General features: G+C 35.6%; 1 protein-coding gene and 1 long non-coding RNA gene across 7 annotated transcripts; both read left to right on the top strand.

Moving 5' to 3' along the window:
* The first annotated feature begins 15,690 nt into the window (after positions 1-15,690).
* On the top strand, positions 15,691-35,106 carry LOC121410278. Of its 4 annotated transcripts, none has more exons than XR_005969309.1 (8): positions 15,691-16,124; positions 23,021-23,126; positions 23,557-23,640; positions 27,103-27,219; positions 29,052-29,298; positions 30,872-31,158; positions 32,172-32,293; positions 34,427-35,106. It is a non-coding gene; the product is annotated as an uncharacterized LOC121410278 (long non-coding RNA). The 4 variants fall into 4 exon arrangements; XR_005969307.1 differs by having other exon boundaries at positions 15,693-16,124; positions 30,872-31,145; positions 34,427-35,104; XR_005969310.1 differs by lacking the exon at positions 15,691-16,124 and adding an exon at positions 16,495-16,546 and having other exon boundaries at positions 30,872-31,145; positions 34,427-35,105.
* Positions 35,107-46,712: 11,606 nt separating this feature from the next.
* On the top strand, positions 46,713-110,615 carry LOC121410276 (tudor domain-containing protein 1-like). 3 transcript variants are annotated; one of them, XM_041602257.1, is made up of 21 exons: positions 46,713-47,043; positions 72,261-72,431; positions 73,064-73,205; positions 74,079-74,242; positions 74,640-74,834; positions 75,731-75,894; positions 76,285-76,391; positions 77,205-77,371; positions 79,520-79,630; positions 82,895-83,083; positions 83,340-83,475; positions 89,220-90,554; positions 91,719-91,824; positions 92,656-92,780; positions 92,937-93,137; positions 100,574-100,666; positions 104,242-104,485; positions 105,048-105,192; positions 105,528-105,682; positions 106,228-106,284; positions 107,510-110,615. In XM_041602257.1, the coding sequence occupies exons 2-21, from the start codon at positions 72,309-72,311 to the stop codon at positions 107,637-107,639; spliced, it is 4,089 nt and encodes a 1,362-aa protein (XP_041458191.1). In that variant the 5' UTR covers positions 46,713-47,043; positions 72,261-72,308; the 3' UTR covers positions 107,640-110,615. The 3 variants fall into 3 exon arrangements, with proteins under 3 accessions (XP_041458191.1, XP_041458193.1, XP_041458192.1); XM_041602258.1 differs by lacking the exon at positions 46,713-47,043 and adding an exon at positions 70,919-71,017; XM_041602259.1 differs by lacking the exon at positions 79,520-79,630 and having other exon boundaries at positions 46,714-47,043.
* Positions 110,616-118,423: the final 7,808 nt, after the last annotated feature.

Below are 118,423 nucleotides of genomic sequence, written 5' to 3'. Positions count from 1 at the left end.
TAATTTCGTTTTATCGTCCCCTCAAATTCGACCCTAAACACGTAATTTTCTAAGCGAAATAGATACCCTTTTTTCATTATTTTTGTGTTTTTGACACCCTTATCACGTTACGTACGTAACGTGCCCTATCGTGAAAAAGACATCCTTTTTACGTGTTTTTTTGGTCGCGCATGGTATCCACTCGCCAATGTAAGTGGCCCCCCCGGGGTTGTAACAAGGCCTACCATCACTACAGAAGCAGGGGCTTGCCTTGATTTGAATTGATTTTTATTTTTTTTTGACACAGACAAAAGAATCACGTTCTGTATTGACCCATCATGACTATTTTTGCTCGTTTTGCAGCTTTTCAATTCAGACATCATCCAACACTTTTAATCCTGCTCCTTTTGTGATGCATGATCATAACAAGCGCGGTATCATTTTAAAGAGAATTAAATGATCTTTTGAATGATGTAAGACATGCATTATGTAAAATTGAGAGTTGGGAGAAATTAATGGCCAAACACAGATTTACAAACTTTTTTGAGGGGTTTATTTCAGCCCGGACCATCCCTTAAAAGACATGCACCATTTCTGTCCAGAAATTGCAAGGGCAATTACCGCGGTATATATTTACGAAAACTTATTTTTCAAGGGACGAGATCGAGAACACGGGTTATTCTCCTGCAAACTGCGAATGCTATTTCGCTAAAAAAATAATAAATGTGTAGAATTGCTTATTTTCCGTCGTGGCGTAATGAGCCAAAACTCTTTGAGGGGACCCAGTATATGGCATACCGTATGGCATATCAGGCAAAATGTATTTTTAAAACAGTTGCGAGTGAACAAAAATTTCAACATATATATATTGACATGGACCTGGGAAGCGGGGGTGCTGGGGCGCGCCAGGTGCTGGAGCACCCCCAGAAATTTTCCTAGGGGTGCTGCATGTATTATTTTCCATAGGCTGCACCCCCAGGAAATTAGGTTCCCCCTTGTATTTATTTTTTGAAGTATATGTTAATCTTCATCATTATCAGGGGCGGAAATCCCAAGGGGACAGGGGAGAAACGTCCCCCTATACCAAAAATAGTCAGGAGGACACAATATCATTTGTCCCATAGGCGGATCCAGGGGGTCCCGGCACCTCCCTCCCCCCATTGGCGGAGCAAAACACAGGAAAGAAAGAGAAAAAAGGGCAGAGAGGAGAAAAAAGAAGAGGAGGAAGACGAGCGAATAAAAAAATATGGGGGGAAGATTTGAAAAATAAAAATAATCTTTCTTGTCACTATATAAAATTTTTGCTCGCGCTTCGTGCTCGCATTGCCTGTAAGGTGAGTTTGATATCATGGAGTCAATGCACAAACATAATTGTAACGAACTATGTTTCCGTTTTAATGCATAGAGAGCTTATAGGGATATCATCAATGGATCCCCTTGGCTCGCAGAATAGCAATGAAAAGTGGAAAAGGAAAATCCGAAGGTGGTCATCGCTACATCTGACTTCAATTTGAAAGATTTCAATTGTCAATTTTTGTGTATATTCATTGTTTTATTACCTATCACGTGTTTATTTCTTAAAAGTTTATGTACGTTGGGAAGACAGAACTAGTTTCGATAAAGACACTAATGTTACCCAAAGTTAAAGGGGGTCTTGGTTTGGATGATTTTATTCTGAAGAGAAAGTCTTCGTTTGTTCTTTTTTTATCCCTCACTTATCAGGTGAAGATACGGAGTCTTGTTTTTTTTGGTGCGCTTAAGTCTCCGGCCCGAGAATCTTGACCAATCAGCTAGGCACTCCCGACGAATCTCACTGATCAAACAAGATGCATAAGTATATGCATCCAGAAATATGAACGATTGAGTGCAAGGATGGAAATCTCTCCCCAAAGGTAGGGGACCAGTGGATGGAAAATTTGGCAAGCAAAAAAAAAGAAAGAAAACAAGGTTATCATCCAAAATGTAAGGTCATTTGGACAAAAAGAAATTTGACAAGCACAAAAATAAAATAAAAGGGTTAGCATCCACCCCAAAAAGTAAGGTAATTTCGTTCAAAGTTTTATTTCGATTTTGAATTAAACTCACTCGACACTCCGTTTTGTTGACGATTACCCATGCATTAAGTCTTTTGTTAATCTGCAAGCGATAGCTTAATTCGGCTGTGGGAAACCGGTGAAAACACGTTTATTTATTTAATGAAATTATGGAAATACAAGCATTGTTTCGAGGGAACAAAACTTTTTTACTTCTTCACCATTTTTTTGTGAGGTATCAAGTAAAAAAGCAGATATTTAACTTTTTATGCAAGTGATTTTCTTTTTTAATTTCTGATATCGCCCGCCAAACGAGTTTTTGGTATCCTTTCTTCAAATTGTTTTCGCTCACTCATGCGTGAATGAGGAATGATCTTAAGTAGATTATCAGATGAAAGAGGAGATTCTAAGCTAACATAATCACAAATACAATGACCTATCATTGTAAAGCAGAATTCTCTTTCATCTGAAATTACTTAGATTATTTCTCGTTCGCGCATGAGTGAGCAAAAAAAAAAACAATTTGAAGAGGGGATACCAAAAGTCATTTGGCGGCCGTATCTGGGTTTCAAATAGAAAACCCAATTTCTGAAAAGTTCAATATCTGCTCTCTAATTTGATACCTCATTTACAGAAAATGGTCAAGAAATAAGAAAGTTCTGGTTATTTGAAATAAGGCTTGAATTGCAATAATTTCATAAAATGAAGTGATTTTTACAGGCTAGCGTTTAGACTCACTCGACATTGACGATCGGCCATGCATTTAGTCTTTTGTGAACCATGTGATAGCTTCTGTGGGAAACCGGTGAAAGCACGTTTATTTAATCAAATTATGAAAATACAAGCATTGTTTAAAAGGGAACATAACTTCTTTACTTCTTTACCATTTTTTGTGATTAAGATATCAAATTAAAGAGCAGATGTTGAACTTTGTAGGCATTGTGATTTTCATTTTATAATTCAGATACCCCCGCCAAATGAGTTTTTGGTATCCTTTCTTTAAAATGTTTTTGCTCACTCATGCGTGAGCGAGAAATAATTTATTTATTTATTAGAACATATTTAATCAGGTACAAAAGATCAGTATAAAACTGTTTTTCATCAATGACCTGATGAAAACATAAAGAACAACACAAATCATCAAATCATACATGAAAATAAAGTCAAAATCTAAATCAAAGATAACAATGCTTAGTAACATAAATAAACAAATATTGTTACTTAAATGATAATATGAATCGAACTAAAATATTTGAAATTATTAAAAGGGAACAGTAACTAATTCTAAAACTACTAATTGTATAATTTATTCGCTGATAAAAACAATGAACAATTAAATAATTCTGGCACAATAGAAAATCGAGTGAAAAAATGGCAATCAGTTATAAATGTATGTTTAACTATAATCTAAGTAATTTCAGATGAAATAGGAGATTCTAAGCTTTACAATGGTAGGTCATTTATCTATTGTATTTGTGATTAAGTATTGATAAATCATTGATAAATCTCGGCTTCGCTTTTTGTGTATGTATATATATATATACACAACAAAAAAAGTAAGTCCCCCCTTGAACAAACATCAATAATTTCCAAACCAATGCTAGTTTTTGATATATTTTTACATGAGCGTGTAGGTAATTTTATAAGGTACCATCTGAGTAAATGTTATGGACGTATTTTACGTCATGCTTTGAGTGAGCACCATCAGAAGGCAAAAATGTCACTTTTCAAAAGTCACAAGCCAAATATCATGACTTTGATTCCATTTTATTGGAACTGATTCCACATTCTCATCATGAAAAATAGTCAGAAGGCTTGTAAAAGGTACTTTCTAAAAGACGACACAACTTTTTTGGCTAAATTTCACGGGTGAATAAAAACAAGTCCTTGCTATAATTTGATTTTTTTACACATTTTAAACAGTAAATCTTTTCAAAATGAATGAATCTTTGTTCATTTTTCTTCAAATATTCATCATGTTCACTCCACAATATTTATTTCACATTTTTGCACGTAACAACCACTTTTATGACTTGTTCTCTCATCTACACATTCTCTCCAATCACTCTATTTAATGACTATTGGCAATTCAATGTATGTTTGCAAGTCTATAACAATAAAAGAAACAAACGGAAACAGCATTTCAATTAATACAACCATTTAATAGGAAAAACAGATCAAATAAATATATCATACAAATCTATTTCAATTGTACGGATTAGTTCATCCTGCTGATACAAGGATTAATTTATCTTCATTTTAAAACTACATTAGGATAAATTTATCTTAATTTCAAGGCCACATGAGGATAAATTTATCTTAATTTCAAGGCTACATGAGGATAAATTTATCCTAATTTCAAGGCTACATGAGGATAAATTTATCTTAATTTCAAACCTACATGAGGATAAATTTATCCTAATTTCAAACCTACATGAGGATAAATTTATCCTCATGTAGCCTTGATAAAATTAGGATAAATTTATCCTAATTTCAAACCTACATGAGGATAAATTTATCTTAATATCAAGGCTACATGAGGATTAATTTATCCTAATTTAAAACCTACATGAGGATAAATTTATCCTAATTTCAAACCTACATGAGGATAAATTTATCTTAATTTCAAGGCTACACGAGGATAAATTTATCCTAACTTCAAGGCTACACAAGGATAAATTTATCTTAATTTCAAGACTACATAAGGATAAATTTATCTTAATTTCAAACCTACATGAGGATAAATTTATCCTAATTTCAAACCTACATGAGGATAAATTTATCCTAATATCAAGGCTACATGAGGATAAATTTATCCTAATTTCAAACCTACATGAGGATAAATTTATCTTAATATCAAGGCTACATGAGGATTAATTTATCCTAATTTAAAACCTACATGAGGATAAATTTATCCTAATTTAAAACCTACATGAGGATAAATTTATCTTAATTTCAAGGCTACACGAGGATAAATTTATCCTAACTTCAATGCTACACGAGGATAAATTTATCTTAATATCAAGGCTGCATGAGGATAAATTTATCCTAATTACAAGGATACACGAGGATAAATTTATCCTAATTACAAGGATACACGAGGATAAATTTATCCTAATTACAAGGATACACGAGGATAAATTTATCCTAATTTCAAGGCTACATGAGGATAAATTTATCCTAATTTAAAACCTACATGAGGATAAATTTATCTTAATATCAAGGCTACATGAGGATTAATTTATCCTAATTTAAAACCTACATGAGGATAAATTTATCCTAATTTCAAACCTACATGAGGATAAATTTATCTTAATTTCAAGGCTACACGAGGATAAATTTATCCTAACTTCAAGGCTACACAAGGATAAATTTATCTTAATTTCAAGACTACATGAGGATAAATTTATCTTAATTTCAAACCTACATGAGGATAAATTTATCCTAATTTCAAACCTACATAAGGATAAATTTATCCTAATTTCAAACCTACATAAGGATAAATTTATCTTAATATCAAGGCTACATGAGGATTAATTTATCCTAATTTAAAACCTACATGAGGATAAATTTATCCTAATTTAAAACCTACATGAGGATAAATTTATCCTAACTTCAAGGCTACACGAGGATAAATTTATCTTAATATCAAGGCTGCATGAGGATAAATTTATCCTAATTACAAGGATACACGAGGATAAATTTATCCTAATTACAAGGATACACGAGGATAAATTTATCCTAATTACAAGGATACACGAGGATAAATTTATCCTAATTTCAAGGCTACATGAGGATAAATTTATCCTAATTTAAAACCTACATGAGGATAAATTTATCCTTATTTCAAGGCCACATGAGGATAAATTTATCCTAATTTCAAGGCTACATGAGGATAAATTTATCTTAATTTCAAGGCTTCATGAGGATAAATTTATCCTAATTTCAAGGCTACATGAGGATAAATTTATCTTAATTTCAAACCTACACGAGGATAAATTTATCTTAATTTCAAGGCTACACGAGGATAAATTTATCCTAACTTCAAGGCTACACGAGGATAAATTTATCTTAATTTCAAGACTACATGAGGATAAATTTATCCTTATTTCAAGAATACATGAGGAAAAATTCATCTTAAAACCTACATGAGGATAAATTTATCTTAATCTAAAACCTACATGAGGATAAATTTATCTTAATTTCAAGGCTACATGAGGATAAATTTATCCTAATTACAAGGATACACGAGGATAAATTTATCCTAATTACAAGGATACACGAGGATAAATTTATCCTAATTTCAAGGCTACACGAGTATAAATTTATCCTAATTACAAGGATACACGAGGATTAATTTATCCTAATTACAAGGCTACAGGAGGATAATTTTATCCTTTTTTCAAGGCTACAAAGGATAAATTTATCCTAATTTCAAGGCTAAAGAGGATAAATTTATCTTAATTTCAAGGCTATATGAGGATAAATTTATCTTAATTCCAAGGGTACACAAGGATAAATTTATCCTAATTTCAAGGCTACACGAGGATTATTTTATCTTGATTTCAAAACTGCAAGAGGATAAATTTATCCTAATTTCAAAGCTATAGGAGGATATATTAGCTACACGATAATTTTATCTAAATTTCAAAGCTACACAAGGATAAATTGATCTTAATTTCAAAGCGGCAAGAAGATAAATTAATCTCATTAAAAGTCCAAGGCTACACAAGGATAAATTATCTTAATTTCAAAGCCACAGCAATTACACAATTCACCTTAAAATATTTGACAATTGGTTATGTTATTGGGAGGCAACTGACATTTATGATTAAATTTGCATTGGATTTGTAGACAAGAGTAAGTTTTTTATTAAAGGTCTAATTTTCTAATTAAAAGTCTAACCCAGGAAAATACTGACTTAAATCAATAGAGAAAAATCAAACTAGCATAGTGCTGAAAATTTCATAAAAATCGGAAGGAAAATAAGAAATCTATGACATTTTAAAGTTTTGCTTATTTTTTACAAAACAGTGATATGCATGACTAGGTGAGTCAGTCGATGATGTCCATCCATTATACAATATTTTTTTTTTTTAGATTTGACAATAAGGACCAACTTGACTGAACCATAAACAGTGCTAATTCCACATGTTCAGGGAGGAATTAATCGTTGTATCACTTGACAATGAGAAAATTAGAATATTTCATATAATAAAATACAAAAGAAATAGTGAGTGGATGACATCATGGTCTCCTCATTTGCATACCCGCCAGGATGTGCATATAACTGTTTTTGTGAAATTAAGCTAAACTTTCAAATGTCGTAACTTTTTTTATTTTACATCCAAGTTTGATGAAATTTTCAATGTTTTGCTTGTTGGATTTTTCTCGTTTTATACAAACAACTTGATTCCTCTCTGTAGGGATGGACTTGTCGTTTAACTTGTGGCCTGTGGTGCATGTTCAAAATTATGTAAACAACATGAATGCAGCTAGTTCAGTACCTGGGATAACAAATTTGTAAAATAATATGTGACAGCTCTCCTGTCCTGGGCGTTGTGGCTTGCGCCTGTAATCCAAGCTGTGGGGAAGTTACAAATTGATGCAGAGTTTCGAGCCCTGGTCACGTCTTTCAGATTGTGATGTAAAAGGTCGGTCCCAGACGTAAATAATCTGATTGATACACATCTGACAAAACTCAAATGCACACACATCTCCTGTCCTCCAGAGACTTCTCACTGTCCTTCCCAATTCAGTTGTTGTACTTCTGGGTTCTGTAATGACATTTAAGAAAAAAAAATATTTTAACTCTATACAGCAATTATTTTTTATGTCAAATTTTGAAATGCAAAGGTTTTTCATGATCTGTACTGATGGTAATCAATTTTATTTACATCACATTCACTGTTATTAGTGTTAACCTTAAGATGGGCTCTTGTGGCTACTCCATGGCCAGATGTTTGTATACCCCACCCCCCAAAAAAAATGCAGTTGAACGAGCACAAAATTTCAACAACGGTAGTGTGAGATGTATTCTGCAAAGCGATTTTCTAAACTAAGACAAGGCATAGTATTGATATAGGCGATTTTGTGTCTCACATTATCATCACACATTATCATTAAAATGTACAATAACTCACCTCCATGATCTCTTTGTTTCGCCGGACGGAAACGACAGGCCTGTTGTACACTTCCCCAGTCCTCTTCGATTGAGCAAGTTGCCCGTTGACTTGTAGAAACAAAGTGTAGACTCCGAGTTCATTGTCCCTTTATGGTGTACTCGTCGCTTTCACTCGAACTGCTTGGCTGGCTCTGCAGCTGGGACGGCCGCGCCCGGGTCCCGGGCGGGAGCGAGTAACCACGGACAGTGAACGAGTACGGCACTACGTACCACTACCAACTGAAGCTTAGAAGATGAAACTCCTAGTTTTAACTCGTAATTAAAAATGTCAATAATAACGCGTAAGAGAACTTCTGAAGAGAGAAACACTCAAACAGTAGCCAAAACGTGATCCAAAACAAAAACAATGTCGAGAAGAGCTATTTTGGCTTAAACAAAGACCTGGTTATCGAGAGCGGTTTGTAATGTCACGATGTGAAAAGGCAAATACCGGTGTACGTGTAGCTAGCTAGCTAGGCGTTCTTGCGTGACACATCCCCTATTGTTAGAGCGAGAAGGGCTATTATTCTGCTGGTCTCAATAAACTTTTAATCTCCATTCCCTGACTGTGGCTTTTGTTTTGCAATTGCAATGCTACTGCTAGGGTTGCAGCTATTCTACGAACCGAGACCCTTAAGTAATTACAGTATGTCAAATTATTTCTGATATTGCAAAAAATATATACGGTATATACATGTATAGCGATATTCCTTTGCTAATGACTTGAGTATATCCCGAAATCATAATGTGAAAAATGAATTAATATAATATCAACTAAACTACAAGTTTGGGTAACAGTTATAGGCTATCGGCCTATAGCATGGTGCGCCAGAAGAAATTAATATAAGAAATTTACCTTTGGAAAATCATGATATAATATATCATTATTTTCCAATTTCCAAAGGGAAATCTAGTACGAGACATGTTTTGCATATGGCATAATTCGCGGGCGCGTTCAAAATTTTGGGGAAAATTTTTGCTTTTAACGCCTAGGCTCGATCGAGAACCCATAGTCGTATTAGGCCTATATCATGATCTGCATCATAAAGATGACATGCGTATATATACGTAGATAGGCCTATGAGCTGTATACATTCTTTGTATTTGAATGTCCGGCTAACTGGCCTACTTTTCACAGTATTTGTTTTACCTAAATACATGCATGAGGCACTAGCGTACCTACGGGGGGGGGGGGTCGAGCCGGGGGCACTCTGCCACCCTGACGAGTCACAGCCTATGCAAAGGACGTATCCCTCCCCTGCCCCCCCCCCCCCATCCTCTGACGGCTTGATCGAAAACCTTTTTGGCCCCCTGACGAGCTTAAAACCTTTTTTTTTTTGCTTATCAATTTTTTTTCTGGTACGAAATCCTTTTTTTGTGATTGAAGACATTTTTATTTGCTTGTCAACTTTTGTGGCGGACGGTTTTGTCCCCCCGGCTGTGGAAAATCCTAGGTACGCCACATGTTTTGTGGATGATCTGGAATAAATAATTTAACGGCAATTCGCTTGTGCTCGAGTATAAATGCGTCTGTGTATACATACTAGTATTGTCAATGTGCCCCGAACTTGTGTTCATGATAGATAGCATATATGACCGTGAGTATGGAAAATGAAATACTGGGCATTAATATTGACCGTCCTTGAAAAAAAATGGCACTGGTAAAAAAAAGGGTTTGTTCAAAAGAGTAAATCCGTGGTCTTGTGATGTTTAAGGGTGATATCTATCATCTCTGACATTAACGTTTTATCATTTTTTATTGTTATTAAAACAAACCTGTGCCACTATTACTTTAGTCATGCAAATTACATGACATTGTCAATCTTCCATATTTTGCCTTTATTCCTTACAATCGAATGGATAAAACCACGGAGTTGGAGTAGATGAACTGCTATATATAGCTAGCCTATACTTTAAAATCTAAATTGTTGACTCGTCCTTCTACATTCAGATCTTTGCATGGGTGTCGATCCCGGAGGTGTGGGTATCATAGGCGGCGGAAGCGGGGGGGGGGGGGACAGGGGGGACGTGTCCCCCCCTAAATTTGAGGAGGGGGGGACGGTCCCCCCCCTATATTTGTTGTTGATGACCTTTTTTTTTTTTTTTTTTTTTTTTTTTTGCTTGTCAATTTATTTTCCTACGTCCCCCTTAAAATTTTTGGGTTGAAAACCTTTTTTTTTTTTTTTTTTTTGCTTGTCAAAATTTTTTGGGTTGTCCCCTCCTAAAATTTGTGGCTTCCGCCGCCAATGGTGGGTATTAACCCCCCCCCGTCGTATATCATATACAACGGGGGGGGGGGGGCTATATATCTTGTAGTCTTATAAGGATTGCAACCTCTACAGGCGTGCATGATGTTGGGCTATATATTAGGGACCATGGAAGAAAAGGGGTGAATTTGATCAATATAGGCCCTATATTTATGTCAAAATTTGTTACAAAATTAAATTCTTGCAGTAAAAAGGTGATGTTTGCTCGCTCGCTTCGCCTTCTCATTGTTTTCTAAAATAGATTTTGCCTCATAATGTTATGTCTGGACCGCGCAAAATTTACGCATCCCCCCCCCCCCCGGCTCTATCAAACTAACAAAAAATCCCTCACAGAGAACAAAAGTTTGGTCTGTCATTCCATTGCCCTCGAAGCAGTGGAGGGGGGGGGGTACTTCCTCGATCCCTACAAAAATGAATAGGGCCTACCGAAAATGTTCTACTTAGGAAATTGGAAATTGAAACAAAATCAATCATGATAATGTGAACAAATAAATACCTTCGATTTCTTTTAGACAATGCCAGAGCGCCCCATGGCATGGACCTAGTCTGCTGGGCAAACCCTTCACTCGAGATAAGGGTCTGAATGTGCAGCCTACTCATGCCTTGTGTACTGAAGGCTGTCTCGCCCTGTATTGGAACAGCAAGTTTTGTATGTGCCAGTCTTTGCGTGCATGGGGACACACTTGTTGATCAAAGTTCGAATCAGGGTCTGTGCCTGCAGACTAGCATGGACCTATCCACGGAGGATTATCTATTGTTTCTGGGGGTGATGTGACAATGCTCAGCACCCCAGTAACAATAGAATACTCCTCCATGGATAGGTCCATGCCCCGTGGCAAGCTCATTCACTCCCTCTCGTTCGAGTTTGTTAAAAAAAAAATGTGTACGTTTTTATACCCCTCCCCCGGGAAAAAATATTTACGATCACGGTCATACCACGAACCTTGAACAAAAATCGACACCCAAGACATGGCCCGATTGACAAAACAGCAAAAATTCAAAAGTTTAATGATATCCCGACATTTAAAGATCATCATAAAAAACAAAGAAACATAAGAAAAAAATAATACAACATAAACATTACATAGTAACAACGAAAATGAAATATACAAAGAAAAAAACTGCATGCAGTCCTATATGATCCGCAAGTCCGTATGGCCAGGAGGTCCGGGTTCCATCGACCCCCCCCCCCCCCTACAAAAATAGGATGAAAATGTGAAGACAATCGAAGGGAAGGGATTACACTCCCCCTAATGACCCTGCATGGGCCGATCCACAGGTAAGGGAAATTGCCGATCAGCAATTAATAGAAGAGCTATAAAGGTGTTTTTTTTATTAAATTAGCTTCGTTTATGCTGTTCTGGCAAGTTTGTTTATAGGGAAAGCAGCAATTGAGGGTTGAGCCAGAGTTATCCTGAAACGTTTATCTGATATTCTTTATATTATAACCTTGACGCATTAAATTTTGTAGCGCATTTTATTAATTTTGTATCGCGGATGCTATTATTTCATAGGGGGACCTCGGGCTCTTGGTCAGGGGCCGCGGAACGGTTTTCAAAGTGCAGGGGGAGGGGGGCTGAGCCAAAAGTGGGAGGGCTGACCATGCAAAAAATCACAATCTTATGGTCATTTTTACATTTGTGTACACAGTTTTGGGAAAAAGTGCCCCCCCCCCCGCTTCCGCGGCCCCTGTTGGTATAGCTTTTACATAGCAGGCCTACTTTACGTTATTCAGATGAGACGTGGATGAATTATATTGCTTGCAAATCATATTAAATCATATTTGATCATTAAATCATATTAAAAAAAATATTAGCCATCGAAAAAATTGTGAAAGGCCTCAACTCTCATCACCAAAATACGGGAAGAGATATACGCTGTGTGCATGGTAGGTCACGAATATGTGACTATTCAAATTAAGAATTGCTATTATAGCTTACATGTCATGTTCAGTCAAAATTTACGCCACATATGGGCCGAGTATTCTTTCACGCCCCTTCGCAAAGCATTTTTGTTCGTCCTTTCGATCAGTTCCACAAACTTAACTGAGCGCACATCTTGTCATCAGACTGTCTTCACCTAAGAAATGAGTATTTCCCCCTAAGTAAGGCATTCAATTTTTTGACGCCTGTTTTGACACTAAAATGAGTTAATTATCTTTTGGTTGAAAATGATAGGCCTTGAGGAAGTTCCTTCAAAATGGCTGTGATATCATGAAGAACTTAAATCAGAGCAGAAAAGATATATTAATACTTTGGTTTAGGGGGCAAAAATTGTGTTTCTCGTGTAAAGGGAGACCTTAAAATGCAAAATTTCCATTTGCAGTACTCTAGAAACTTCAGCGCACGTTATTTTTATTGTGCATTTCAGAAAGAGTGGTCATAATGCAAGTCAGTAATCCATTTAGCAAATCAAATACTTTTTTGAGAACTTAATGCCGAAAAAATACTTTTCAATGTTTCTGATGTAAATAGAAAATAGTAAATATTTTCAAAGTGTACTTTGAAGTGGACACTTAATGTTTAAATAGAAACCACAAATAATACATAAATTAAGTAGAAATTTTAGCAATAACATAAAATAAGATTTAATTGAAGCAATGCATGTCACAACGTTATATTTGGGGGGTCACCAAAATCATCTACGAAATACAATAATGGCCATACTTTTCATTATTTTTTATGTTATTGCTAATCATTCTTTCTAAGCATAATACTATGTAATGGCTACCAGAAAAAATTCTTTAGAAAGATAATATGGATTCTACACCCAAAAGTCGGTGTTTCCCATGTAAGCCATTTGGGGGACACCAAACCTTACATGGTATATAGTAACAATATCTTTTGTTTGTCATTTTCTCTGAAAAACGGGTTATTCTGTACCTTTTTCGTATCAATAGGCAAATCATTTTTTAGATTGCTCGTTGGGCCTGATAGCGCCATCATAAAATGATAAAAAGTGTCCCATGACTGACACATACACACCCGATCACGAAAAGAAAACAAATATAAGTTAGAAATAAAAAATGAAAGTCATGTATTTTATATCAACTGCGTAGACAAGATTTAATTTTGGAGGGGCTGTAAGTGCACGCGAAGCGCACTCTCGAAGGAACTTGAGGGTGTAGGGAGGGGAAAGTTCTTGATATCTGAAAGAAGACGTCTCTTGCATCTCTAGTTTCCTTATCAACTCGCCCCACTTGCTGTGATTAAAACAAATGTATTTAAAAGATACGAGCGTCCCCTAAATGGGAAAAGATTTTTAAAACCGTTGAATGAAATAATACCGCACGAAGCGCTGAACGGCTAAAACGTTTTTAAGAACAGATATAGCATAAAATGCCCACCTTGGTCGCATCATGTTTGATGATAAAAACTTTAGCCACCTTAGATGACTTTAAATCACAGTAGTATAGAAGACGGATATGCAAGGCCAGTAAATATTCCTTCCGGGCGCGAATGGTTTTGAAGTTCTGAATTGAAACTTTAACCTGCTCTTATTTTGATATTTCTTAGATAATAAATGGATTACGAAGAAAAAGGGAGCTCAAAATGTGAAAGGGCCTGATGCAAGCCAGAAGAGGGACTTTTCATTTCCCTTCCACGCGAAACATGGTAACATCTGTGATTTATTTCGGGAGAAAAAAAGGTGTAATAAAGTCACTCATTATTAAGCGCTTTATTTTGTATGATTTAGAAAGTTCAGTGATATTCAAAATTTCAAATAAATCGTACCAAACAAGATCAAAGAAGGGTGTAAAAGCAATACAGAATAAAGTTTCATCGTATATAGCACGGCACGAATTTATAATGCCTCGAGCCCCTTTTGAGCAGATACTTTGCCACAAATTACTCACTGAAAAGTGGAAGATATCTGGGAACTCTGGGAGTGGCAGGAGTGTTGACCCGCTCCGAACAGAAGAGCCGAAATTTTGCGTCAATTATGCAATTTAAAAAAAGAATCATATTTTTTTCTTAAATTCATGTATACTCTACGATTTATGGCACGAATACACAAATCCCATAAATGGGAAGGGGAAAAACCGTATCATAGTTTGGATAGAGCGCGAAAGCAAAATTTTGTATGAATTATAAAAGAACGTCTCATTTAGGTTGTTATTCTTTTGACAAAAAAAATAAAATAGAAAACATTAGGGCTGTACCCATCTTCCCTCTCTTCGCTTTTCCTTTTTCTTTCTTCCTCCCTTTCCCCTCTTTCATTTTGGTGCGGTTTTTTTTTGTTGCCGACGCGCCTGTTTTATTATGGTGCTCCTCGTTTGAGGTGAATCTTAAAGCCTGTGTATAGCTTTGGTAAAGGGTCAATAATGTGATTGATAATCGAATATCATCTAATATGACAGTCTTACTGAAGCGTAGAGACCGTTAGATATTTTTCCAACTGCACTTCTCTGAGAAAATTTCAAATATTCAAATCTTGGATATATAGCGCCCTCTCTCGGCGATGCTTGTTTTAAATTTAAAAAATGGGCATTCAAGCACTTATCTTATAAATTTAGTGATTAGATATCCAAAAGTTACAGACAAAGAACATATCTTGAAAGTTTCAGCCCATTCCATGATTTGGAATAGGATTTAATTGAAAGACAAAAACACACAGATATTTTAATTTGATCGGGTGACCCGATCAAGTTAAATTTCCATGTAAAATCGCAAAATTTATCCTGTAAAACACATTTTCATTTCATATCCTCCACATCATAACTGTTATAGGGCATATCCATTCATATTAGCTAGCAATGAATTGGAATAGTGATAGGTGCATTTTGGTGGATTTACCAAAACTATACACAAGCTTTAAACGGAATTCCTCAAACCTTCACCAATTTTTAGTACTACTTTTTACAACAAACTTTTCTTCAGGGTGAACTTTCCCTTCTTTTAAAAAGGTATACACTTTAACACACATCCACCCCGCTCCCATATACGGACATGCCCATACAATACATGAACGGAACCGTACATCGTATAGCTCCATGATGGGCCCGTTGCAGAAAGAGTTGGAATCAAACGGAACTCTAAAAATTACGCGCAACTTGATTTTCAACCAATCAACATCGCGCATTTTTGACTTGCAAATGATTTTTTGACTCTTTCTGCAACGGACCCCAGACCAGTAACATAACAAAGAAAAAAATACGAGACACGATACACAAACGCACCCTTACACACACCATGGACCTCTATGTCCAGCACACAAAACACACACAGGACCTGTCCAGCATTTACACCCTATGCCGCCCTATGGCTATGCCTAGCCTACGGCCAGTGCAAGAAATTTGATTTCGCAATCAATCGCACATGTGTGTTGTTTGTACACAAAGCTGACGCTGAGCACGTGTGTAATTCTACCACACATCTCGAACAGTCGAACTACACATTTGCAATGTGAACTTAATTTAAACGAAGAAGAATTTCCGATGGCGACGAAGCGCGACAGCTTTTCAAAGCTCTCTATTTTACAGAAGAGGAAAATGCTGCAACAAATGAAGAGGCCACCAGTCTACTACGAGCCGGAGTACGGCTCCAGGCCAGCGCCAGGCCCAGTCCCACTCTCAGTCTGATTATTGAGTCGAGTTTTGGCGATTTGACATCAGCTACGGGTTCGAAGATTGCAGCAAGCAACGACGTTGTGTTCGAGCAGATCCCGTTGGTGCAGAGAGAGGTAAGGCGCGCCTAAGCCTGGCTAAGCCTAGGCTTTATTTTTAGTTTATACTAAAAACTTTGGTCTCTGTTAAATTGGTTGTTCCACCACCAATTACTGTTTAGTGTTGGGCCTGTGGCTGTGACAGTGTGAGTGTTGGCTCGATCCACTTACAGAGAAATTAAAAAATATATTTTTACACTTAGTTTCCATTAGGGGTCATTCTGGCAACAACTTGTTTAGGGCCCAAAATGTGTAAATGATGCCTGTGTAAAACTTGTTTAGGGGGTGTCTGGAAATACATGTAATTTGGTCACGCAGATGTATAGCAATACATTTGACTGCCCCCCCCCCCCGGCCCCCCTGGTGATATTGTTCATAGACATCAGCGGCATGAGTTTTTGACTACATTTGGAACGAGTTGAATTAGAGTCCCAAGCAAGGTAAGCAACACTAGCTTTATATTGGGAGGAGAGAGCTACAGGTCACAGTGATTCAGTTCGGTTACAGCCCGATAGACCGCGGGTCCGATAGACCGCGGGCCCGATAGACCGCAGGTCCGATAGTCCGCGGTGTGTGTAAAATTATGATCAGGACAACATAGTGAAATCCATGTCATCAATAGGTCAAAAGGTCATTGATACGAGTCCATGGGGTTCTATAACGATGACCCACAGGACAAATCGCCCCTGACGTCTACTTCAAGGAAAATATCATCTCCATATTTTTATCGTCGGGGACTACACCCCCCCCCCCCCGGAAAAATGCCCTCTTGACGCCATACGGAGCCTCTAAAATGCCATCGACTTGACGACATGGCGAGATACTTTATCTTGCCATGTCGACTAAATAAGCTTATTATGTCCACATGGCGAGATACGTTATCCTGCCAAGTCAGTCCACTTATAAAAAGTTATATGTCAACATGGCGAGATATTGTATCTTGCCAAGTCGACTTAATTATGTTACATGTCAACATGGCGATATATCGGGATTCTAGCTTGCCGGAAATTGTACACTTCATATCTCGCCATGTGGACATATCGACTTGACAAGATAGAATATATCGCTATGTCGAAATAATAAGCTTATTAATTACTTTAATAGGCGGCGGAAGCGGGGGGGGGGAGGGCTTTCCCCCCTAAATTTGAGGTAGGAGGTCCGTCCCCCCTAAATTTTTAGTTGAGAACCTTTTTTTGGTCGTCAATTTCTTTTCTACGCCCCCCCCCTAAATTGAGGTAGACCACCCTAGAATATTTTTGCCCCCCCCCCCCTAATTTTGGTTGATAACCTTTTTTTTTCCTTGTCAAAATATTTTGGTGGTCCCTCCTAAAATTTTGGTTGATTTGCTTGTCAATTTTTTACCTGTGTCCATTCCAAAATTTCAGGTGGATCCCCTAAATGTTTTGCCTTCGGCCGCCAATGATTAATTAAAACATGGTAAGTACCACGCCATGTCGTCACGTTGAGGCATTTTCACAATTATTATTTTCATAATTATCTGGGGTTAAAAAAAATTTATTGTCTGGAGAGTAAATCTCTTGGGGGGGTAACAGTCCCCGGCGTTAAAAAAATATGGGGATAATATTTTCCTTGAAGTAGTTGTCAGTGGGTGATTGCCCTAATTGGGTTATTGTTATAGAACCCATGCAGGCGCGGATCCAGGATTTCAAGGGGAGGGAGGGGGAGCAAATTTGACCTGATGTATGGCGCCCATGTGTACTTTTCGAAAAATGGCGCCCACTCCCTCCCGGCCAGGCTAACTTAAATTATCTTATAATCACATAAAAAAAATAAAGACCACTTTTTAATGTGTTCTTGAAAAAAAAATCTATGAATACAAAAATACCAAAAGGTAGGGGGGACACGGGCGGTTCCAGCCTTCGCCAATAGGGGGGCAGGGGGTGGGGCGGAAATTTGTTTCAGCCATAGTTTCCCCGATAGGCAGCTCGAAGATAATTTTTGTTTGTTTCTTTGAAGGGGTAGTCCTCATTAGTCACTTCTTGGCTTTATTCTTATAGATTAATACATAATATCATAATCCTCATTTATATGATGCGAGCGCGAAGCGCGAGCTAATTTTTGGGGATATTTTATGTATTTTTTTCTTAAAATTCGAACTGATTCTGGGCAATGTTTGTTATCATGAAAAAGACATGTATGCAACTTAATAATAACTACGAACGCAAAGCGCGAGGGGAAATGAACTGATGAAAAAGATACCTGTTAAAGTAGCATTTAACAATCAAACAATGCAAGCGCAAAGCGCGAGCTGAATCTTTTTGAAATTTTCACCCAAAGAAAGGAAATTCTAAGCACTTTTTTAAACTCAAGCAGAATAGGTATATGAGTAAGCGCGAGCGGAAAATTTCTAGATTTAGTCCTATAATATTTACTGAACGAGACACTCTATTCATGTTTTGTAAATCTTAAAAAATATGAGCATTAATAATGCGAGCGCAAAGCGCGAGCAAAAAAAAAATTATACGTTTTAAACTGGTACCTGTTAAGGACTGCTTGCACTTGCCATGAAGGCGTCACATAATTATTTCAACAATCAAAAAATGCGAGCGCGAAGCGCGAGCTGAACATTTTTGAACTTTTTAAAAGAAAGAATGGAAATTTTCAATCAGTTTTTGTAATCGTGAACAGGATAGCTATGTAATTTAACGAATGATGCGAGCGTGAAGCGCGAGAAGAAAAAAATCGAGATTTTGACCTAAAAGTGGGCCACTCTGTTCATGTTTTGTAAATCATCAAAAGGATGAGTAATATGGCGTATTCCTAGAATCCTACATTAATAATGCGAGCACAAAGTGCGAGCAGAAAATTTTTGATATTGTGATCTGACACTAGATAATGATTTAAATTACAGAACAAGTTGGGTATCTGAATAAACATGCGCGAGCGTGTTTCATATTTAGACCTAGAATCTAGACATTCTAAATACTTTAATCATGAAAATCATGAAACTTTGATAATCCGATCTGAAAAAAAGAGTCAATTTCAGCTTTATATTTCTAGCACTTTGTAGAAAAATTGTAAGGTGGATATGGATCGCACTTAAAAAAGAGCTGATATTATTATTACTTTGAGTTTTGACATAGGACCGGGACATCCTTACGACATGCCATCATATGAAAATGATGACTATCTTCCTATTCATCTTGATAAGCACGAGATGAAATGAAGGGAGAATTTAATTATTATATTGATATCATATTTATTAATGCCTAATAAGGCGCGAAATCTGATGATATCATGGCATAAAACTGGACATTTCACTTTTGTTATTATGAATAGGATGCATCAGTTTATATATTTTTAACCATTAATGCGAGCGCAAGTCGCGAGCTATAATTTTTGATAAACTGTCATGAAAAGGGGATTTTTAGTAGTTTGTTGTATAAACAATATTGAAACATTTATATAACTCGCCAATCAAATTGCAAGCGTGCAGCGCTCTAGCTGATGCGCCTTACAATCAGACCAGAAAAGGGATATTTTGACAACTTTATGGATTACACAAAAATATAGGTACCTGATAAATCAAAATTTGCGAGCGCGTATCACAAGCAGCAAATGTAACATTCAAACCATAAAATTTACATTTTTACAGAGCACTTTTTAAAAACCAATTGTAAATTACACAAAATAATGAAAGTTCGATTTCCGAGGTGAAATATGTGTTGTATATTGACTTCCAAACTTGATATTCAAACTCCATATTGAACAAGATATGTAAATCACCTAATAGGCAATGTGAGCGCGAAGCGCGAGCGAAAGTTTTATATAGTTGCACGAAAGATTCTTTTTATTTTCCAAGTCTTCCCCTCATCTTATTTTAAGCTTTCGTCGTCCTTCTCTTCCTTTTCTCTTCTCTTTCTCCTCCTTTTTTCCTTTCTTTCCTTTTTTTTCTTTTTTTGCTCCGCCAAGAAGGGGGGGGGGAGCTCGGCCCCCTGGATCCGTCTATGGGGACAAGGGGCGGAAAAAAAGGTTATCAACGCCAAAGTAAGGTCATCTTGTCCCAAAATACATGTTTTATTTTGATTTAGAATGATGTATTTCTATGATTATCAAAGACCAAAGTAGTAGGGACATTTGATATTGTGTCCCCCCTACTATTTTGAGTAGGTGCATGGGACACGTCCCCCCTGGGATTTCCGCCCATGATGTAAAATCAATGGGAGCGCGAAGCACGAGTGATTGGGGGGGGGTGCAATTTGGTTTAACTTCTCACCAGAGTAGGCCCTACTAGAATATTGTGAACGGGAGCTGTAGTTTCTGTACTATTGTTTTAGTATACCCTTCAATATTATCAATGATAACCTCTAGGAAATATGCAATCTCGACTAATTATCCTCATCAGTGGCGTATTTATTCAGCATTGGTGCAGGGGGGGGGCCGAGGGCACCAAGATAAAAAAATAAATGAAATGGGGTGGGGGTAGACGTTAAAGAAAATCTGAGATTTTATTCTTAAAAAACACATTGAGGTATCTCACAAGGCCTAAATAAATAATGAGAACGCGAAGCGTGATCGGATTTTTTTTTTTTCCTGTATTTTATCCTGAAAGCCTAATTCAGGGGCGGACCCAGCTTCCGCCAATAGGGGAGGGGCCATTTTTTTCTCCCATATTTTCCCCGATCGGCCGCTCAAAGTTGATTTGCCCAAGTGTCGTAATGAGCCAACAATTTCGAGGGGGCTTGATATGGCGTATCGCATAAAATTGATAAGAAGTTGGCAGTGAACGAAGCAAGCAAGCAAATATGTTGACACTTTTATTACAAAAATACAAGGTTGTGATAGATTTTGACATAATATTCGGAAAATAATAGTATATTTCATCCTAATCCCTTTCCTTTTCTCTCTATTTTTTCTTAGCCTTGATTCTCTCTTTTTTTTGTTGGGGGGGGGGCAAACGCCCATGTCCTAACAGTCATTTCCTAGATTTACTTTATAAGCAACGTAAATGTGTTATAATCTCATAAGCCATATGCAAGCTAAAAATTAAATTTCATGTATATCGTCCTGAAAATTTAAAATTCTGGGCAATGTTTGATAACCTGAACAGGATGCGTATGTAACTAGATAATTACCATGTTAAATACTGGTCGAAAAGTTAGTCATCAAGACGATACATATTTCAACGATTAAACTGAAAATTTTTGATATTCCAACCTAAAAAGATGAGATTTCAAATCCCCCAATGGGACATTCGACATTCATTTCCATCTCTCCCTTTCTTATCTTTCTTCCCATCTTTCTCTCTTTTTAATATTATTCTCTTCCTATTTTTTCTTCTTCTTTTCCTTTCTTTTCTTTTCTTTCTTTTCCCTCTTCCTCTTTTTTCTCTTTCCCATTACTTATCCCTCTTTCTTTTTCTTTCCTTTCCCCTTTTTTCTCTTTTATTTTTTTTCTTCTCTCCCTCCCCTTCCACTCTCTCTCTGTTTATTCTCTTCTTTTCCCCTCTTCCTCTATCTCTCTTTTTTCTTATCTTTCTTCCCATCTTCCTCTCTATTTAAATATTCTTGTCTTCCTTCCTCTTTTCTTTTCTTCTTCTTTTTCCTCCTTTTCCTTTCTCCTAGCTTTCTTTTCTTCTCTTCCTTTTCCTCCTCTCTTTTTTCTCTTCTTTCTCCCTGTTCTCCCTTTTTCTTTGTCTTTCCTTTCCCCTCGTACTCTCTTTTCTATTATCTTTTCCCATCTTCCTCTCTCTTTTTATTCTCTCCTTTTACCCTCTCCCCCTCTTTTTCTTGAGCGGGGGGGGATGGGTGAGGCAGTTCCCCCTCGCCCCCCCCTTGGATCCGCACCTGATAGAACCCCATGGTCTCGTATCATTTGACCTTTGGACCGCTCGATGACATTTGATATATCTGATCATAATTTGACACGCACTGCGGATTATCGGACCCGCGGTCTATCGGACCCGCGGTCTAACGAACCCGCGGTCTATCGGACCCGTGGACTATCGGACCAGCGGTCTATCGGACCCGCGGACTATCGGACCCGCGGTCTATCGGGATGTCCCCTTCAGTTCACTGTTAGACTACCAGCAGTACCAGGCATGGCACAGCTAGGTGATGCCAAGCAAATGATAATAACATTAAAAAATCAATAGATAAATTTGAAGTGAATGAACGAGAAGTCTAAATACTTGTTATTTTTGGTGTAGGGTGCATAGGGAACTCTTTCCATTTTTTATTTCAAAAGTGATATTTCAAGGAATGAAAAAAAAAACTGTAATGCGAGTGATCTACACAGGATTTTTATAACCTTGGAGTTTTATACCGGTGAAACAGTTTTAGGCCTAGAGGGATCTATTCTCTGTGTTCTAATTCTATGACTATGTGTGTCTTAATGAATGAAATAGATTTGTGCAATGGAAAAGTCAAGCAATCAATGTAAAATCTGATAATGTAAAATTAGATAATGTAAAATTAGCATATTTATCAAATAACATTCAAACAATTTTTTTAAGATTATATCTGACCTTAACACCACAACTATTTTGGGGGGAAGATAATCTTGTAATGATATGAAATGGTGTCTAGAGGCATTCCCTTTGGGGAGATGAACCAAGCTGAAGATAAGCTTTACATGCTTTTCCTTTGTTTATCATATTTAGAAAGTTACACATTACGTACAGGTTTTAATTACCTACCACATGCATGCAAAAGTGAATTCATGGTTAGAATTACTTTAACTATATCCCAGGTAAATCAAGTTATCGCCTTATATTAACTGGAATGAACCTATAGCCTGAATATTTGCATACTTTTATACATAGGTAAGCATAGTATTAAAAGAAAGAAGAAGGTTAGCCTTGGTCTTACCTAGGCTACATGTACCGGTACATTGTATGATGTAATTATTCTAATTTTCCTTTCTGAAGTCTGGATTTTTTTATCTTTTGTCAGGTGGAACTTGAAGTGTTCAGTGAAAGCAGTGTTGTTCAAAGAGAGAAAGTACATCCATGTACACTACAACATGAACCCCATGCAAGTGAAGTTGAGATTCAAGCAGGTATATTATACGTTTTGAGTAGTTTACAAATCCATATAAAATTGCCTCCTGAAATGTGGCATCAAGGGCAAGCAAACTCAAACAAAAATCGATTTTAAAAAGACGGAGGTTGATATTAGGTAATTTTAACATGTTGTAAACATTGTATTTATGGAAGCAATTTAGTTGTTTTTATATGGTCTTAAGTGAAGTTGAAGGATTTAGATGATTTCTTTTCCCCTTTAAACTTTTATTAAACAAAAGGTACTGATGCAATTATTTGCATATTATAGAGCCCTCTCTGATTTATATTCTTTATGATGTTCCACCTCTTTAAAATTCTGCTAACATTTATTGGAGGACTATCTCTAAATGAATGATGGGTGAAAGGTTTGATCTAAAAATGATTGAATTTGTTGTTTAATTTTTGGTTCTTTAAACATGCTTACAGGTGGCTACTCAACAGAAGTAGATTTCCCTTTCAAAAAGTCGGATTGTTACATTTCTGAAGTCGATATTAACTTTAATTCACCAGGTATGTCTTTGAAAACTTTTTCATGAAGATCGATACAATTACAAAGTACATTTGCATATACATGCAGTGATTGCAGTCTCCCGGGGGGGGCACTCGACCAAAAAAGTGGTGGGGTGTGCCGCGGGCGAGACAAAAAACGGGGGCCTTGGAGCGGGCTTATTGTAAAAAGGAGGGTCCTTGGAACGGGCTTCGGAACGACAAATGTTTGTGAAAACGGGGGTCCTTGGAACGGATCGCCAGCGTGTGAGCGCGTATGCATCCCTACGGAACGGTCATGCGTGCATGATGCAGCTAGCGTGGCCTCCGCCGGGGAGCTCTGCGGCCGCTTTTCACCAAAATTGCAGCTCATTCAACGCGATCGGAGCGGCGTAACGAAAAATATGCGAAGCTTTGGAGCGGATTTCTCTCTTCTTTTTTCTCGATAAGAAGAAAATGCTATGCCTTGGAGCGGCTTTCTTTGTTCTTTTTCTCAACAAGGCAAAAATGCTATGCCTTGGAACGGAAATTTGAGTGTAAAAATGGGGGTCCCCTCCGCGGCACATACCCACTATGCGTTATATACTGAGTGCCCCCCCCCCCCCCCCGGGTCGCAGTCTATAGTTTGCATGATATATGTGTATGAATTTGTATCTCATTTTTGGAGCCTGCCAATTTCCTGAAGACTCTTGTAAACATGAGTTTCTCCCATTGGTACCCACCACTAGCTTCAGGGAAAAAATTAGTTCATATTTTATCTTCGCCGGATATTTTTTGAAGAAATTGAAAATTAAAGGAAAGGTTAGAATAATAAAGTTTCCATGTGCACTGTGACCTATATAGCTGCCATCTAGGATTTTTCAAAATGGTCGCCCAAAACAGAGTTTTTTACTCAGCTTCTGAGTAACCTAGAATCATGATTTTGACACCAAATCCATCTATTATGAGGTCAAGAAATCTATTCATATAAAAATAATCAACTTAATTCAAGAAAGAAAATCATTTTCATGATATTTTCTGCCTTTTCTATGTAGCTGCATGAGGTTCACAAACTTCAACAAAGAATTTTGACTAGAAAATTACTTAAAATTGGTAATTTATTCAAATTAGTTGGTCAACTTTTTATTTTTTTCCTACATCTGGTGGAGCTACATGAGAGTCACCAAACTTCCACACAGAATTTTAAAATGTTGACTAGAAAATAATGCTAGTTTATGTGATATTTATGCAAAATTTAATAATAAATCACAAAAAACACTTATTTCTCCTTCATTTGTCAATTTCAATTTTGTTTGCTTTATATGATAGCTCTAGGTGGGGGATGCAAAATTAGAAACTCATTAAATATGCTACATGTTTTTCATGCATGTTTTTCAAAACTCAAGAAACCGAATTTGAATTTTTTTGTTCCATCTGATAGCTACATGGGGTTCACCAAGGTTTTACACAGAATTCAAAAATTTTGACTAAAAATTATTTATGCTTTATTTACAATTTTTTTTCACAAATCACAAAAAATGTTTTTTTCATTTATTCATCAATTTCAATTCTGTTTCCTCAATTTATGTCGCCAATACAGTGACGTACCTAGGATTTTCCACAGGGGGGGGGGGGTAAAACCGTCCGCCAAAAAAATTGACAAGCAAAAAAAAAAGGTCTTCAATTACAAATAAAGGATTTCGTACCAGAAAAAAATTGACAGGCAAAAAAAAAGAGATCTTCAAGCTCATCAGGGGGGCAAGGATACGTCCTTTGCATGGGTTGTGGCTTGTAGGTACATGTATGCTAGTGCACCAATATAATTCACTACATTGTCAACTGGGCTGAAGTTAAAAATTGCGTTAAATTTCTTTGCGAGTTGGCGGATGAGCTCCACATCATTGATGTGCTAGTATTGTATTTATTTACCTTTTTAAAGTCAATGATTAAGCCCACCAGTTGCTGAAGTAACCTTATTTTATGATTTGGCCTGATAACATGTAATACAACTACTACTACTACTAGCATCATTAGTGTATGAAAAGTAGGAATGGAAATATTTCCAAAAAAAAATAAGGGAATAGTCTTGTGTATCATTTGACAGAAACCCAGATTCATTAAGTTGTGTATGTGGTATTAATGACCATGTGCCATCCATTGACCACCCATTAACAAAATAGATGTATCAAATAAACCCATATTGATGTTCTGAAAGTATTATTTAGACAGATATTTGTCTCTAAATTATTTTGGAATTTGTTCTTCCTGAAATGCAAAACGAGTATTTTCCTAATTTTGTATTCAAGGAAATTTAAAACTTGATAAAACCTTTCATTGATACTTCTCTGCAATCAAGACAGGAAGTGCCTAATCACTGTGTCAAAGTTGCTCTAAGCTGATTTGAATGAGTTCTAATCCTCTTTTTGTCACCTTGTACAATAGTGTGAGGGTAAGTGTGCCTCAATAGACTCCCAAATTTAATCCCTCTTTTGTCAAAAGTAAACATCTGTGGGAGTCAAAGTTCTTCTCTTGGTAATGATGTTGAAAACATCCAATACTCATATCTTCAGATTCAGATTCATTTATTATTGATCCATGATAATTGGCTCCACTTTATATGTTTGTCATTTTGCCTCCGAAGAAGATTCTGCTAGGATCAAAAGTTTAAGCCCCTTTTGACTCTCCATGATAAAATACATAGAAATTTGGCCTCCACTGGCTGTACATACAAATGATATAAATTGTACAAACACAAATGATAAAGTGGGCGAATATATTGGAAAAAAAATACACATAAACAATGCAAACATATATTGCAATACGACATAGAAGGGAGATGTCAAATATATATATATATATATATATATCATTATGAAGCTAAGTTTCCCCTATTTCTGTTGGCATATTCAACTGAAAATTTATTTCTGGTGATTTTTGTGGGGTTTGTACTTTGTAGCAATGTCAAAATTGATATTTCCCCAAATATTACCATTTCACTAAGCTACATAAATTTAAAGTGAGTTTAAGGATATTACTTAATTTCATACACTTATTTGTATGATTAATTCTTAGAAAATATTTGGTTATATTTCTCCATTTTATAGCACCTTCCAGAATTCCAGGGGTGCTGCCTGTGGAGAATAATAAATGAATCACTCCAAGGAAAATCTAGCACCTCTGCTTCCCAGGGCCATGGCATCATAATGCTTTTTTTGTTCAGTAGAAAAATGCTCTTTGAGAGGTTTGAAGGCAAGGGGGTTAAGATCAGTGCAAATACAAATGGAAATCTATCCTTAAATTGTTTAAGGAAGGTTTTTAGAATGCTTAGTTAATAGGTTACCAAAACCTAGTTGATATCATAGGGATCTCTGAATGAATGATTAAGCCCACTAAACCATACAGTAGATCTGAAGCTTTAGGCAATAATTTTGTTAGACTTCTTTCAACAGTTCTGAGATCTACTGAAGTATTAATAAGTGATTTTAATTTGTATTTTATCTATTCAAGGTCAACCCTGAGGAAGAAAACGTCAGATGGTATGTTTTGCTGACATAGAGACAGAGTCTGACTCCTCTCATTGCTCTGAAGCTGTATCATGTACGTGTAGAAGGAACTTCAGCAAAAGTAAGCTATTTTTAAATTAAAATTTCACATAATGATCATTTTATGTTACATTTTTACCATTTTTTTTACCTGTACAAACCACAATGTAACTTGTAAGGTAATGACGATAACAGCAGGGCCCGCAGGGAGATCAGGTTTTGGAACTGCATGAGAGGCTACCCTACATGTAGTTATTAAATGAGCTACTATGGGCTAAGGAACGAATGAGAGCATTTGTCGTTTGATAAATCAATTGGAATCTTAATTTGTAACTGTCAATCTAGATTTAATCGTATGTTAGACTGACAAGAGTAATCTTGATTTGGTAGTCATTGCATTTTCATATTTATGTTGTCACAACACTTGGGAAATTAATTTTAAACTATGTCCATGTCACAATATCACAATTTAAGGTCATTTCAGGTTAACTCGCATTTAACGGGAGGGGGGGGGGACTTGGAGGGTGTCCCCAACAATTTTTTTTTCACTATGCAGAGCTTTGCGCAATTTTTTTACTGCGCTGCTCCCTGACTTTTTCTTTTAAATATTGCACATCTTTTGTGATGCCTGGGTATGCGGTTGAGAAATAACACAACATTTTGAAAGCACATACATGTAAGACCTTCAATTGCTAACATAAATGTATGCACATTTTTCTTTTGTTAATGTTTTCTGCTATTATTGATTGTGAAAGGGTCAGGGTTGGCTAATTTAAATCACTTTGATTTAAATCATGATTTAAATCACTTCCATTGAAACCTGTACAAATGATTGACAATTTTTTTATTTGTGGCTATTTTCTTTTTACCGGTAATCAAAATTGAAAGATTTTATCAACTTCATATCATCAAGACATGAATAAATCCTTCATATCTACTCTCCAAACAATGGAAATCATGTCATTAAAATCAGGATAATATTGCATTATAGCCTATAAAGTGATGAACACTCGCCCCCTACTCCACTTGCACTATGATTTTTAAAAAATCATTGATTTTAAATAACTTACATTGAAACATGTACAGATGATTGACATGTGGCAGTAATATTTTTTTACTCAAATTAGAAAGATTTTATCAACGTTATATCATCAAAACAAAATCCTTCATATCTACTCAAAACAATTGAAATCATATGTTTAAGACTGGTTGATCATGCAATATAGCCTATATTGGTTAAAGGACAAGTCCACCCCAACAAAAACTTGATTTGAATAAAAAGAAAAAATTGAACAAGCATAACACTGAAAATTTCATCAAAATTGGATGTAAAATAAGAAGTTATGGCATTTTAAAGTTTCGCTTCATTTCACAAAAACCTGCACATCTCGGTCGGTATGCAAATGAGGAACTGATGACGTTACTCACTATTTCTTTTGTATTTTATTATATGAATATGAAATATTTTAATTTTCTTGTCATTGTCATGTGAAATGAAGTTTCATTCCTCCCTGAACACGTGGAATTCCGTTATTTTAACATTTTGTGCTTCAGGCAAGGAGGTCCTTACCGTTAAATTCGTACAAATCGAAATATTGTATAATTCAAACAATAAAAAACAAAAGAAATAGTGAGTGAGTGACATCATCGACTCTCTCATTTTGATGTAACTGGCTCGTTCATATAACTATTTTGTTAAAAATAAGCGAAACTTTGAAATGTCATAACTTTCTTATTTTACATCCGATTTTGATGAAATTTTCAGCATAGTGCTTGTCTGATATTTCTCTATTGATTCAAATCAACATTTTCTGAGGTGGACTTGACCTTTAACACTTTATACGCAGCTGTACACCCGCAGCAATAATGGTACTCCAGAACAAAAAAAATATATTTTTTTATAAGATTTTACAGAGCGAAATGCAGCCTGTCTGGAATTAGCGGCAATACTGAGAATGAAATGCTGCAGAAGTTATTGTCTTCATAAGATATAAAGAATAGATGCAAGGCCCGCAGAGGATTTCAGAACAAGACTCTAGCAGATCAGAGGCTATGGATTTTGCAGTACCTTATTGAACATCACAACTTTGTAAACATGGATGGAGACTCATCCTTGGGATTACTATGACCCGCTTATGGAAGATGGAGTCAGGGTTAGCAGGTAAATGTTTCAAGAGGTATCCTTAAAAGGTCAAGTCCATCTCAGAAAAATGTTGATTTGAATCAATAGAGAAAAATCAGACAAACACAATGCTGAAAATTTCATCGAAATCGGATGTAAAAGAAGAAAGTTATGACATTTTAAAGTTTCGCTTTTTTTCAACAAAATAGTTATATGAACGAGCCAGTTACATCCAAATGAGAGAGTCAATGATGTCACTCACTCACTATTTCTTTTGTTTTTTATTGTTTGAATTATACAATATTTCAATTTTTACGAATTTGTGACAATTAGGACCTCCTTGCCTGAAGCACAAAATGTTGAAATAATGGAATTCCATGTGTTCAGGGAGGAGTGAAACTTCATTTCACATGACAATGATGAGAAAATCAAAATATTTCATTTTTCATATAATAAAATACAAAAGAAATAGTGAGTGAGTGATGTGATCAGTTCCCTCATTTGCATACTGACCAAGATGTGCATATAACTGTTTTGTGAAATGAAGCGAAACTTTAAAGTGTCATTGCTTTCTTATTTTACATCCGATTTTGATGAAATTTTCAGTGTTTGCTTGTGGATTTTCTCTTTTTATTCTAATCAAGTTTTAATTGGGGTGGACTTGTCCTTTAACATGACTAGTACCATTCTTGTAAAATTAAATCATCATACGTACTTTAAACTTTCTTTTTTTTCACTTAATTTATTTATAAGGGATTATAGTTTTACATGTTGTCTCTTAGGATCTGGTTCTGCTATTATCATTGGTGCAGGAGCTAAACCCAGCAAGCTTATAGAGGACAATTTTTTGGTTCACTTGATAGTCACAGATGTCTTTTCACAAACATTACAATTATTCAAGCACAAATTCAATGTGAAAAATGGGTCTCTGTGCTCATTTAGGAGATGGGGAAGGGGAGTCTGCTTGTTTTAATCTCAAACAAGTCCTTAACTTATTGTTATATGTGCATGCTGGAAAGAAAGATACATGTACATGTAATGAAGAGGAGTGTTGATATGATAAGACAACTGCAGGAGGCTTGATTGTGGGGATACAGAAAGTCAAAATCCTCCTTACAATGAAAGGTGCATTAATATCAAATTTTTCGACAAATACTGGTCTAAAAAATGGACTTTAAAGCATTGAAATTGGACATATATAAGACCTTGGATATCAAAATTTAGTACACCCAACATTTCACCACCAGAAATGTGGTCACTTATTTCTTAACTCGGTCTTTCCATTGCTTGGCTTGGAATTTAGAACGTAGATAATTCACCCAAATAGAATTTCAAAGGGTAAAAATGACCAAGTACATGTACAAGTGTTACCAAGTTCAAATACGTGGAGGCAGGATATGATTGAAGGATCAAAGGTAATCAGAATTAATTGATTACATTTTAAAGTGATCACAATTTTAAAGCGATAGTGATTGTTGTACATGTGACCAGTGTAAATTTAGCTCAGGAAATAATATGATTTTGTTTCTATTGATAATGATATTGTAGAAGATACATATTTATAGTTTCCTTTGCTTTAAATGTACCACCTCGGTATTCATTTAACCTTCAGAAGGATTGGTGACATCTCGTCCATCAAATCACCATCGTAAAGGACTTTGTTCTTTGTCTGTGATGATGTCAATGGTGTGGCTTAGTGAATTTGTCGATAAGTTTGGAGAGAAACTGCCAACCAACAACAAAATCCATCTTCTTCATGCCTTATACATGGAAATGTGTATCGGATTATGAAGGAGGATGTAGAAGAGCAAGGAGGTTCTGTTTGTAGTCAGCAATACTTCTTCCGCAAATGGAGAATGGAAATGTCTCATGTTACCATTCCAAAGGTAGGTGATTCTCGTGAGTATTTGCACTGTATATTTACTAATATTAACTATTATACCTTTAACCATAAATAACTGGGCTATTTCGATACCTAAGAAGACTGGGGTGGGGCTGATTCAGCCACTCCTCCCATATGATCTTGGCCATTGATCGCAATGAAAATCTGCACTCACATTACACATGGCATAATCTAAAAAATGGTAAAATCTAATTTTCAAAAATATTACGTTGCTAATAAATACTGCCAATTTATTATGCTAATTTATGCATAAAATAAAAACCTTTCTTCTAACTATCTAAATAAGGCCCTTAAATTTTGCTAAAAATTATTGAATATCGCAATTATTATTTTTGTATATATCATTTCCAGAATTCTGATTGATTTCTTTGTTTTTGATTGATTTTTATGATGGAAATCTTTACTACACTGATCATGGACAACATGATATTTATTATGTTTAATCAGTGAAAGGAAAGTTGGTAATACATTTTTATAAATTTGGGCTAAAAACACTATTTGCATTGGATTTGAACAAAAATTCATGTTATGGGGTTTGTATGCACTTACAAAATATTGGGTAATTTTGGAACCATGTATTCAGGGGTTGCAAGTTTATTCTCAAAAGTTGTGTGAGACTTAAAAATAAAAATTTAGTCAATGGCGCAGTCAGAAAATTTCGCATGGCAGATATATCACAAAAAAATGTTGAGGGGAAATCTGAATCATAGGGTTAATCATAAAACCAGAGATTTTGCATTTTATTGAAAAATTTGAAATAACTTCCTATTTCTATCACATTTCATGAAGCTATTTTGAGACCAAGTAGATTTATTATACTTGACTATGTATTCCCCAACATAAACACAGGTCTTCAGGTGATCTACAATAATAGAGCATACTTTGCTGGCTTTAGCAGTGCAGCTGCTACAATGGTATAGCACCCAACTATGATGATGTTAACTACTGTTCCTCGAAAAACTAAGAAAATATACATTGTGTAATTTTTCTCTTTATTTGTTCATTCCAGGTGAACCGGTTTTTGAAATGCGACATATGCACCAAACTGAAATCTTGCCTAGAGAAGACAACTGGCAGAGAAGAGAGACAAACTTTACTGCAAGAAAGAGAGTCACACCTTTTCCAGCAAAAGTAAGTTTCAATGAAATATTTAATAGTGTATATGTACATGTATTTAGATTTAATCATCACAGTCTTCCAGGATAAGTATTATTTAAATGTCATGGATGTCAGCCCGGAAGACTAGCCTCCACAATTATCAATCTTTATTCACTTGCCATCTTTCTTCCCTCTTCTTTTGTGTAAATTTGGTATTTTCAAAGTATATGCAGAGATACGATGTTGAGGCAATTTAAATTCACATTTCAGTGGTACGCAAAAGTTGCAGGGATGAGAACATTCAACACCATATGTAATCCTGGATGTCCATCATGTAATCTAACAGAATGTATTCTAGAATTTGCAATTCCTATTTCTATCAAAATTTCATGAAGCTTTTTTGTTTTAATAAGTAGAGAATGATTATCTTTTCTAATTTTGAAAACAAATACAGTTTGGAAGCAACATTGCATAGAGAACCAGGTGATCTATGTATCAGTATTGTGCAGGTTAAACGGAAAAAAGTCATACAGTCACAGCGAAAGCAACTTTCCTTTCTTTTCAGTCATTGTTGTAGCTAGAAAATTGGTACTGTAAACAGCAAATGATATATTAACAGGCAAAGAGTAATGAGCTAAAAATTGATATTAAATTTTTTTCTGATGTCTTTTTTTAATTTATTATGTAAAATCTTTGTTTTTTTTCAACTTTTTGTTTTGCATCTTCGATGGACATCATCTGCAATTTATTCAGAATATAAAGAAAATATTATCACTTACTTTAACTGGTAATCAGAAAATGTAGAAATGGTGATATATTTATTGATTTGGCATTACATCACAATTTGCATTGGATCTGTAGAGGAAATCTTGTTTTGGAGCAGTTTTGGGCCTGATGCACACTTTACAAATGTTGTGCGCTGACTAAGGGGTTGCAAATTTGGTTTCAAAAGTTTAGCGAGACTTGAAAAAAACTTTCTTAGAATGAGTCAGCACCAGCTTTTCATGTTACAGATATAATGTAAAATTGTCTGGGAAAGCCCCCCCCCCCCTTTAGGAATAAGTTTTTGCATTTTCAATACAAAAAAAAGTGTACATTCTTATTCCATGAATTATAGAAAAACAAATAGTTATCAAGTATCACTGAAAATATGACATATGAATTCAGGACAATATTTTTCTCAATATTGGGCCGCTATTCTTTGACAATAATCCATTTAATTATGTTTATTATCTTAACCCTATTTCGCCTGGGCTAATTTAGAATGGCATAGCCCGGGGAGACAGACCTGTTTTTGCTTTCCCCCTTCAAACCTCGGATGTTCATTCCGCTTGATCGCGACAAAAATTTGCATGCACACACGCAAGAAGTAATCTCCACAATTTGATTGTCATTTGTACTAAACTTAATTCAAATTTATGTTTAATCAATTAAATATGTTACCGTAATTAATACATTTAATCATAAGTTGGCTGTGAATCTTTAAAAATACCCACGAAACTGCTAAATTTTGATCTGGGCAGTCTAGACAGGATTATTATGAAATGGTTTAAAAATGGAAATTTTTAAAACTACTGTTTTTCATTGTTTTTCATTGGAAATCATCTGCAATTTTTTTCAGTCATAACTAACATGAATTCTATTGCTTTTAATCAGTAAAAATAAAAATCGTGATACATTTATTAATGTTAGCTGCATGCAGAATTTGCATTTGATTTGTACTTGAAATCACATTTTTAAGCAAATTTTGTTCTTACATACACTTAATGTTTACGTAACATCGTAATTTTGTCTTAAAAGTTGCATGAGGCTTATTAAAGGAAATAAGTCATGAAACATCGCAGCACAATATTTTCTAGTAACAGATTTATCATGAAAGATGTTGAGAGGGCAAAAACAAATTATGAACAACAACCTATTTAAGCGGTAAGTAAATGTGTAAAAGTAGCCAAATTAATCCTGCCAGTACCCACTTTCCTTAATTTGGGTTGATTGCAGCATAATGTGGTTCAATTTCTTGCTGAAGAAAGTTAACCCATAGCTGGGATTCCAAACACTCAGAATTAATCACTTGTATCCCATAATATGTTCATGTGCACTATACCACTGTTAACTTGTATTGCCTTTGTAATAAATATTTAGACTTTTCTCATTGTAATATTTCAGGTCCATCTAGGTACTAAGCAGAAAAGGCCTCAACATCCATTATTAAAACTGGGAGATACGGTTGCAGTCTACTTAGAAGAGTTCAGTAATGAGTGGCCGCGAGTGAGCAAAGTGTTAGAAATGACTGGAGACAGTGTGAAGCTGCATTAGTACTCAGGATCAGAAACGTCCACGTGGATATCGCCTACCACATCAGTTCGAGGACAGAAGGGTCAGCCGTACACGGGAGAAGTCTCTCTTCAAGAAGTCATTTCTTTCCCCTACAGTCTCACTAAAACAAACAAATTACCATAGGATATCCAGCGTCACGTGAAGAATACTTTGCATGTTAGGTCTGTATGAACATACACTGTATTCATACCAATTTGGAATGAGTTTGTTTGTCCAGGACTCAAAAGCTGTATGTCTATATGGAAGCCACTTGAATTATGTGTTTTTGTGATATTACAATGTACCTATATTTTTCCACATTGGATATGGGGATAATTTCCAGGGTTTATCTTCACATGAGTTTGATCACCTACATGTATCTACATTTAGAAGAGATAAATGCACAATGATTGATAGAGAGTTGGTACCTGAAGTAGGTAATGATTTAACTCTAAGTAGACTGGGCTATTTCTACGCCTAAGAAGACTGGGGGGGGGGGGCTGATTCAGCCCCCCTTATGATCTCGGCGGTCGATCGCGCAATCGCGACGAAAATTGGCACACGCATTACCCATGGCATTATCTACAAGACTATAACATCAAATTCTGCCAAAAAACTCATGTCTCATTAATTATGCTAATTTATGCGTAAAATCATAAGTTTGCTCTAATTAATAAAATAATGCCCCTGAAATCCAAATTTTTGTTTCACATACTCGAGATAGGCATCTGATCAAATTTATTTTTAAAAAATTTCAACATCACATTTATTTTCTTATGTATTCTATTGTTTTCTAAATTTCTTATGTATTTCTTTGTTTTTCGACTTTTTGTTTTTTATTGTTTTTTCTATGGAAATTTTCGGGGACATTATTTTGACCATAAAAAAGATGAAATCGATTTATTTTAACCCTAAAAAGACTGGGGGGGGCTGATTCAGCCCCCCCCTCAACATTTTTCGCGATAAATCCGCCGCGCGAAATTTTTTGACCGCGTCGCTCGCTGACTTTTTACTTTCAAGTCTCGCGCAACTTTTGAGACCAAAATTGTGACCCCCGGGTACGCGGTTCCGAAATTACGCAACATTTTGTAAGTGCATGCAGACCCCAAATTACTCAAAAACGTGAATTTGTGTACAAATCCAATGCAAATAGTGTTCTTAGCCAATATTCACAAATGCATCATTATTTTTCCTTTTACAGCTTAAAATCAATTAATTTTATCTTTTTTATGGTCAAAATAAAGTCCCCAACAATTTCCATTGAAAAAACAATAAAAAACAAAAAGTCGAAAAACAAAGAAATACATAAGAAATTTAGAAAACAATAGAATACATAAGAAAATAAATGTGATTTTGAAATTTTTTTTAAATCAATTTGATCAGATGACTATCTAAAGTATGTGAAACAAAAATTAGCATTTCAGGGGCATTATTTTATCAATTAGAGCAAACTTATGATTTTACGCATAAATTAGCATAATTAATGAGACATGAGATTTTTTGCAGAATTTGATGTTATAGTTTTGTAGATAATGCCATGGGTAACGCGTGTGCCAATTTTCGTCGCGATCGCGCTATCGACGGCCGAGATCATAAGGGGGGGCTGAATCAGCCCCCCCCCCCCAGTCTTCTTAGGCGTCGAAATAGCCCAGTCTATAAAAGGAAAAATAATGATATATTTATGAATTTGGCTTAAAACACTATTTGCATTGGATTTGTACACAAATTCACGTTTTTTGGGTAATTTTGGGTCTGCATGCACTTACGAAATGTTGCGTAATTTCGGAACCGTATACGCGGGGGTCACAATTTTGGTCTCAAAAGTTGCGCGAAACTTGAAAGTAAAAAGTCAGTGAGCCATGCGGTCAAAAAAATTTGTGCGGCGGATTTATCGTGAAAAATGTCGAGGGAGGGGGGCGGAATCAGCCCCCCCCCCCGTCTTTTTAGGGTTAAGTTCCACTGCCAATGGAAAGTTTACCCTCCCAGTGCTCAAGAGGTAAGCTCCTTACCATGGAACTCATTATGCAGCATTTGCGTATACTGAACAGGCACAAATAACAATTTTCTGTTATGGCACATGTCAGTTATCTCTCAAACAAAATTTTAAAGTCAGACTATGTGAGAAAGAAATTATACATCAACTGGAACCATCTGAAATAGCAGAGCAAGACTATAGGCACCGCTTTTCCGACAGCGGCGGCGTCAACATTGAAATCTTAACCAAAGTTAAGTTTTTGAAATGTCATCATAACTTAGAAAGTATATGGGCCTAGTTTATGAAACTAGGACATAAGGGTAATCAAATATGACTGAACATCCTGCTTGAGTTTCAGGTCACATGACCAAAGTCAAAGGTCATTAAAGGTCAAGTCCACCTCAGAAAAATGTTGACTTGAATCAATAGAGAAAAATCAGACAAGCACAATGCTGAAAATTTCATCAAAATCGGATGTAAAATAAGAAAGTTATGACATTTCAAAATTTCCCTTACTTTTAACAAAATAGTTATATGAACGAGCCAGTTCTCTCCAAATGAGAGAGTCGATTATGTCACTCACTATTTCTTTTGTTTTTATTGTTTGAATTATACAATATTTCAATTTTTACAAATTTGACGATTAGGACCTCCTTGCCTGAAGCACAAAATGTTGAAATAATGGAATTCCACGTGTTCAGGGATTAATGAAACCTTATTTCACATGACGATGACGAGAAAATAAAAATATTTCATATACCCGGTAATAAAATACAAAAGAAATAGTGAGTGATGTCATCAGTTCCTCATTTGCATACCGACCGAGATGTGCATATAACTGTTTTGTGAAATGAAGCGAAACCTTAAAATGCCATAATTTTCTTATTTTACATCCGATTTTGATGAAGTTTTCAGTGTTTTGCTTGTTGAATTTTTCTCTTTTTATTCAAATCAAGTTTTTGTTGGGTGGACTTGTCCTTTAACCCTATATAGGCCGGGGGGGGGCCTCGGAGGCCCCCCCTCGACGAGTCGCGCGATATTTTCACCGCACAAAAGTTTTTGACAGTGCTGCTCGCTGACTTATTACTTTTAAGTCTTGCGCAACTTTTGAGACCAATTTTGCGTCATCCGGGTTCACGGTTCTGAAATTACGCAACGTTATGTAAGTGCATGTCAGACCAAAAATTGCTCAAAAACAGGATTTCGTGTACAAAGTTAATGTATATTGTGTTTTCAACCAAAAATCATAAATGTAGGATTAATTTGAGTTTTGCTGGCCTAAATGTATGTATTTTATGCTGCTTATGATCTTAGAAGAGTCCCCAATGAATTTCATTGAAAAAAACAATGAAAAACAAAGGGTCCAAAAAACAAAGAAATACATAAGAAATTGCAAAAAACATAATACATAAGAAATTGATCTGATATCAAATTCTTTTCATGTACATTTGCTAAGAACATCACAAAGAGTTTCTATGCCAAAAATTAGAACATTTGGAGCTTTATTTATGGAGTTCGAGGAAAAAGTATGATTTCGCATACTAATTATGCATAAATTAGCATGATTACGTAATAACAATTCACATGAAATAAATTGCTATACACTTTTGTAGATTATATCCTAGACAACCTGCCTGCGGTCGACGGCCGAGATCTCAAGGGGGGGCCTGGGAAACCCCCCCCCCCTCCAGGCCATATGAACTCCCAAAATACCCCAGCCTAGATAGGGTTAAAGAGAAATTCCAGTTGTTGCAGTAAACACTGATTTCATGAGAAAGTCTGTAAAACAAGGCTTAATTGTCAGTATATCATCGAGGATCTAGATCTGGTACAGTTACATTAACTGAACTTTGTGAAATCTTGAAATCTATGCTGAAAAATGTTCACACCGAAGATCCCCAACACAGATAAGCCCACGTGGGACAATGTATAATTATTGCTTAGGGCGTCCTACCCGATTCCTGTGCTTATTTGCTGATTTCTCAGCAATTACATAATTTCTTCCAGAATTCTTTGGCACATGCGTTTTATTCATACAAACAGACACTTTAGTGGTCATTTCATTGGATTCTGTACGAACTCATTTTGATATCGTTACCAAAACTAGCATTTACCTTTAAGGGTCAATGAAATTAGACCATGTTGGGGGAATCAATATCGAAATTTTAACCAAGGTCCAGTTTTTGAAATGTTGTCATAACTTGACCTAGGTCATAAAACTTAGACATAAGGGTAATAGTGTATCACTGAAGATCTTCCTTGAGTTTCAGGTCACATGATTGAGGTCAAAGGTCACTTAGGGTCAAACTATGGCCATGTTGGGGTTATTTGAGGAATTATCATAACTTTAAAACTTTATAGATCTAGTTAATGAAACTTGGACATAAGAGCAACCGTGTATCCCTGAATATTATGTGTGAGTTTCAGGTCACATGACCAAGGTCAAAGGTCACTTAGGGTCAACAAACTTTGGCCATATTGGGGGTATAGGAGGAATTGCCATCATCCTAAGAAGACGGGGGGGGGGGCTGATTCACCCCCTCGATATTTTTCGCGATAAATCCCTCACTCGAAATTTTTTGACCACGTTGTTCGCTGACTTTTTACTTTCAAGTCTCATGCAACTTTTGAGACCAAAATTGTGACCCTGGGAACGCGGTTCCGAAATTACGCAAGATTTCGTAAGTGCATGCAGGCCCAAAATTACTTAAAACGTGAATTTGTGTACAAATCCAATGCAAATAATGTTTTTAGCCCAAAATAAAATGTATCATTATTTTTCCTTTTACTGCTTAACCCTATCTAGGCCGGGGGGGGGGCCTCGGAGGCCCCCCCCCTCAACGAATCGCGCGATATTTTCGCCGTGCGAAATTTTTTGACCGCCCCGCTCGCTGACATTTTACTTTCAAGTCTTGCGCAACTTTTGAGACCAATTTTGCGTCACCCGGGTACGTGGTTCCGAAATTACGCAACATTATGTAAGTGCATGTCAGACCGGAAATTGCTCAAAAACGTGATTTCGTGTACAAAGTCAATGCAAATTGTGTTTTCAACCAAAATTCATAAATGAATGATTATTTTTTTAGTTTTTCTAGTCTAAATGTATTCATTTTATGCTTTTTATGATCAGAGAAGAGTCCCCAACAAATTTCATTGAAAAAACAGTGAAAAACAAAAGGTAAAAAAACAATGAAATACATAAGAAATAGCAAAAAACAATATAATACATAAGAAAATGATTTGATATCACAATTTTTTTCATGTACACTTGCTAAGGACACCACAAAGAGTTTCTATACCAAAAATTAGTACATTTAGAGCTTTATTTAGGGAGTTAGAGGGAAAAGTATGATTTCGCATACTAATTACGCATAAATTAGCATAATCACTTAATAGCGATTCGCATGAAATAAATTACTATACAATCTTGTAGATTATGACCCAGGCAACCCGCGTGCCAATTTTCGGCGCGATCGCGCGGTCGACGGCCGAGATCTTAGGGGGGGGGCCTGGGAGGCCCCCCCCCCGGCCATAGGAACTCCCAAAATACCCCGGCCTAGATAGGGTTAAAATCAATTAAATTTATCTTGTTTATGGTCAAAATAAAGTCCCCGATAATTTCCATTGACAAAACAATAAAAAATAAAAAGTCGAAAAACAAAAAATACATAAGAAATTTAGAAAACAATAGAATATATATATATATATATATGTATATGTGTATATATATAAGACATATATAAAACAAATACATAAGAAAATAAATGTGATGTTGAAATTTTTGAAAAATAAATTTGATCAGATGCCTATCTAGAGTCTATGAAACAAAAATTAGAAGTTTAGGGGAATTATTTCATTAATTAGAGCAACTTATGATTTTGAATTAGCATAATCAATGAGCAGTGAGACTTTTGACAGAATTTGATATTATAGTTTTGTAGATAATGCCATGGGTAATGCGCGTGCTAATTTGCATTCCGATCGCGCGTTCGGCGGCTGAGATCATAAGGGGGGCTGGATGAGCCTCCCCCGTCTTTTTAGGCGTCGAAATAGCCCAGTCTATTTAGGGTTAAAAGTCTATGGATCTAATTCATGAAACTTTGTGTGTGTTCCAGGAACATGGCCAAGATCAAAGGTCATTCAAAGGTTAATGAACTCTGGCCGTGTTGGGAGTATGTTTTGAATTGGCATCATAACTTAGGAAATTTATGTATCTAGCTCATGAAACATCGACAGAAGGGTAATCAAGTATGAATGATTGTTTTGCACATTTCTTATGTCACATGATCATGGTCAAATGTCATTTTGGGTCAATGGACATAGTGTTTTTATATAATTTTGGTGTTTTCTTCTGTGAATAACTATTCATTAGCTGTTTTCAAAGGAAGAACTGCTGCTATATCGAATTGCGATGCAGGCGAGACTGCCAGAGGCGTTCCACTCGTTGAAATGTCATCATAACTTACAAAGTGTGTAGACCCAGTTCATGAAACTTGGATATAAGGGCAATCAAGTATTACTGAGCATCCTGACTGAGTTTCAGGTCACATGACCAGGGTCAAAGGTCATTTAGTGTCAATGAACTTAGACCATATTGGGGGAATCAATATCGAAATCTTAACCTCAAGTATTTAAATATTTATTTCTTCTGTTTTTCATTGTTATTGATGTAGATGATGTGATGGTGTAGCTTTGAAATTAAGATAAATTTATCCTCGAGTAGCTTTGAAATTAAGATAAATTTATCCTCGTGTAGCTTTGAAATGAAGATAAATGTATCCTTGTGTAGTTTTCAAGTCAAGATTAATTTATCATGTAGCCTTGAAATTAAGATAAATTTATCCTCGTGTAGCCTTGAAATTAAGATAAATTAATCCTCGTGTATCCTTGTAATTAGGATAAATTTATCCTCGTGTAGCCTTGAAATTAGGATAAATTTATCCTTGTGTAGCCTTGAAATTAGGATAAATTTATCCTCGTGTATCCTTGTATTTAGGATAAATTTATCCTCATACAGCCTTGAAATTAAGATAAATTTATCCTCATGTAGCCTTGAAATTAAGATAAATTTATCCTCATGTAACCTTGAAATTAGGATAAATTTATCCTCATCCAGCCTTGAAATTAAGATAAATTTATCCTCATGTAGCCTTGAAATTAAGATGAATTTATCCTCATGTAACCTTGAAATTAGGATAAATTTATCCTCATGCAGCCTTGAAATTAAGATAAATTAATCCTCGTGTATCCTTGTAATTAGGATAAATTTATCCTCGTGTAGCCTTGAAATTAGGATAAATTTATCCTTGCGTAGCCTTGAAATTAGGATAAATTTATCCTCGTGTATCCTTGTAATTAGGATAAATTTATCCTCATGCAGCCTTGAAATTAAGATAAATTAATCCTCGTGTATCCTTGTAATTAGGATAAATTTATCCTAGTGTAGCCTTGAAATTAGGATAAATTTATCCTCGTGTATCCTTGTAATTAGGATAAATTTATCCTCGTGTATCATTGTAATTAGGATAAATTTATCCTCATGCAGCCTTGATATTAAGATAAATTTATCCTCGTGTAGCCTTGAAGTTAGGATAAATTTATCCTCGTGTAGCCTTGAAATTAAGATAAATTTATCCTCATGTAGGTTTTAAATTAGGATAAATTTATCCTCATGTAGGTTTTAAATTAGGATAAATTAATCCTCATGTAGCCTTGATATTAAGATAAATTTATCCTCATGTAGTCTTGAAATTAAGATAAATTTATCCTCGTGTAGCCTTGAAGTTAGGATAAATTTATCCTCGTGTAGCCTTGAAATTAAGATAAATTTATCCTCGTGTAGGTTTGAAATTAAGATAAATTTATCCTCATGTAGCCTTGAAATTAGGATAAATTTATCCTCATGAAGCCTTGAAATTAAGATAAATTTATCCTCATGTAGCCTTGAAATTAGGATAAATTTATCCTCATGTGGCCTTGAAATAAGGATAAATTTATCCTCATGTAGGTTTTAAATTAGGATAAATTTATCCTCATGTAGCCTTGAAATTAGGATAAATTTATCCTTGTGTATCCTTGTAATTAGGATAAATTTATCCTCGTGTATCCTTGTAATTAGGATAAATTTATCCTCGTGTATCCTTGTAATTAGGATAAATTTATCCTCATGCAGCCTTGATATTAAGATAAATTTATCCTCGTGTTGCCTTGAAGTTAGGATAAATTTATCCTCGTGTAGCCTTGAAATTAAGATAAATTTATCCTCATGTAGGTTCTAAATTAGGATAAATTTATCCTTGTGTAGGTTTTAAATTAGGATAAATTAATCCTCATGTAGCCTTGATATTAAGATAAATTTATCCTCATGTAGGTTTGAAATTAAGATAAATTTATCCTCATGTAGTCTTGAAATTAAGATAAATTTATCCTCATGTAGCCTTGAAATTAGGATAAATTTATCCTCGTGTATCCTTGTAATTAGGATAAATTTATCCTAGTGTATCCTTGTAATTAGGATAAATTTATCCTCGTGTATCCTTGTAATTAGGATAAATTTATCCTCGTGTAGCCTTGAAGTTAAGATAAATTTATCCTCATGTAGGTTTTAAATTAGGATAAATTTATCCTCATGCAGGTTTTAAATTAGGATAAATTAATCCTCATGTAGCCTTGATATTAAGATAAATTTATCCTCATGTAGGTTTGAAATTAGGATAAATTTATCCTCATGTAGCCTTGATATTAAGATAAATTTATCCTCATGTAGGTTTGAAATTAGGATAAATTTATCCTCATGTAGGTTTGAAATTAAGATAAATTTATCCTCATTTAGTCTTGAAATTAAGATAAATTTATCCTCATGTAGGTTTTAAATTAGGATGAATTAATCCTCATGTATCCTTGTAATTAGGATAAATTTATCCTCGTGTATCCTTGTAATTAGGATAAATTTATCCTCGTGTATCCTTGTAATTAGGATAAATTTATCCTCATGCAGCCTTGATATTAAGATAAATTTATCCTCGTGTAGCCTTGAAGTTAGGATAAATTTATCCTCGTGTAGCCTTGAAATTAAGATAAATTTATCCTCATGTAGGTTTGAAATTAGGATAAATTTATCCTCATGTAGGTTTTAAATTAGGATAAATTTATCCTCATGTAGCCTTGAAATTAGGATAAATTTATCCTCATGTAGCCTTGAAATTAAGATAAATTTATCCTCATGTGGCCTTGAAATTAAGATAAATTTATCCTAATGTAGTTTTAAAATGAAGATAAATTAATCCTTGTATCAGCAGGATGAACTGATCCGTACAATTGATTTGTATGATATATTTATTTGATCTGTTTTTCCTATTAAATGGTTGTATTAATTGAAATGCTGTTTCCGTTTGTTTCTTTTATTGTTATAGACTTGCAAACATACATTGAATTGCCAATAGTCATTAAATAGAGTGATTGGAGAGAATGTGTAGATGAGAGAACAAGTCATAAAAGTGGTTGTTACGTGCAAAAATGTGAAATAAATATTGTGGAGTGAACATGAAGAATATTTGAAGAAAAGTGAACAAAGATTCATTCATTTTGAAAAGATTTACTGTTTTTATCAATAAAAATTATAGAATATGATGACAGTTATTGTTAGGACGAGTATCTCCACCAATATTCATCGTTTCACGGTTCAATGAACATTTATTGAAAACAAAAATGCGATTTTCAAATATCACAGGCAAGTATTGTTTTATTTTGGTAACTGAAACTGCTCTTTTATCAACTTTTTTTTATTATGTTCATGACCAATTACCATGCATGCTTAAATGATTCAAAGGCGTTTAATTAAATATGCACGCTTGAATGAACATGTGGAATGTGATTAGCTCTTTTTTACGTTATTGGAAAAAATGCAATTTGTAACTACAGATATCTGCCACAAACCTCCTTACATGGTTCATTTGATTTGATTTTTATGAAAATCCCGAAGTTTAATGTTTAATGCATCAGTGAGCACACAATATTCGAAAATAATATGCAAATGAGAAGAAAGTTCAAGGCCTTGGCCCCACTCTGTGCCGTATCGAATTGTTATTTTGGTGTAAAGCCATGTGCGAAGTTTTATGAAATAACTGTTGGCAGAAGTAACAAAAACCGTTCATGAAACAAACCCTTATTTCATATTTGTTAAAATTTTGACTTCCTCTCTCATAGACTTGTGTATATTATGGGTGCATATATGTTTAAGAATAAGTAACCCCTTATTCAATATCGTGGAACTTTTTTTCAAGGCTGTCTTTAGCAATGTCATTTGGCAGTATTGTTTATCAACCTATGGGTAGAATTCTGCGCAAAAATGAAATCGATTTGTTTGTTTGTTTATGGATGAGTGAGCACGCATCAAAGTATGGGAAAATTGGTATTTTCAATGCCACATACTCATTTTAAAGGGTAATAAGGTGAATATTTGGGGCAAATTCGGTTTCAAATGTGACATGCTGTTGTTTTTATCATCCATCATTTCTATCACCACACACTTTCTGAACTTTTTACATTTTCATGGTTGAGCGAGCACATTCGAAAACTTAGGAATGCATACTCTTTATACTGCTTCAATTCTTTTCCAAACATTTTCTCATAATCAGTTTATTTTATGGACAAATCAGGGATGGGTCCAGAATTTAAAAATGGGGGAGGGGCCTATAATCGGGGGAGCCACCAACATATTCAAATTTTAATATGACCTAACAAGTTGTAGAGGATACTACCATAAATTTCTATGATGATACATATGTACGTCACAATACAGGGGCAGCGGAATCGTTTTCAAAGTGTGGGGGAGTGGCTTAGCCAAAATTGAGATGGGGCTGACTATGCAAAAAATCACAATCATATGGTCATTTTTACATTTTTAGAAAAAAGTGTGGGCCCCCAGGCCCCCCCCCCCGCTTCTGTGGCCCCTGCAATATTGTGCTCACTCAACCATGAACATACGATGTCAAAATTGTGTGTGGAGTGGCTAATGATGGATAGTAAAACAGCATTAACACCATAAAATTCACCTAAAAACAACTTTTGCCCAACTTTGTATTTGCACAATCTAAAAAACGACTCTTGTGACTTTCAAAAATGATCATTTTTAATTCAATCTTTAATTTCTCATGCATGACCCCACCGATCAATCTCATTTTTCCCCAGGAGTTGCTTAATGAATGTAGAAAACCACCTATGAAATATCATATCTCAAAATAATTCCGTTCAAAAGTTACAGCAATTTGATTTGGGGACTTACTTTTTTTGTTGTATATATATATATACATGTATATATAAAATAATAACAATAATAAAGGGTATTTATATTTCGCACATATCCACCTTGTTAGGTGTTCAAGGCGCTCCTATATATATATATATATATATATATATATATAAGAGATAATGCATAGTTCCAACATAGTTTATTTCGAAGTCAAATTTTTTTTTACTTAATTCGCATGTCCTCTTCAGAGACACAATAAAGCTCACAGTGACAAGATATAGAAATAATAGATGCATTCATGGATATGGTAGCCATGGAAATGCGCAGGTTAAAAACGCATCACCATTTCATTATGATGGTGATGCTTTTTTAACCTTTGCAATTCCATGACTGCCATAATCATGAATGCATTTATTATTTCTATATCTTGTTGAGAACTTTTTTTTGCTTGTCAAATTTTTTTACCTGGGACCCCCCCCTAACTTTTTGAGTCAAGTCGCGAATGGTTGTTCCATGTAATATTGCCGAACATTTTGTACTAATTGTTGATGAAACTATTATAGCCTGTTGATTTTTCCGAATAATGGTTATTTGAAATTTATTGTCCAGACGTAGAGGGGCATCCAGGATTTTCAAAGGGGGGGGGGCACTTTTTTTAGGAAACTGCATGAGAAGCAAAAAAGGGTTGATGAAGGGGGGCACACTTATGTAAGAACGGCATATTTACAATACAAATTTTGATTATGTCTCTTATGACACACGGACACAGCAAATGGGTATACTACATTTTATATAAAATATTTTCCAACAGACAGAAAATTTGTGATTTCTATTTTCATTTTGTATTTTTCTCTTTAGAGATATAGGCCTAGATCTATACTATATTTCTCTATGATTTTTCTCCAACTTCACTATTGGTCGCCATGTGCCAGCCAGGCAAGGGCATCTCGATATATATGTGCTCATAATAATAGAGGACTCACATGCAGCCTGGCCTGGATCCAGCTCATGCATGCAATTGCGAAGATTCAAGTTACGTTACGGTGGAACAAGACAAGTGCTTAGGAAGTGGACGTCCCCTGGCGGGCCAGACCCAGCGGTGGGGATCATTCGGACCGTCGGCCGCCAAGTAAGGACTTGCCTCGGCTAGAGAGAGGCCCGGCGTACCTCGTAGCAGTTGGCCGTAGCCGTAGGATTGCAGATCCAGCATGCCCTTCACTCTTTGAAACTTCATCACAGAAAGTACGATTTTCAAACATTCCGAAATTATTCTCTCTGCATTTTCACAAGATCTAAACTTATTTGTCTAAAGCACAAAAACTAGCATTGTAACGACTAACGTTAGGATCTGAGGATCATGAGGATGGGGTTCGTTGTTCGGACACTGTCTTTATTTTGAAATCTTTTTTATCTTATTCTTAGACTTAGACTAGAGTTAGCCTATCAGTTAGACTTAGACTTTGCCTTTTTGCAAACAAGAAACAGTATGATGATGGTTAACAACAAAGATGAAGAAGAAGCAGGTCCCCAAGTCTGCACACCTAACGATTTGAGTAGAGATTTGACATGAATTTCTTTTTTATTTCACAAAATCTTTCAGTAAAATTTAAGATTTGACATGAATCAGTAAAGAGTATAAAGATTTGACATGAATTTCTTTTTTATTTCACAAAATCTTTCAGTTTATAATGTTCCTTATATTATAGTGAGACTACAACATATCGACCACCTCTTTTGAAACTGACCACCTTGCGCAGAGCTACCAAGTCTCACGCATTATTTTACTTGTTACTTGTCGCAATAATCCCAAAACGCAGCTCCTTGGAAGCTATACTGGGATGTCAATAATGTCATGTGCCAATGGAGGTGACAAGGTGCAGGATTTGGGTTGGCTCACATACGGTATATGGTAGTGGATCGTATTACCGAACACTTTTCATGAATTTGATCATATCAAACACATTATTCCAATAAAATTCACCATAAGTACACAAATACCTACAAAATATAAACATGCAGAAATTTTGCCGAAATTGTTTTTCATTTTTACGACATCAGCTTCCAATCGGACCCCTCTTTGCAAGTGAAATATTTTGGTCACTTGAAAAGGTATCGTATTACCGAACGTGTGTTTTCTATGGGAAAAGTTGGGAAAACAACAAAGTCACTGATGAGCTATTTTGACCATATTTTATTGTTTTGAGGATATAAAGACTTTGAAATTGTGTTTTTGATACTTTTTCATCATTTTTCTACTTAAGTTCCCTTTGGAAGGAAGTTGCAAAGGTTTGAGCGTATTTGATTATTTTCTGACGCATACAGTATTGCTCGGAATAAAGTTGACACCCTCCCGAGGGGTCACGCACCTACCGCGAGACAGGCGTGAACCAAAAAATTACCGCCAGCCAATTTCACGTGTGAAATTCCCGCGGTAATTCCCGCAGGCCGCTGGCTGAAGAGAGGCCCAATTATCACGTCAAACACGAGATTTTAGTCAGATCTGATCACCATTTGTCCATGTACTTTTCGCCTCAACACTAGACACTTTTTGGTAAAAACAAGACGCAATCTCAAGCGATCCCGATGCGATCCCGTCAGTTTACTGACGGATGTTCTATTGTCACTTGGTCTATTTATCAGATGGGCTAACAACATTATGGCTAAACCCACTTTGTTCAATTCTCTTTTAATCTACCATCCAGTCATTTGCACTTCAAAATATCAACCCGATAGACAGTAGGTTGAAAAACTGCCTCGAGCGCGCGCATCAGAAAAATTCCCGCTAAAAATCCATGTGCCCAGTTCCTGACCGAGTGACCCAGTTATTGTGACATCTTTGGCTTAAAGGACGAGTAGATTCCCTTTCCACTGTTTATTTATGAAGCTAGCTAAAGGTTTATTTTTCAGTGTATATGTTATCAATGACGTCTTCCGTTTAAAAGGAGTAGATAATAATTTATGTCTTTTATTTTTATCTCCTGTTCTTCAATTCTGTAATTTTAATCAGGTACGTATTTCATTCAAAGAACGAATATTTTCATCATTTTTCTATTCATCATTCAAAGAAGAAGATTCGCTTCCCATCATAGGCGGCGGAAGCCAACAAAAATAGGAGGGGTCCACCTGAAATCTTGTGATGGACACAGTTAAAAAATTTGACAAGAAAAAAAAGGTTATCAACTAAAATTTTAGAGGGGAACCATCCTCCCACCTCAAATTTAGGGGGATCTGTCCCCCCCCCCCCCGCCGCCTATGCTCATCGTTTTCTGTTCATTGTTTTTTTTTTATTTTTAATCAGTAATACGTCGTTTATTTAAAGGACGAGTAGATTTGCTAACCATCATATTCTGTTTATCAATTCTGTGTTTTTTGTTTTTAATTTCATCACTTACGTTTTTATTCAAAGTAGATTCGCTTTCCATCATTTTTCTGTTCATGAATTCTGTATTTGTATTTTTCTGTTACGTCGTTCATTTAAAGGACGATTAGATTACCATTATTTTTCTGTTCATTGATTGACTTTTTTTTCATGTAATCGTATACAAAGTCAATTCAAAGGACGAGTTTAATTCAGATTTGAGTTTTATTATGAAGTTATGAAATAGAGATTTAGAATTAAGTCAAAATAATCATACATTTAAATAAACAAAACAACCTATGAGATACGAGATCTACTCAGAATGGAACACAGATTTGCTAACTATCATTTTCTGTTCATCAATATTTTTGTGTTTTTCCATTACTGACGACTTTTATTCAAAGAACATTCGATTTCAATCATTTTCTGTTCATTTATTCTGTGTTTTTTTTTCATTCAATCACTTGCGTCTTTTATTCAAAGAACATTCGCTTTCAATCATTTTTCTGTTCAATTCTGTATAGTTTAATTGCATCGTTCACTGCAAGAACGAGTTGATTACCTTCATATCATTTTTTAGTTCCATCAATTCTTTTCATTGTTTCATCAGTTACGTCTTTTATTTAAAGAAAAAAAAAACGCTTTCCCTCATTTTTCTATTCAACGATTCTGTATTTTTATTTTATCTGTTACATCGTTCATTCCAAGAACAAGTAGATTCACTTTCCATCATTCCGACGTTCAGAGGACGAGTATATTTGCTTTCCATTTTCCTGTTCATCAGTTCTGTGTTTTAATTAGTTGTTTATTCGAAGAACTAGTAAATTTGATTTCCATCATTTTCTGTAAAATTCTGTACGTTTATCGGTTACGTCTTTTATTCAAAGATTATTCACTTCCCACCATATTTCATTTTACATGATTTTATACCCCAAAAAGATTACTTTTCAATATCATCATTCGTATATTATTTATTCTCATTCAATTCTTATGTCTTTCACTTTGTTTTCTTCCTGTTCTTCTTCTTTCTTTACCTTTATCACCTTCATTCGTTCATTCAACATATCATCCGTTGCTTCTCTTGTATCCTTATCTTCTTTATCCTTATCTTCTTTATCCTTCATTCCTTCTCCTCGCCGTCGTCTTCTTCCTCCTACTTCTCCCTCTTTTCTCTTCGATCGGCCATCTTGAACCCCCCTTCCCGGAAAAAGAAAACCCGCAAGTGGCCCTGCTTTAAATGCCTAGCATCAGCAGTTTCTGAAAAATCTTATTCAGTCCCCCCCCCCCTTGCATCTTCCTTAAATATTTTATATGCCTGTTAGTGTTACTCTGTTCCCTTTCTCCCCGTTCATCATTCCAGCAACAGCCTGCCCCTGTAGGCTATATCGTCTTTTTACGCCCGCCCGTATGAAGGACACACTCGGTGTCCGTCTGTCCGTCCATTCGTTAACTTTTCCTTCTCAACATGATAACTCCAGTTCAACTTACCCGAGGCTTATATCATTGGTGTGTATATGATCCGGGAATTCTATTCCTTTTGAGGTCAATTAAGTCACTACCTTCCAGTTTTCTTGCTTTACCAATATACTCCATTTTCCGTGGCACAAAACATTGACAAAATATCATAAAAATGTTTATGGGAAATGTTAAAATCATATAAAAATGGTTTTCTCATTACTATAAAACATTTCACTTACGTTATAGCTGTAACGTAAAAAAAACATTTAAAACATAATTCCCTATAAATGTATTTCAGTAATATTAATAAAATGTTGCAATGGTATCTTTTTATGAATTGACTCGTTTTAATCCATGTGCATATCAATTATCTCTTGCTAATATGTTTATGTATATTCATTTTAATGTTGCCCTGTGTATTGTTCGTCTATATAGAACAGACAACCAGGAATTATTGCAATTGTTTCTCTTTTTATCGACAACAGGTGATTTTTATCCAAAATATATGATAGATTTTCAATATCATCCTCATGACCATCATCGTCACCCTCATCAACACTCCGGGCCCCAAAATGCCAACTATATTGGACAATTTGGGGGTGGGTATTCATGGACTGTCTTAATACATGTTCTTTTCAAACAGTTACACAAAAGATCAGATGTGTAACTTACAGCCTTCTCATTGTTTGCTGTTCTATAATCTTCACACCTCTATTCATTGTCCACAAAAAGCGCGAGACGGTGTAATTAATTGACCCCAGTTAAGTTCACATACAGCTAGGGTTGTTCAATTCAACCACGTTTCAAGAGTAATTAATATACATGTACGAGGACATCATTCCTGATCTTATCTATCTGTCTATATAAATAATGTACACGTTCGATAGGGAAGATTGATACTGAAGAAATAAAACAATGTAAGAGTCTTGTACCGTCATATTATAAACCCCTCAAAAAAGTTCCGCAGCTCAAGTTTGAGTGCTAATAAATTTCTTAGTGTGCCATCATCATATGTAAAAGTGGTATCATTGGAAAGTATGATTATTCCTCTTTACGATCATGTGTCATTTGTAATGCCAGAGTTATCATGAAATACACAGACATGATATTAATATGCAGCAATGTAAAAAATGAAATGTTGCAAAATTCGTTGCCATGTCATGTTTGAGTTCTGCAACTCATACTGCAAATTTTAGTGCTAATAAATTTCTTAATGTGCCATCATCATGTGTAAAAGTGATATCTTTAGAAAGCATGATTATTCTTCTTTACAATCATGTGTCATTTGTCATGCTAGTGTTATCATGAAATACACAGACATGATAATACGCAGCAATGTTAGACATGAAATGTTGCAAAATGCGTCGTTTGCAATAGCGAATTTCCAATTGTTTCGAGGATGGACCGAGTGCATTCACTGTCACCTGCATGGTGGAAATTCTATAGAAATGGAGACTCTTGTTGGAAATCAATGCATTTTGCAACATTTCACTTCTGACTTTTCTCGATGTTCAGGGTGACTGCATATTCCATGATTACATAATCACAGCAAATGGCATGTCATTGTAAAGAAGAATAATTCAGCTTTCCAAATATACCAGTTTCATCTTTTATACTTCATTAACCAAAAAGATATCACCCCCAAAACGAGTTGCAAAACTTTTTTTGAGGGGTTTATATGTGTGTCTGATGGAAACGATTGAAGTTAAACAGAAGAAAAGGCGAGATCAGAAAGGAAAGAATGATCTGAATAAATAAAATACTTTAATTTAAAGGTACAAGCCTATAGGCTTGAAAGAGATTGAACAAGAACGGTAGACGAATACAAAGACAATAACAATTGATAGTGAAGACAAAAATAAAGAATAGAACATACATGTTTGGAGGTGTCGCACCTCGTCCTCAGCCTGAAAATTATTAACAGTCATTGGTATTTATACAGTTAGGATGTCAAGTATAAATTTCAAGAATGTACATGTAGTTACACACAGTCACTGTCTACCATGTCTGGAGACACTTGCAATCGTCACCCCAATGCTAGTTAGAATGCAATACCCATTGTTTCAAAATTCTCGATACTGCTCAAACAGATTTTCAACTAAAAATAAAAGAAGGACTTTTCATCAAATGGAAACAACCTCAACTAAACCAACAGGTGTGCAATTTCCAAATAATGTTATCCATTTAATTTAACCCACCCCTATCTGATGAATCCATAGAATTTGTATTTTTTTTACTGCATTCCATTTAACAATTGAATTCACACCTTGTAATCCTGTGTAACTACATACTTGACATCCTAACTGTATAAATAGCAATGACTATGTTCCGTTTATTAAAATGTTATGTTCTATTCTTTATTTTTGTCTTCAATTTGGTATTGTGCCGTTCTTTTGGAAGTATCATAATTGATAGTGAATAAAATAGGGGATAGACATAGACAAGATATTCAACAAAAATTAAGAGCGATAGAAGAGGACAGGACCTATTGATATAGAGGAATAAAATAACGGGATTGACTTAATTGGCTTAATACATGTTCTATTCAAACAGTTACACAAAAGATCATTGTGTAACTTACAGCCTTCTCATTGTTAGCTGTTCTATAATCTTCACACCTCTATTCATTGTCCACAAAATGCGCGAGACGGTGTAATTAATTGACCCCAGTTAAGTTCACATACAGCTAGGGTTGTTCAATTTAACCACGTTTCAAGAGGAATTAATATACATGTACGAGGACATCATTCCTGATCTTATTGATGCTGAAGAAACAAAACAATGTAAGAGTCTTGTACCGTCATATTATATATGTGTGACTGATGGAAACGATTGAAGTTAAAGAGAAGAAAAGGCGAGATCAGAGAGGAAAGAATGATCTGAATAAATAAAATACTTAAGGGTATAGGCCTATATGCTTGAAAGAGATAGAACAAGAACGGTAGACGAATACAAGACAATAACAATTGATAGTGAAGACACAAATAAAGAATAGGACATACATGTTTCGAGGTGTCGCACCTCATCCTCAGCCTGAAAATTATTAACAGAGTCATAGGTATTTATACAGTTAGGATGTCAAGTATAAATTTCAAGAATGTACATGTAGTTACACACAGTCACTGTCTACCATGTCTGGAGACACTTGCAATCGTCACCCCAATGCTAGTTAGAATGAAATACCCATTGTTTCAAAATTCTCGATACTGCTCAAACAGATTTTCAACTAAAAAGAAAAGAAGGGCTTTTCATCAAATGGAAACAACCTCAACTAAACCAACAGGTGTGCAATTTCCAAATAATGTTATCCATTTAATTTAACCCACCCCTATCTGATGAATCCATAGACTTTTTTTTTACTGCATTCCATTGAACAATTGAATTCACACCTTATAATCCTGTGTAACTACATTCTTGAAATTTATAATTGACATCCTAACAGTATAAATAGCAATGACTCTGTTAATAATTTTCAGGATGAGGTGCGACACCTCGGAACATGTTCGTTTATTAAAATGTTATGTTCTATTCTTTATTTTTGTCTTCAATTTGGTATCGTGCCGTTCTTTTGGAAGTATCATAATTGATAGTGAATAAAATAGGGGATAGACAAGATATTCAACAAAAATTAAGAGCGATAGAAGAGGACAGGAACTATTGATATTGAGGAATAAAATAAAGGGATCGTCTTAATAGAGATTAAGAGAAATTAAGATATAGATAGCAGGCGTATGTGTACGTGTGGTTACAAGAGAGGTTGATACTGACTGATGAAATCAAATGATGGATAAATTAGAAGAACTGATGATTGAAGAAATAGAAATAACCCACCCCTCACCTAGTCTGCTGGGCAAACCCTTCACTCGAAATAAGGGTCTGAATGTGCAGCCTACTCATGCCTTGTGTACTGAAGGCTCTCTCGCTCAGGATTGGAACAGCAAGTTTTGTATGTGCTAGTCTTTGCGTGGAGGCACACTTGTTCCAATGAGGGTCTGTGCCTGCAAACTACCCCTCACCCATGATGATGCCAGGTCGTCCTCGACTATACCCGATGTTCAAACCATAACTATGTTGTGCATTAGATTAATAAGGTAAGTTTATCTTTCCACATTTCTAGCTGATTGATTTATTTTTTTCATTCTTACACATTCATGAAAAACGTACTGCGAAATTTAATGTCACTTCATTGGATATATTTCTTTATTTAATTTATGTATACTGCCACTTCCTGACTCGTTTCCATTGTTTTATTGCTTGGTTTTCCCTCATTCGCTCCGTCAATCATTTTAATCACAGCATCACTATTGAAGTTTAGGGGTGGATCCAACTTTTTCAACGGGGGGGGGGGGGTATGCTTATTCAGTAAAATCTTACAAGTTGAAAAAAAAATGTGTTTCACTCCCAAATGAAGGTAATATATGCCACGAAAAGTCTGAACATTCTTAACAGAACGGAAACACGCAATGACAAGCTCGGTCGCTTTTCTCACTTCAATTTTTTTTTTATTTTATGCATCTCCCCCCCCCCGAAAAAAAATTCTGCATATAACCAAGGGTCAGGTCACTTACGTATGTCCGTTATTTTACCACAATAAATGTTTTAATGGTTCTCGATGGAGAGGGGGAGGGTGCTACCCCCCCCCCCCCGTTCCTCTACAGCTCAAATTCACTTTTTTTTTTATCTCGAAGTTTGTTTCGATTTCAAATGGGATTTTCAATTTCAGAAACATTTTCCTTAGTAATTGTTCCCATCCTTTATATTAAAAGCTCTCGCTATGCCTCTTAGAACTTTTTTTGTCGTATTTCTCAGTGATATTAGGCATAATCTATTCAGTCTACTCCTAAATCATACCATAATTAAGAGAAAAACCCATCTCGTGCGAGTACTCGTTAGCGCTTTTGCAGATACCGTACCATACCAGCGAGCTCGAAAGAAAATCAGATTGCTCGAACTAAGTTACAACAAAATCACCAAATAGAAAGTATTTCGTGCTTTTGTGCTATCCCAGTGATTGTTACTGAACCTAAACTCATTTTCTTCAGTTAAATGATACAGGTATTGTATTTTTTAATGATGGACGTCCATTTTAGAGACAAAATCGGAATATTATGCACTGTCACTGTCTTCTCGGCCTCTGCTCACAATGTACGGTAACCGGTACCGTATACTAGTAGTACAGTAGCTAGCTAAACTCGTACTAGTGGTTTGACGTAGTGACACTGACAGTGATTGTAGCTAGCTACATGTAGTTACTTAGTACTAGCCTTGTACACTTCTTCAAAAGACTTTACTAAATTAGGCCTAACGTTGATCGTATACCCATATATGCTTACTCTCGGGCTTACTCTGTCGTTGTCGCAATGCAGATATCGCCGAGTGAGGGATAAGCACAAACAAGCCTTCACAAAGCACAAGCAAATGTTTATTCCGGCACTAAAACTTAACTGAAGACATTCATACTTACAGTTAATTGTCATGATGTTAATCAGGACAATTTAATTCATTGTCTGACTTCAGTGGTTCATCTTTGTGCCTTCAGGATAATATGATCCACCGTTGGGTCTTAGTTAAGACCAAATATTTACTTATTGACAAATATACACCTTTATTTGTTTATTAGAACATTCAGGTACAAAAGATCAGCATAAAATTGTTTTTCATCAATGACCAAAGGAAAACATAAAAACTATAAATCATCATATAATACATGAAAATATAGTCAAAATCTAAGTCAAAAAAAGACAAAGATAACAATACTTGGTAACAGACGGTAGATAAATATTGTGATTATACGAATCAAACTAATATCTATATATCAAATTAAATACATGTATCTAAGGAACGATAAGGCAAGGGAAAAGTGAGTCGAGCAAACATTAGTCTAAAAATGTAGACCCACATCAGCAGTGTGTGTACCTCAGCTGATTCAACGAGTCTGCATAGCAGACTATGTCTACGGAGGCTGCAGAAGCTTCGCTCGACCTTTCAGGCTGGTTTGCTGTGCAAACCAGCACCTCACGAGCCATTATGCCATGGTAACATTTGTTCCACGGCGGCCGTACGGCGAGTCGAAAACAGCCGTTTTAACATTTTTTTGTCCAACTACATATTGGTGGTTTGAATCAAAATGGATAAAACGGCTGTTTTCGACTCGCCGTACGGCCGCCGTGGAACAAATGTGACCATGGTATAAGCAAGCATTGGCGTACCTACGGCGGGGGGGGGTCAGATGGGAGAGAGTGCCCCCCCCCTGACGAGCGACACACAGATGGCCTGCTACTTTGGTCTTGAATTTTATTTTTTTTTGCTTGTAAATTTTTTTTCTGATACGAAATCCTTTATTTGTGGTTGAAGACTTTTTGGCTGGCCAAAATTTTTCCTGATACGAAATCCTTCATTTGTTCTTGTAGACTTTTTTTTTGGTTGCTTGTCAATTTTTTTGGGCGGACGAATTTGCCCTCCCCCTTGCTGGAAAATCTGAGGTACGCCACTGCGAGCAAGAGAGATGACAGCAGACAATGACAGAGGTGACGTGAATCAGTGAGAGGAGAGAATATAAAAACAATTCTGAAAACTATCATTCAAACAATGAAAGATTAATTAAACTTTAAGAAGATATATGCATATTATGACGATCCGGTGACAATAAATTGACACTTAAAAATATTTTATCTTTGTTCATCCATTAACACCAGCTTGAACGTCGGATAATATTGAATATAGAGCTTTGCAATATTACACCAAAAAAGTCAAAAGGATTAAAGAATGGAGGAAAAAAAGATAGGGATCGAGGGAGAAGTGACCTGAGATATTGATTCAGTAAAAATTTAATGAGTGAGACATGGGTCAAATGGAAATATATCAACATAAAAAACGATAAAAATAGAATATGAGGAAACAAGGGAAAAACAACACTGATTATAATTAAGCATGAGTAATCAATTCGTGGTGCAATCATTTAATATGCCTTGTACGTGCTGTGTTTTTGTGACTTGATCGAGTGGTGGGAGAAACAAAGTAGTTTATCATTCCTTATATCATAATAACGGCAGGAGGATTGTTGGGCAATAATGCACTGAAAATATTAAAATTAAATAATTATAGTTGCGAACAAGTGAGAGAATGACGATAAAGGAATGTAAGAAATTAAAGGAAATAGACGATAGGTCTGTTTTTTCCAGCCTCGGTGTCTCTTGCTCAATCTAACCACCCCGCCCCCACGCCCTCTCTATCCATTATCTAATGCTCTCTCTCCCTCTCTCTTGATCATTCCCCGTCTCTCGTATCTGTCGCTCTCTCCTCTTGCTCGACTCTGTCCCTCCGTTATTGGGTGCTCCCTTTTTCTTGTAACTATTTACAACTTATCCCAGAAAGTACATGATCTCATCTCGACCCGACTTTCGTTCAAAGAAGTTCAGAAAGATGACAATTTGAGGGCGATGACACGAGCGTGCATTAAAATTGTGCACTGGCGCAAAGCTAAACATCAAGCCATGACATTTTTGTTTGGGTTTCGAGGAGATCGAGACGGCATCTTACGGCAATAAGTTGCTGTATTGTAATTTCGAGAGAGACATCGCGGCAAGTCAGGAGGGCTAATTTGAACCATGTGAGTTGTCTAAATTGTGACATTTTATTATCAACATAAGATCGTCCCTCCTTCTGCGGTATTACCGCGGTAATACACGAGATTTTTATTAAAAAAATCTCGTGGTAATTACCGCCGTAATTTCTCTTGGCAGGAGACTCCCGCCGATGGGAATTTGCTGGTGGTAATCGCGCGGTACCCGATCTCCCGTCGACTTACGCGGTACAGCGCGGTAATGTGTCAACTTTATTCCGAGCAATACTGTATGATGCGCGCGTTCGGTAATACAAGGCCGGTCGGTAATACAATCACTCACTATATACAATAAAAATGAGCATGCAGGGGTGCGAGTAAAAACATGCATTGGTCCATTTATAGCATGTGGGACCCAACAGGAGGCTGCATCATGCTGATGATAGGTAGTGCAGCCTCTCTGAACGTAGTTGGGTTTCCATGGAGAATGACATGTCCTGGTAATCTGTTCCATATCCGTACTGTCCTAGGGAACATTGCATATTTGTATGTGTCTATTGTAGCTTTGGGTATGGCATATTTAGCTATATGGTCGTGCCTACCAAAGTAGGTTGCTGGAGAAATGACCTGTGGCAAAGGCACGCCAACCAGTTGATGGTGCATCCGGTGGAAAAGGGAGCATTGTGCTAAGAGCCGACGAGTGTGGAGGCTGTTCCATCCAAGGGTGGAGACCAAGGCTGAGGAGGATGTTGTTCTCCTGAAGTCACAGTGAACGAATCGGGCCGCAGATCTTTGTACTTGTTCCAGTGATTCAACAGCTGTAACAGTGTGCGGATTCCATGCCTCAGAAGTGTACTCCAGTTGAGGACGGACTAACGCAGTATATGCCTTGGCCTTAACCTTTTTGGAACACGGTGATAGAGTTCTGCGGATGAGGCCCAGTGTACGACTGGCCTTTCTCCTGATGTCCTGGCAGTGAAGATTCCAACGCAGATCTGTAGTCACTGTCACCCCCAGGTATTTGTAGTTGTTGGCTCTAGGTATCGCATCAGAGTCAAGAAAATAATCATGCAATTATGCATGAGACTCAAGCATTTTGGACTCTTGTTCATCCCCTCAAATCTCTGTCTCACGCAACTATCACAGCCTATCCCCATTGTACACAATGTCTGTGATCTCACTCAGATTCACAGAAAATCTCACGCATCTCTGCTTGCGCGCATTAAAATTATTGCGTATTAGGCTACAAACGATACGCGCGGGAGAGTAGGCGCAGTGTCCATAGAAACAGTAAGAATTGATTTTACGAGAAAAAAACAAGCAACGAAAAGTAAACATTTAGTAGAATTAATCAAAATTATATTGACCAGACCCAAACCCCACTGAAAAACCAAGAAATCCGATAGGAAACGGCTTTAGAACAATATCCGTCGTCAATTGTCGAATCATGTGCCGGAGCTCACAGTGGAAGTAGTGAAACGATCATTTAGCATGTTGACATCATAGAACTGATTTGGAAGAGTAAAAATATTTCGCCACCGCGACAAGAATCGGCCCTATTGCGGGTGGTCGGTTTCAAAAGACGGGTGCAAATGAGCAATTGTAAAATAGTCATATTCGTTGTTCGTCGATATATACGCGGATAGACTCGGAGTCGCCGAGGGAAACATGGGAATCTGATCTGCTCATTTTTCTGCACGAATGAGACGAAAACTGGGTAAAATTTATGAATATTTTTGCAGATACGATGCTTAGAAGATTAGGTGGTCGATATAGTTCCAACCATACATGAATTACATTGTGATGAGTTAGTGTGCCAAATATCTCATAACAATTTGAAAGAAATATGGCAGTCCCCTTTGTCTGCGCACATGCGTATCTGCACGATTCTAGTAAAAGGAGATACGCAACGAGCACAAACTTTAAACATGCAATACATAGACAGGTATTCATAAGAAAATCTGACTCAGAATGGTGGAAAGATAATGAATTTAGGGCATTTCATGTGATGGCCTCAAAATGCAGCCTTTCTCATCAAAATCCCAGAATCGTGTGCAAAGTAAATGAGTGCACAGACATGGGGTACCATTTTTTTCAATCTGAAAATGACTGCTCGAGGTTCTTTCAAGAAAATCCTATATTTTTCTTTCATTTTTAATGAGAAATTTGGTAGACACTTATAATAATATAAGGAACATTAGTAAATGAAAATTTTGTGAAATAAGAAATTCATGTTAGATGTTAACTCAAATTGTTAAGTGCGCAGACTTGGGGGCCCACCATCAGTATAGTATAGGCCTATATATGATTTTCTTGGATGAAACCTCGGGCAGTCATTTTCAGATTGAACAAAAAAAAATGGTGCTCCATGTCTGCCCACCCATTCACTTTGCTTGCAATTCTGGGATTTTGATGAGAAAGGCGCATTTAGAGGCCGTCACAAGAAATGCACAAATTTCATTATTTTTCCACCATCGACATTGTACGTGAGTTTGTAATCAATATCTGTCTATGCAATAGATGTGTAAAGTTTGTGTTCATTGCATGCATATCTTTTACTAGAATTGCATACCGGTAGATCTATGCGTAGACAGGGCACTGCACAGACTTAGGGGAGCTTGCCATGTAACCCAGGGAGCCCAGGACTCATCTGTGTAATATAAGTGTGTGTGTGTATTTTAATTTTTCAGATGTTTATTAATCAGATTATTATTTACGTCTGGGACCGACCTTTAACGTCACCATCTTAAAGACGTGACCAGGACTCGAACCTCTACATCAATCAATTTGTAACTTCCCCAAATTGGACTAGGCAGTGGCTAGGCCTACTCTCCAAAATAGGGTGGTGGGGTCGCATTAGCACCCCAAATAAAAAAGAAAAAAATAAATTATGCACTTACCTCGATTATGTGGATGAAGGTCTATCGTGGCACTCAACTCAAGCCTACAGCATCGTGGACTTAAAGAAAGTAAGTAGGTGACACAAAATCCTGACATCAAGGCACAAACTAGACCCTAAAAAACGGAAAAGTTGTCTCGTCCTTTCAAAATTGAAAAAAAAATGGCTGATTGATACTGAGAATGAATGCGACATGGAGGTCTAACTTTTCCTTTTTTTTGAGGGTCCAGTTTGTGCCTCAATGTCAGAATTCTGTGTCACGATAGACCTTCATCCACATAATCGAGGTAAGTGCATAAATCACCTTTTATTTGGAGTGCTATTGTGACCCCATTCTACCCCATTTTGGAGAGTACCCATGTCTGCCTAGTAGTGTTGTTATCTAGAAAAAAAATCCCGGTCCGAAACCATCCCGGCAACTTCAAAATTTCCTTATCGGGATCCCGGCTCGTCCCGAATCCCGAAACATATCTCCACGCACAAATGCAATCCAAAAGTGTATACCTACATTTCCAGCCTTAAACACTGCGCACTGGCGGTGCACCAGACAGTCAAAGCATAGAACTATTAACTGTTAGCTCCATGGTCAAAGTGTGCATGCCACCACCGCAAATTGTAAACATTCACTCAAAACGTGGGGAAAATAATGATGAGACAGTCAAAGCGTGCCACCACCGCAAACTGTAAACATTAATGACCACTGACATGACCCGAATTATGTTTGAGTCGACCCAGCTGCTGATCTGACAGTCCAATAACACACGTGTCGGTGCCACTGATCTGTGGTCGGTGCGCACGTGGTTGACAGTTATAAGCAAATTGTGTAATGTCTTGTCAGTGCGCCTGTGGCCCTAGCTAGCCCGGAATTTTAACTTTCAGTTTCACTCTCTCCCTCTCTCGTAACTCTGAACAGTATGATATCACCAAGGAGATATCTCCTTGATATCACTACTACTGAGAAAAGTGAATACTATCTTATCAGAGAAGCTTATTTGGAAATTTACACAAGATTAGTCCCGGCGGCTGGCACTTCGCATCAAAACAACAAACTCATTTTTTCTTTAATCATGAATTACTTTCGATCGAGAAAACATTATTTGAATAGATACTCAGACTATTCACAGTAAAAAAAATTATTTTGAACAACTATTTAAATATTAAGAAACATTGTTTAAGCCAGTCAATATACAACTGTTTTTAAACTATTAAACCAATAGAATTTTTTTTAAACTTTAAACAGTTTGTTTTTAAATATTTTTTGCAATTTCCAACGATATCATTTAAAACTGTTAATATCATTGATAATTTGTTTGATGCATTTAACAACATATTTTTACAACATATAGGGTATGATATGACTTTCAAAACAATGTTTCAAAGTTTAAACAACGCCACTTTAAACATCGCCAATTCTAACAGCGTTTTGGTACAATTTTATAATTTAAGTCGAAATATATCTAGGAGAAATGATTTGACCATAGATCTATTAACAGCTCCATGATTTGACCGACTGGTTTGCAATTGTAAACATCAAGTCAACAGATGACAGATGGTCCCCAGTCGTGAACGACCAAGCACTTCCCGTAACTCCCCCCTTCTCTCTCTCTCTCTCTCTCCCGGCTCTAACCAGCTGAAACATGATGCGCATTCGTCTAGTTGTTATTTGCAAACCCTTTCGCAAAAAAATACCCCAACAAATACAATCATCACAAAATTAATGGCGACTTTTTTTAAATGACTAAATTTGCAAATACTCATAGATCATCATCGTCAATTGTAAGTAAATTATTTCATGATAAATTCACTAGTCCATACATATCGTAGCAGATTCAACTCGAAAGTATGGGGTAAATGAATGACTCGGTAAAACGAACTGAGGTGAAAGAGGTCTGCACATGAGACTATACAGTAGACGATTGTTGTCTGCGTAGATCTCTCGGAGCCGTGTGCAAAGCTAGATTGCGTGCATGCTCATGCGATCGACGAGTACAGATTGCGTAATATTTCGAGGTGCATGTGCACACAGCCAGTTGAAACTAAATTGTTCTCTCGTATTTCGTAAGTACAATTACTAATTAGGGAAATATTACAACATGAATTTGGCCATTATTGATTTTATTTTCCTGCCGGGATACGGTCTAAGTTGATTGATCCCGGAACCGTCTCGGAACCGTCTCGGAGCCTCAGACCGCCGGGAATTCATCCCGATCCCGGACCGACTGACAACACTACTGCCTAGTATTAAACTGACGAGTCCTGGGGGCCGGAGCTCCCTGGGTTATGATAGTAACAACAGTAAACATGGTAAAGACAAAAACTAACAAACAACAAACGTTAATATACAAATAATGCATGCAGTCGAGTGCGTCAGTGGAAATGCAGAGCACGCAAGGTTTCTTTAGATAAATGCCGCAATGTGCATGAGCCGCTGGTGGCAAGTGCCCAGTGTGCATCATCTGAAGAAACCAAGCTTTCTCTGCATTTACTTTTATGCACGACAGAGCAAGTGCATTATTTGTTTTATAAAATAGCAACACAAACAAATTCTTGAAAAGTTACAGTACAGTTTTGTTGGACTTCTCCCGGGAATTCTACCGCACTGGTTTGCTTGAGCATGCATTGTCAATTTTCGTTGTGCACGGTAGTGCACCAAAAAAGTTGGATATCATGTGATGCGTATTGGCCAATCGCGATGCTTGAAATTATACACCTATTTTATAACATTATTTAAGTTAAGGTCTAAAAGTGAGGTCCTAGACTAAGTTACTCTAAAGCTAAGTCTAGATCTAAGTTGACATCGTTAGATTGATCTTACTGTAACTTAGACCTAACGTTAGACCTAACGTTAGACCTAATCTCAGTCTAAAGCCAGGCTGACACTTGCAGGACTTTTGGCCACGATTTTGTCGTGGCAAGTCATGTCATTTTTGGGCACGAACTGGGAGGCTCCCGCACTGTTTACGATAATGTAAGTTAGAGCAATTACGGGATCAGAGTTCGGTTTGGAAGTTTTGCTCCTAAAATCTAAATCAGTTTGGATATCGGATCGGAAGATACTCAAAAACAAAAAATACATTAAAATTTGTATGTGACAGCATGTGGACAAATGCTGCAAGCTACACTGATGGCAGAATTTGTTTTGATCTCCGACATAATCGAAGGAAGGAAAAGGAGATGTATAAACTATAGTGTTATACATGTAGAAATGAGCTCTTAGGTTTAGAATTAGATGCCTCATAAATTGAAGATATGTTTTGTCTCAGAAACTGAGGACATGTTTTGTCAAATGTGCTAATTCAGGGGGCGGATCATGGCATTTACACTGTAGATATTCTGGACCCCGTTGCATAAAAATTTACCATTATGTTAACTTAATGGTAACTTACATGGAATCCTTGGTTCTGATTGGCTGTTATCAACATTACCATGATTATATAGTTACCTGACCCCATAAACATAGGCCAGTTAGACATCACAACCAGGTAAAAAAGCCTCCAAATGAAGAAGATATGGCTACATGTAGATATGTGATGTACGTATATGATATGTGATATTTTATGTGCAATTTACGTTGCTGGTTTCATCATGTACATCAGCTGACATGCAATCAAATTCACAATTCACAATCTAATGTTAAACCTAAAGAGCTTATTTCTATGACACTATAGTTTATATACAGGCCTTGTCATATGTCATGGTGGTCAATGCATGGAAATATGCAGTGTAGTATGTACAGTAATAGTAGTATACTGTACATTGTATTGCCCCTATGGATAATTAACATTTTTTTTTATTTAATAAGATATATTTCACAAATATCCGTAAAACCCACAGTAGAGGAATAAAAGCAATATAGCTCTATGAAGCTGCTTGCTATTGTTGACCTCGTACCATCTAATATCCAATAACTCCAGGACGGTAAAACCTACATTTGGCTGGAAAAAGGCTATAAAAATTGGAAAATTTAGGTATAATTACCTTTTAACTCTACAAATAATGGTTTAAAAGTGTAAATTATAGAAAAAACAAAATGCCTGCCCCCTAAAACATATGAACAGACACCAAAACCAGAGAAAAAGACCACCAAATAAAGAAGTTGTGGCCAAAACTGTGATTTTGGGGGGTTTTGGCGGCCATTTTGGATTTTGGCCCTGCACACTTTTTTCTCGGACCCGAGACAAAAAATATTGTCATTTCATGTTGAGATAAGGTAAAAGGAACAAAAAAAAAACTGTTCCCACAGTAAAACCAAAAATCACCCATTTATAGCCCACTCCTAATAAAATGTCTAAATTTTAGGTCAGAATATCAAAAATGTTCACATCAATCGTTGAGATAGATACCCATCCTGCTTGATAACCCAAAGTGCTTAGAATGTCAAAATTTTAGGTCAGGTTATCAATTTTTAGCTCACGCTCACATAAAAGGTTTATTTAAGTACTCTCCTGTTCATCATTCATGTTCATGGGGGCGCAATTTTACGAAAAAGTACAAAATGACAACAAAATCAGGTAGGGCTCACGGGGTGCAAAATCCTGTAAATGCACATGCCTTATATACCGTATCTCAATTCTCATCATGTTTCTAAGAAAAATTAAGATGTACTTAAAACTACAGACTTTAGTGTAGACTACCTTGTGAACCAAAAAATATAACATCAGCTTTTAGCAGCCAATTTGGAAAATTTGGGTGAAAATATATATATATTTTTTCCCCCGTAAATTTGCATGCTTCCACCACCAATGGCTGTATGGCAAGTTCCCCCAAGTCTGCACAGTCCCCCTTGTCTTCGCACTGCCGAATCTATATGCAACGAACACAAACTTTACACATGCAATATATAGACAGATATCCATAAAATTTCTGATTCAAAATGGTGGAAAAATAATGAATTTGGGGCATTTCTTGTCATGGCCTCAAAGTGCAGCCTTTCTCATCAAAATACCTTAAACATAGGACTCAACTTTTTTTATTCAATCTGAAAATGACTGCCCGAGGTTTTTTTTCCAAGAAAATCATATATTTCTTACAAATTTTTATGAGATATTTGGCACATTTACTCATAATGATGTAAGAAACTTTATCAACTGGAAGATTTTGTGAAATGAAAAGGAATTCATGTTGAATTTTAAGTCAATTCGTGAGGAGCACTGACTTGGGGACCACCATCATACACGTGCGTGACCAAAAAAATATGTTTAAAGTGGTGTTTTTTCACGCTTGCCATACGTGCACTCATTAAGGGTATAAAAAACAACAATTTTACATATGTACATAGAGCATATCACAAAATTTAATTTTTCTTTTTTGTCTCACCTGCGAAGCAAAGTGAGACTATAGGCGCCGCTTTTCCGACGGCGGCGGCGTCAACATCAAATCTTAACCTGAGGTTAAGTTTTTGAAATGATGTCATAACTTAGAAAGTATATGGACCTAGTTAATAAAACTTGGCCATAAGGTTAATCAAGTATTACTGAACATCCTATCAGAGTTTCATGTCACATGACCAAGGTCAAAGGTCATTTAGGGTCAATGAACTTAGACCATGTTGGAGGAATCAACATCGAAATCTTAACCTGAGGTTAAGTTTTTGAAATGTCATCATAACTTAGAAAATATATGGACCTAGTTCATGAAACTTGGACATAAGGTTAATCAAGTATCACTGAACATCCTGCATGAGTTTCACGTCACATGACCAAGGTCAAAGGTCATTTAGGGTCAATGAACTTTGGCCGAATTGGGGATATCTGTTGAATTCCCATCATAACTTTGAAAGTTTATGGATCTGATTCATGAAACTTGGACATAATAGTAATCAAGCATCACTGAAAATTTTGTGCAAGTTTCAGGTCTCATGATTAAGGTCAAAGGTCATTTCGGGTCAATGAACTTTGGCCGAATCGGGGGTATCTGTTGAATTACCATCATAACTTTGAAAGTTTATTGGTCTAGTTCATTAAACTTGGACATTAGAGTAATCAAGTATCACTGAACATCCTGTTCGAGTTTCAGGTCACATGATCAAGGTCAAAGGTCATGTAAGGTCAATGAACTTTGGCCATGTTGGGGTTTTTTGTTGAATAACCATCATATCTCTGTAAGTTTATTGGTCTAGTTCATAAAAAAGGGAAATAAGTGTAACCATGTATCACTGAACATCTTGTGCGAGTTAGAGTAGTATTCAAAGTGAGCACTGCTGCTATATTGAACCGCGTGATGCAGGTGAGACGGCCAGAGGCATTCCACTTGTTTCCTAATGACATAGATTCTCTTAGTGAGTCCAGCACATGTTTTCCACCTCTTTTGAAACCAACCACCTTGTACTCAATTAAGTTTATTGTAATTTCAAACACTTTGTGCTGGAGAGCAAGTGCAGTGTCCATCATACAAAGGGCAAGTCCAAGAATTTGTGCGTGTTACGTATGGGACATTTCAGAGGTTTAATGACCTGAAAAATAGTGTTGACTTTGATTAGATTGAATACCCTCATGATGGTAGACATCTAGAAGAAGAATAATCATGCAAAAAATGGTGACATATGACCTTGACCTTTTAGAGAGAAAAGATGGGCTGTTACGTATGGGACGCAGAAAAAAGACAATCAGAAAAAAAGACAATTTTTAAAACATTTTTTTCAAGTTGAGAATTCTCTGAAAGTATTTCATTTGACAACTCGAACTTATTGTGATAGAAGTCACAATACTCTAGAATATCTAAGGCAAGTTTCATATCATAAGCCAAATCCTTATAATTACAGACTCTAATTCAACAAATTAATGACATGTTATGTGTGGGACAGTTACGTATGTGACATTTTGTCCCCGTAGAGATTGTACACAATTTTCCCCATAATTCAAAAAATTGAAATAATTTAAAATTTGAAAATAACAAAAGAGTTTCTGTCTTTTAAAATGTTCTATTGAGACATATTTGATATGACTGAAAAGAAATTAGCCATTTCGGCATTTTTTTCTTGTTATTCATGGTTTCATGAATTAAACTCTATTTTTTAACTTTTTGGGTATAACATTTTCATACTTTATAAATTAGAACTTCCCAGAGATGCAACAATACAAGTATTGTATTATGAGAAATAACTTTAAAAAACATCCTCAAAATGTTATGTATGGGACATTCCATCCTTGGACAAGACCTAATTTGCATAATTAATTAGACTAGCAGCAATTACCCGTGGCAGCACAGGGGGTAGGAGTCATTTTTCTTTATCAAAGTGTGTGGGGGGGAGGGGAGGGGGTGACATTCTTGTATGTACAGCTAGACTGCCTATTTACACTGAAAGCCGAGCAGTTTATTGATGAAATATATTGAGACAACTGATTTATAGCAGACTTCTCTTTCAATATAGATAGGAGGTTCAATTAAGTTAAGCTTCTTGGGTTGAACTGGAGGAAGAACTTCAATAATCATTACAGAGTGAAATCCAAATCTAACTATAAAATGGAAAAATGTATTAGAACACGGTGTATTCAGTAAGCAGTCAAGAGGCAATTATTGTGATATAGAAATGTTATGATTACATGTATTGGGTCGGAAATAAATATGTAAGTACATTGCACATGTACCTTACAATGCACATTAGACTGCAGTTGTTTGTAATTTTTAAATTAAAGGTTGCTCAATCATATATAAGTATGGCAGGATGTCGAAAAGAAGTGAGAGTGAGAGAAGGGGGGGGGGGTGATAAAATGAGTGAGACAGAAACAGTGGTGGGAAAAATGAGTCAGACAGACAGTGAGGAAAATGAGAGACAGGGGAAAATGAATGACAGAGAGACAGGGGAAAATGAAAGAGACTCACGGGAAAATGAATGAGAGAGAGAGATAGTGGGGGAAATGAGAGAGACAGTGGGAAAATCAGAGAGAGAGATGAAGAGAGAGATAGAGAAATTAAAGAATACAAAAGAGCGAGACAGAGAGAGAGAGAGAAAAGGTTTTAGATGTTAATTGTGATAAAAAGATAAGATTTGTATGGCTTACATGGGCATTTTAATTTTTTTTTTAGAGGTTTTAGATATCTTTTTTTTACTGGTGGATCAAATAGTTATGCATTGAAATAATTGATAAAAATCTTAAAAAGTACACTGTAAATGTAGTATGGAATTATTGTGTCTTTTAAAAGTTATATGGACATCTTCACTGATTTTAATTTCATTCAAATAAATATAACAATATTGATACATGTATGTTAGATTATGTCTTTTTTCATAAAAATATCATGTTAATCAAAGGCAAGATATGCTACAACAGCATACAGATGAAAAGATCATAATATTTGAGATGGCATAATGCATAAGGTCCCGTATGTCTGTTATACACGGTATTGGCTGTTGAAACGATAAACCATTTTTACACTGTATTATTCATATCTACATTTTTAGTAAACATCTACATATGTACAACAGAGTTTTGTAGAATACATGTCAAACAAAATATGTGTAGCAAAAAAATGCCAGTGTTGCCAATTTGCAGAAGAAAATCTGATTAAATTTGCCTTTAAATAAAAGGGTTAATAGCAAATCTATTTAAGACAATTTTAATTTTGGGTTTTGGAACTTAGCACTGAGTTGATTATCTGACTCAGCCAAACAACTTCATCATATGTTGGAATTTAGATTTACTGCGGCATCAATCATTCAATATAAATATTACATTTTACGTCAAAATACTAACCATGCATGTGTTAATGAAACTGGGCAGAAACATTAGATGTAGACCCTCACCCCCCAGCAAACCCCCAGTCAACACTTGTTTTCAAAAAGCCAAGTCAGAATAGGGTTAACCTCTTTGTGACAACTGCCCACATTTTGTACGGTAACCACTGAGGACATCGGCCGATTACGGTATGTTGTTTACGTTTCAGCAGCGCTACACATGCATATATACATGCAGCCAGCGCATGAGTGTAAGTACGTACCGTATACCGTGCTTTGTATTTCGCTGACCCGAGAGAGGTAAAAGGGACTGGGAATACTTCGAAGCTATACTCAGGGCTGCGAAAAAGGAATGCCAAAAAGTTACGAATTGTAAAAAAACTTTAAATAATGCGACCAATATACCACGAACAACCCCCCACATGACAATCTGAACAATTTAACCATGTTTAGAAAAAATTCCAGCTCAATCGAGTGGAAAACCACGGAGAAAAGCTGCTTCAAACAAACGGAAGGACACACAAGATTAGCCAAATTATAGTAAGGATGACAGCACTTTTTACCCCCAAAAAAGTAATAAGATGTTAGGGGGTCCATGTCCCACCTATGACTAAATCTCAAAAGTTTTGTTTTTATTTTCTCAGAGTTTTTATAATTGTCCCATACACAATGCCCATTTTACCAATTATGCAAATTAGGTGCCCCAAATTAGCATAAATATGCATATTACCAAATTTTTCTTAATGAAATTTTAAAATTCAACATTTTGGCTTTCTTACCCCACCAAAGATAACTTCTCAAATAAAAGATGAAATTTTGCCTTCTAGGGTGACCTTTTCTTGGACTTGCCCCAAAAGGAAAGAGGGATAAAAAGGAATAGAATTTATCTAACTTTTGTTGACCCTGCTGAAACCCCACTTCAAAACTGCTGTTCATACACAGAAATCCAAATTATAGAATAGATCGAAACATCTGTTTTCTGTCTTAATTGATGTGCTGGAGCCTGCAGTAGGACTCATGAGCCTAAATTTACAAATGTGGTTTTTAGAACCATTGGTTGAACCCATGGTTTATGTAGATTTTCTGTATAAATATGACGGTTATTCACCATGTATATTAACCCTAAATCTCCTGGGGTATTTTGATTCTTGTCATTCCAGGGAGGGGGGCATTATGGCCCCCCTTAAGATCTCAGCCACGGATTGCGCGATAACGACAAAACTTTGCATGATGGTAGAGAATGACGTAATCTATGCAGTTGCATTGGTAAATTTCACTGAATTCATATATTTTATATGAATTAATTATGCTAATTTATTCATGAAATCATACTTTTTGTTCTGATTCACTAAATAAAGCTCCTAGAATGATATTTTTGGTGAAAATATTCTTTATAGCATTCCTAACAATCATGAGTGAAAAAAATCTGGTGCCAAGACCAATTATGTATTTTATTGGTTTTTTAATTATGTATTTCTTTTTTTTTTTTTACTTTTTGTTTTTAATTGTTTTTTTCGATGGAAATCGTTCCAAACTTAATTCTGATCATAAACAAGGCAAAATTAATTAAGTTTAATATCTAAGAGTAGAAATAATGATACTTTTATGAATTTTGGCTAATACACAATCTGCATTGGATTTGTACATGATATCCTGTTTTTGAGGAATTTGGGGTCTGACATGCACTTAAAGTTGCGTAATGTCGTAACTGCGTACCCGGTGTCACAAATTCGGGAGAATTAGGGTTAAAAGATGTCCAATGCTAATGTGCGCTTTTGTTACAGTGCGCCAAATTGATGCCTGTTGCCATGATTAAGAGTGGACTCATTAATTAAAAACAGTGGACTCATGAATAAAATAGCTTGGATAACCACGGCAATAAGCGTCAGTTTGGCGCACTGTGACAAAAGCGTGCATCGGCATTTTAGTATTTTAATATAAGTGGTAGATAAGCATAATTTATTTAGGAAATCTGCATAGACCATGAGTTCAACCGATGGTTTTAAAAACCACCTTTGTAAATTTGTGCCATAGCAAGACCAGAGTCATGACATAGAGCTGGTTCAGAAGAGTCAGAAAATTTTGCCTGTGCAACCAAGTTTAAGAACTGGCCATAAAATTAGTCTATAGCGGGTGGTCGGTTCTAAAAAAGGTTGCATTGTGTGCAAATGTTCTTGTTAAAAATTGTTGCATTCATTAGTCTCCAATATCTACATGTTTGTGACATAGGATCCAAGTCAAGTTGATTTTCTGCATTTTTTTGTTTGCATTTGAGACAAAAAATTAGGTAAAAGAAATATTGAGAGGTAAGCCAAGAAAATTAGGCAGTCAATAAGGGGTAGGATCAACACCTAACTTTTTTAGCAAGTTTCCCCAGGCAGAGTCTCCTGAAATTAATATGGCGCTCTATGTATGCACACCCATTCACTTGGTCTGGCAGATTGAATGGTTGCTGGGCATAAATAACCAATTTGACTTTCCATCTATCAATCTTGTTTTATTTTTATAGGAGGTGAATAGATTGATAATTTGATCCTGTCCTGACCACATATTCATCATGTCATCATCAAGGAAAAAACATGTATTGGCGGAGATGAAAAAGAATCTTGAGCAGAGGAAAGCTGAACTTGAAGTAAATGAAAGAGAAATAATACAACATGTGAGATATATATCTGAAGAGGTGAGATGCATTCTGAAATCTTTTTTTTAAATAGATGTAGCATAAATTTGATTTTCAATAATACTTTTTAACTGAATGTCTTGTGTTAATAGCATCTTGTTCACTTACAGGCCCAAATTAAGTCGGGTTTAATTTATGTTTGTGGTTTAACATTGTTTAACTATGGGTAGCCAGTGTATATCTGTGATAGTATGGTTCATTGTAATAACTAATTTGTATCACAAATCATTCTTAATTGTCTGCGGATGATAAATGAGATAGTTGTCTTTACCATCAATGAATTGGGAAGGATCACAGTATAGATAGACCTGTACGTGAAACATGTAATGTAAATGCAATTTTGTAATTTGTGGCTACATCTGCCATGATCGCATTTATTCATCAGTAGAAAGAATGCACATTTATTACAAGAGAAGTAGTTTCCAAGGTGCTGTAGGACTCACTAAACATCTCTCAAATATGATAAAAATATTGCATGTTGATTGTTTGCTTACAAAGTACAGCAAATACCCGTGTTTCTTCACCTTACATATTCAGAAAATTACTTTAAGAGGTTAAAGATGGAAACCTAGGTCAAGTCATACTGCATAAGAATTTTCAAATCCTAAAATATTTTTATTTTTGTCACATAGACGATGGGGCAGCTGAATGCTCTTTTAAAGGAGACGGACAAGAAGAAGTTTCTCAAGGCATTTCCTGAGGTCAGTGTCAAGATGGATAAAAGTCTGACAGCTCTCATGATGATCAAAGCATCTCTTCCAAACTTTGAATCAGGTACAGAGGATGATGTATTAATGTAGATTATTACCTTGTTACTGTTTAGGGGCAGATTCCTGAAAATGTTCTTAACATAACTCCTAGCGTATGACTTCTTAGGGGTTTATGGATATCAGTCCCACTTTGTCAAATATCAGCCCGAGAAGAATTTTCACTGCACAAGGACATGATCAGTCATTTGTCTTGCAAAAGTCTGAACTAGCACCCCAGGACCCCATTGCCAAACTTAGATATATCATCAGTGGGAACTGTAAGACTTTGATTTTGATCGGTTGTTGAGCCCTGTTACAGTGGTTTTATATACTATGGATCTGGGGTCCATTTCATAAAACTTGTTATAATTTCAAATTTACAATAACAGTTAAAAGCTACTGAAATCCTTCAATTTGATTGGTTGATATAAAATTTGTTATAGAAAATGTGACTTTATTATTATAACAAGTCTTTATGAAATGGGACCCATGTCATATATTAACAGCTGTTTTAAGAATTGATATTTGTAACGTACCCCATCCTTAACTTAATAGGTTCAGGGCCATGATCTTTAATTAACAACTTTATTAATTTTTCCATGACTGATTATATTTATTTCTATTTTGACAAATGAGATTCACAATCATATTTTATATCATATGCTGAGGTTGAAATAAATTATTTGTAAAAGTAGACTCAGGGGATTAAAGTGTGTTAGGATTTTACAATACCATGCAAGACACACCTGGTGTTTCATAATCCACCTGCTTTGTAGCACTGTTGTATGCATGCATTATATCAAGTCAGCTCCTTTGATGATAACATACTTGCTAGGTTTATTTTATGATAATATTTTGAATTTGGGAAGTAATAAAATGTTTTGTTGGAATGATTTAGATGAGAGTTCTACAGACTGTGCAACAGATAGAGAGACTGCAGGAGAAAATGATGAACCTTCACTAGCTAACAGGACTGACAATACTATCACAGATGTTGAACAGTCTTCAGCTTCCATTGTTAACACAGTGAATGAAACCTGTGGATCAAGCACTACGGACCAAGTGAGTTTCAGAATATCAACCTGGAAAGTACCATTTATTATTGTTTGATTTCCAAACACTTTTCATGTGGATGCTTCCATTTATTAGAAATGTTTGATATGAATGATGTAGAATGGCTAATTATCTGGTGTCAGGGTAGAATCAAAGATACAAAAATTTGATTTTGTAGGTGTGCCGAGAATCAGGTGTATAAGATTTGTATAGGGTGGTAATATGAAGTTGGAACAAATGTCATGCTGGCCTGTAATAAAAAAAATTGTGCAATTGAAATATGTATTGTGAATTTGAATGTGAAGAAAGAGACAAATATATTGCTAACAGTCACACCCTTGCTTCATTTTAGAGGTTTAGCAGACAAGAGTAAAGAAATAATAAGATGTAACTGTTATCCTTTCAGACCATTAGTATAGAGGTAGAGTCACATGAAAGTTCTTCATTACCTTCTGGTGAGTCCCAGCAGTCTGTTTCACCAAGTAATAAGTCTAATACATCATTAGTGAGTGGTGGATGCTTGGACAACATTACACAACATCAGACTTCAGTAGGTGACCACTTATCAGGCATAGCAGCAAAGCCATATGAAGTTACACAGGTAATCATCGTAGATTGTCTACAGTTTGATTAGGTTATAAGATAAGATGATGAAAGTAAGATAAGAGAAGGTGAGATAAAGACAAGATATTATGAGATGATATAAGACAAGATAATGTAGATAAGAAAATGATGAGATAGGAAGGTAAGATAAGATGATGATATAAGATAAAGATAAATGAGATAAGGTGATGAAATATGAAGATACATGATAGGATAAGGTAAGATGATATAGGAGATCAGACCATTCTGATGTGGCGTGTCACTGATATAATTTCAAATGGAAATCAGTTATAAATTTAATATCAGGGCTCAAATTAATCAAAGGCCTCATGCTCCTGTTCCCTCGGAAATAACCTTGATGCCTTGATGCCCTTTAGAATATTAGAATATGGACAAAATAAGCTAACTTTTTGCCTGTTGCCTCAATGCCCTGCTGTTATCCAGTGCATGTGTCACATTGAAAAATACATTTTACTATTGATGCCTTTTTTCAAATCGCCTTGGTTGCCAACACACTCAGCACTGCCTCCTGTTTCCTTTAAGTGTCCTATTAAAGAATGGCCTTACCCCTTTGAATTCCTAAATCAAGCCCTGTAGTATTCTAATGTCACAAGACCATGGGATAAAGATTACTCATTGGCTTCGTAAATTAAAGTATAAGCAATGGGTAGGTCTAGCCCCTAGACATATATCATCTTGATATCAGTCTTGTAACCATGTATGTTTTGTGAGGTTTTATTTGGCTATCCTCAATAACTTGAACCATTGAGTGTATGAAATATTTCATTTAATTGAATATTTTATGATTTCTTTCATGGCTGTTTATCTATAAACATCTGTATTGTGCCTTCATTTTGATCATTCCTTTAATATCTTTTTTGTTTTTATTTGAAGGAGAAGCCAGAAGTAATGCTGCAATCCATTCCTAAAGAGATCATCCCTGTAGATCTTCCCATTGGTATAAGGGTTGAGGTGGTTGTTAGTGAAGTAGTGTCACCCTCTATCTTCTGGATTCAACCAACACAGTCTAGGATTGAAGCGCTAATGGAAGAGATAAGGTCAGATATTGTGTACCAATTTCAAAACTCATAAAAATATCAGTTTCTATGCACATTCCAGCCACAAAGCAAACAAAACAATTTCATCTGCTAAGGCACCTCAAATATGAATAGAACTATGTTTTTAGCAGGAATTCCACAAAGTGTCTCTGTAGTTCTAGCATTCTAATTGTAGTAAATTCTTGATTTTTTTTAATGGGAATTTGGGAACGGCGCTGTGAAAGATGAGTGGTATTTATACTATGGTATGGACATTTTTAAAGGGTTGTTTACAAGCATTTAATGACTTGAATACTCTCATTACGCTAGATAGTTGTTTTCTTGATATTGTATGATATCACTGTAAGATTGATTCAATATTATTATCTGATACTTACACCCATCTTTTAGGAAATATTACAGCGTGGTTAAGTTACCTTCCCTTCAACCTAAAGTTGGAATGTACTGCTGTGCTTGCTTTACTAATGATGACTGCTGGTACCGTGCTCGTATCATTGGTTTGTAACATTTTGTGCCCTTTTACAACATGCTTAATTTATATCTTGTCATTTTGCTAGTATACTATCAGGACAAGATTACAGGTACACAATATTTAGATGAGAGGTCGATCAGTTTATTTGAATTCAAGCAATAAAACACGGACAGCAGAGGATAATGAAATTGTGAGCCACAGTAATATTCGAAACAAAACTATGAATTCTGAAGGTGTGATCATTTATAAATAAATCTACAATTCTGTTGGTTATTTTCAGGGAATTAATCAAACTGCATTGAGAGAAAAAAAATCATGTTATTTTCATAATGCATGATTCTTTTAGGCCTAAATTACCAAGGGTGGTTTTGAATTCATAGTTTTAAATCATTGTCTGGAGATTTCATTTAAAGCACACCTATTTCAGTGCATTTATTGATACATATTTATTGATTAATGCACGCTTTTGTCATAGCGTAGTAAATTAAAACTAGTTACTAATGTTACTGCATAAATGATCCCACTGCTCCGAATTAATGATTCCAGTATTTATGACAGTCAACATACAACGTGCATTTGTCTATGCATTAGTTAGATCAGTAGACAAGTTTGAATAATTCTTTGGTTATGAAACTTAGTAATAAACGCAAGAGGATATAGAAATTCACTTACATTGTGCAAGTGTTTCACAATGAAGTAAACCTAGGTATGATGATTTGCTAAAAACAAACTCTACCATCAGATTGAAAGATGAAGATGAGTTTTGAATGAAAAAAAAGTACCCACTATAAGCAAAGAACCTGCTGCAGTAATGTAATATGTTTATTTTCTTCTCTAGCTATACATCTTAGCCCTACATCATTGTCGGAAGCAGTTGGTATCCATGTAGATGTGATTTACATTGATTATGGTAATAGGGAGCGCATTCCAGTCTCCCGTCTCCGCCCTCTACATCCTCGTTTCACGAGTGACCCAGCTCAGGCCGTCTGCTGCAAACTTGCAAGAGTAAGGTTACATCTCAGGTTTTTAAATACATTTGCAGTAAGCTGAAATTCTGTGTTATCATTTACAACTATGCAAATGATGCATATTAACAAATGCACTAGCTACTTTGGAAAAGTCTGAAAGATGTGAGGTGAATACGAGTTTATATCATATTCTTCCAAATATGCAAAGAGAAATGATTCAGCAATACCGACCAAATAATCTGCATTATTTTTTTTATAATTTGATGAAAGGGATCCTTGTCTTTTGATGTCAGCAACGTGTTACATTGTAATATTGCAGTAATATGCATTGCCACTCTGAAAAGAATATTATTACGCTACAAATAACATTTGAACCCATTCTCACTTTGAGACACTTCCTTACACTTTTACACATAAATTAACCTATGGTTGTATGTTTTGGATAGTCCAAGTATTTACTGATAGATATTTTGAATTTTCATTAACTTTGAAGCAGTAAACCAACATTATAAGCATTTATGATAAAAACTAAATTTATTCCGAGGCTTTTATATTAAAAAGCACATTTTATTACGATCATTTTATGGTTTTTGAGATGAGATTGATGATTTATGAATCCTCACACCCTTTGTTTCATCTTAGGCAAGTTTGATCTGTTCCAAAGATACCTTGTTGGTATGATTCCTACTAATGCCCTACCTTATGTGTATCAGTGAACTACCAATGACCACTATGCAACAATTTGCTTGCTTGATTTATTTAGAGAGGTTTCTTTTACTCTAACTCTGCTTTTCTATGTGCATTTTGGTTTATATATTCTGAAGATAACATAAGCCAGATATCAGGTTTTGCTTTCTAAATTCAATGTCCAAGAAAAAAAAAAGATTTAGACTATATAATTCATGATTGATTGAAAATGAGTTAAGGCAAAGCTGATAGCTTGGTTTCTGTTTTCCATGACCTTTGTGAGTAAAAAGGAAAAGCCTCTTCCATTTTTATCTTTTTTCAAGGACTTCCAAATTTCTTTGTAAAATGTGTTTGTATTGCTGAACTAAGAAAAAGAAGAATATGATATTCTCAATATTCATGGTTGAGAAACTATAGTATAAATTCTACTCATTATTTCATTATTTTTGTTGAGACATTCCTGCATAACTGTTGCTTTACATCAGGTCCATCTCTCCCCTTTCTGCTGAAATGATGTTCACACTCAGTGAATAAGTGCTGTATGAATAACCATATTAATCAAATTCTTTTGTAGGTTGTTAAACCTACAACCAGTTCCCAATCTTACAAGGAAATTTGATTATCCATTCAATGTCGTCTTTGTCAAGCCATTCAGGTCATCAGTTTTGTCTGGGAGGTATATGTAGCCTTTCTGTACCTTCTTGAATAAAATAGAGAAAGTCCTGATAATGATATAGAAATGGGGCATATACATAAATCATACTCATGCCATGTTATTTTGTGGGATGAATAAATTGCTAAATTTGCCATTCAAATTATTGAAATTGAATCCTTGCATCTCTTCCATTCTATTATAGGTGTTTTTTTAAAGTTGTTTGTAAGTTACAAATGACTTTAGGCAGGGCCAATGACCCTTCCTTTAGGTTAAATGATACCTTATATAGAAGACTTAGCACATGAAAGCAACTTCACAAATAGCTTTTATATAAAACACCAACCAAGACCGTTTTATGATTAAAATGAATTATTTTCTTTAAAGAATGATATACCATTTCGAATTCAGTTGTTATGACTGAATTTTCTCACCTTACATAAAAGTATGTATATTATTGTACAAGAAATCTAGGTTTGAGTCTTTTAACATGAAATTATGGTTGACAAATATATTTCATTTGGAAAGCAGTTTTTGCTATATTTAAGATACTGTAGGGTTGCACTAATTGACATAATCCCTTATCTCTGAGGATCAGGATTTGTAAAATATATATTGAATTTTTAAAAAATTGTGAAGTTTATCATCACAATGCTGGGTCTATAATATCCCCCTACTCTACAAAGTAAGCAATGAATTGGAGTGTAAATGTGGTGTGGTGCGTTGCATAATTGCCCTGCAGTGCTGATAAGTAGTATGGCTAGTGTCGATGGTTATTTGTGTTGTAGAAAGTAAGTGACTCTGATAGTTTGATTATGTTCAAATGCATTGATTTGATTTCACCAGAAAATCGTATCAAGAACCGAAGGAGTGTTCCAATTGGCCTTGATTAGCTACAATATTAAAGCGCTTCATGCAAGCGATGTTGGGAAAATAATCTTCTTGGGCAATGAAAGCGTAGGTATTTCTATATACCTCATTACCTCATATTCTTCTAATACATGTCCTTATAGTCCACTGGAAATGGCAATGGTTTTAAAAAAAATGATGTAGAGGGGAGGATGAATGCTTTTATCATACCGAGGTAATTATTTCATTTTGAATACTTGGCTGACATAGCGTTTATTTCTCAAACTCTTTTCTATAGAGTCTTTGCTTCAATGCTTTTTTAATAGATGACTTTCACTAAAATTAAAATAATCTCATTTCAATTAATTTCGAAGGATATATGAAGTTGTTGTTTTTTTCTCAAAAACATGACATGGTTAACTTGATTATAATGTTGAATGAGCTTGTTTGAAATTAGTGTGTATTCTGAATAAAAATCCACATTCAAGCCATTACAATTTGTTCTACACAATAATATAGGTCTACAAGTACATGTACTTATGTTTTGGTTTACAATGAATTCTAACTTATGCATTAAATTTTTTAAAGCAAAGTTTTTTGCAATAATGTTTTACTATGGTAACCTGATGTAGTGGTAGATCCAGGTAGGGGCACATCTAGTCTGTCGACTGTGCCCCCCTTTGAGACTCACACATTTTTTAAAGGAATATATCATACATATGCAAGTGAGGACCTTTTTTTTTTGCTTGTTAAATTTTTCCTGGAAGAAAATGACCTTGAATTGGTAGTGAAACCTTTTTTTAAATCTTGGCATGTAAACTTGTTACTGTACGAAATGCCCCCCCTTGTAAAATTCTGGATCCTCCCCTGACCTGATGTTCAACCTCCAGACATTAACTTGCATACGATGGAATTCTATGCATCACACTCATTGAACCCACTAGGTTCCATTATGAGTATGACCTATGAATGGATTTTGACATTGACGAAAACAAAAAGTTTAGAATAATTAGGCCTACAATTAACATTGTAATATTGTATGTTACACATTAAATCAGACTTAACCAAAAGATGTATAGTGCTGTTATATACAAGCATGGAATAGGTCCATGATACTTATTCAATAAGTAAATAATCTCTTGGTTAAAAGCAAAACTTATTTTTAAAGGAAACAGCCATATTCATCTCAGTGCACATCATAATCAGTATTGAAAGGAATAATCTCACCTTACTTTTACTCTCTCACTATTCTCTTTTGTTTTTAGTTTTCTCATTCAGTGTTGGAAACATAGTTGAAGCTTACATATGTTTACATATGTAAATTGACCAGAAAATATTCTAAAAATTATATTTCTTTGAAAATCTTGTATTAGCTTTCATTGGTTATTGTAGATTGGTTAACAACACACCAATGTTTATTGTTCCTGTCCTATTTTTTTCAGTAGCTAGTGCCTTAAAAACATGTTTCAGGGCAAAATAATAAAGGTTTAATAATAGCCATAATGTACAAGATTATGTCACAAAGTATTTTCCCAGATTTATCCAATCATGTCAATTGATAAATTATTATTTTGTACATTTAACCAATGTTTGAAAGATCCTTGAGGAAATCATTATTTATTGATACCAAGGAGCTTAATGTAGTCACGGCTGAGTCATGTCAACAAAATATTCTCTCTGAACATTTTGATATAAAAATGAAAAGATACAGGGTCATGCATTTTCATATTCCAACAATCAGATTTCTTTTTCTGTATTATAAGCAATCAATCAGTGAACATTATTGATTTATGTATTTTATCAGTGCAAATAAAAAGTTGGTAGTAAGATGAGCAAGTTGACTTTCTTTCTTTTTTGTTGCAAATTTGCTGATATTAACAGGGTCTCCTGTAAAAGAGGCTGTTATCTTATGCACTTTGCAATCTCTAACATGCAAATTGCATAATAATTAACTGTAAGAGAGTGCTTATGCCTGCAATGGAGGAAAAGTGCATGTTCATTCTCAAGACAACCCCTACCTACTGTAAACATTTGAGACATGTATTTGGGCTAGAAATGAAGGAATACAACGTATAATCCAACAAGAATTTCATTGATATTAGGTTTGAATCTGAATCTCCATACAGTTAATACGAAATGGATAAAGATAATTTCATTCTCAGATATAAATTATTATTATGAATTGTGCTCCTCTCACATGTTTAATTTGAAGACTGGATCATAAAGGGCTCATTCCAGCATTCTGGATTGGCCGTATTGAGCCATGATACATATGATTGATCTTAATAATTATAACAATAATACGACAGTGCTTGTATAGCACATATCACTGCCTATGGGTGTCTCTTTTTACGCTTAATAGGAAAAAAGAACTAAATTATAAAAATAAGTAAGTATTGAAGAGCAATGGATATGAAATATCTATCTTGGAAAGTTAGAAAACTAGCTACCTTTAAAGTATCATCAAAAGAGAATTGGACAATGAATTTTTTCCAGTCATGTCATTTTCCAGTGGACCAAAACTGCTTTACTAATATCCATATTCCCAAGTATTTTTTTTTTTCAAAGTTGAGTTCACTTTGAATTAGTTTTGCATGTTCTTGCATGTTCTAGATTTACCTCTGCATGTTTGAACATTTTATTGGCTGATATTTTCACTTGATTTGTCTCTTGTTAATTGTGTCAGTGTTCCTTTTGTGACATGTGTTCATATTTTCCTGTGTTAAGATTTGGATAGTTAAGCAAATTTGGCAGTATTTAGATGATACAAATAGAACCACAACTATTTATATAAAAAGCCACGAGCAATATTTTACTTAATCCCTTTATGGGATACTTGTATCATATTTTCCATTTCCCTTCGTTTATAATGCATATATGTATTTTGTTGTCAAATAGTTTTAATGGCTTGACCAAACATACAAGATGTTACTAAGGTGTTTCAATATTCAATTCATTTGTCCATAACTAGCCCACTATCCATTTTATAATAGTCTTTGTAATTTTTCTAACAAATATCTTTGAGGTAAAAGTTGTATAGATGTCATTAATTTATATCAACAATTAAATGTCAAGTGATATTTGAGAAGCTTTTGTTGTCTAAATAATTGTCTAGGGCTTTTTAAACAAGTCATGCATTTAAACACAACTTAGGATAAATAAATGCAAGTTTCTTTTCAGAATTATGCATTGAGGACATATTATTTCTAGGAGTCATAAGAGACCTAGGTTGTCTCAATTATATTTTGTGCATGCATTGTTTCAAATTTAAAAAAAATGGGATTAGCATTTTAAAGACTGTATCTCACTCTTAGTAAAAAAAATGAAATATTTTTTTGGTATTAAACACTTTTTTGGTTTATTTTGATTTAGGTGAAGCCTACAGGAAAAGGTGTTAGCCATTGGTGTACGGATGAAATAGAGTTCTTCACCCAAATGACATTTGGAAGGAAGCTTACTGCCATTGTGATACGTCCACCAGGTAGTAATACTAGCAGCTTTGATCTGCCAGCTGTTGACTTACTGTTTGATCACTTCATCAATGAGAAAGAAACCAGACTGGTAAGCATGCACATTTCATTAATTTGTTGTCCCCAGAGTGGAAGCTGCTGTATCTTGTTTTTTTCTTTGGTATAATTGACTTTAATTTATTGAAACCATCAATTAATATCAATGTCATCTGTTTTCATCTTTCACGGGTAGTGGATAACAATTTGATGCTACTATTTATTTGACATTTCTTTTGTTTGTACATAAAATGTTGGGTATTATTGAGGAATTAAAGTGTATCCATAGACATGTTATTGTTTATTATCAGGTGGATGTTGGCAAGGTGATGGTGAGTAAGAAGCGTGCATTACCAGATGATCAATGCTCTACCACAGATTCCTATCACTCTCAGAATACACATACCACTGACAGTGATGTTTGCCATTCACCAAATGCAACAACAGGTTAGTTAAAACAACTTTTTCTGAAAGACATGTAGTTGTCAATTGAGTATGTTTCCAGACTACTCATCTAATGGTCTAAGCTCAGCTACATCATTTGTCATGATGATGATTAGTGTTGTTATCGGGAAGAAAATTTTCCCATATTGATAACTATTGATAAAAGAACATAATCAAGATGCATTACTTATGCATTGATTAAATATTAGCAATGTCTCAATACTCCCGTTGGTAAAAATTTGTGTCTGCCAGTGTACCAAGAATGCTTTAAAGTCCGTGTTCATCAGATGTAAATGATTACATAACACCTTTTAACAAACATATGTAGCATAAATACATCCTCACCTTTCAAGTTATTTGCATTATTTTAGGGTTGGATGAAGTTTTATCGATGATTTGGGGGCTTTTTGGACATCGTTCTGAACAGTCAATGGATGATTTCACGATGTTGACAACTGTTGTTGGTGTTGTGACATCACCAACACCAGCCACAACTCCGTACTTGAAATCACACTGGTGTTGGGATTCAGAGCTTCCAAGTCTCCCGGATCCTGCGGGAGAATATTGGATTAAGATCCATTCTCCCGACCCCATGCCAAAATCTCCCGGATAATCGTGATTTTTAGCTGTTAAATTGTAAAATTCATACAAACGACTGTTTTACAAGTCTAGCATGTTCAACTCCCTTTACACCCACGTGGAACCTCCTTATCACATTTTCATTTTACCCAGTAGCTTTTACCAGTTTTTGTATAATCGTACATTGATTTCCAATGTAAATGAAGATAATTTTACCGAACGACTGGTGAATTAGTCTAACAAGCAATTTTTTTTCTGGTTCTGCAATGTGTGTGATGGAAACACTTCAGCGGCACTCCATGCAAATGCCCCCCGGCGCGGCCCTGCCTAGTCTCTAGCAGACCGCGGTGCGGCAGAAGGTTATGCGAGAAGGGAAGTCCACGAGCGCTGCGATGCATTTTTCGGAAGCTTGTGTGCGCTTTATTCCAGCTGAAACTGGATCAATGATGGGTTACTATTATAATTACACCCAGACTCGTAGGATAAATTTTATTGACAATCCTGAAGAACAGAAGCAAACCGGAGATTTTCTTGCCTACTTTCACTTGGGTTGATCGGATTCGAACATTTTCTCTTTCGTGAGTGAGCTGGCCTGGCGCTAACTCAGGAAGCTCAGACCCGCTTCGCGGGCCGGAGCTCCTAGGGCTAGCCTGGCGCTGGCTGGCTGTGCGTGCCTTGCAACAAAAAGGCAATTTTCTCAGGAATCCCTCTGCCCTCAGAGACTTTAAACAGGCCACATATAAGTCTTTAAACTTACAGGGCCAGGCAAGCTCATCTACCACTGCTGTAGACCAAAAGCTTCAGTCTCTGTTTTGTTGGTTGTTCAGCTGAACTCCGTTCACTCACCAAATACAGAGACCGAAGTTCTAGCACGATCTGTACAGGGGACTCAATGGCCATATGTTCATGTACTTAAGATCGGATAAAACGGGGAAGTGAATTTGCGCGACAGCCGAGGTAAGTCACTGTTTTTGTCTCACCTGCGAAGCAAAGTGAGACTATAGGCGCCGCTTTTCCGACGGCGGCGGCGGCGGCGTCAACATCAAATCTTAACCTGAGGTTAAGTTTTTGAAATGATGTCATAACTTAGAAAGTATATGGACCTAGTTAATAAAACTTGGCCATAAGGTTAATCAAGTATTACTGAACATCCTATTAGAGTTTCATGTCACATGACCAAGGTCAAAGGTCATTTAGGGTCAATGAACTTAGACCATGTTGGAGGAATCAGCATCGAAATCTTAACCTGAGGTTAAGTTTTTGAAATGTCATCATAACTTAGAAAATATATGGACCTAGTTCATGAAACTTGGACATAAGGTTAATCAAGTATCACTGAACATCCTGCATGAGTTTCACGTCACATGACCAAGGTCAAAGGTCATTTAGGGTCAATGAACTTTGGCCGAATTGGGGATATCTGTTGAATTCCCATCATAACTTTGAAAGTTTATGGATCTGATTCATGAAACTTGGACATAATAGTAATCAAGCATCACTGAAAATTTTGTGCAAGTTTCAGGTCTCATGATTAAGGTCAAAGGTCATTTAGGGTCAATGAACTTTGGCCGAGTCGGGGGTATCTGTTGAATTACCATCATAACTTTGAAAGTTTATTGGTCTAGTTCATTAAACTTGGACATTAGAGTAATCAAGTATCACTGAACATCCTGTGCGCGTTTCAGGTCACATGACCAAGGTCAAAGGTCAATGAACTTTGGCCGAATCGGGGGTATCTGTTGAATTACCATCATAACTTTGAAAGTTTATTGGTCTAGTTCATTAAACTTGGACATTAGAGTAATCAAGTATCACTGAACATCCTGTGCGCGTTTCAGGTCACATGACCAAGGTCAAAGGTCAATGAACTTTGGCCGAATTGGGTGTATCTGTTGAATTACCATCATAACTTTGAAAGTTTATGGATCTGATTCATGAAACTTGTACATAAGAGTAATCAAGTATCACTGAACATCCTGTTCGAGCTTCAGGTCACATGATCAAGGTCAAAGGTCATGTAAGGTCAATGAACTTTGGCCATGTTGGGTTTTTTGTTGAATAACCATCATATCTCTGTAAGTTTATTGGTCTAGTTCATAAAAAGTGGACATAAGAGTAACCATGTATCATTGAACATCTTGTGCGAGTTAGAGTAGTATTCAAAGTCAGCACTGCTGCTATATTGAACCGCGTGATGCAGGTGAGACGGCCAGAGGCATTCCACTTGTTGTTCTTTTTAACTTTCATTTTTCTCTGTTTTTTTGCAATTAATGCCAAGAGGGAATATAAATTTGCATTTTGGTCACGTTAATTTTCATAATTTTTATTAATTTAAGACAAAATTTGAAGAGCCCCGACGGGGGGATTTTGCATTGCAAGTCCCCTAATGGTGGCTGCACGATAGCGGGCCGTCTGTGTACGAGGAGAAATTGAAAAAAAAAATGTTAAAAAAACTCCTCGAAACAGACGGCTGCCAGCTGTCTACCACTGCTACAGCCCCTTCCCCCTCTGGACAATTAAAGGTATTTTCATGTTGAATGCCTTTTATGAATCATGTTATGTTCTACTACCACTAGTACTGTATTGCCTGAAGCTTAAAGTATATTTTTAGTCAATGACGATTCATGAAATCTCTCTAATGTGCATTTAAATCAATGTGCCAAAAGTTTTGGTTTAGACAGGTGTCAGATACTCAAATGTTGTTTCTTAATCTTATTTTGCTACCCAAAACTTCTATCCATGGGACATTTTGCCGCGCGCTCCCTCACAAAATCATACCTCTGCAAAATCTTCTGGATTCTATCATCCCAATGTTGGCAGCTCCGGGGATTGACCTCGGAAATATGACCTATTTGCAGCAGTTCTTGTTTAGCACTGGTGTTGAATGTCGTCTGCTGAACTGAGCATAACAGCTGGTGTTGACGATCTATTTGTAATTTGCCCATTACCAACACCAACTCCAAGGGATTGGGAAAATTGTGATTTCAAGGTCGGTGTTGGTGTTTATGAACATCCCCATAAAATTATTTTTTACAGTTTAAATGAGCGAAAATCATTAGAGTTTTATACATTTTAATGAAAAAATATTTCTGCTTTCTGATTCTTAGTGATTTTAACCTTTGCATTCTGTATGATAAGATTTTATTGCAATTTCTTCCCAATTTCACTTTCGTCGTCGAGAACGTACAGTTGAGATGATCAGCAGCGCAAGCTCAGAGGCGAGACGTCATAGGCTATCATTAACATGATCGATATCGCTCCTCTGAGCTCAGCTCGGTGTTGGAGCTCGGTTCAGCAGCCTTTTCAGGCTCTTGACACCGAACTTGAAATCACCCAATGACTTTCGCTTATCCTCATTTATATTGTGCTGTACATCTTCGAACGTAGAGAGCAGCAACGCACAGCCGTGTGCTGCCTTCGAAATGAGCTGGTATTTGTTTTTGGTTGATATGATCGAGTTGAGTCAAGTGCAGTCATGATTTTTGGATTGTAATGATAATAGCGAAGTGAGATTGTTTGTGGCTAGTAAGTATTCATATTTTGTTGAGATTTTGGAGTACTTTCTGTTGCTGTCCTGTGCATTTTGAGGAAAAATATGTTTTCTGTCATTTCCATTTGATTAGCATACTTGCCAACCATTCCGATTTTGGCGGAATCATCCCGATTTTTTAATGCCAATTCCGCATTACGAATATCAACCCCATAATTCTGATTTTCATTAATTTTTACATTGATAATATTGAAAAAACGGCTGGAGCGAAAGTTAGACCAATCTGAAGCTTGCGTACACCTGGATATCGCGATATCCCAAATAGCATTATTTTTCCACTAACTGAACACACTCTTGTATGTTGTTTTTCACTTTGCCTATCTCACCTGGCGCGCACATTGCAGAAGCGCGTGCAAACACAGCTAGAGCGACAACACGCAAATACAATGCATGCTGCGACATCGCGAACGCGAGTATACCTCGCTGCTAACCCAGGGAGCTTCAGCCTGTGCCGGGTTACCGACGGGCCGGAGCTTCGTGGGTTACCGTTATAGTTTTCCGTGAAATTTTAAAGCCAAAATTACAAATTTAGTGTGTGGAAACTGGATACCGTCGCCAATGCGTCATTTGGATTGTGAATGTGAGTTGTGACTGTGATTTCTATCGTTATACAGACAGTGCATGAGTGCAGTGGGCAGTGACTGAGTACCGGTACCTAGCCCAGTCGCGGGCCACCCGCTTCGCGGGTCAGAGCTCCCTAGGCCCTGGGTTAGTGAGTACCGTACCGGTGCAGTTGCAATTGCATAATTTAACTTCTAAGTTCATGTGTAAGTTACATATGCATTTAGACTGTTAGTCTGTTTTCGTGAAATAAAGCCATGATTATTTAGAAATACAAGGAGTATTCTGAGAAATATCCAGTTTTTATTGTAATGGAAATACATGTTTTTGAAGTCAAAAAATTTGGTACAATTTCATGAAATGAATCCTGTCGATTTTCCTGTTTCATGTTTCATTACACTGGGACCAAATTAAGATATTTTTCTTCTTTGTGGACAGGTAAAAGGCACTTCAAAAGTGAAGGAAAGCCCCCCATTTCATGTTCTAAAATTCCAAAAAATTCTAACCATGGCAGGGGCCAGGATACCCCCAGTCCCCCACACCCTTCCCTCGCAAAATGTCACACGCTTGTTACTCTGCGTGAAAAAAATGGATTCCTCTTTTTTTTCTAAAGTTGGCAAGTATGGATTAGTACTTTCAAAAGACCATTTCTGTGAATTCCATCTGTTTTCCGCATTCGCGGAAAATCACTATCATGTCCCTACATAATAGCGGGTATCATCGACAATGAGAGAAAGGTTATCGTTGTTGTTGACAAAGATGACGGATGAAAAAAAAATGCTTCATCATACAATTCTTTCATCATCCTATATGGGAATGAACTTGTCTACATTTAACAGCACAATTGAATTAACTTGTTCTTTGGAAATATGTTGATAGCAATTACTCCATGGATAGGTGGTCTAAGTAATCCTACCTAAGATTAACTGATCAAACGCTCTATGAATACCTGCCAAATTATGAAAACTTACAAAGTTGCCCCTCGTAAAATGATTTTGTCATGCACTTGATATAATATTGATTTTTTGTTTAATCTGATATTCCCCCCCCCCTCCAGATATGCTTGAGCCTGCAATGCCTGTCCCTTCACAAGAACAAGAGAAGGATCAGAAACTTAAAGAGGGAGATCAAGAAAAGAAAGAAGATGGATCATCAAGTGGTAAAAAGAAGAAGAAAAAGAAGAAGAAAGCCAAAAGACACCATGACCCTGTGGTATCAACAGAAGACACTGATGTTCCATATGAAGATGTTAGAGATACTAAACAACTTGCCAAGGTGGAAACCAAAGAGGAAAGTACTACATCTGATACACCTGTCTATGAGAGTGAGTATACCACTGAGAAAAGGATTCCTGGACTTTGTAGAACACCTGAGACAAGTTGCACAGAGACTGAAGACAGGCAGTCAAGACCAGACTCAACTGCAGAAATAGAGTCATCAATTGATGTGACACCTAAACAGATGACTCCAATTGGACACTCTGATGTTTCAATGGATAGAGGGACAAATGAAATCAGGAAGGACAATCAGGATCAGCATGTTAGTTGTGGGTCAGAGAGTGCAAGAAGCAGTAGCCCAAATTCTACCAGTGGTGTGTCATCAGCTAGGAGTTCAACGTTTGTGCCTCAGAAAAATCTTAATGATTCTTCCAGACCTGGTCTTATTTCTTTCAATAAGTCTCAAACAGAGTCTAGCACCTCTCAGCATATGAATTGTCAAGGTAATGACAAAATAGTTGAAACAGAAGACCTTGGCAATAAACCAGCAGTGCACGCTGTGGCTTCAGCTGAAAACGATCATTTGACAGACCTCACTGATCAGTTCTTTACATGTGCTGAAGATGCAAGTGAGGCTGACAGCACAGATCGAGATGCAACAAAATCAAAGTCTGATGGTAAATTACAATCACCCCCTGCTGTCTTCAAGGTGGATGTCATAGGCAGAAAGTTACCACAACAGAGAAACCTAAAAGAAGGAGAACAGATACAGTTTGCTATGTCTCACATTGTTTCACCTCACGAGTTCTACATCCACCTTATCACTCCAGATGCCAAAAACATGGATCACCTTCTTGAAGAACTGAACACAGTGTATTCAGACATAGATAGAGCAGGTGTATACAGACCACCCATCTCATGGTTGTCAATCAGAGCAATCTGCTGTGGACAGTTTGGTGAGGATAACAGATGGTATAGAGGAGTGGTGAAGGACATTAAAGGCATTAGGGGAGTAAAGGACGGGAGAACTGTCCTGGTGAGTTATGTGGACTTTGGTAATGAGGAATGGATTCCAGAACAACGGATATACCCTCTGGAGAATTGCTTCTGTGACCTCGCTCCTCTGGCTTTCAAGTGTGGCCTGGGTAGGATTCACCCTCCAAGTGGACACAGAGGTATTAGATCAAAGGGGTATTAAAAAAAAGAAGGGTGGGGGGGTAGAGATAAATCATATGTAAAGATAAAATACTACCCTTGTTTCAATCAACAACAATACGTTGTGACACAAGGCATTGGTACTGTGAGGCATATCCCCCTAAAAAAAACTCACCAGAAATCATTGATTGAATTTGATGAAAGGAAATATTACTCAGAAAAATTGCCTGAATCAATGTCGGATGAATATAAATGTAATATACATTTCCACTTGTTTGGGAGTACAACCTAAGCAATGCAGATATTTAGGTTTTTGCAGACTATTTGATATTTTTTATTCATACATAACTATCCCTTAGGAGCCACTTCCATTGAACCAGGTGTGATCATGAGGTTTCAAAAAGCACCCTAAACAAGTATTTTCCATATTCTGAAAATGCACCCCTTAACAAATATTGGTGTGTGAAACCCTACCTTTAACAAGTATTGGAAACAAAACGGTACCCATGACAAGTATCCCTGAATTGAACCCTCAACACGTACAGCAATATTTTAATTGTTGTATCACAGACATCGGCTTTACCTTTACCTACAATGGTTTTAGTACTGCCCCACCTCCCTTACCTAGCTTAAATTGGAGTATAGACTAGTGTTGGGGCAAGAAGTACATCCTTCATAAAGCATTAAAGTCTTTTTATACCCCTGCAAATTTGACCATGAACACATATCTTTCTAAATTCCTGGTGAAATATATACCCTTTTTTAGTGTTTTTGACACCCTTTTTACATTATGTACATAAATAATGTAACATGCCCAATCTTTAAAAAGGGATTCTTTTTGCATGTTTCTTTGGTCGTGCCTGGTATCCACTTGTCAATCAAAGCCACCCCCCCCCCCCCCGATAGCTATGCAGGTTCCAGTTTGTGTGTCCTCACTTTGTCAAATGATTTTAATAGGGAGTGTTTTCCTCAGAAACACTTTATCCCCCTACCCCATTTGTGAATTATCACCATATCACTTCCTTGGCTTGATTTAACCAGTAAATTGATGTTACATATACACTATACACTCTTTGTATAATTTAATCTACTGTTGCATAATTGAACATAACCTGTAAGCACTCACCTGGTTTAATAGGTTTCTTCCACAATGATAACTTAAAGAATATTTATATATGATGCAGGTAGATCCAAGGAATGGTCAGAAAAGAGCAAGCGGTCATTGATTGGAATGAGTGAGTTTGAAAAACTGCTTGTTGGACAGGTGATTCATGTTTCAGGAATACAGCAGTAAGTAATCAATCCTACCTTAAATCTTGTTTCTAAAATTAATGAATTGATAGTTATGATATGAAAGGTTAATGGCTGTAGATTTGATGATGAGGATGGTGGTGGTGGTGGTGATGATGGTGATGATGATGATGATGATGATGATATCTTGCTTTTTAAAAAAATCGAGTCGTGAAACAAAAGTTAAATGGTCATAGAGTTGATGTTGAGGATGATGATGATGATGATGATGAATATGATGATGATTATGATGGTGATGGATGATGATGATGATGGTGATGGATGATGATGATGATGATGATGGTGATAATGAAGACGATGATGGTGGTGGCAGAGCAAGTAATGTATAGATTTAACTAAGTAGAAGCAGACATTGGAGATTGTTCTTGATATGAATTGTGGATGGCTTATTTATGAACAACAGCCAGGGTGAATGTTCGAAGGATCATAGATCATAGGATCATTATAGGGGCTGAACAATCTCTACATATTATCCTTCCTTATGATTGTAAAGAACTGAAAGTAATGTAGAAGTAGTGTTGTAAGAAAGTTTAGGATCCAGATGGAATCCCAGTGTTTTTAGGTTCTGGGAAAAAAATAGATATATCCCACCCCTCCCAAAAAAGCAAATTTTCGTCTTCATGTTTTAATTCATGTCAAATGTCTCTCTTTGTGTTGAAATTTTCTTTTGCAGCTTCAATTGATCCCTTTAACACTGCATACAAGAAATTAATTAGATTTAGTTACAAAAATGCACACACACTTTTGCCTATTTACCTCAAGAACTATGATGGCTTATCTTTGGTTGACTATTTTGAATTTTTTTTATAGGAAATGTACATGGCTTGAAGTGAGAGACAACTCAGTGGGTGTAGGAGTATGTCTAAACCAAAAACTTGTAGATCTAGGAATGGCTTCTTCAACCTACTATAAAAAGCAACCTCTCCCAGAAAAGGGTAAGTGTTTTAGTTTGTTTGCTACATTTACAACATACCAGCATATTACACACACTGAAGAATTATAGTACATGTATGTAGGAAATATTAAAATAATAGTATAATCATGTGAAAGATGTTGTATAATTGGATTTGTTTTGTGTGTGTGTCAACTAGGTGCTGAGCAGCAGGAACCATCACAGTCTCATGATACTAAAGATATACCTGATGATGGACAAATGATGGAAGATGAACATCAACCTCAAGAAGGTGATACATTCTCTGATGATTGGAATCCCATGATGCAACATTACAGCTCAGAGATGAATAGCTATGGAGTAGATATGGATGACCCAGGAGTAGCTACTACTGGAATGAGTGAGGACAAAGTGATCTTTGTTTGTTTTTAGTCAATTAGTAAATTTTTAGTCAATTTTTGTCTCACCTGCATAGCAGAGTGAGACTTTAGGCGCCGCTTTTCCGACGACAACGGCGGCAGCGTCAACATCAAAATCTTAACCTAAGGTTAAGTTTTTGAAATGACATCATAACTTAGAAAGTATATGGACCTAGTTCATGAAACTTGGCCATAAGGTTAATCAAGTATTACTGAACATCCTGCGTGAGTTTTATGTCATATGACCAAGGTCAAAGGTCATTTAGGGTCAATGAACTTAGACCATGTTGGAGGAATCAACATCAAAATCTTAACCTGAGGTTAAGTTTTTGAAATTTTTAACTTTCATTTCATTTATTTATTTATTCACGTCCATTAAAATACATTGAGCATACAAAAAACATCAAAAATACATTTTAAAAAAAAAAAAACAAGGAAACAAAGACACATAGCAAGATGCAAGAAAGATTTTAGAAAAGGGCTAAGATTGTATAAGGATAATTACAGTACATGTATAAAAAAAAAATGAACATGAAATGGGAAACTGCAAAAGAACAAAGCAAATGTTCTGTCGAGGCAGTCCCTATGGACAGTAAAATATAAAATTCAAGACTTGTACTGATAAAATAAACATATAATAATTAGGAAATATGATGGGATAAATTAAATTAAGATGTTTGATGGTTGAAAAGAAAGTTTTTCAACTTGGATTTAAAAGAATTTAAGTATGAGATTTGTTTGATGTTACGGGGAAGAGAATTCCAAATGCAAGGTCCTTTGAATTTAAAAGAAAAGGAAGATGCTGTATTTTTACATTCTTCAACATAATAATTTTCAGGATTTCTAGTGTTATAACTGTGCATCAATATTTTACTTTTGATCATTGAGGCAAGATTATATGGCACTTTATTTTGTTTATGTTTGAAAACCATTAATGCTACACAATATTGATTCAATTGATATACATTCAGGAAATTAAGTTTTTTAAAAAGTGGTTTTGAGGGAGCATTAAAATCAGACATGCAACATATTCTAACAATCTTCTTTTGTAATTTGAACAACCCAATGAGCCTGGTGGGATATGTGTTCGCCCAGACAGTGTTACAATACATTAAATAAGGCAAAATCATTGAGTTATACAGTAAAATCAAAATATACTGTGGCAAGAAATGGCGCAGTTTGCTGATGACACCAATATTCCTTGATATTCTGTTTGATATGACTCTTATATGTTCGTTCCATGTTAAATGTTGGTCAATAACAACCCCAAGGAAATTTGTAGATTGCACACGCTTTATGACAACATTATTCATTTTGATGATTAAATTATTTGATAAGTCATCTGTAATAAAACTTTGCTTGTAACTAAAATAAATGAAACTGGACTTCGATGTGTTAAGTGACAACTTATTACAATTAAACCATTGCGAGACGTATTGTAATTCATCGTTCATAGTTTTCTTTAAATCGTTAAAATTTTCATCACTACATAGAATATTGGTGTCATCAGCAAAAAGAATAAATTTCAGTTTATTAGAACAATTAATCAAATCATTTATGTACAATAAAAACAATAACGGCCCCAAAATTGAGCCCTGAGGCACACCACATTTGACTCTCTTTGGGTCTGACAAAACACCACTGTAAAAAGTTATTTGAGTTCTATCTTTCAAATAATCTTTAAACCATTTCAATACCGTACCTCGTATTCCATATATTTTTAGTTTTTTTAACATAATTGCATGATCAATAGAATCAAACGCTTTGCTTAGATCTAAAAATAAACCAACAGTATGTAATTTCTTATTTAATGAACATATTAAATAATTATGAAAGTCAACGAGAGCCATTTCAGTGGATACGTTTTTTCTAAAACCATACTGGCAAGAATTCAATATTGCATGTTTCGTTAAAAAGATTTCTAGACGATTATAAACAATTTTCTCAAGAATTTTAGAAAAAAATGGCAGTACAGATATTGGTCTATAATTTCCTATAATATTCATATCATCCTTTTTATGTATTGGTGTAATTTTAGCAATTTTCAACTCAGGTGGAATTTTTCCAGTACATAAAGAAAGATTAAAAATATGTACAAGAGGTTTCAAAATCAGGGCAGATACCTTTTTTAAAACACATGGATTAAAATTATCGATACCACAGCTATTAGTGCTTTTAAGTGATTGTACAATTTTGAAAATTTCAGATTCATTAACTGGAGTAAAAAACAGTGACGCTTCATTCAATCGAGGCAAGAATTTATAAAAATCATTTTCATCACTTCGTGGAATATTATTGCACATATTTGGACCAATATTGATAAAAAAATCATTAAAGTGATTGGCAATTATGTTAGAATCATAAATATCTTGATCATTTATCTTGAAATATGTTGGAAGAGATTTTTTTGACTTACCAAATATTTCTTTGACCACAGACCAAGTTTGCCTAATATCACCTTTTGTCTTTTTGAATTTATGAGCAAAATAATTTCTACGTGCTTGTTTTCTTAGTTTATTCACCTTATTACGGGCTTCATGATATTTTGTTTTATTTGAAAATGACCTAACTTTACAATATCTTTTATATAGCTTATTCTTATTTTGAATTAATTTTAATAATTCAAAATTCAACCAAGGTTTTCTGCATTTTTGTTTACTTTTCTTTTTGACTAATGTAAAGCTTTTATTGTAATAGAAGGCAAACTTAGTTTTAAACTTCTTGTAAGCAATCTCTACATCATCACAATGAATAATGCTTGTCCACTCTTCCGTGATCAAATCTGATTTCAAATTATCAATAGTATTATCATTAATCAATTGCTTTTTTACATTCTGTACATGTTTATACGTATTGAATAAGGTATGATTTGTAATTTGAAAAATTGGCAAGTGGTCAGTGACATCATGATAAAAAATTCCAGAGGTGATGAATGAATTGATATTGTTGGTAAAAATATTATCTATTAGTGTTGCACTAAGAGCTGAAATGCGAGTGGGCTTATCAATTAATGGTAAAAGCTGCGATGAATATAATACCTGTAAAAAATTAACACTGTATTTATAAGTACATTTAGAAATATCAATATTAAAATCCCCCATAATGTATACGAGTTTATTTTCTTTAATAAGTTCCTGAATACATTTATCAAATTCAGTAATAAAACCGTCAATTTTGCTCTTTGGTTGCCTGTACATGATTCCAACAATAATGTTTTTCCCTGATTGAACAATAATTTCGATAAATAACATATCAGCGCCATCATGATCAATATGTATATCATTTCTGATTTTGAAATTTAATGTATTTAAAACTAATAATGCTACTCCTCCTCCCCTACCATCATTGCGATCGGAATGTACAAATGAATATCCTTCTAGGTTAAAAAGCATTGGAGTTTTACAATGAATCCATGTTTCAGAGAAACCATATACAGAAAATGAGAAAGATAATGAAGATATAAAATCAACTATTTCACAAAAGTTCTTATTCAAACTGCGCGCATTGAAATGTAAGATACTAAAATCGTTATCAAATGAATCAGATAAAAGCTTGAAATCAGCTTCAAGATAATATTTACACTCATTCATCTCTTCCTGTAGATCACAATCTTCAATGTTGCATATGTTATTTTCATGTTTTCTGTCAAAAATACTTTCTAGGTCATTAATATCAATGTTCGGAGCAGATTTGTGAAATTGAAGAGTATCCATAAATTCATCATTGTTTAGATTATAGAAAGGAAATGCAGAATTAAGGCAAGAAGGACATTCCATGCAAATATCTATTTTACTACACATAAATAAATTGTGAAATACCTAATGTAAATCCATTCCCATCGAGAGATGAAGAACATAGAAAGAATAGAAGAAGACATATAAAAAAGCATCATTGAGTTAATTTGTAACAGATCATTAAAAAAAAAAAAAAAAAAAAGAAGCAAACAATATAAATAGAACAGTTAGTGATCAGTTCGCAAGGAAAAATAAATACAATTATCTGGTTATCTGGTGAATAAGTATCCTTCCAAATGTCATCATAACTTAAAAAATATATGGACCTAGTTCATGAAACTTGGACATAAGGTTAATCAAGTATCACTGAACATCCTGTATGAGTTTTATGTCATATGACCAAGGTCAAAGGTCATTTAGGGTCAATGAACTTTGGCCGAATTGGGGGTATCTGTTGAATTCCCATCGTAACTTTGAAAGTTTATGGATCTGGGGGGGGGGTATTCTGAAAAGTCTTGTAAGTTTCCACTTAAATATCCTTTTAAGTTACCCATTTAATGGAGCGCTATACCTCCAAATTCGTATTCTGAAAACTCTATTAGCTCTCAATTAAGTCCCTTTATGCCACTCCCCTACTGAGCTGAATTAACCAATCAAATGCGCTCTTACAACGTAATTTTTTCTCCTAGCGCGCAGTGTCTCTTCACTTTGCTGCCTTGCAGCGCAGCGCCCGGCTGCTGCGCTGCAGGTGCACTGCACCACGATCTTGATACAAAGAATTTTTGCTGAAAAATAATGCTTAAGCATATTTGCATCGGAGATTAGAGGTTCGTTATGTTGTTGAAATTAACTGTTGTCTTTTCCCTTTCTCTCTCATTTATTGTACCTTTGTGCTTTTCTCTTTTTTTTTCGAATGCGTTCTGATTTTCACAACCCCCTATCCATTGAATCCATTTGTAGCTTTCTTTCTTTTTCTTTTTTTTTTAAATATTTTATTTGCCTCTGTCTCGGGGCCATGGGGGGGGTTCTTCTTTAACATAATTCCTACTTATTTTAAAAACTACATACTTTTCATTTATATGAGAAATCTTCTCCAACAAAATTTGAATAAACATATTTTAAAAATCAAACAAGCATAATTTTTAAAAAGCCGAAATTTTATTGAAATTTGATGTACAAACGTTATGACATAGGTTTTTATAGGTGGAGAAAACGATGGCATCACTCACTATTTTTTTCTTTTGTATTTTATTCTATATTCGTTTAAATACTAAAGGGGTCTATGCTTATTTTTTCATTGTCAGAAACAAGGTTTAACCCTATCTAGGCCGGGGTATTCTTGGAGTTCCTATGGCTGGGGGGGCCTCCCAGGCCCCCCCCCTAAGATCTCGGCCGTCGACCGCGCGATCGCGCCGAAAATTGGCACGCAGGTTGTCTGGGACATAATCTACAAGATTGTATAGTAATTTATTTCATGCGAATCGCTATTAAGTGATTATGCTAATTTATGCGTAATTAGTATGCGAAATCATACGTTTTCCTCTAACTCCCTAAATAAAGCTCCAAATGTACTAATTTTTGGTATAGAAACTCTTTGTGGTGTCCTTAGCAAGAGTGCATGAAAAAAATTGTGATATCAAATCATTTTCTTATGTATTGTTTTTTGCAATTTCTTATGTATTTCTTTGTTTTTTTGACCTTTTGTTTTTCATTGTTTTTTCAATGAAATTTGTTGGGGACTCTTCTGTGATCATAAAAATCATAAAATGAATACATTTAGACTGGCAAAACTAAAAATAATCATACATTTATGAATTTTGGTTGAAAACACAATTTGCATTGACTTTGTACACGAAATCACGTTTTTGAGCAATTTTCGGTCTGACATGCACTTACATAATGTTGCGTAATTTCGGAACCACATAGCCGGAAGACGCAAAATTGGTCTCAAAAGTTGCGCAAGACTTGAAAGTAAAAACTCATCGAGCGGCGTGGTCAAAAAATTTCGCAGGGCGAAAATATCGCGCGATTCGTTGAGGGGGGGCCTCCGAGGCCCCCCCCCCGGCCTAGATAGGGTTAATTCACCCCTGCACATTGCTGCATCTGCCGTGATTTGGCAATTTCATTATTGTCAAAAAAAAGTGCAAAAACAAAATAATTTATGATGCTAATAATAAAAGAAAATATAGAAAAATAATGGTTATGTTTTCCCTATAAGTACACAAATATTTCTGTCTCCTTTTCCCCCCCTTTTCTAATTCATTTATTACCAAATATAGTCCCTAGACCCTATTCCTTATTTTACTTGTTTCTATACACCACCTTTTCCCCTTTTATTCTATTCCCTTTTAGCTCTCTCCTTTATTCTCTTCGTTCCTCCTAGTATTAAACCGATTTGATGATATTTATACGAAATGAAAGCAACATTTAGCAAGATATGATGAGACTTAATGGACCTCTTATCACCATTATCTTTCTCCACTGGAAAGTCCGCTAATTGAGCGCTATGAGACTTTTCAGAATACCAAAAGTCTCGTAACTACTCAATTAAGTCTTCGCACGGTCATAACGCGTAGTATTGCAAGTGCGCACAGCGTAACCCTTGCAAATAAGGAAAGGGGCACTTGAGTGACTTTTCAGAATACCAAAATGCTAATTGAGCGCTAATTGAGCTTTCAGAATACCGCCCCTGATTCATGAAACTTGGACATAATAGTAATCAAGCATCACTTAACATTTTGTGCAAGTTTCGGGTCTCATGATTAAGGTCAAAGGTCATTTAGGGTCAATGAACTTTGGCCGAATTGGGGGTATTTGTTGAATTACCATCATAACTTTGAAAGTTTATTGGTCTAGTTCATTAAACTTGGACATTAGAATAATCAAGTATCACTGAACATCCTGTGCGCATTTCAGGTCACAGGACCAAGGTCAAAGGTCAATAAACTTTGGCCGAATTGGGTGTATCTGTTGAATTACCATCATAACTTTGAAAGTTTATGGATCTTATTCATGAAACTTGGACATAAGAGTAATCAAGTATCACTGAACGTCCTGTGAGAGTTTCAGGTCACATGATCAAGGTCAAAGGTCATTGAAGGTCAATGAACTTTGGCCATGTTGGGGTTTTTTGTTGAATAACCATCATATCTCTGTAAGTTTATTGGTCTAGTTCATAAAAAGTGAACATAAGAGTAACCATGTATCATTGAAGATCTTGTGCAAGTTAGAGTAGTTTTTAAAGTCAGCACTGCTGCTATATTGAACTGCATGATGCAGGTGAGACGGCCAGAGGCATTCCACTTGTTAATAACAACCAGCCTTTTAATCTCCAGGATATATATCGTGTTATTTGCATTTTTATTTCAAACAGAAATTTATCCATTTATTGTAACATTGTTTAAAGAGTGATATTACAAAAAGGATTCAATTCAGATTCTATTTGACAAAATATATGTGAAATGAATTTATATGTAAATTTATATATATAGTTTTATATAATTTTTGTATATGGATATAAAAATTTTTGAAAATATTTTCAGCAATTCAAGGTTTTTCAACCCGTTCTTAATTCCACACATGAACTTCTTATCCCGTATAAAGAGATATAACAAAGAATAAGGCAATTGCAATAATAATCCAGGATCAATATATTATTTTGCCTATTTTTGTTTTTATTTCAGAGTCTACTATTGAAGGGAGAGTGTGCAAATATTACATAGCAGGTAAACGCTGCTTTAAAGGAGTCAACTGCCCCTTTGAACACCCAAGGCGTGGTAAGATAAGAAGCATTAAAGTAAACTGTTTTATACTTTGCTTGAAATTTCTTATGCATGCTTTTGCACTTACTTAATTTTTGGCCTGCATGTGTAGACTAATTTTAAAGTGCATTATTAAGTGTATTTCCCATGATATTAAATTCTCTAATATTCTCAAGTAGCCATAAAAATTGAATTCAAGCTGATGCCTTAACCATGAACCATTTGAAAGGCCTGTGCTTAACCTACTATTACATCTATGTGGATTATTATATATCATAAAATAAGTTCATGTTTTATAAAAATAAACAAAATGTATGTGTGCTTTGAGACAAATTACACATAAAACAAGTTTATCTCTTCAAGGTATCAACTGAACTTTCTCTTTTCAAAAGCTTTGGCAAATATGATTTTGATAATAATTGCTTGGTACATGTTAGATTTCTAAAAGTTTGAAATGTGATAGATATTGATGTGGGGAGGTTTCTATGAGTTTGATTTTTTGTACTTATATTTAAACTAACAATTATGTTATTTGCATGACTCTCTTACTACATTTTAATCAAATGCCTCATCTATCTTAAATTTATACAGCTACCACATCCCAAGACCTTCATTGGCATGATGGGAGTAGTCCTCATCATAATACCCACAGCACATTATCTTCTTCTTGGTTACACCTTCCTCCTCCTTATCCCTATAAATTTCATCCATCTTTCTCTCAGTCATTTCCTCCCCAAGATGACCATCAGTCTCCTTATTTCTCTCTATATTCACCTCCCTATCCCCCTCCCCATTCCAGGTGTTATTCTTCTCCCAATTCCCCTCCCCTTTCCCCACCCTATTCCCCTCCCCTTTCCCCACCCTATTCCCCTCCCCATTCCCCACCCAATTCTCCTCCCCATTCCAGACGCTATTCCCCTGCCCTTTCCCCACCCTATTCCCCTCCTGTTTCCCCACCCTATTCCCCTCCTGTTTCCCCTCCCTATTCTCCCCATTCCAGACGCTATTTCCCTCCACTTTCCCCACCCTATTCCCCTCCCCATACCAGATGCTATTCCTTTCCTGATTCCCCACCCCACTCATCATGCTCTCACCACCAGTTTCCTTCTCATCATTTCAGACACCCAACCCAATCTATCATGGCCCCTCCTGAATCAAATCATTACCCTCAACCTCCCAAGTCACTTATCTCTCCTAGATCACCATCATCACAGGAGTATCAATCACAGAAGACATTATCTTTGCTTAACTCATTGAAAAGACACCTTCCAAACTATGGAATTACTCGAGAGAAACCTAAGCATGTTTGGGGCAAATGGTTTCTGATGCCTTGTAATGAGAACAATTTCCCACGCATAACACATAAAGCTCATGATTCTGCATCATATCCATGAGAAGACAATTGCACTTTCTAGCCTATCATATCAGTATTTTTTAGAGAAAATCTGAGCCAAGATAAAAGAATATATATTTTTTCACTTTCATTTTGTTCTGATATTTTAATTTTATAACTTTTCATTCTCATTAGTTTTTTTGTCTATATTTGTTAAAACTACTTTAGATTATATAATAATTATGGGAAATGAAATATGTTGATGTAGTTACCAAGTGCTCACAGAAATATTTGTTTGAATTTTATTTGATTGAAACAAAAAATTATTTTTGAACAATTCTTATTAAACCATAAATATTGAAATCAATTTGATAACTTCAGCAACATTCCCAATTTGAGGGTTGCTTAAAATAAGTGAAGTCATAAAATAAGTCTTTTTAAACCTTTATAACTTTCCAAAATAATAACTGATTTTTCATTAACATCAAGTTTTCTCTTTGGGTTTTATGCTGTCATCATCCTTTGCAAAAATTGATGAAGATAGAAGGAGAATAAAGAGTGAGTGCAAGCATGATAAAAAGTATTGTACAATCTCCTTCGACTCATTCTCAAACCATGCATAAATTTAACTTTTGGACGATGTGGTGTCCGTAATTTTATGTCAAGTTATTTCAAGAAGGTGGTTGTTTTATAAAGCTGTTCATAAGTTGAGCGACTGTAGGAATGACTGACGATCCTTTCTTGTGTTATATGATACCCATCACATTTTCATTGGTGTTGATTTAGTTCTAGAGAAAGGGTCACCAGTCGTTTGTTAAGTCACTCGTAAGTTATGAATAGTTTACACTCACCAGACCAGGACTTGATTTGAGCATGATTTTTTTTTCATTGCAATACATGACCACTCACCTCTTATTCTGATTCCTCTGATAAACAAATCTGAATATTTTATTGGACTAGTTCACTGCTAGCAAAACACATAATACATTTATACATTCCTGGGTTTGTTCCTTGGACACCACCATGATTTCAAGTATCCCCTTTATATTGAAATTTTCCTGACAACACCCCTCCCCCCCCCCACCACCATTACCACCATCTCATTCCCTCCTCTCATTGGTTCCTTTCCTGAGTTCTAACAAAGCTTCTTCTGTCCCCCTTTTCTGCTTCTGTCCTTCCTATCGTGGATGTCAGCATTGTTTCAAGTCTTTCCATACATTACCACTGTCTGACTTCTCTCTTCACTTCTTGCTTGGCTTCAAGAGCCCCCACCCCTCATTCCCTTATTCTCCTGAGTCTATCCTGGATGCCTGCATGATTTCAAGACTTCTACATACCACCCCTTCCCCTGCATGTTTGTCCTGGGTGCCAGCAGGGTAGCAAGTTTGCAGTTTTTGCTCCCAGTCTGGTATCCAGGTAATTGTTCAATTGTGTGTTTTATTAACATTTTCTGCATGGTTCCTGTCAGACATGCTTTTATTTTTGTAGATGGTACAGTGTAATTTGCTTGCAGTTTATTTTTTTTTTCTATTTCCTCTCATTTGCTTAAAAAAAAATTCATTGCAATGATAGACAGCAGTAGAATACATGATTTCACCATAAACATTCAAGTGAATTTTATAAACATTTGCTTCTTGGATTGAATAGAATTGCAATGTAGTAATTGGATGCTTACAGAAATATTAAGCCCCATTATTTACACTGAGTTGAAGAGTCCCTGGAGGTAACAAATGAGAGACAAAACTTTGTCTCATTTTAGACCTAAAAATTTAATTTCTCCAAGATCAGAGAACCAGAGAGAAAAAAAATACAATCACAGATTAGTCATTTGGAGATTAAAAAAAGACAGGTTGTCATATCAAAAATTCAATTGAATGAGTAAGAGATGTGTGTAGTGCTTCATGGAAGTACAAATAGCCAGTGTTTTTTACTGACAAATTTGCTCTGACCCAATCAAATGCAAGATTTTGGTTGCTTTTGTGAAATGTCCCCAGGCTGTTTGTTGGCCTCTCATGGTTATTATGATTCTTTTGTAAAATTCACATTTTTTGTAGAGAAATGTTGGAGTGTTATGTTGTACATCAGATTCCAAGTGTTGTAGACATTTAGAATTAAATGAAAAATCTGTTTATAATTATCTCTCTGTTATTATTCATACATTGGCTTTTTTTAGGAGATTGGTTAATCAAAAAAATCATTGCATATTAGATGGCTGTCCTGAAGTTCTTAACAAGTTTGTGACTTGATCTCATTACAGGGGAAGAGAATCTAGAGAAAACAGAAGTGTTTTGGTGCAATACATCTGTCATCTTACCTAAACCAGGAGAATGGGTAGCATTACAGGTGACTGCTGTGCATACATCAATACATTTCTGGGCACAGCTACCATTTGGTCCTACACCATTAGACCAGGCCCAGAGGGAATGGACCACTTTGAACCAGCTCCCAGGAGAGAGAAAGGATGATGGAGAAACCCTTTCAGCTCTTCAAGATTCTATCAAGTATGTTATGATAGATTGACAGTCATGTACAGAGGGATGGCTTAGGGTTATTAACATAGATTAACAGAGATTAATTTATGATGTAATATATTCAAAATATCAGAAGAAGGCCGTGTGGTGTAAACCCCTTACCCATTTGATCCCCTTGTGGTAATCAACTACCGCTGATAGTCTTGAACAAGTTTCTGGCCACATGATTAAAAGTCATTTAGGGTCAATGAAGTTTGACCATGTTGGAGTACTTTTTAAAATGTCTTCATAACTTTGAAAGTAAATGGATATTAGGGTAATTAAGTATCATTGATCATATTGCATAAGATTCAGGCCACATGATCAAGGTCAAAGGTCATTTAGGGTAAACAAACTCAATATTTTATGGTGTTTGTGATTGATTAATCATCTTGTTTGTTTTTTAAGTCAGCTCTGCTGTTATATTGAATCTTGAAATGCAGGTTAGACTAAAAGAGCATTCCACTTGTGTGGCTCATTTGAAACATTTTGTTCTATTCATTGATGATAATGGTAGACTCCTCCAGAAAAATGTTGTTCATTTTGTTTCCAGTGCAATCTACCAGAAGCCATATACACGTCGTGAGGACCTGTCTTTACTGGCATTAGGAGAGATAGTATGTGCTCAGTTCAGTAAAGATGATTACTGGTACAGAGCCAGGGTTGTTGATGTAGATGCTGAGGCCAACACTGTACAGGTAATAGAGTTGTTTTACAAAGAGTAGCATTGATTGGATATAAATAATGCCTACCTATGATTGATTCAGACATGAGACTTCCATAACTTAAGCGCACATTTGCCACATAAAGCATGCATGTTGGACATTGCCACTTTTTTATATTTGCATCCTTTGCTAAATGTTTGTGAGCCCTAATCCAAGCTTGAGCAACATCATTTGTAGTTCACTTCGTCTTCTATTTTCAGATGTCTTTTTTTTTCATTAGTTTCTTCCCTGCATCCTTTACATACTTCCCCTGCTATCCCCTCTTAGACCCTCCATTCTGATTGCTCTATGATTTTATTGATATGCAGGTATTCTATTTGGACTATGGAAACTGTGAATGGTTAGTTAGATCTAAAGTTCGACCTGCTATGCCTCAGTTTCTTCATTTGCCATTCCAAGCTGTAGAATGCTTTGTAGGAGGAATAGAACTCATCAAAACTCCATCGCCAAATAATCAAGACAGGTGAGTTTTATTGATTCAAAAAATGTAATTATGAGCTTAATGATAATAATATTAAAGTATTTCTAATGCGCATTTTTTAATGAATCATTACTCAAGGCGCTACATATAAAATAAACAATTAAAATAAACCATAAATGTATCAATCTTCAGAAAAATGTTTTTCTTCAAGGATTTAAAATTTGTAATAAATTTTTATCGCACTTCTATCTGTTCCCTCATTATTCCTCTTAAGGTCTTCACAAGTATCAAACTGTGACCTTAGGACTGTAGTCTCCCACATTTCTATCATAGTTTACTATATTACATTGTTCTTTATAAAAAATGAGAATAAACAAGTAATGTCTATATTCATAATAGTGAAATAATGATATTTGCTTTCTGTAATCAAATACGTATTTATAAATTATTGTAAATTGTTTCATGAGTATGATATGAAATATGGAATAAATCAAAGCCAAATCAGAACCATATGCTATTCCTTGAACGTTGTATGTAGTATCACATTTCATTTAATATTTTGTTTTCAACTCCTTTCATTTGTACAGGAAATTGTTTGAAGAGTTGACCATAGACAAAGTCCTTGTCGGACATGTTATTTCCAGGTAAGACCCTTCCTATGTGTTCATCTTGGCCTGTTGTATAATAGTTATCTATCTCTCACATGAATATTCATGAGTATTCTGAATAAATGATAAGTCAGGTGGTGCTCATATCTTTTGAAGTTAATTGCACATTGATTAATAAAAACAGATCTCTGCTAGAGCTCTTTTTATCTGAAACTCTTTTCCTTGGCACAACTGTGCATGTTTTTTTTTTACTATTTTCTTCCAAAGTACTTTTGTGCATGCCTTTGTTCACTAAAATCTTAATCTCTCAGACATGTCAAACAGCTAGCTTTATCTTTTGGGTAACCCTTGTCATGTGATTGTGCAGACGCTTATCAGTCTTGCCAAGATAATAATATTGTCAATTTCATAGTTCTTTCTGTTTAATCTGATAAACTATATTTTTAGAGTTCATAGAATGCGACTTGTTTTGCAATCTGCATGTACTGCATTCTTAGCATGTTATAATTCCTCCTATACAGTGTGGTGCATTGGGCATCAAGCTGTCATGATCTGTGTTACTCATTTGTAATCACTTCAACCTATGTCAGATTGGTATTCAGGTTACAGGCCTCCAAGTCCTTTAGGAAAGTCCGTCACCAGGTGTGCCGGGGACGTCCTCTTTTTCCTTCTTACATTTGGTTGCCAAGTCATTGCTGTGAAGGGGCATATGCTGATAGCATTCTAAGAACATGCCTTGCAAGTCTTATCCTCAATTCTTCTATTTCCTGGCTAAGAAGCTTTGTACCTATCAGTTTATATACACTTGCATTGATGATGCAATCCACGTGACTTGTAGGATCTTTCTAAGACAGTTCTGATGGAAGGCATTCAACTTCATTTTATCTTAGCTCTCTTCCATGTTTCACTTGAATGCAGTTGGAAAGACTATGATCCAGAAGAGTCTGACTTTGAGCTGATTGCATATCTTTCCATATAGTGCTAGTGTTTACACCATTTTCTGTATCTCCTCCAGTAGTAATCATGCTTACAAGATAGTTAAATCTTGCTGCATTCTCCAGTGGATGATTGTTAACAATTAGTTGATCTGTTGATAGTCAATCTCCTGTCTGCATAAACTTGGTACTCTAGGTTCTTTCTATTTGGTTGAGGAAAAAGAGTCGGGCAGTTTAACATTGTGGGCTTATGAATAATCCTCTTAGATTTTAGTGAACTAATATTTTTATTTGTGTATTAACAATTTTTTTTATTGATTTTCTAGTGCTACAGACATCCTTGAAGTGGAGCTGTATGACACAATGAGCTCTGTGGAGGTGAACATTGGTGATGCTCTTGTCAATGCTGGCTTTGCTAAACACACTAGAACAGCACAGAAGTCTACATGCAAGTGAACCAGCATCAAACACTTCTATCCTTTCTATCCCCATATTCATCCATTATGAATAAGCAAATTTACCAACTGACTATGCAATCATTTTATATTTAGGTCTGTACAGTGTTATGAATATGTGGTTCGACTCCCAATCATGTTTAGTATCTTGGTCTAATGTAGAGAATCAGGTGGTATTCCTTGAGTCAATTAGTCCAAGCCATAGACCTTCCCCAAACTAACAACCAACCTGGGGCCCATTTAATGATGACAGATTCTGGCTACTCTTTCATTATGGTAACTGCCATGGTAACGCTGCTCACATCTAATCAATACCTGCGTTTCCATGGCAGCAACCATTATGAGATACAGTCACTGTAAATCTTTATGAAACATTCCCAGGATATTGAAAAACTATAGGGTTTTGTTTTTCCTTTCCCATGATTATGTACTTACAGGGTAGACCAGAGCAGAAAAAAAAAACATCTCCACCAAAGTCTTCATACTTTGTGGTAAATTCATGCCATCTCCATGCTGGTTGGAATACATATATATATATATGACAAATAGATAGATAGGAATCTCAAACCCCTTGCTGTTATGAAAGGAAAGAAACCTCCTTTGAAGTTGATGACATTTTTGGAGACATAAGGATGTACACTGATGACAGATAATCCATGTACATCCAGGGGGATTAATCTTCATACAAATGTAAGTAATATTGAACAATGCATAAAATGTGATGTTCATTCGTATTTTACTTGAGGGGTAAATGGTGTATAGACTGCACGTACATACTGCTTTCTAGAAATATCATAACCTAATCACAATTATGATTAAAGCACAGTACATTATTGTAAGGCATGGAGTCTCCTCTTTCATTTGATGCAACTCATATGATAAATACATCACACATGAATGAGTAAGAATACTTTGAAGAAAGAATACCAAAATCTCATTCGACAGACAACATAATAATCATAAAAACAGCATTTATTATGCGCCATCTATCTAGTAAATTATTCAAAGGCGCAGAACATCTGAATAACATCTGAACTTCATGAAGAACAATCACATGTCTCACGAAGTTATCTATCTTCAATTTGATAGAAATCCTCAATGAAAGAAAATAAATAATTAATGCTTGAGTTTCCATAAGTTTGTTATGAAGACATTTTCACAGGCTGGCTGTTGGACTAACTCACCTCTCTATTTTGTTGATGCTTAGCCACACATGATGTCATGCTGTTGCTATGATAGGAAATATTTGCACATTTGTGTAATGAAATGATGTAAATGCATACATTATTATCAACAAAACAAAACTGTTATTACTTTGTTATGTTCTTTTTTATGGTATCTTATTGAAGAGCAGATTTTGGACTTGTGGTTTCTGAAATTCATATACTGTTCCTCGGTTACTTTTTTGGTATGCATTTATCCTATTGTTCTTACTTACCCATGCATAAAGAATGAGTTGCACCAGATGAAAGAGGAAATTCTACGTTTTACAATGTTAAGTCATTCATCAATTATATTTGTGATTAAGTTATGATAAAATATATACAATATTCAGTTAATTTTTTTACAGTGTGATGTATTGCATAGTATTTTCACTATCAAATTTATAGTTTTATGAACAAAAATATATCTTGCAGTTCTTTTGTGTTCAAATCAAACCAATATACAACATTAGTGAATTCTATGAAGAACCTCTATAATTTGCGGGCCGTTTCATAAACTGTTCATAAGTTAAAAATGACTTTAAGAATGACTGGTGATCCTTTCTTGTGGTGAATTATATTCACCATTATTTGTTCACTGGTGATTATTGAGCACGTAAAAAAGGTTCACCAGATCTCTTAATTTTATGAAACACCCAGCTGCTATGTATTTTTTAGATGAATGTTCGAGGTTAAGTGAGAAATGCCAACAACTGGAGAGTTCAAGTTCAAAATATGTTTTTTGAAATATTTTTTGTAGTTTGATAGTAGAAAATTAAAGGAAACTTGAGCTAAATTTTTTTTAATATCCTGCACATGTTATCGGTTCAGATATGTTGTAAATTCGAATGTTTTGAATTACCAAAGTTAATTGTATTATGTTGCAGCTGAGTTTTATGAGTTTGATTTGCGAAATGTGATACTTTCCTCCATGCTATATAAGTTTTTTTTTCTCTTCATATGCTTTCCATTGATCCATATATATAGAAAGTCTCAATTGCTTTTGCAGTGTTATGGAATCATGATACACTGTATTTTGTTGTATATTATTTTCCTCCAATTTAGTGAATGCCATGTGATGACTTGCCTAAAACCTACAGTAAGAGGCTGCAAGAATTTATCAGTGCCAAAAAGAAAGGATTTTTGTTTATTTATATATAAACAGACAAATGTAATCAAATGTTGATCGTATTAGAGGAATTTCATTGTCAACATTTGCAAAACTTTTGTTCAACTAAATTGTGTGCAATTTTTTTCTTCAAAAAGGTTTTTTTTCACTTAGAGTCACAAACAAATATTCTTCAGGGTTTTTTCTCTTGCCTGCATAGCAGAGCGAGACTATAGGCGCCGCTTTTCCAATGGCAGCGGCGTTGTCAACATCAAATCTTAACTGAAGGTTAAGTTTTTGAAATGTTATCATAACTTAGAAAGTATATGGGCCTAGTTCATGAAACTTGGACATTATGGTTATCAAGTATAACTGAATATCCTGCCAGAGTTTGATGTCACATAACCAAGGTTAAAGGTCATTTAGGGTCAATGAACTTAGACCATGTTTGGGGAATCGATATCAGAATCTTAAACGAAGGTTAAGTTTTTTTAATGTCATCATAACTAGGAAGAATATGGGCCTAGTTTATGAAATTTGAGCATATGGGTAAATTAAGTATTGCTGAACACCCTGCCTGAGTCTTAGGTAATACATGTATGACCAAGGTCAAAGGTCAATGAACTTTGGCCATGTTGGGGGTATCTGTAGAATTACCATCATAACTTTGAAAATTTATGGATCTGGTTCATGAAACTTGGACATAAGAGTAATCAAGTATTACTTTACACCCTGCCTGAGTTTCAGGTCACATGACCAGGGTCAAAGGTTATTTAGGGTCAATTAACTTTGATTATCTTGGGGGAATCAAAACAAAATCTTATCCAAGGTTAAATTTTTAAGTATCATACTTGTAACTCTGAAAGTATATGGATATAGTTCATGAAACCTAGACATAGGAGTAATCACGCATCAGTGAACATCCTGCATGAGTTTCAGGTCACATGACCAAGGTCAATTAACTTTGGCTGTGTTGAGGTTATTTGTTGAATTGCCATCATAACTTTGAAATTTTGTGGATCTAGTTCATGAAATATGGACGTAAGGGTAATCAAGTATCACTGATCGTCTTGCACAAGTCTTTGGTCACATGATCAAGGTCAAATATCATTTAGGGTCAGTGAACATAGTATTTTTGTCTCACCTGCATAGCAGAGTCAGACTATAGGTGCCGCTTTTCCGACGGCGGCGGTTCGTGGAATAGATAGAGTGCGCTATCGCGCCTCGCAATTTCATCACGAACCGTCCTCTCTGTTACGATGCCCACTGTAGGGTAAATAATTCACTTCAAGAAAATATAAAGATACGGGATGAAACTTTGGAACCTGAACTATCGAACAAAGACCCCGGTAAATAATTTGCTCTCCTTGTAGGTGCACTTATTGCTGGTTTTAGAAAAGCTTTTCTTTAAATGCGTTTTCTGCCAAACTAGCTTTCACATCAAAGTGCGCAGAGAGGACAGTTTGTGGAGCGTGCGACGATATGAATGGTGTTTTTGTGAATGATTATTCTATAGTCGTTTTCAAAGTCAACACTGCTGCTATATTGAATTGCGTAATGCAGGCGAGGCTGCCAGAGGCGCTCCACTTGTTCAGTGTCATCAACACTTATGATTATCAAAGCAACTAGATATTTTAGCTGTACAATTTTCTGGATTAGATTGTGATTCATTAATTTGTACAATATAATTTTATAAACATTAGACAGTTTTGTAAGAGTTGTAACCAAGATTAAATCTGCTCAACTTAACCAACTAGATAAACTTTTATATTACAATTTTGTTTGTAAGAGAAAATTAAACTTCTTGATGAAACTTGGGTGACATTTGGAAATGCTCTTGTAAAATAGTTTAATGAGTAACAACCACCTTTAGGCATACTCCACATCCATGGATTTGTCATTCAAATTATATTATGTTTTTGTTTATATAATAATGTACAGATGTTGATACCTTTTTATTTATGATTTTAATGCATGCTACATTAAATGCATGCTAAGCACTGCCTTATTACAGTACAGTCAGCTGACAGTTTAAATTCTTGACACACAAAGTGTTTGGTTGGAAACTATGAATGGAAAGACATTTATGTTTGGTACATAATTTGTTGTCTACATGCTCTGTTCAAAATTGTGTAAGCATAATATTCCATTGTATGAAAATTATAAGACCACTTTAGTAAACAGTGACACTGTGAAAGATACAATGGGAAAGATATTTTCCAAATCCTCAAATAAGATGGTCTAAATTCTAGTATGTATTGTTTGATCATCTTTTATAAAGGTTTGTTTATCTAGTTTCAACTCATGAATTTCACGGGACTTCATTGAGTGTAAAGAAGTATATATTTTATTTGGTATTTTATATGATTTAAGTATACCATACATATGCTTTTTTTCTGTTTTATATGCTTGATCTATATGTCTTCCAGAGATTTGTAAAACTTACAGTTTGTATGTGGTCATTAATATGTGATCAAATGCCATATTGCATTGTTTATCTTATTCTTTGTTATCGATGGTTTCATGATCGAGTGAACGTTATGTAAAATCATCCTCTTTTGTCTTTTTTTACAAAGAGATGCCAGTGGTGCTCCTCGCTCATAAATATATTTTGTTTCTTATAAATTGTCATGGAAATTTGTATTGTGTTCTTCATTGATTGAGGTTAGATATGAGATGAACCGAAGGAGAAACGGCCAATAGAGAGCCAATAATATTGACTGGCTTTAAGGAGGTACCATATATATTTCTGAAGTAGTCTTATATTGTCCCAATTAGATGAGGGCAATAATAATAATAGCCAATTTTTATAAAGCGCTTTTCCCAGAATGGCTCAAAGCGCGTTACAGCATATTACTACCCTGGTCATTGGATTCATTTCAATCAAGCACGAAAAGTGCACAATTTCCTCTCCCTGGGGAGCATTCCTTGCATTCGTCGCAGCCACATTATGGCGCTGGCTTGCCAAAGGACGCTAGACCGCGTTGGGATTCAAACACACGACCCTCTTTTTACAAGGCGAGAGTCAGAACCACTACACCACGGCTCTTCCACTCTTCCAATATGGGTCTACTGAAAGGAATACAATTTGGTATCTTACGAATACTAACAGCAGTCAATATTATTACCTAGTTGTATAATGCATAATTTAATCTATTATTTGTCAGCAATTTATTTGCCTGTCAGTAATTCTGATATCAGGTTATTCGTGAACTTGTTGAAGTTATCCTGGCTAAATAATTGTGACGTAAATTGTTCCCCTGCCAGTTTTCTACCATGCACGGCACACACAAACATGTCCACAATCTTGCTCTTGGATTTGATCAGCTAGATATACATATTTTTATGGACCACTTATTATTGTACTTAGGCGCAATAGGAAAATTACTCTCCTTACGGAAGAGGGGTGTATAAATATTCTGGATGCTCATCATTCAGCTGACCAAGCTATTGTGACATATTTATTTTTGACAAAGTATGTTCTAATATCTTGTCTCCAAAATGTCTCTTTCAATTAATAATATTATTTGTTTGTAATTAGTAAATCATGTATTGTTTGGCAAACCATTGTTCAAGATTTATCTGACATATTCATAAATGAGATTTGAAATCTGGGTTATATTTGATTTAGATGGAAACAATGCTATTTTTGTGAAAAGGGAATGTTAAGAACTACTTTTACTCTACAAGAAGAACAAATTTACAGATGATTCCAACAAGTTTACTAACCTGATATCACTTTGCCGACAAGCAAAGAAACTTGATGATCCCAGGTAATGAGGTACAGATAACTGACAGGGAACCAGGTTATTCTTAATGGGGCAATCACATTCCCCCTACAGTGGCCGTACGGTGAGTTGAAAACAGCAGGGTTTTTTTTTATTTTTTGTACCAGCTACATATAGGCTTTTTGAATGATAATGACTAAAACGGATATTTTTGACTCGCCGTATGGCCATCGTAGGGGAAATGTGACTGCATCACAAATCATATTACTCTTCATGTGTGTATGGAAGTTACCAAATACACAATCTTTTTTTATAAATTTTCCCTATGCTTTCTTTGATACGTTTTCCCTCTCAAAAGCTAGGCATATAAAATTTGAGGTGAAATCAATCTTCATTCCCCAAGAGTTGGACTGGATTATATGAAAATGCAAAAATTGCAGTTATTAAGATACTACATATGGATTATGTATTTGAAAAAAATTAGGTGGTACACAAGAAAGGAATAGACGTGTAATGTCCAGATTAATGTGCATCCATTCAGTAGTATTGTGATTATTGAATGAAAGAAAGTGGCTTACAACAGGAGTAAGAGAATTATGAAGGAGAAACAAGAGGTAATGGTGGTCGTATAGGAGCGGGAAAATTAGATACAACATTGATAGGAGTGATATAATATATGCAAGATAGAAGTTGTAGTAAGAAAGTTAATGGAAAGGGAGCTGGTGGTGATGATGAGAGAACTAATAGTAATACAGAATGAGTGAAGTAAGGAAAGAGATTGAGTTAATGAGGGGGTAACATTCTTAAATTGCATCTATATAGTGTTATAAAATAAAGCTTCAAAAGTATAGGCGACCTTCTGTAACTCCTTTCCCAATTTCTTGGAGGATGGGAGGGGGGTAGGCCTGAGTATAAACTTGAAGTCCAACAAATATTTGATTTGAATAAAAGGAAAAATCAAACAACACTGAATTTTTTCAAAGGAAAGTTGTGTCACTCAAAAGCTTTGCTAAATTTCATACAACAATGCACACCTTGGTTGTTTTGCAAATGACAGGGCCGATGACATCCACTCCTTTATTTTTATGAATAATGAAATATTTTTGAAATGTCAAACGTTTTATTCCTCCCTGAACATGTGGAATCACCACTGTAATAGCATTTTGTGGTTCAATCTAGAGGATCTTTCTTGACAAATCTGTTATAATTGAAACATTGTATAATTCAACTAGTAAAAAGAAATAGGGAACGAGTGACATCATCAACTCTATCATTGTACATCATCGAGATGTGCAGAAGTGGTCAGAAAAACAAATGAAAATATATAACTTTATTATCTAACATCCAATTTTTCATGAAATTTTAAGCATACTGCTTGCTTAAATTGATTTTTTTAAAATCTTATTCTGACGAACTTTTTTCTGGGCCAGACTTGACCATTAAATCATAAATTGAGAAAAAAAGTTCCGGATATATACCTCCTCCCTCCCTCAGTCCATCACCCCCCCCCCCCCTTTCTATTTCTCTCTCTATCAAGACACGGATGGAGCCCCATTTGTTTTTAGCGAAATGACGCAGTGTCCCTTCTTTTCCATGAATGTTGTTTTTAGAACTAAGATACTTCATTATTTTTAAGGAGAGGGGAAACACCCTCTTCTATATTTGACCCACATACCGGCTTCTCCTCATACATGGTGGAAATATACAGTGAGTCAATCATCAACAGGGAGTTCAGCCTAAAGAAAAGTTTGTGGTTAATACCAGAAAAAAATAATAAGAAATATATTCCTCAAAGTTTGAGGAAAAGCCATCAATTTATTAGAAGGAGTTTAATTAAGTTTGTTATTTGTGACGTTTTATGTGAGCAACTGATGTGCTATAGTTATGTAACATATATCAATTTTCCACGGTTCATGCTGAATAACTTTTTTTCAGGAGCGGGTGTGAAATAATTTTTCTGTTGATATACTGAAGTTACAATAAAAACATTGAGAAAATTACAGGATCGTGTTTTTTTTTGTTCTTTTTTTTTTGGGGGGGGGGGGGGTACTACACAACACTGAAATGGAGAGGCTGTTCGCATATGACGTCACAAATTCCAATTATTGTAAAACTTGTTTTTTTTTAATACTCGGTTGAATTTTCCTCAAACCCTCACAAATATATTTGATTATTTTTGTAAATTTTTACAATCAACCATTTGTCGGGTTGGGCGAACCTCTCCTTTAAGCAGACTCGCTGGCAATGTTGGAATTCTAAACTACTCAAAGTGATAACGACTTGGGGAACGCCCCAGTAATATGTCAAAGGTCATGATGTACCTTACTGCTCCCATCTGCGATAATGCATTATTGAGGTAGATAATTCTAGACATGTATTTACTGAAATCTTCATTCGCCGATCCTACTCCAAGCCTGTGAGCACTCGAACCTGTATTTATACTCTCGGGTTGAGCACTATTGTAGGTCACCTATAGTATTAGCTCTATAATCATGACATTTGAACAAATTTTATTATCGGATTATCTGACCCTTATTTCCCTTCGTTCTTCCCTTTTCTGTTTTTTTTCTCTTGTTTGTTCGCGGTCTTCTTCTTTTTTTTTTTGGGGGGGGGGGCACATTTTATATCTAAACGATTTCCACTTCTCTGGATAGGATTTCCCCGCCTTAAATGAGACTTCAATGTCTGTATATCTCTTGCATGATGATACGGAGAATAAGTATGCGTTTTTATTAGGGAAAACACGTTTGCACAAGAAATGAACTCACAAAAAAGGGAGTTTTGGATGAAGGTAAAGCTTGGATGATGTTACGTTTCCGGCAATGATGTGATCTAGCCTTATGTATTCCTACTTATCACAACTAAGATTGTGTCAGTTTTCGACTTGGGTGATTAATGCCAATAAAATGAGACCATGTAATTTTGATTGCCAAGAAGATGAGAAGGAAAGAGTGATTCCGTGGTAGGCTCAAGTACGCCTAGCTCTGCCAATAATATCCATGGTGGAACTTCCCCCAATCTATCCCACATGAGGTATCACTTCAATCTATCCATAATCAATGTATATACCATCTCCGTCAATTGATCGAATTATGTTGTCTGTAAGTATCAAAACAAATAAAAATCATTCACATCGTGTGTCGACATTTCCATTTAAGTATAATAGTTATTAACCATCATTTTTTTCAACATTTGTTTCCATTCATTAATTGGTTGTATAATAATTTGGTAAGAACGTAGATTTTCAGACAAAGTGCAGGCTAAATATCTGTATACTACTGGGCATATAGACATACACCATTTTAGTAGCTATCTTCGATATATTACCATAATTATAATGATATCTGCGGAATAGAAAAGTTTTTATAAATAAGCTTACACTGCAGTTTCGAAAATCAAACACATTTGTTATCTGAATTTATAACAGATCTGTTGCGTCTAAAGGTGAGGGTTGCGGGCATGCCAAATCTTTGATTTTTTATCAACCATCAAAGGGGAGGAGAAGAAGAAAACGAAAGAAAGTGGATTTTACTATAAGAAAATAACATATTTGATCGAATAATAAAGAAAAGGGAAAGTGAATAATTATGCTTTACACATGCATGGTCAGTGGTCACCCCAGCCAGAAAACAATCCAAGGCACGAGTGTGCAAAACAAAATATCGAAGAATATGCTTTTTAAGAAAGGAACTGTCTTAATTCTAATTCTAAAGATGTAAGTATGGTTATTATCTTTTCATCCGAATTGAAATGAATTGTGAAACCGGTCTTGTTTAGGCCTATAAGAGAACAATAGAACAAAAGAATTTATATAAATTAACCACTGAAAGCTGTGAAAATTATTGTATTCTCCGCCGATGGTAAAAGAAATCCAATTGCCGCCAACTTTATAACCCAAAATATTGGTTTCGTAAGGGAATACGACACCTAATTTTTAAGAATCGAAGTATATAGGGCGATTCCACGCTAGAAAAATCATAAATTTTCACAACACTTTCCAACCTGCTGTCCAAAGAAATGAGGAACTTCAATTTGTTTTGTGGTAATAAAGTCCTACTGGACCATAGAGATATCATACTAATATTACTATGTACTGGGCCGACTGGGTAGTCATGTGAAAAAAATGACAACCAACAAAAATATGTTGATCATGGGTGAATTCGAGGTGAAAATGTTGCGTGTCGTACGGGACAATTCTGAGTCCCGAACGACACAGCATTTTCACATTCAATTCATCCATATAGGCCTAATCAAACATTTTTTGTTGATTATCAGTTGTTGTTTTTTTTTTACATGACTCCCCCTAAAACTTGATCGTTGACAAAAAGGAAAACTACATTGCTCAACTCAAGCACTAAGCTATTCTGCTATTGTATTGGAGACTAGAAATCGTTGTCGAAATGTCCCGTACGACACGCATGGAATCACCCAGTAGATGTATTTGTCAATTTTTCAAATAATTTTTCTAACAATGCAAGACAAACAGTTGAAATCAGCTTTCAGCGTAACATCTAGGAGCGGTGCCGAGGAAGTTAGATAGGGGAAAAGGGAGGAGGAGACGAACTGTTGTCATTTTTTTTTCTTCAATTGAACTAAGGCCTATTTTGGTTTATCTTTATAAAAGATTCTATGTTATTTTATCCTTTCCTCCCGTATTCTTTCATTTTTTTTTTCGAGGTTCCCCCGTCCCGACATTGTCCAGCACGGCCTCTATCTGTTTTAGGTCCATGCTCCCACCTTTTACTCA

This window comes from Lytechinus variegatus, chromosome 3, assembly GCF_018143015.1.
Source record: "Lytechinus variegatus isolate NC3 chromosome 3, Lvar_3.0, whole genome shotgun sequence".
NCBI classification, from domain to species: Eukaryota; Metazoa; Echinodermata; class Echinoidea; order Temnopleuroida; family Toxopneustidae; genus Lytechinus; species Lytechinus variegatus.
This window is presented reverse-complemented; position numbering and strand designations above follow the sequence as displayed.

Coding starts and splice junctions, on each gene's coding strand:
- LOC121410276 (XM_041602257.1), top strand. CDS start 72,309: ATGTCATCATCAAGGAAAAAACATGTATTGGCGGAGATGAAAAAGAAT. Junction 74,835..75,730: donor AGCCATATGAAGTTACACAG/GTAATCATCGTA, acceptor TTTTATTTGAAG/GAGAAGCCAGAAGTAATGCT. Junction 91,825..92,655: donor CATGTTTCAGGAATACAGCA/GTAAGTAATCAA, acceptor TTTTTTTTATAG/GAAATGTACATGGCTTGAAG.